This window comes from Cygnus olor, chromosome 1 (assembly GCF_009769625.2).
Source record: "Cygnus olor isolate bCygOlo1 chromosome 1, bCygOlo1.pri.v2, whole genome shotgun sequence".
NCBI lineage: Eukaryota > Metazoa > Chordata > Aves > Anseriformes > Anatidae > Cygnus > Cygnus olor.
In genome coordinates this window covers 79761886-79882454 of record NC_049169.1, presented here as the reverse complement: position 1 = coordinate 79882454, position 120569 = coordinate 79761886, and the positions used below count along the sequence as shown (strand labels likewise).

The 120569-nt window shown below is 38.7% G+C and overlaps 1 protein-coding gene and 1 long non-coding RNA gene across 3 annotated transcripts; both read right to left on the bottom strand.

Moving 5' to 3' along the window:
• Positions 1 to 11239: 11239 nt before the first annotated feature.
• Positions 11240 to 42883, bottom strand: LOC121072375 (putative uncharacterized protein ENSP00000383407). Its single transcript, XM_040561941.1, has 8 exons — positions 42860 to 42883; positions 32674 to 32811; positions 25444 to 25484; positions 22985 to 23022; positions 21694 to 21780; positions 17748 to 17812; positions 15051 to 15119; positions 11240 to 11499 (listed from the first exon to the last, which is right to left on the bottom strand). Exons 1-8 carry the CDS (start codon positions 42881 to 42883, stop codon positions 11368 to 11370), a joined length of 594 nt encoding a protein of 197 aa, XP_040417875.1. The 3' UTR covers positions 11240 to 11367.
• A 1514-nt stretch (positions 42884 to 44397) lies between these two features.
• LOC121074322 lies at positions 44398 to 85360 on the bottom strand. 2 transcript variants are annotated; one of them, XR_005822282.1, is made up of 3 exons: positions 83907 to 85360; positions 77655 to 77780; positions 44398 to 45615 (listed from the first exon to the last, which is right to left on the bottom strand). It is a non-coding gene; the product is annotated as an uncharacterized LOC121074322 (long non-coding RNA). The 2 variants fall into 2 exon arrangements; XR_005822283.1 differs by lacking the exon at positions 44398 to 45615 and adding an exon at positions 69493 to 70139.
• Positions 85361 to 120569: the final 35209 nt, after the last annotated feature.

Below are 120569 nucleotides of genomic sequence, written 5' to 3'. Positions count from 1 at the left end.
ATGCATCTGAGAACTGTTGCATGAACTACCACAGTGGCTAACACACTAGTCATAGAATCATAGAATGGTTTGGGTTGGAAGGGACCTTAAAGATCATCTAATTACAACCTCTCATGCCATGGGTAGGGACACCTTCTGCTAGTACCCTGTCAGTGTTTTTGATTTTTGATTTTTTTGATTTTTTGATTTTGATTTTTGATACGAAAAGGCCACATGTATTGCTGAGTTTTGGGCAAGGATGATCTGCGAGAAAGGAAATCTGTGTTTTAAAACACTACACAATCCAGAAGTAAACACAGAAACCCTCAAAAGATCTGCAATATCGCCTGTTTTGTGATCATAAAGTATCTGAACTCTTGATTTTCCCATTTCCCATACACCATTTTTTGTCATTTCTTGTGGTATGCTGTCAAACGTAAGTCATCAGTAGAAGTGAACAAGAATTTTCATGTCATTTACCTAATTAATTTGGTCCTTTAACAAAAAATAGCCAGATTTCTTCAAATGGATTAGAGCATAAACACTTCCAGCAAGAATTATGTTTTGTTCAAGTTTCCAATTTGTTTTGCTCATGTATTAATGAAGGTGAACTTCTTCAATCAATTAAATATTGTCAGAAAATCAGTCTAGAAATTTCATACCATAGATGAATTCCTTTCAAAATAAAAAGGAATATTCTGATACAAGTCATTGACCACTTCTTTCTCAAACAAACGAACAAAAAACCTAGTCTCTGTCTTCTAAGGATCTGTTCATATACCTAAAAGTATTTAAATGGCAGAATTAGAGGTGTGTCCATTGTGTATCCACCGTTTCATTTCCAATTTTATTTTTCAGGCCCTATTCTTTATTTTACCCACAATTATTTTTTAAAAGCTGGGTGAAAACTCAATATTTAAACTGAGTATTCAGTTTCTAAAAAGAAGTTTGAAATTTTGCAAAATATGCCCTGCTTTTATACAGTGTCACAACAGACACTTTACTGGACTTTAAAATACATTCATTCTAATAATACAGCAGCTCTGGAAATCTTAATGTCATTCTGGCACTGAAAATCCTCACTCCTCCATTTATGCCACTGCAAAGCACTAATATCACGTGACTTTACCTGTACTTCTATGAGATGAAAACAGAACTAATTTCTCCTAATTTATGAACGGCTTATTTCGCAAATAGGCTTTACACGAACACTTTAAAGCATGCAAAATGTCTTACTGAAGATAATAACTAGCCCAATCAACACTCACATAACAAGCAAGCAAACATAATCATCTCCCGATACAACTTGGAAATTCCAGAAAATTAATTTTTCTTAAATGAAAAGTCATTTACATTAGCTGAGAAGAACACAAGGAATATAAAGCATTTTTGTATGCACTGCTACCTACCACCTACATAGTCTTATAAATTAAGGCAAACAAAGATCCTTGAGTCATCCTAGGTTGTGGTTTCCCTAGCCCTGCATTCAAATTCTTACCAAATTAGCCATATAAATGGTATACTGAGATAATGCAAGCAACATGAAGATTAAATATTTTGACTACAAAAGGGAAGTTTTTCACCAATTCAGCGCGCACAAGATCAGACCAAAGTTCATGTTTCAAAAGTGAATCTATGCAGAAGTAAAACTGCATTACTCTGTGTAGGGAGATAAATTGCACTTAAAAAGTTGCAGTCTCAGGCAGATCCCAAGGCACCTAATGGCTTCATTGGTCAAAACATTCATGCCAGCACCAGGAGCTAATGCATTAACACAACACAGGACCAGAACACTGCCTGCAGCAGCTGACTCATTCAACAGGAACACTGCTCAAACAGAGTAACGCATACGTTGTTTTGCTTTGTAAGATGTATGGAAAGAGCGTAAGTATATAAGGCAACAGACAGACAATACATTTTCCCTTGGTATGCAAAAGTGTATCATTTTGGCAATTCTAAAGGATGCTAACAGGAAGTCATCCTTTCATCAGACAGTTGGTTATCAACAACTGCACTTAGTTTAATTATATTTTGACTCTTAATCATGTTTCGTGAAGCACGTAGCATTTCCTTTTCCTTTTGTGAATTCATATGCCATTTACAAAGAAGTATATGGTATGCACTATTTTTCCTGCACTTTTAATGATTACATTTCCCTTCATACTATATTCACAACAGCGATCCAAAATAATCTTTCATTTCTCTCTCCAGCTGTAGCTCTAACAGCTATGTCAGAAGCAGAACCATGAAATCAGCTGAGGTGAATTGCAATGTTCTTCTGCAGTTATCTGAAACTACATTAAAGGTGCTATGGTATTTTAAAAATATTTTACTGTAAATAAATTCACTCAGTTATCATTTGGTCTTATCCATACTATCAAGTACTAACTGCCCAAACTTACAGAACAGACCAGCAATGTTTGTAGGGAAAGTTTGAAATTGCTAAGCTTTTTAGTAGTTAGGTACATTCTCTTCTACGATTAACAGAAAGTGTGACATAATTCCCTACATAGCTATGAAAACTCCAGTAAGGTATTAAAAATATAAAGTAGGACAAGAGTTACCATAGTGAAGAGCAGCAGCATCAGATTTTTCGTATTTGTAAAACCTACTTTGAGATTGCATATTCAAAGTCACTGCAGACAAAGACACTAAATTTCTAAAATTTTCATGCTGCTATGCAGGAAGGTAGTCAGAAAAATTGTGTGAGGCAGAATGGCAGCAGCAGGTATACCGTATCAGCACAACTCAGTGGTGCACCTGTAGCAAGGCTGGAAGAATGGAGATTGAATCATGCCCTCCCAGGCTCCTCTTCTGCAAGCACAAAGCTTGAGGAATGAGTCCTTATACTTTAAGAGGTGATTTTCACTCACTTCGTGTATTCAGCTGAAGCAAGCCATATGACATTTAGCCACTTTCTGATCTAACAGTTTCTTAAATAAAGCTCCCCATGACGGAAGACAAAGTAAGGCTGTACAGACACTGCAAAAGAAACATCTACAGACATCAAGAAAGAATCCACAAACATTAGGAAAATGAGAGCTTAAGTCCACTAGTATTCATGTCTTTTCAGCTAATTTCATTTTTTTCTTGGTATTTCTATGAAAAGTAAACACTGAAAGTTCATTCATAGATCTTGACTCTTCTCCAATTTTAAAATCAAAGCCACTCCAAGTCCACAAGCATTTGCTTTCAACAGACACATATAAATATATCTCAGTTCCCATCGCCTTACAAGGCTTAAAATTCAAAATAAGCTTTCTCAAGGCTCTGGGACAGGGTTTGAACAAGGAAATAGTGAGTGCCTTTTAAATTTAATGATATGTTAGATTTAGCTGTAACACTGTTCCCTTTTGTCTGATGCTCCATGTATCTTCACACTCTGCAGTCTGGGGAGCATTGAGGGGTTTCTAGCTGTCTATTTGCCCTGCAAGAGAGGTGCTGAGTACCTGGGAAACGGCTGAGCTGGTGGACTGATAGGAAGATCAGGGTTACAGGTGAACATAGCTGGAATGCTATAAAAAAGCAACAGGAAACCTGTTTTGTAAGTGAAGATAGCATAGAAAAGCAGCTGGGGATAGTTTCATTTCTTAGAAAACTGGTCCTGTTTTCATGTCTCAGCGACAGCTCATCACCTGAACAGCCATCATCATGGTCCTGCATGCTTTACTGCCACCATTTCAGCTGCTCTTTTCTTCTTTTCTGGGCAAAAAAATTGTGTCTCAGCTCGGGTACCTGTGAATAGGACTTCCGTAACACCAACAGAACAACGGATTTATTCTAGGCAAGGATCTGGCTTCCCATCCTGTCACTGAAATAGGAACTAGAGCTGCAGCTTTGAAAAGTACCACTTATTACTGACACTGAAGTAGCTAGCAAGACTGAAGCAGTTGAAAACTGATGTCTCAGAAAAGCATTTTGGCGTATTCCAGGCATTCTGTTTAGCACTATATTTGTGCCAATGTGATTCCACATGTAATTGAGAAAGCTCTTCTAAGGCATGTGCAGGCCTCTATCAACAGAAACACATAAATCAAAGAAAAAAAATCAGAAAAAAGTCAAACTGATTAAGAAAACTGAGCAGACAAAAAGACTGAAAAACCACAGTGCGCTAGTGCACAAGAGAAACTGCTGTCTGAAATGAAGAAGAAATTCCTCAGCCATTCTCTTGGCTGTGCAAAAAGCAGAACAGGTCAAATGAAGCTTTCAGTTCTGAAGCACATTTTGCTGTAGAAAAGCACTCTCAGTCCTGTTTTTTTTTTTTTTTTAACTGTCTGTTCATACCCTAACTCCACACTCCACTAACCTAGACAATGATGCTCTCTAGGAATGATGATGGTCACTGGTATCACAAGAGATCCAATAACCCATGTAAACCTCTAGGCATTACACAGCACCTCTTTGAGAACCAAGATGATCAGGAACAGCAGTGGCAGCACAGAGTGCAGGATATGAGCAATCATATCAAGCAAGCACGGCTTTTTGGGGGCAACCAGGAACCAGAGCTTATTAAGCAGACTATGCCTAGAAGAGTTAGGACAAGAAAATGTCAAAAAGTAGAGCTGAGGAGAAGAGCGTTTCTTCAACAAAGCAATAAGTGTCAAAATATGCATGTCTACTAAGGGTCAAAGGGAAGATGGCTTGTCTGGCAAGAAAGCAAATCAGACCAGCAGAAGAGCAAAATGCCACATGGTCACTGAAATGACAGAAAACCAAGACCATGCCAGCAGGGCTAACATATTCATTGTAAAACCATAACACATTCCTGAGAGGAACGGGGAGTGAATGAACACAGGCATTGGCATAAGCAGTCACTTGCAGTTTCCCCAAACTAATTGTTAATTCCACCACTATAAAATTCATCCATATAGAATAGAAATCAATCTTTTGAGGCTTTCTACTTTCCTCCTACCTGCAAATGGAAGAAAAAAGATATCTTGATCTGCAGTAACCTTAGATTTTTCTGTCTCCTCACCAGAATCCCAGGTCTCCCCAAGTTCTGGGAAATGACCCTTGGCCTTTCATTCTCACTGAATACCAACCACAGGCTGCAGCACATGAATATTCTTACAGTATTAAGGACTAAAACCTTCTTCTGTTAAACCTAACCATGTTTCTAAGACACTGTGAGAAGAGAGAAACCCACTTCCAGTCACTCTCTGCTGTTTGGTCTCCAACATGAACATTTTACTCTCCCAAGTCCTCTCCTCTCCCTTTCCTGTAAAGGATGCCTGTGGCATTCTACAATCACAGCCTCCATATTGCACAGTTATAGGGAGAGTGCATGGGTCAGCGCATGAAGTAGCATGGTCCTAATATTTAAGGTACTGAGGGAGATGAGAAATATTCTTTTCTCTCTTTGTCTCAGGCTATCCAAAACAGTTTGGGAACACAGTTAGTGAAGAAGGCCCCTCAGCTGTGACCCCAGTAGGTCACAGAACCATGGTCTACCATATGCCCTGTCAGGGCCAGTCAAGCTCACCAAGCTCCCATACTTTAAAAGCTGCCAATTAGATTTCCATGCCTTACATAGGGATGCAAATCTTATTCAATTGCACAGACTGAGAAAAAGCAACAGAATGCTGAAATGGCAAAAATGATATGGACATTGGACTTCTAAGCATACTACTTTGTAAAGGTAGTGAAGATCTTAGCATACAAGTAACAGAAGGGCAGCTCCTAGTAACCACAATGTAAAAAAAAAAAAAATAGTAGCAGTCTGGGACAGATAACTGAACTACTTTCTGCAAGGCTAAGCTTGAGGAATAAACAGTATAAAAATCAACAACCTTTCACATTAAGGTTAAGTGGTTGTTAAAGTGGTGTCTGTAAAGTCTGTTCTTCTATTTTCTACCTGATTTTCAGCTGATTCATAACATTGCAAAGAGCAGACTGGATCACTCATTTCTCTCCCCAGCGTACTTTGTGGTAACACGAAACTATATGCAGCATAGTAGTTTCTTTATCTAGGAGTAATTGTTTCTTTTTTTTTTTTTTTTCTAAAATATTAAGTATTTTCTTAAATATATTTGTCCACATTCTAAGGAAGAACTATTTACAAATTACAACTCCTTTAGGAAGAATATTACTAACAATAATTTCATGTGGCAGTCTTGACACACCAAGAAAGCAATGCTCTGTGTTGCCCCTAGCAAAATTTTAACCAATAGATATATTGAGAACAGCTGAACAACACAGAAAAAAAATGACCTACGTCTACTTTAAATTTTCACAGATTTGCAAACAGTGGCACCATGGCTATAAAATGGTAATGTAGCACATTCAGTTCTGTATTTAATTAAAGGACAGAAATACAGACTTCTAAAATGTTTTCATAATACATGAAGGTGGGCAGGATGGGTGAGATCTGAGCTGTCTCTAAAGTCTCTGTGCCGGAGAGTCAGCTAACACAGATATTTAATGTGTATGCTGAAGGAAGACTAGCTGGAGGAGTTTTGTGAGTTTGTTGTAGCTGAGGATGGATGTTTATTCTCACAGTTCTTGTTGAGGTGATCAGCTTTGATGATCTCTGTCAGCCTTTTACTGGTTTAGGTGAAACAAGCAATGGCAATGTGAAACACCATAAGGGAGGCCCATATAAAATGCTGAGGAGGAGGAAAGGAAGAGAAAGAAAGGAAAGAAATCCAGGGAAGAAACTGGAGGAAGAGAATTGGGATTACTCATATTTTCTCTTCAAATAGCAAACTATCACTAAGAGATCTAGGTCTTTTTCCTTGTGATAACAGGAATAATTTACTGATAATTTACTATCTGCATATCAAGCTTTGATTAAAGTTGGGCTCCAATCAGCTTTGTATATGTTGCCAGGATGAATCTAGACAGTATGTATCCAACCTAGTTATTTGACTATTCACATAACCAAATCAGCCACAGTTTTCTGACAGAATAGGACCTTAGTCTTGCATATACCAGTTTTGCCTATTTGCTTCAATTCAGGATATTCAGGCATTTCAGTAGCACATCTCAGGCTATCTCTTCCACATCATGCTGTAGCAAAAACAAGAGAGTAGCTGCCAAACCAAGATCAGCCAAGAAAATAACATTTTACTTTACTTATAGAATCAGAAAGAGTATTATGCAAAATTCTGGGTTTACTCTAGTAAGTAAATCAACATCAGAAAGAACATCTGCAGCATTCTCTGAGTCTAATCCCCTCATAGCAAAATCACCAGTATTGGCTTTTTTGATTCTTTAAAAGCAAAACTGAAAATCCAGTCCTTGTAATCTTCAATTGAGCCAGTTGGTAGAATGTAAATGCAAAGAATGAGATGTCTTACCACTCACTGCCTGTAATCTAAATCTAAACAGACTAAACCCACAGAGATACATTAAAGTCAGGGAGCAAACTGCCCATCAGGAAAGCAGATGGCAAAATAAACAATAATGCAGAAAAAAGAAAAAGTACTAAACCTCTTGCTGGCACTTAATAGTAACGTGCAGGACAAATTTCACCAGGGTAGAGAATGTTAACAGACTGTTTGTGACAAAATGAAATAGAATTATTTGAATTGACACTTATGCTCTCATAAATCTGACCCATACTATGGGTCAGATTTCATACTATGAAAATACTAATAGCATTTGCCCAGGGGCTTCAGCCTTAGCTTGGGATGCTGAGAGTTGCTTTCATTAGGAGCTGGCATGTGATGGAGCCCAGTGTTCCCGACACAATCTGGCTTCTACAGGGAATCCTATTGACTCACAGACAGGAGGACTCACCCAACAGAGCACAGTCTTTGTGCACTTCTCCGAGCCTATTTCTGCCAAAACTCTGGCCCAAAGGTCCGTCTCCAGGGGCTCTCCTTGGAAGTCTGTGCTGCTGAGCCTATCCAGGATATCACTGCTGCATCTTTATTAACTTTTTCTAGGTCAGTTTTCTCTCTCTCCTTATTATAGTTCTATCAATCAATGCTTTAGCGTTTCTGTTTTCTGTGTCAAATCCCTTGAAAATCTTCTGTGCTGCATTCGGCAAGACAAATCCCATGTATCAGGTACTGCTTTTGTTGTGTGGACTACCGTATCATAAAAAAAAAAAGAAAGCTCAATGATTACCTTAACATATTTAAAAATATGATTGCTATAGTGACCCACTTCATTGCAGCAATGATCTGTGTGTGTGTACCTTTCCTAAAGATATATGAGCACATGTTAGAGAAAATGCTGTTTTCAGCATGTACAAAGTCAGGACAGGAGACTCTCTGATATGAGGTTCTGGTTACTCGGGGCTCCATTTGAACAGCCATCTAGCAGGTGTCTGCAGCTATCTTGCCTCCTGTGGTTTAGATTCACTTTCGTGGGAGCTGGCTTTATTGCACAGTATCACAGAACCATAGAATGGTTTGAATTGGAAGGGACCTTAAAGACCATTCAGTTCCAACCCCCCTGCCATGGGCAGGGACACCTCTCAGTAGACCAGGTTGCCCAAAGCCCCATCCAGCCTTGCTTGAACACCTCCAGGGAGGGGGCATTCACAGCTTCTCTGGGCAACCTGTTCCAGTGCCTCACCACCCTCACAGTAAAGAATTTCTTCCTAATCTAATCTAAATGTACCCTGTTTTAGTTTAAAACCATTACTCTTTGTCCTATTGCTACACTCCCTAACAGAGTCCCTCTCCTGCTTTCTTGTAGGTCCCCTTTAGGTAGTGACTCCCTCAGCCTGTCTTCATAGGAGTGTTTAACAGCACCGGTCCCAATACCACTCCCTGGGGAACACCACTCGTCACTGATCTCCACTTGAACATTGAACAGTTGACCGCAACTCATTAAGTATGACCATCCAGCCAATTCCTTGCCCACCAAGTGGCCTATCAGTCAAATCCATGCCTCTCCGATTTAGAGAAAAGAATTTCATGGGGGACAGTGTCAAATGCTTTGCACAAGTCCAGGTAGATGATGTCAGTTGCTCTTCTCCTATCTGCCAGTGCTGTAACCCCATCATAGAAGCATAACCCCATGGCATAGAAGGCCACCAGATATTTAAGGCATGATCTGCTCTTAGCAAAGACATTCTGGTTGTCACCTAACACCTCCTTATTTTCCATGTGTCATAGTATAGTTTCCAGCAGGATCTGCTCCATGATCTTGCTGGCAGAGGTGAAACTGACTGGCCTGTAGTTCCCCTAGTCTTCCTTTTTTTCCCTTTTTCAAAAATTGGGTTATGTTTCTCCCCTTCAAAGGGGAAGTTCCTTCAGTCCTTGGAGCACTGTATGAGAGAACAGGCATAAAAGGAAAAGAGGCTACTCTTTACTTTTTTTTTTTTCCCCTGATATTTTTCAGTCAGACAGTCACTTTCCATGTGCTTACCACCATCACATGGAGTGCCAGAAGACCTGTTGTGTCCAGTAAGAGGGAGAAAAATCTCATCACAGTGTCCATAATTTGTATATCTTGCCAACTGAAGTTTTTCTTTCCCCCTCTGCCCCCCCCCAGTTTTAAACTGTCCTTTTAAAAAAAGCCAGTAAATAAAACAGAAAAGCCTTCTACACATGGCTATCCAGAAAGACAATTTCAGAACAAGATCATACTCGCCAGACTTCCAAAAAAAGTTTTCTAAGCCTGGAAGGATGAGTATTTAATGTATAGATAAAAAAATCCAATGTGTCTGATGAGAAGCAGAATAGTCTAAATCTTTCCGGCTCAATGCTGCTGATGTCTGCATGGTTGAAAATGAACTACCCCGAGGTATATGAACCCCTGGTGTTAGTCTGAATGACACATTCATGTCCATTTACTTGAAATCTAAATCTGTTTTATTGCATTTCATAACCATATGGAAAACGACAGCATCTCTTTATGCTGAACCAGAGCAAAAACTTCCACTTTTTACACACTTCAGCACAAAAGGAACCACTTTCACTTACCCAGGAGTACTGCAGATCCATATCAGTTAGGGAATAAGTAAGATGTGGGTGATGAGAAGAGCAAATACAGTTTTCCCATTCTTCTATTTTTGAAATCAAGAAATCACAAGGACAGAGCTGGTTATCAGGAAATTGCTTCCAGTCACTCCACAAATGAAATTCAGCTTCTGAATGGATTGAAATTGTTCCTAAATTGTCAAATTTGGAAGTATATGATCGTCCCAAAGATGCAGAAATAAACTCTGCCCTAGTCTCAGTCTCTTCTTTTCTCCTCACATTGTCTTTCCAGATCTTCTTTTCCTGAGGTTTTGTTAGTTTCATGCATGAAGTTAATGCTTCTTCATCCTCTTCAGAGAGATAAGTATCTTCTAAGGTATCTTTAAAAATACAAATACTTGTATTATAATGTGTTGCACTTCAAACAGAAAATAACAGATTTTTTTTTTTTTAATTGGTATATGTTGCATTTTAAATAATGAAACAGCCAAGAACTACATTAGAAAAAATCTTCATAATTAGGGAGATGGAAAAGATTTTGTAGCGGGTCAGACATCTGAGCCAAAAGCAAGATTTATTCTCCATTTTGTAAATTTGTAAATTTCCCTCAAAAGCCTGGAAATTTGTACCATTTCTGCAATGAACATAAAAATTTGCTAATTAGATGTCACATTGCTGCAATAGTTGCAGAGAGTGTGAATTTAGTTTAAATACTGGAAAAAGTTCAGATGTTTTTTCTGGATAATTCCTCTCCCACATCTTTCCATTATGAATATCTTAATTACAAAGTAGTTGCTGAAATCTAAATTTCCTCATGTGTTTCAGCTCCAAAAATGACTTGTTTGCAGTAGTGGTTCATCAGATAATTTAAACTCAATTGCTGGTATTAGCTTTAAAATAATCATATATACTGATGCATTCTACTTCAAATGCATGCACTGTTAAATAAATGTTGGCAAAATAAGTTCAGATGAAGAACTCCTGCACAGTCAGACCAGTGATATGTAGGAGGAGACTCAAGAAAATAACCTATGCTCAGCATCAGTTTAGAACACCCGTCTTATGGTCTAAGGCAATCAGGTATGATGAGATTGACTTTCGTATCATTCCGCAGACCTTCTTGCACTCCCAGCTGCTACTGACTCATGGATTAACACTGAAAGTTATCTTTGCATTTGTGAGTTTTGCCTTCCTGATATGAAACATGATACAAAACCAGGAGCTACTCTTAAAAACAAATCATCCTCAGCATGAAGGCCCCAGTGTTATACAATTCTATTTAGCTGAAATCCCCGCTTGCGAGATATACTGTTACAAAACTCAAGCCAGTGTGACAGGAAACAGGTTTTCACGCTACGAGGAAGTCAGCACTAAAATGCTATCACAGTAACATCTCAGCTAGAGTTTGAAAATCATGGGTGGAGAATGACGGACCAGGAGAGGATTGTTTATAGTTATGCTCAATACTGTGACATTTGCCAAATGTTGGAAAGAATGCTGATATGATGCTTTACTTACTGAGGGGGATCAAAACATGTTTGACGTCCTCCAAGCTTTGTGTGTTGTTTTTTTTGGTTCGGACCAATTTCTGCAATCGTTTTAATGTTCCCATGGACTCTGCTTTATCATCTGATTCTGTAGCCTGGCAAAAAAAACAAAGATGTTAATAGTATTAAAACCTCATCAAACAAACAAACAAACAAACAACAACAACAACAAAATCTATGGGTAACCTGGTGCTTATTTTGAGAACAAGAAAATCTCATCTTCAAAGAAATAATTATCTTCACAATGGTTTAAAACTTAGCCATTTCCTTGCCTGTGACCAATAGATACAAAAAAAAAGGAAAAGGCAAGTCACAAGAGACATCAAATTTTGATCAGTGTTTGTATTGCTATTTACATATTACTTTAATATGCCCCAAATTACTTAATACTTAATTCCAGATTAATTCCAGAAAGAATTTTAATACTTATGTCTACTATGTTATCCAGAATCATTTTAAGTATGCACAGAAATCCCAGATATGTCAAACTACTGCATTTAAATATGTATGGCAGTGTATTCTGAAATACTGATCGGTATAATTTCTTAAATCAAGGCTTTGCTTTCTGTCCTAGACTAAAGGGCAATGACATAAATGACAATTCAGATCTATTATTGTGCACTTCAATAATGCCCAATTGGAATAACTCAAGGTTTGGATTTTACAGACTCTTAGAGAGGAACTTAGTGAATACATGGCCATCTCACATGCTTTCAAGTTGTATTAAACTAGCAGCTGTCTTGCAAATCAGTCCAGAAACAGTTGAGTTCTCTTTCAGTCTGACTTAAAATCCTCTCTGCCTTCTTAAGGACCTTGTAAATAAGGACTAAGCAGATCCACCTTAAAGCTCTAGTAAGCTTAGGGTCCTTTTACAGCTTGTATCTGAATATTCATCTTCAACTGCAGGTCAAATCCAAACATTGTTAGATTAGTCATGTTCTGATTTATTTCAAGCCCTCGTCTCCTCTTCCAAATTCAGGATAGCAGGACTGCAGTTTTAGCTTATTTAAGGACAGAAATTGAAGCATAATTTTTCAGTCTCCCATTGTGTGATGTCTTTGTAAAATGAATCACAAGGGACTTAAAATGCTAATATTGCTCTGTTAGATGAGAACTCTCATAGCAATAATCATTTTTTCACTTATAAGTAATGATACAAAAGCAACATGATGACTGAGGTATGATCTGGGATTTCCATCACGGAGACATCAAGATAAATAGAAGATAATCTATTCAGATAATTTTTTAATGGCAAACTCTAATCCTCTTTGCTTTTCATTGGGTAGAGTCTACTGTTAGTGAAACGTCATATGTACTTAATAAATGCAGGAACCCTCTTTTACAAAGAAACAAAGCTCATGCAGTATCAGTTAGTGATGGGACAGCTTTTATATTTACAGTATTGTATTTTGGTTTACCTAAGTATTAAAACCCAGAAGTTTAGGTCCCTATCCAAATGAAATAAAACATTCTTTTCTGTAGAAACCAGATAGACTAACAAGTAAACTGATCATCCTGGTCTCACACAATTTAGGTGTGTTTTCCTGGCAAGCTTCAGCCAGAGCTTTTTGAAAGTGTTAAAGCTTTTTGAAACTGTTAAACGTTACGCTTTGGTTTCAAGCAACTTTCTTCTTGCTGTTTGTTTTATCTGGAAAGTAGCATCTCTGGTTGCTACTGTCCACAGTATGGCAGAAGGAAGTACACTGCTACTGGTTGGACTAATAATGATGGATACTAATTTGGAGTATGCTACTTTCCAGTACCTTCTTCCTCTGTGCAAGGGGAACGATATTCAGCAAGGAACACTGGGGTGATACTGGAAGCCACTACACAGAGCAATAAGACTCCCCGCACAAAAATTGTTAATTTCAAACAAATTTAAAGACCTTTGCCTTTGTTTTTGTTGTTGTTTGTATGTTTGTTTTCCTCTATGTTTTAGGGTCGGAGCGGAGCATTTGTTTATCTAAATATTAAGCTATGCTTGTATTTTGCACAATCAGTGACCAAAGCTATCTATAATTAAAGAATCATAGAATGGTTTGGGTTGGAAGGGACCTTAAAGACCCTTTAGTTCCACCCCCCCCGCCACGGGTAGGTACACCTTCCATTAGACCAGGTTGCTCAAAGCCCCATCCAGCCTGGTCCTGAACACCTCCGGGGATGGGGCAGCTTGTTCCAGTGCCTCACCACCCTCTGAGTGAAGAATTTCCTCATAAAATCTAATCTAAATCTCCCCTCTTTTAGTTTCAAACCATTCCCCCTTGTCCTTTCATTGTCTGACTGAGCAAAAAGTTACTCTCTGCCTTTTTTATAAGCCTCCTGTAGGTACTGAAAAGCTGCCTCAGGTCACCCCTGAGCCTTCTCTTCTCCAGGCTGCACAGTCCCAGCTCTCTCAGCCTTTCTTCATAGAAGAAAGCTCCTGAAGCTATCTATAAGCTAAGGATTCCCTCAAGAATAAGAATATTCTTTATTTCACTGCTTAAGACATATCAGTCTTGCAAAATGTTGTCACACTACAAATAAAAAAAAAAACAAAAACAAAAACAAACAAAAAAAAACCCAAAAAAACAAACACAACATTGTCCAAGAAAAATCACAAGCTGTGTTTTAGTTGCAAATAATTTGCATGAAGTGTACATGAATAATTATGGACAAAAGTATATATTTAAAAATGTACTTATCAATATGTATTACAGAGAAAAAGAGTTAAATTGTGTCTGGTAAACAGTTCTCAGTTTAACCTAATATATTCTAAATACCTTAGAAATCCTTGCTCACTGAGATGCTGTAAGGATTAACCTGGTGACAGAAATACAGCAATTTGAAAGCTAAATGTAAAACACTGTTGGCCTGATTCCAGCTATCTCTGTCCTGTTGAGCACTCCCTTTACTGGGTGTAACTGCATTAATTTCAATAAAAGTACTTGCACAGCACGTCACTTCTCAGCATAAAAAATTTAGTCATGGCAGAGTCTAGTCTTTGTGATTTTCCCTGAACTCGTTTGCCTTTCCCAAAGAACTGTAATGATTTGAACATGATTAGTTTTGCACTTATATTCAGAGTACAATATAATAGTAAGAAGGCAAAAATTATTGCATACTTATTGTGTCTATGGTGCTACTATTATTGTAATGTAGAAATTTTTTGAAAGTTGCAGTAATATTCCTGTTGCACATGACTATTAAAGTAGTACATGATATAGAACGTTCTGCTATATTTGTACACAGAGTTAGTTCTGTAAAATTTGGATAAATTTTATGTTAAAAATGTCAGTAAAGACACAATCAACCAATACACGAACAAGTACTATGTAAACTTTTTTTGTATGCTCCTGCCCATATATACCAGTTTAACCTTTAAATATTCACATTACTTTAGTCTGTTTCTCTAGCTACTGAACAATAACTTCAGAGCCAAACTTAGCAGGCTAGGATTATAGGTAGATTTTATCTCGTGGGATCACAGAGCTATAATAAGATATTCTATAAAAGATAAAGAAATATGATTAATAGCATGAATTTGGATAAAGATCTTTCAACTTTTAGGGAAGCCACATGCAGTAAAGGAAACCCTATTAAAACATCATGTTCTTTCAGGCTGCTATCCACTGATGAAAAAAAGTGAACAATTTTCATGGCAACTCACCATTTCACCATCACCAGCTGCTCTTGGATTGTGAACTCGTGGTGGAATCCACTGCTCGTAATTTATCACCTAGATGGTAAGAAAAGTAAAAAAGAAAAAAAAAATGCAACATAATTACTATCATGTCATTGAATACAGGTTGAGCGCTCAGCAGTCTTTCAATGAAGTACTGTGTGCATACAAAAGCAATGGCTGACAGACACCAGCTGCTGACACCCAGTGAAATCAGTTTGATATCAAGCTGTGTTAATTTCCTCAGCTATCTGGGACATCTTGGAAGCATCAGTGTATGCATTAAATCATGGGATGCTTGGATCTCATCCTAGATCTTGGCTCTCCTTTCTGTGTGAGCAGGAAAGCCCCAGAAGTCTTTCCTCAGCAAATCCCTGGTTGAGGAACAAGTGTCACTGGTGCATTTCTACAAAGAGCCTCATTCATTTTGCTTCTTTTTTTGCCTGGAATGCTGAGCCCCAGGGGTGTGAGTATGAATTGGATTAATAATGCAGAGAAAATGGGATGGTCCTCAGAACTAAGCAAAGACAAGACTATATACACTTTCATCATCTGCCCACAATCCTTTTCTTGGACGCAATGTCCTCGTGACAGGAACATCATGAGAATACACTTTCCCTGGGGCACTGATGAAGTCCCTGGTGGGCAAGCCTGACAGTACTTATAGCTTATCAGTGAAAGTAATGAACACTAGCCTTTTTTCTTCATGAATATGAATGACACTTTGAAGGCTGAATGCAACCTGAGAATTTACGTGAGAAATGAGGCATGAAACATTTTTGAAAATGTATTAACCCAAAACTGTATTACTTCATATTTTATTTCTTTCCCAGTGTGCTACAAAGAGCTTGAGCTATCAAGGGAGCCCTGCTAGACATGACCAAGAACAAAGAAAAGAAAAATAAATGCAGATGGTAAAGCTATTTTTTATGGTAAAGTTCAATTATTACAGTGTTTCTCATGCTGTGTCCCTCTACCTGTATTTCTTTTCCAATCTCCTGTTTTCCATTGTTTACAGACTGAATGGAATGGAATGAAATGAGCTTCTAGTTAGGAACTGGAGAGGAACTAAAGTTTTCATGAGGCACTCAGAGAAGTTTATTTTCTTTAGAGAGAGCTAAAATATTCATTTATTTTAATTGTTCTTTTTTTGCACATTTGGCTCTTCCATGTCTCATAGAATCACAGACTCATGTCACCTCTGTGGAACATCTAGTTAGAGAAGGTTTGCTACAGCAGGTTGCCCACGTCTGTGTCCTGGCAGATTTTAACCATCTCCAAAGATGGACATTCCATGGCCAACCTGAGCATCCTCTTCCAGCCACCCTCACAGTTAAAAAAAAAGTGCTTTCTTTATGTTAAAGGGAATTTTCTGTATTTCAGTTCGTGCCCATTGCCTCTTGTCCTATCACTAGGCACCCCTGACAAGAGTTAAATCTCTTTTCTTTACTCTCCCATCAGGTATTTATACACATGGGTTGGATAGAATCATAGAGTAGCTCAGGTTGAAAGGGATTTAAAGATCCTTTAGTTCCAATCCCTCTGCCGTGGTCAGAGATGCCACCCATTAGATCAGGTTGCCCAGGGCCCCATCCAACCTGCCTTGAACACCTGCAGGGGTGGGGCATCCACAACCTCTCTGGGCAACCAGTTCCAGTGCCTCACCACCCTCTGAGTGAAGGAATACCCCCGAGCCTTTTCTGCTTTAGGCAGAACAAGTCCAGCTCTCTCAACTTCTTGTATAACAGGTGTTCCAGTCCCTTAACCATCTTTGTGGCCTTTCACTGGATTTACTCCAGTATTTCCTTGTTTCTCTTGTATCCAGGAGCCAATAACTGGATGCAGCGCCTGTATGGAGTGGGTCAGCTCACCAGTGCTGAGCAAAGGAGAAGGACCACCCTCCTCAGTTTGCTGTCAATGCTCTGCCTAATGCAGCCCAGAAGGCTGTTGATCTTCTTTGCTCCAATGACACATTGCTGGCTCATGGTCAGCTTGGTGTCAACCAGGACTCATTGGTCCTTTTCTGCTAAGCTACTTTCCAGCCAGTTGGCCCCTAGCCTGTACTGAGGGAAGGGGTTATTCATCCCCAGGTTCAGGACTTTGCACTTCCCTTTAGTGAACTTTATGAGGTTCCTGTTGGCCTATTTCTCCATCCTGTTGAAGTCCCTCTGAAGGGCACAACCCTCTGGTATATCACTTTCTCTGCTGCTCACTGCTCACCAGCTGATGAGTTGTTAACTACATTTATGTTACTATTATTATGGAAACCCAGGGGTCAGAATTCCTTATTTGCTCATACTAGTGGGCTGATTAATGTAGTATTATGAAAAGTAGACATGATATATGTTTACATAAATTCAAAAAGCATTAGAATACATGTGCCAAAAAGACTGATATAAATATTTGGTACAGGTCTTGCTTTTCACAATTCTAGCACATCAATTTAACAGAAATGTGTTTGTTCAGGAAAACAAAATGTTTTCTAAGTAATAAAACCCATATGTTCATCATAATGAAAACTACACACAGCTCAGGTAGTCATCAGTCTTCTTTTGAGCCTGGCTTTTAAAACACACAGGTATATTGACCATGAAGTGTATGGTTGGCAAATTCATACTAAATGGAAAAAAGAAATATGCTTGATGTTTGAATTAAATTTTAGAATCTGAAGAGTAGTTCTTCTACCTGGCATGTTGTTTCTTCTATCTTCTTTCCTTTCAGCAAACGCATACCATCGCCAATATTATCTTCTGAGAATTGTGACCAAGAAAAAAAAAAAAAAGGAAAGAAAATGTGCTTTCAAATATCCTGTTTTAAGTTTTTCTAAGGAGTATCATTTGAATTGCACTTGATAATTTGAGCTGACATTTTGACTCTGAAGTTAATCTTGTATCATTTAAGCATCCATTTTATCTCAAAACTACTTTGAAGTAAGACTACAGAGCAAATTGGCAAACTGATACACACAAATAAAACTCATTCATGCTTAATTCTTTATCTGAATTCAGTCCTCAATTTACTAATCCAGACTCCCACCAAGTGCTCCCTCTTGCTCAGCTACTTAGCACAGAAATGTTTGGAATACTCATATAAAAAAATGAAGCCCCTGGGCAAAAATGGTCTTTGCAATTGATATCTGTGTAACTTGATCTTTTGAAATTACTTTCAGAGGATGAACTTCCACCTATTCCTTCCAAGACATTAATGCTTTACTTGGGAAGAATATTTACCTTCATTACAACAATGAACAATAATAGGTCAAATGACTCTGAAAAGCCTACATTTTAATAAGTCTTTAAGAAGAAAAAGATCTACTCTCACTTCCAAAATTAAGTAAAGGCAAAGCATCTACAATTACACTATTATAGAAATGCCCTAGCAATTGCATTCCATCAACAGAGACATCAGAGGCACGCAGTTATTTTGCAAGAAAAAACAAAAGAAACATAATTTGCAAATCACAGCATTAAGTGCTACTCTGGCTTTCCAAAGTTAATAGAAAAGAGTAGGAATGTTATTTGTTTTGTTTTGTTTTCCTCATGAATCCTAACTTGGTTTCCTTATTGCTGCTGAGGAATACCTTATAATTTCAGTAATTCTCCTTCTTGAAAAAGGACAGCTAACTTAAAATATAGATTCAGAAATGCTAACTGTAGGCAGGCAAGAATGATTGCCTTGTTTTTTTTGTTTTTTTTTTTTTTCCTCTCCCCAGTCAACAGAAAAAGAAAGGTTCATTCAACAAATAACTTTGAATGAGATTCTTCATCTATCATATGAAAAAAAAAGTATTTTGATATAAGCATGCAAACTTATATTCAAAGAGGTAAGTAAGATCCCAGTCCTCAAAACACCTAGACTTACATTAGAATTAAATGACACCACAGTGTGTGTAAAGCTGGTGAACCCCCCCTAAGCCCATGTCAGTCAAACAGTTAAAGGGCCACTATACAGGCAAGTTAGCCCCTATATTTTAATGCTATTTTTAAAGAAAATTCTGAATCAAGAGACATACTTAGGATTCTTAATATTCTTAAAGGACAACCCTCTGCAAACAAAAAATTGAAACAAAATAACAATCTTCCTTGTAATTACTTGGATATTGTAAGATTGAGTTAAAACCCCAAAATTACAATCTGAGCATGAGATGAAAAAGAGAGACACTCCTTTCACACTTTAGTTCTGCCTTTAAAATATAGGTCAGTTGCACAGGAAACCCCATCAAGCAATTTCCTTTATTTGGCATGTACGTCAACAGAAAGAGGGAAAATGGGTCACAGAAATTATTTTTTACATGAGTTTGCCTTTAGAGGTTTCCATAAGAGCTTATATATGCTTAGAAGACAGTCTTTCTCCTACAGACCTGATTATTACAGTAACACCAACATGTTTTCCAAAAAGTATGTTAGAGTCCAAAATCTAACATGACTGACCAGACATCTCAAGCACCTACAAATCTCCTTGAAGTCACTGAGGGCCAGGTGTCTGATAATCCATCCATTTATTTAAATATAGAGCTAGCTGGACTTCTGTAGGCATCATAACTCATGTCAAGAACTTCTTATGCAAAGTCAGATTAACATAACTGGGCTCTTTCTGGTCACTTTTCTGTGGAGTGAATTAGGAGCAGCAGAGAATTACTCTGACTTACTCTGCAAGGTATCAGTCCTTTTCTGTTTGTCTCAGAAATGCTCTTTCATAGAACTGGAATGACTGTGACTCGTGTAATCAACTTTTTCAGTGATGGCACTTTCGGGCTGGCAAGCCTGGTACTAATGATTTGGGTTTGGGCTTGTGACCAAAGATGGGTATTCCCACTATTCTGTCTGTAGGATATGTATGTTTTTACTGCCCAATAAGTTTGGATTTTTATTTATTTATTTATTTATTTATTTTTGTAGAGGTTGTACACACAGACACATTAAAGACCCAATGCAAAGGCTACAAGAGTCAGAGGATGTCTTTTCATTGACTTCAGTGAGATTTGGATCAGGTCTAACAGAAATTCATATTATGCAATAGACTTACAGACCTTGAAGGATTATCTCTGTTAAGGGAAATGTTTGATCAATACTGACAAATTATCTTGATCAATAGCAATGAACAGTAAATCTTCTGAAAAGTGGTTTTCACCGCTGTGCAAAGGGGACTTCCCTTTTAATAATTTTACTGCAGTGTGGGAAAGGGAGATTTTTATTTAGCTGCCAGCTTTGCTTCCTGTTCCCTCTGGGCCCCTGCCCTTCAATTACAACACTTGTCAGCTTTTAAAATGCGCACTGCTTCTTTCTCATGCTTTGGATATTTAAAAGGGTTAAAAAAAAAAAAAAAAAAAAAAAAAGTCTTGAGTCTGGAGGAAGGTCAAAAAGTTCTTTTCTCTGATTCAGCTTTTTTCCACCTCCAAACTGACAACCTGTGCAGTTCACTGAAGAATCATTCTGGATTTTTTTTATTTTTTTTTTGTTAAAAGTAAGACTTGTCAGGAAAGAAATGTCTAATTTCTCTTTCTCCTATCATTAACACCTTTCTTCTTACAAACCAATAAGACTTCTTTTCCCCTCATCAGTTCATCACAAGGGCAGAGTTCCTCTTTTACTGTCATATCTTCATTCTGGTTCTGGTTCCTAGAAACCCTATTCACACATATATGAGCAAATGCATTGGACATTACAATTTCAGTTCTATTCTCACTTCACCACTTTATCTTCAAGTGATGAAGTGAATGAAACCCAGAGGGAAACCTGGCACTCTGTCCTCTGCTATCTTTGGCATATCCAGTTAACAGTGGAATCTCTGAACAGTGGATGATACCTAAACCATTTGTACAGGAGATATTAAAAGTAAACACACTTCTCATCTTGTCACGTTGTTAGCTTAAGCAGAGAATACAGGATACATCCACTTTAATCTTACATGTCAAGGTTTCTGTTTCTGCTAATACAGGTGCTGAATTTTTACTGTTTTGGTCTGATTAGGCAACTGTAACGGCAAACTGACTTTAAAAAAATACAAATACAAACTTAATTCCTGGAAGCAATGTTAAGCAGATTGTCAAATAATTTTGGTTTTTAAAAGTCTAGTTTATCTTTAAATAGACAAGGTGACTGCTCACTTGTTATTTCTTGTGGTTAATTTAATGGATTTATACTGGTCAACTCTTAAACAGTGTTGCTAGCAAATTCCCGTACATTAGCTGTAAACCTGTTTCAATTAAAGTTAGTTGAAACAGGCTTTAGAAAGATAACTGGATAAAAGAATTACCTACAAAAGTCATACCTACACAAGAAGTTGGATATTTGGAGCACTGTAAAGTATACAGGGAACATGGATTCCTACTGTGGGCTCATATTACAGTTGTCAAGCCCTGTGCAACATAACTATTGCAATTTACTGTAGAAGTCTTCTTTGGCCCATGGACCACAGAGTGAATTGTTCACAGAGTGTGTTCTTATCTTCCTAGTTTTAATGTAAGCTTTATTTAAACTACATTTTCCCTCCTTGAGGACAAAGTAGATCTCAAAGGGACTTGACGAATTATTTAGCTCGATTATTGGTGAAAAATGAAAAATTTTCTTATGTGCCCTTTAAAATACTTTGTGGAAAATGCAAAATCAGCTGAAATACATTTAGCAATTACCTTTAAGCTGACAGTGCCTTCTGATGTACGAATCATTTTCTGGCTTCCTGGAACCCTGCCAAAGTGTGCCATTCACATTTTTCCTGTCTAAAGTAAAAGCACAGAGAGCAGTCGCCTGAATTCATAGCAAATCTGTGAAATAACAGGAAAGTCTATAAAAATAGCATCAGAATACAAATCAAACAAGCTTGTGGAATGCTATAGAAAGTGGTCAAACATGGAAATGAATAGATGATTTTGCAATATAGGAAATTTGATGGACAGAGGCTATTGTGGGCAGACTTCAAGTTTTATCATCTTTTGTCACTGTCTAATACCTCATCTAATACTGTTAAAACATGATCAGAATGATTTTTATCTTAACACTGTTTTTAAGACCTAGCAGCCCACAGAACACATGTACCTTTATTTTGCTTCCAGGAATTGCATGTTTTTTTGTTTGTTTTTGATTTTACAGCTAATCAGATAGTGTGTTAGCACCAGCAAGAAATAACATCAAAGATGCCCACAACCATGTCGCACACATCCAAGGCTGATACTGCCTCAGCTTGAATGTGAGAAGCTATGTTGTCTCCCAAAACTAGATGGCCATTCTCCTGTTCCCTCAGTGAACAACATAGCTTCACAGCGTGTTGATAGCTATGAAGTTTTTGTACCTTTTTTTTTTTTTTTTCCCTTTAAACTCAGTTAGGACTAGATACAGCACCTAAATTCCAAACTTCAGAACATAAATAATACAATGTTAACAGGAAGCGCTCACAAAAAAAAAAAAAAAAAAAAAAAAAAAGGTGTTATTTCCTACAGACTATATATAAAATAGAACCTATTGAATTGAAGCGTGCATGATAATATATATGATAACACAGAGTGTCAGAAGCATTTGAAAAAAACTTGAATTTCTTCTTTGGAAAACTTGTTCGTGAAAGCTGAAGCAAATGAGATTAACATGGGAAAGGGCAGAGGACTGAATTTGATTATATCAGAGAGATTTCAATTTTTTATTGAAATGATTAAAATAAACACTGAACATGCTGAGTATTTTGTGTGCTGTTCCATAACAAATTCTTAAATATAGAAATCTAACTGAGATTTAAAATGGTTTGGTTTCAATATCTAACTACAGATATGTATGTAGAAAGGAGAGGGGGGAATACATTGATAGTTTAAGTGTATTTTTCCTTGCTTTTCCTTTGCATTTTCTCCAACAGCTGTAAAGCAAAACAGACCTTTAATTAAAGTAGGCTCTGTGAGATTAGCAAGTATATAGTAAATGATTGAAACAGTTACTAACCAAATGCTTCATTTTCAGACAGAGACTTCTGGATGGATCTAAAAGAATTAAAAGAATTAACCATTAGCTGAAAGTTAGAATGAAAAAAAGAAAGCACATTTAATCAAATATGGATATTTTCAACCTAATTCTTCAAAGCAGGGCACAGGGATTTAACTGTGTAATTCCCACCGGCTTTAATTGGGGTTACTTGGCTTTTCTCATTTACTCAATCATCTACTTTCACATGCCACACAAAGCTCTGAAAGCTTCTGAGCTTTGACTCTGAAAAAGTATTTCATTCAAGTTTCTTTTTGTAATTAAGAATTCATGACTGAATCGGGGAACCCATCAGAAATAGAATAAGAGATACTTTTATTTAGACGTGGTCTGAAATGTCCTACAACCTACAGAAACTACTGTCTGAAGCTTGGTGACATAATAATGAATTGAACCAAACAGCTACATATGAACACAACATCACCACAACCTAGTGTGACATTTTCTTGCCCAAATAAACCTTGAGCTTTTTGCATGTTTACATCAAGAAATAATGCTAACTCAAGCTTCTATCTGCAGTGAGTTTATAGATCATGAGTTAAACGATACACGAAGTTAACAGAAGAAAAAAGAAATCTCTGAATGAACAAAGGATTATCCTGTGAATTAATTTGTTATATTTTACCCATAAAAAATGATAGTAATTCACAAGCTAGAGGATGAAGCCAGAAGATTATTCTAGGCAAAACCAGAGAGTCTCTAATCTGTGACAACGACAAACAGAAGGGAAAAAGGACAAAAATTGAAATCCCTCTCTCACATTCAGGTAGGTAGGAGGTAGAAGGTTTCTTGAGTGACAGGATGCAACTGAACTATTGTTTAGTCTGTAAGTGCTAGTTCCTTTTGAAACTAGTTTGATTTATTTGTTTATTTCCAGAGTTCCACTGTTCAGGCATACTTCTGTTTGTTTTATTTTTACTACTCTTTTTCATTGGTTCCTTCTATGTTTCACTGGTGCAAGTGAAAGAGAATGATCATTCCTTATTTACTTTCTCCATATCTATGGGTAAGACCAATACAAAATTTCCTACATCATCAGTGTGAGTATCATGCCCGGATAAGTGAAGGCTGGACATTCACAGTGAAATATTTGCTATTAAATGTTTTCACATTGAGTGAAATTATTGTAACCAATCCTATTCATTATTCATATTAATTAGTCAAAGGATCAAGACAACCTTTCTAAATTCTGGTTAATAAGTTGGAATAGAGTTAGTTTTAGAATAGAATAGTTTTGTTTGCATTGTAAGATTTGAGAGTGGAGCTATAAATTACTAATCCAGTCACTGGGGAAGACTTGGTTCTGATCTAAGCAGGAGAACCGTGCAGGTAGGTGATTGCATCATATTTGGTAGAGCTATTTTAAATGATTTATCTTTGGGTAAACCCATGCCAACCCACACAGTAGTTTGGCTTCCTTAAAAGTATTAAAGGATGATCAGAAAAATAAGAATAACAAAGTTATATCCATACTTAGACTAATGGAAGTCTGGAAGGGGAGAACGTTTTCGCAAAGTCCTATCTGGTCACTGATAACAGAGATCTCACTGCACTGAGTGCACACATCTGTGTTTGCAGCTGATAATTTACTAGGAGTTTTATCAGATGACAAAAATAGATGAAATCTCTTTATTAAGACAAATTAGACTTTCTTTGAAATCATTATTTTGAAATTTCTCAGCAATAGACATAAATAACATTGTTTTTCTAAGTTTACTGGGGCCCCACCTAAAAAATGAAAAAATAATATGATATCCAGGGATTTTCATGTCTGTCACAGACAGACAGATAAGATCTTTGTGTATCATTCCATTAGGCAGGATTTCATTTGAAGGGAACCTCTTCGGTAATGCAATAACCTTCAATCTCAAGACAAAAAAGAATTTTCAAAATAAATTCCTCTGTTTACTAATATATATTAACCATTAACCCATACCAATGTATTGTCTTAACAAATGGAAGTGAAGTATGCTGCTATCTCAAATGTACTTGATAAAATACAGTCTGACCCACTTAATCTGAATCATTTGCAAACTAATTTTTTATTTGGATTAAATACACAAAGAACTCTTCAGAAGATTATCAGGTCAATGGTACAAACATGCTGTAAAATAGGTTACCACTTCAATCCTTCAGAAAAGCAGGCATATGGTTAAACCAAGCTCAGATTAACTGCATTTGATTTTAGCTTTCCTGGTCCCATTGTTTTGGAAGAAAGCTTTATGTATATGAAAAAATCATGGCAAAAGAGCTTTACTAATGCATTACAAGCTTGATACTTGCTTTCCAACTGCAACATTAATACATGTACTCTCTGAAAATTAATGCAACATTGGCAAACACATTAATAAAACAGCAAAAGTGAAAAGAACAGACAAATATAGTGACACTGTGTAGATCTTGAACTGGTCTCAACTTACTTTCTTTTTTTGGTCACTGTGTTCTCAAAGTCCGGAAATTCCTTTTAAAAAGACAGAGAAAAAAAGACTATGAAAATCAAAAATCCAAATATAATATTTTCTTTACTGGAAGGACACTGAAATATGCTTTTATGTACTTTTGAGGCATGTTTTTAATATCCACTATTATTCCCTATCTTTTTCCAACAGCTGGAGCTACGGAGGACAGTGCAGCAGAGAATATATGTAGTCAGGTGTCCTGATTTTTAGTGGTTTCAATATCAGTGACTCCCAAGAAGTTGACATCAACAACTGCAAAACCCCTGAAAAATCAGAGCACAATACTCTTACCCCAAGAATGCATATCATATTTTTAATACAATATGATTATTTAAAATATTGCCTCCAAATGCAAAGTTCTCAGGATAAAATGCCCACACATTACAATGGGACATAGCATTCTGAGGAACACAGAAGGATGCAAACCGTGAAACCCCAATGCATTCAGAGGAAGTCTGTATGTGGAAGAGACCAGGAAACAATGCAAATAAAAGAAAGTTGTTTAAATCAACCTGACAAAGCTCTAAGAGGCACTAAATCAGAATCAAACACTGGGCTGGAGCCAAAACCCCTGAGCTGCAGGGCCCCAGCTGATGGCCACCTGCCTGCACTTGATGACCATGTTTTGGTTGAACATCTCCTTAAACCTTTCATCACCTGCTTCCTGTTCTCCCCTTGTGCTGCACAGAAATTCTCAGAACCTAGTTGTCTGGATTATAGAGGATTACCTTGTTGTCCTTCTTTGGAGACCAAGCATTGGCTGGTGACTACAGAGTCTGGGACTTTCTTTAAATAAAGTCCATAGAAAAAGAAAAAACATGGCAAGAAGGAAGAGAAGGTTTATGTGTGTGTTGAAAGACTGAAGAAAAGGGTGCCTCACTCTGTAAGGAATGCCATAACGTCTCCCTGCATCTTTGCTATCACAGTCACGCAGGGACTTGAAGTTAATTTTAAGAAAACCTGAGTATGTCATTCTAGGACAGAAGAGATCTCTGATCGGAATACTATTTTGATGTCTGCTGAGACAGAATATCAAAGCACTGTATCACTTTCATACCTACTTCTTCCAGCCTGGAAAGCAGAAACCAGGGTAAAAACATTCATGATGAATGCCATTTCAATCTGCTGGGCAACAAGACACATTCCAAAACAAAACAAAACAATACAAAACAAAACAAAAAACACACACACACACACACAAAAAAAAACACCTTATTTTACTTTTTTTTTTTTTCCTCCTTCATCTACATCTGCAGATCTCTGACTACAGTAATTTTAAAATGTCATTCAGGTTGCCTAATGAAAAGCCAAAACACATTCTACATAAAATTATGTAAGTGCATAACTAAGCATTTTATATTTTTTCCCTGTCTCAGTAAAACCCAGCATAGAATATATATATATATTTTTTAAGCTTCTTCAGAGACTGCATTAAGAAAAGCCTGTTTTACTGCACTAAGGTTATTTCAGCTGAGTGTAGGAGGTCCTACTATTACCTGGACATTTGTGAATGTTAGTAATTACATGCAGTTTCCACTTTCTTTCTTTTTTTTTTTTTTTTTTTAATATATATTCATTCACAGATGCTGCATGCAGATCAAAAGAGCATACCCCTTTACCTTGAAATATTGCAAGCAATGCAAGACAAACTTCTTGCAGAAAATAAATCAAAACAAAACAAAACAGCATGTTAGTCTTGGGACAAATCTTTTCATAGCTCTAAAGAAGTGTTTGAAAGATGCTGAAGAAGAGATTTTAAGGCTCTTAAAAAGGGTAGCACCAACTATCTCATGACCATTTAAAACTATCAATATTTTGATTTCAAAGATGCTCATTAAAGGAAGCATTATGCATAGAGGTCAGAGACCACAGGATGTTGTAAGTCAGAATCTGTATACGAACCAAGGCAAAAACTGGAGACGTGGCACTATCTAAGATTCAGTGTGGTCATATACCTGGAAAGATTATTAATTCACATCTTCACATGCCAAACACCTGATATGGAACATGAAACAGAATTGTAGGTTTAATCTTTTGCTCTACAATTTGAAACCAACATATCAGCATCAGTTTCTTAAAATGCAGTGAAAGATAAATGTATGGCATATGCTGAGGCGATACTGTGGTGAGTTCACTAGATATCGTGGGATGCAGAGCTGCAATAGAATATGACAGTGGATTTCAATGGCCATTTAAAAATGGCTCCCTTCTTTCAATGCTCCTCTTCCTGCCATGTCTGAATCAGCTGGCTAGTTTGGGGAACAAGAATAAATCATTCTTGTTTGTACTTCTTTCTCTTTAAGACTCTTCAGTACTTGATTATACTATAAAGCCCTATAACTTTAATCTGTAACTAAGAATTAAGCAGTTTTACAAGCACGCTTTAGCTTAGAATTAAATTAACTTTCATCTAGAATCTACTCTCTACGTTCTCCGAAGTGCATCATTATCTTTTCTACGGGAACAATTCCCTATTCCATATATGAATAACCTGCTTCCTGAAACCAAACTCATGTATGTAGAAACTCAGGATTATGAATTAATAAAGTCCTTTCCTCACTGCCTTCATTAAATAACTCTGAATTAAAGAATTAATCCGTCTGCTGTTTACAAGCTGGCTGAGGAAACTAGAGCTCCTGTGTCTGTTAGATTTCCAAACAGGGAAATTATGATTTCAGATAACTGAAATCTTTCCCTCAATGGCATCAATGAAATGCCAATTACAACACTGCATACTAAAGTGTGTATCATGACTGAGTGTGATTTTGCTGGCAATAACTTAGACTGATAAATTATTTGGCACTTTTCTGATATACAGGGTAGTCAATCATATCACAGTCAGCAGTTGAAAAATATTTGGATCTCATGACATTTGTGATTGCAATCTGACAGGAAATATATGAAAATAGTTTTAATATGGAAGAGTGTTTTTTTTTTTTTTTTTTTTTTTTTTTTTTTTTAAGAAGCTTAAGTGCCCTGGCAGCCAACCTGTATCCTGGCCAACCGTATCCTGGGATGCATCAAGCATGGCATTGCTAGTCGGCCAAGGGAAGTGATTGTCCCGCTCTACTCTGCGCTGGTGCGGCCTCACCTCGAGTACTGTGTGCAGTTCTGAGCACCACAGTACAAGGACATTAAACTGTTGGAGAGTGTCCAGAGGAGGGCGACGAAGATGGTGAAGGGGGGAAGACATATGAGGAGCGGCTGAGGTCACTGGGCCTGTTCAGCCTGGAGAAGAGGAGGCTGAGGGGAGACCTCATCGCAGTCTACAACTTCCTCACGAGGGGGAGTGGAGAGGCAGGTGATCTATTCTCCATTATCACCAGTGATAGGACCTGCGGGAACGTTGTTAAGCTGAGGCAGGGGAAGTTTAGGCTGAACATCAGGAAGAGGTTCTTCACTGAGAGGGTGGTTGCACGCTGGAACAGGCTCCCCAGTGAAGTAGTCACTGCACCAAGCCTGTCTGAATTTAAGAAGCAATTGGACTGTGCACTTAGTCACATGGTCTAAACTTTTGGGTAGACCTGTGCGGTGCCAGGAGTTGGACTTGATGATCCTTATGGGTCCCTTCCAACTCAGGATATTCTATGATTCTATGATTCTAAGCTTAAGACAGGTCATGAGGTAGAAGACTGTAACACCAAGCTACAAGAGGTAGCAAGATGAAGAAATTCAGTTTCCCTGTTAATAACACCTTTAGAGACAAAGGGTTCATGAATCACTATGCACTCTTGGCTACCAGCTGTTTCTGAGGAAAGCCTGATTCAGCTTTCCTATAAGGTTCAGAAACAGTTCTGTAAACCTAGTTTTTGCTTTCTGTCTGAGAATATGATTGAAGCTGAACAACAGGCAAAGTAACCAGAAAGTTAGCAGGCCAGTTCCCTGCGAGGATTAAAATAAAAAAACAAGTGTGTATAACTGGCACAAGCTGTTACCACAGGAACCCAGAGTGGGAACATTCCAGGCAAAACATTTCATATATTAAACAGGTCATCTAAATTATGTGAAAAACAATGTACACAAAAGATTATTCTTCATCCAGAATGTGTTGTTTGGGCACATATTTTGCCAGGAGCAAAAATAATTGCAGTTCAAAAAGGTGTCCAAAGAGTGTATTCTCTGATTTGTCATGCATGGCTTCAGACACCTCAGGACCCTGTATTTTCCATGTCTCTGGTGAAACACCACTGCCCAACTATGATTAGGACAAATCACAACAGACAAGATAAATGCAAGACAATAATTATTTTGCTGCAGTAGGAGGAAAAATTTCCTCTAGTACTAGCCTCGCTCTTCTGTGTTGAGGGGATCAGACCTGAAATGCCTGCCCTATTGATTCATAAAGCAGTATAGAAAAAAAGAAGGGTGCAAAGTCTCCAAGGAAGGAGATGTACAGTGCCAGGCTGCTCCATCCTGAGATTTAACAGCACTGTGGAATCTGCATGGCCATGGCTCAGCCAACCATTTAAACATACACTCAAGCCCATACCTACTTAGCAATGCACTTAAGTATGTGCATTACTGAATAATGATAGATGGCTGAATCAGGGCCTGAGGGAGCCAATAATGTTCTAAATTTATCATGCTATGGGGGCCTTCCTGCAGCATGAAACCAAGTGACGGAATTAAAAATGGGAGAGAAGTACAAATGGGCTCAGTTAATAAGCTTAACGGCTTCATCCAAGGTGTAGGTCTAATAACTCACATGCTAGAAATAGTAGATAAGATTACACAGTCCTTTGGCCTTAGCAGCATTTTTCCATAGGTCTTACTGTTGACATGTCATCGCTAATCTTGTTTTCCATTTCTAGTGAGTATTTTATAAATAACCATTTTGATTCTACAGCCAGCACAATGACACAGCATCAAGCCGTTATTTTTAGTTAAGTGCTGAGTTGAATATTCTCTAAAAACAGAACACAATAAAACCCACAGCCAGTCTTATGAGGCTTCTTGTTAATATCTAGTGAGTCAACAGATTGCTTTCCCATTTACCCTAGCTTTTATTGATGATGAAATTTAAATTTATGATGAATAAATGTGCCATCAGTAAAATACCCCCTTTAGGAAACAGAAATGTATTATAAGAGTTAGAAGAAACCAAAAAAAAAAAAATGGTTTCTTATATTCACTGTTATACATGCATCTTCATGGACTAGGCAGTGTCATCCCACAAGAAAAAAGAAAAAATAAAAGCACTGAGCAATATGAGAATAATTTGCTACAAATTGTTCAGATTAATATATATGATTTTATAATCCTACACTAGCATTTTAGCTGCTTTTCTAGGCTGGCTTAACAAAAATAAAAATCTGCATTGGGCAGGTTGATTACGTTTATTTAGCTGAAAAATGTATCAAGCCTAACTCAAAATAATGAGGAGTCTGAAGAAATGCCACTGTATCAGAAAACAGAACAAAACAAGAAAAAGCAAAAAATAAAAAGTCTGAGCTCACTGCATCCTTAATTCTTACCATTCCACATTGTAACAAGCTGGTGCTGAGCACAGTTTTATGGATCTGTCTCTATCATACATTGACAAGACAAAGAACAGTTTCTAATAGTTATCTATAGCAAAGTATATGAGGAAGTCATTTGTCACATGTTGGACACACAAAAAAAAAAAAAAAAAAAAAAAAAACCAAACAAATCTGCTCTTAATTTTTGACTCACTTTGGCTAAATCCAGTTCCTAGCAGATAGGCATTGTACAAAGAAATATTAGTGTAGTTGTCTTTAACTGGTAAGCTGACTTGCAGTCATACAAAAAGGGAAAGTCTGAATGCATGTAGAAGCTGATCCATAATGTCTCACCTTCATTCAAAGAATAGCATGTTTCAGTATGGTTGTGTACCACAGCCCTAGCCAAATAGCTAGAGCTCCGCATATCTGAGGTACTGCAAGCACGTTAAGATCAGGTTACAGCCATATTTCACAACCATGATTAAAGACACTTAGCTGGAACAGTGTAGAGGGGGCTTATTTTTATAGTAACGATGCCACAGCCAGATAATGGGGAGAATCCTGTCACACAGGAAAGCATCTCCCACTTGCTGCAGTAAAACTATAATGCAGGCACATCTCAGAGCCCAGGCTCATACATCTGTGCTGATGTGATGAGGTCTCTGGAGATCTCTGCACTACTATGCTCTCAAGACCAGAACCATTACACAGAGCATCAAGGTGATTATCTGGCAGAGAGCATGCCCAGAGCAAGATGGTTGCAGCAGAAGGGTCTGAGAAGAACAAGTTATTTATTTCCCTTCCTTCAAGATTCAACAAGTGCATGCAATAATTCCCTGGCCATTCTCCTATCCCACTGGCTCAAATGCTCTCTCCACACAAGTACTGCATGCAAATCTGCCTTGTGACACTGCAACACCATAGCCCCAACATAGGACCTACCTATAGGACATATAGCACCTAAGCCATAGGACACACGGGTAAAACCTGGTATAATTTGTGAAGGCAAGGCAGTCTTTCTTCCCTGAATAATGAACAGCATGGTTTCTTTTTATTCCTTCATCAGACTGCATCATAATTTGGCAAAGATATAGTAATTATAAGTGAGGCATTGTTAAGCAGAGGAAAGAGATTATAAAATGAAAGAGACTATAAAATTTAATATAATATGTTAAACTATTTTTCAAAGCCTCAATGACATATTATACCAATAACATACCAATAATAAAGAATTAAGTAGGGTAATATTTATGAAGAAGAAAAAACAGAAAACAACTTCCTTCACTTGTTCACCTAACAATGTCTTATAAAGTGTAAAGGCTATTCCACTGAGGCCATCAGTTACAAAATTCATACAACTCACACTTTCAAAAAGACAATTAAATACATTGATAGTAGATCCTGTAGAGACATACTCTACTAATATATGTACCCAGTATTTCCATACATTATTACTTGCAAAGAGAAATTTCCTTGTATTATGAAGCAGTACTAATCTCAGTTCCTTGCTAGCTGTATAGAAACTCATGACCTCTTTTTAAAGTGTGCTTGTTAAGACTGGACAGAAATCAGGTCATTGGGTACAGGGATGAGATATGAACAATGGCTCTAAAGAGCCTAAATACTTCAAACTGGCAGCTGAGCCAGCTGAACACACATGAGTCTGCACACACTGTAATATTTTTTATTCCAAGACACATTGTGTACTTTGCAATTAAACTTTACTTACCAAAGACATAGACCTATCAGGTAGTCCACAGTTTACATGCATGCTCACAGGAGTGCTTGCCCGGCTGCCAATACTATTTGTATCCTTGGGTTCTTGATGTTCTGGGACAGGCTCATACAAGCTGTCCATTGAACCCTCCTAAAACAAATTGGAACAGATTTTCAAAGTTGAACATTTGTAAACCCACTTTAAGAAAAAAAAAAAAAAAAAAAGCGTCAATTTTGTATGATTTACAAAATAAAAGACTGATTTTCATCCATTATCTTTTGAAATCCTTCATTTCCTCTTTCTTTAAAAAGCATATGGCAATTGATTATAGTAAGCACCAGAATGCTGGAGTTCATGGTATCACAGCATAGATTCCACAGATTAGCAGGAGTAAAGCTGAGGGTACAATAAAAACGAGCATTATCTGCTCAGGAGGAGTTAAATCAGGTGTATATCTCCTCCTGAATACTACAAGAAATTTCTATGAAAACAATACATTATGAAAATATCTACAAAAACTATTAAAATGTTAATACTTGTTATTTATGGGAAATGTTAATTTGATGTAAAAAGCTAACCCTATTCTATAGCAGTTAACAAAAACAATGCTGCCAACTCCCAGAATTTTGAGCCATGACTTCAGCCCCCGAAGTCATGTCAATGGCTAGAAATGAATTAAAAATGGATTCCATTTGCATTCAAATGTTTGAACTTTATGTTATAATATACATGTTGGCTTTTTCTCCAGCCAAAAAAAATAGACACATTTTAACAGAAAACAAGATTTTCACATTTAACCCACAACTCCAGGATCAAATACTTCATATACACACCACCATTCCACAATTCAAGACCTAACTGAAAGCAGATGGCAAGACTGAAAACACTCTAACTCATAATCCTAGATTTTAGATGTTGCCATTTGATCTGCATTGAATATTTTCCCAATGAATTTTGATCACTGATTTTAACTGCATTAATTAAGGAATAAATAAAAATTTTAGCCGCGTGACTTATAGCAGAACACCAGTATTGAAATCAATGTGTCATTTTATAAAAATATTTATTCCTCTAGTACAGAAGATAAACACAGATGCATATTTGAAGCTATATTGCTAATATGTAATGTTTTACAGTCAATAACATGTAATGTTTAACAGTCAGGATGACTGACTGGTGAACAGCAGTTCAAACACGATTTATTTTTGCAACCACAATGTTCATCTATGGAACTTTATTTGCTTCAGTCTACTAGAGTCTTGATAAGCTAAGATAAATGCTGTGGGAGAAATATTACAGGTTATACCTCTTGAAAATACTTATTATATACCAGGATTCATTCTAGTTGTTAATGAGTTAATGCTTCCTGGTAATGTGGCAGATGGGTTATGAAGCAGACTACTCATGGCTGGTGCATCTTACAGCTAGCTGAGCCTGGGGCTTGAAAGCAAATACATTTATTTCTGCTTGGACCTGGCTCAATATTAGAAGGGTTTTGTCTGTCCCACACTTGCATTTTCTAAATAAGAATGCCCACTAAAAACAATTGTTTGACCACTGGTTAGCAAGGTTTTAAAAACCCCCATTAGAAGGAAAGATGAACATTTGGGTTAAGAAAATGGGATACTAGCACAGACAGCAATCAGCGATGCTCAGATCAAATACCCTTAAGACCTTCTCATATTGAGAAGAGACATTTTTCCTTTGTAAACCAAAGGAAATTCAGTAGAGTCTGAACAGATTAAAGTGTCTGGTATGCCACCAGATCTACAGACTTTCCAAGACTACGATGAAGAAAAGTCTGTGTGTCTCCATATGCAATGACCTTTCTTATCTCAGTCCTTCTAATAAGCATTCATAGAGTACCTTCCAAAAAGGCGTGTATATTTTTTATAATCTTCAGGAAGAGGACAGGCAGGAGAAACTATGCAAAGACTCCTTCAAAAGAGTGATATTTTTTATTTTAACTGTGTTGCCATGTAGCAATGATGGTTCAGGCTCCAGGTCTGAAGTTCTGGAATGAAAATTTCTGGACAAAAATGATGAGTTTAAAACCTTGTTACACACTTCCAGGATTCACGGTGTAAAAATGTAATCATATACTTCTCCCTCAATGGAGCATAATGCTGGATCTTGCTGAAAAGAGTATTGGGTTAAGAGTTGAAAGCATAAAGAAAGCATAAAAGAGTGCCTGTGTGAAAGGTAGGGGGTGGGGGGGTGGGAAGAAGGGGGGCGAGGCAAATGGGGGGCCATGAAAGAGGAAGAGGAAAGGAAGGTGGTGTGAGTGTGAAAGGGGTAGGAGAAGAGGGGGCATACAGAAGGGCTGTGAGAAAGTGCTTAAGGAGGGGGGAGAACGTGCAAGGAAGCCCAAACAGGAAAGAAAGGTTGTGAAATAAAGATGGAGTGTGGGGGCATCAGAAAGGGCAGGTGCACATGGAAAAGTAGAGTGCAGAAAAGAGCAAGTGCATGTGAGAAAATGAGGGCTTGAGAAATGTGAAGGTCATAACAAAGAGGGCATGAAAAAAAGCGTGTGAGGAGTGGAGCACGTGAGAAGGTATGTGTACATAGGGAATAATGCAAGGGAAAGCTAGTGCTTGAGCATGTGAGAAAGGGAGCATGTGCATGCAAGTGAAAGCATGTGGGAAAGAGCACACCAGAAAGTGTTTGTGGAAGAGTGAGATGGCACAGGAAAGAGAATGATGAGAAGAGAGATGGCATGAGAAAGAAAGCAAGTACAAGGGGATGAGAGAGAACAAGCACAAGGTTGCAGGAAATAAAGTGAGAGTGTGACAGAGACTGGGCATAGGAGAGAGAGCAAGGGCATAAGAAAAGGAGTGGGCTTTGCAAAAAGCATGCCATCATCCAGAAAAAGTGAGTGGGGAAGAAAGGAAGAGAATGAGGAAGAAAGAACAAGGGAGAAAGTGTGAGAGAGAGTGTGAGAGAGCAGCATGGGAAAAACGGCATGTAGGGATGTAAGAGATAGAAAGGATGAAAGGGTGCAAGCTGCCAAGAAAGGGGGTGAGGTCTCAAGAATTGGGGTTGCCAGAAGGGGTGTGAGGAGAGGTTTAAGAGCACAAGAAAGGGAGTGAGGTTGTGAGAAGGGGAATGAGCACACAAAGTGCATTGTTGTGTGTGGGAGAGCACAGATGCACATGGGAGAAAAAGTGAGTGAGCAAGATCTGGGGGTTAGGGACAGGCAGAGAGAGAAAGGGCCTCCAAGAGAGCTCTCAAGAAAGAATAAGAGAAAACTCCCCCAAGAAAAAGCAGGCACAAGAAAGGATGGGCATGAGGACACAACACAGAGTGCAAGCATGCAAAGGGCATGATCGTGTGTGATGAGGAGTGAGTGCACACATGAGAGAAAGGAAGAGAGTGTGAGAGAGATGAGGGTGGAGAAACAATGAAAGGGACAGAGCAAAGAGAATGAATGAGAGAATTGTTGAGACCGAGAGGAAGAAAGACAAGGGGATGGGAAACAAGGGGGAAATAATGAAAGTAAAAGTGTGAGGGGAGAGAAAGAAGGAAAGAGAGGAGAGAGTAAGAGGGAGGAGAGGAAGAGGGAGGGAAGCGGGATATGTGCAGAAATGAGCAGGGAGGGAAAGAGGATGTGCACGTGAGGAAGCGGGTGCAAGGACATGAGAGGGTGAGACTGTGGTTGTGAGAAGGGCATGGCAGTGCAAGATAGGGTGCAAGAGTGCAAGAAAGAAAGGAAGGGTGTGAGAAGGGGAGGAGATGTAAGAGAGGGGAGTATCAAATGCAAGAAAAAGCGAATGCATGCAAAGGAGAGTGAAAGCATGTGGAAAAGCTGGTGTGAGGTTGCAAGAAAGTGTGTGATGTTGCAAGAAATAGTGGAGTTAAGAGAAAGGGCATTAGGGCATAAGAAAATGAGCATGCATGAGGAAAAGCAAGCACACTCAATAAAGTGCACATGATTAAGGGAAAGAGGGGAGAGAAGAGGCAGTAAGAGGAGAGCTAGAGGGAAGAGAAACAGTGAGAAGGAGAGATGGTGAGAAAGCAGTGGAAAGAACTAGCATGTGAGAAATTGAGAACGTGAGAGAAAGAGAATGCTTAAGAAAGGGAACACAAGAATGTGTGAGCATGTGCAAGAAAGGAAGCACAAGAGCATGAAGGAGCATGAGCATGCAAGAAAGGGAAAGGAGTGAACAAGGAACAGAGCATGAATGCACAAGAAATAAGGTGTTGAGAGAAAGATGGTGAGAGAAAAAGTGTGCATGGAAAAGCAAGCATATGGTTGTGAGACAGACTAACATGAGGTTGCAAGAAAAGTGCATGAGGTTGTAAGAAAGAGCATAAGGTTGCAAGAAAGGGTGTAATGTCAGGAGAAAAGGCTGTGAAAAAGGATGTGCTAGACTGCATGAGAGAAAGAGGAGGAAAGGGAAGGGGAAGGTGGGACAAAGAAAGAGATTGGCAGAGGGAGAGAGAACATGAGAAGAGTGTGAGGCAAAGAGATGTGGTGGGAGAAGGAGAAAGCACACGCAGTAAAGTGAGGGTGTGACAGTGAGAATAAGGTGGCAAGAAAGGGTGCATGGTTGTGCGAAAGGGTAAGGGCATGAAAGAGGTTCAAGGAGGGACATGAGACAGAGAGCAATGGTGTGAGGAAGGGAGCAGGCTTGAGAAGAGTTGTGACTGTGCGTGAGAAAGAGCCAGCACGGGAGAACGAACAAGTTCATGGAAGAGCGAATGAGGCAGAGGGAGCCGGTGAGAGAGAGAGAACGTGGGGACATGCAAGGAAGAGACTGAGCATGTGGGGAAAGCCTGTGTGAGCGCACGAGAAATGAGAAATACTGGGTGTGGAAAAGGTGTGGGCATAAGAAGACATGAGCACATGCAAGAGAGCAAGCGTGTACCAAAAAAGTGTATGAGAAAGACAACGCTATGCCAATAAACTTTTCTGTTACACAAACACTAAGTCTCATTTAAAAGCTATCAATATGAAAAATCTCCAGAAAATCCACCCCTTTTAACCTCTAATTCATACAGCACTTCCATATTAACTTCCTAAAACCTGCTATTTTTACTACTGTTTCACCCGTAAGACACACACAAAACAGAAGTTGTTAGGCCATACCAGGAATTCTTCGGATACATGGGTGTATGGAGACACAAATTTCTTTATCTGGCAAAATAAGGTCAATATTTACTTATTCTGAAAAGGGGAAATGTAATATTGGTGCACAAAAGATATTGCTATTTTGCTGTTGTTGGGGTTTGCTAGGACACAAAGATCATTCACAAAGCAGTGTTTAGGTCTGCCCCTTGCAACCAACATCAATCAATGAGAGAAAATTCTTTGCAGATATGAGCTGGTGTAGACTTTGCATTTATTCAACTCCTTTAGTACTTCTGAGCACATTAAATGGCACAGGACAATACAAGAGAGAGCAGAAAAAACCAATAACTTAATTCTGTAGTACCTAGTACTTCTTTCTCCTACAATGTATAAGAAAGCATTTTAAAGCCCTTTGCCTCAGGAATTTTATGGGAGAAAAGATTCTAATTCAGAGCTAGAAGAAAATAATTGTCTGCAGTTCTTTACTTTTCATGTTATTATTATCATGGTGTGCAGTGACTACATGAATCATAAGGCAGAGAGAAGCACATTTTGCAATGCAGTCAGATCATTCTCCAACTCAGTGTTTAATTGTGAACTCCTGTGTATCACGGGGTGACAACTAGCTAGCTAAAAAGAACAAGAAGATGACTACATGGGAAGCATGGGAGCTCAAATGCTCAGATGTCTTCTACTCGCACTATACGTCAGAGAATGTTCCTTCCACATTCAGTTAATTTTTTTTTTTGTTAAAACACATTTTAAAATAAAATCTATTTCTGAGTAGCATCATGTCCCAATGCCCATTGCGGCATTAGAATCTTTCTATTTATTCTATGGTTTCTTTAACGTAAGGGGGTTCCATGTAGTTATTAATATATCTATCACACCATTTTTTTAATATGAATTTTCTCTGTATTCTTCACAGTAGAAACATTAGTTTAGTGCCAATGGCTGTTTTAGTTAATAACATTAGATGTAATGCATTTTACGTTGCAGTCAGCACATCTTTAAACCAACTATCAAAAAAAACATAACTAGTTCTATGCTACTTAAAATCACTGAGATGATGAGACTTTCACTCAGTACTTTACGTTTTACTAGCAAAACTGATAGTAAGAAAGCTACCATATGGAAGAGAAATAGACAAATGCAAGGGATCTTATTTGGCTTAAACCCAAAGATTAGTGCTCAACTTGAATAACTGATTTGAGCATTCATGTGATTATGAGTGTTGTGTCCTTTCCCTAGCTCCCTTCTTTCACAGGTTTCTGATATATATGTGTTGGCACCCCTGAAGCATCTGAAATTCTCCCGTCTTCATCGGTTCCATTGCTAATGCTACTGTTCACTGCTAAAGGGTTGGAAATAGCCTTTAAATACTGCCTTTGTAAGGAGCTTTTTCACGCCCCTCATATCCACTTTCTTATGGAAACTTTACTGAAATTCAATTTTTCTTTGAACCAGAAATACATCTGGTTGTACATCTCTCTTAGTAAATGAACTTATGGATAAGAACAGTCCATGACACTGTAACATGATCATCTGCAGTCCCTGACTCACACTTGTCTTACAGTAACTAAAAGGCATCCAAATGACTTCTCAACACAGTTCTTAAAACCCCATCAAGATGATACTCAACAGGCAGGTTGCATGCAGCCACCTTGTTTTGGAGGGTTTGCTAGAAAAGGCCTAAGTTATTGCAACCTTAGGAGCCTCAATGTCTCAACATGTTCCTGGACGTGTGTGTTTTATTAGTAGAGTTGCAGACTCTGTCTTTCTTGTGGGTCCAAGAGTATAGAAATAACTAAAAGCTTGTAATTTTCATTAACTGCACACCCATGTTCAAAGATGTCCCCATCAAAGGTGAGCATTACGCTGCTTCCAGGACGAATGCTACCAAATCAGTAATATAAGCACAGTCTCAGAAAAACAAACAAACAAACAAACAAAAACAAACAAAAAAAAGAAAAAAAAACACCCAGAACAGGATTAATTGGAGGTGTTCCAGGTGAACTGATGCTAACCACAGAGTATATAGTCTGCAGATTTGAGACTTGATTCAGGAAAATAATATAGGAAAAAAATCTACCTCAATTAAAGGACTAGATGTTTTAACAATATTTTCTATTCCTTAGATTTTTAGGATGCTTCCATTTAGTAGGCAGGCTATTAAAATAGATGGTTTGAAGACATAACCCTGCAATTGACACAGTAGCAGTGCTTGATTTGGGTACCTCTCCCTATTGCTCTAAAACCAAACAGTATTGTTCTGATTTAAGCACCTGAATGTTAAGCACGGTAAGATGGAAAAGACACTGCAAATTTTGAGTGTAAGGCTGACATTTTAACATGATATGTTTACAAAAGCAGAGACATTTATGCTTTAGACAATTTTGTAAATGGAAAAAATGGCACAAGGTTATGAAGGAAAGTCTGCAAATTTCTTGAGACCAAGGCAAAATTAATCTCATTTGAGAAAACAAATCATTATGAAGTTAACTGAGAACACAAAACACTGCTGGGGAAACACCCCATGCCGGAGCACTCATAGCAGGAGACAACAGGCCTCCCAAGCAGCAACAGGAATTATTCCAGTCTCAACTATCTGCTTCCCAGGAAAGGGCAGAGTCCTGTCCAGGCTTCCAGAGACCTTACAACCCTCTTGTAACTTGAGTGTCTTCAGCCTCCTTGTCACCAGTTGCTGGACTGTCTGTAACACTTGGTGGTTCCTCATGCTAAAAATCCATCTTAGTGATAAGGACAGTTCCAAAAGCAAACCCAAAGAAACTCAAATCTGACAACAGAAACTGATGTTCCTTTAACTACCACTTGTTCCACTGCTTTAAATCTGCCAGAAGTTTGGTTCCACCCTGTTTTCAAACACAATATTTTTGGCATTCCCTAAGATTATATCTTACTTTGTCCAGTATGTTCAGTAAGGTAGAAAAGTATTTTTTGACCTATACAACATTGCATTTTAATATATATATTCATGCATATGCACACACACACACACGCTCATTGCAGTGAGTCTTCTTGGTCTATGTGAGGAAAATACTTCCATGAAAATACTATTTTTGGAAAGCTCTTTTAGTTATGTCTGCCAGTAGTCTAAGATTCTTCTATGGCTGCAGGTTCAATATTTACACCAGATGTTCACCTGGTATAAATTATTTCAATTCATCAGTGGTCATTTTACATCTGCAAAGGAACTGTCTCCTCTGGTGCTTTTTAAAGATGTTTTTAAAGTCTAATTATTTTGATACTGCACATTATTTTTGACTTGCCTTTCTTGAAGAGAAAAACACCCTCATATCTTTTTTGCTAGTTCAGCCACTGTATTGCCGGCCTTTTCACAGCCACAGACTGAAAAGTAGCTAGTGTACATATTTGGATCACTAGCTCATTTCCAAGCTAGACAATCTGATTACAGAAAGAAAATGCACTCTGTTGCATGCACAGGGAGGAGTACACATGGCTCTGAGTTTTATGAAATACAGACCCATGCTAGTGACTTATGAATTACCTTTAGATCTCGATAACTTGTGAGAAGTTTTGCCAGCTGCTCAAAAGATTACCACAGTAGACAGAATGGCTCCTATGGAAAGCTTGTAATGAATGGAGGTTATCTTTTTAGCAGCAATCTTTAAACAGATCTAATTTCATTACAGAAACTATCATGGCACTAGCTTTCACTTGCCTGAACCATCTATAATTACTGTAGTCATTATGTTTGTCACAGAAACTCTAGTTGATGCACACCCAACATAACATAAAACTGCAACTTGACCTGCACTTGCCCACATGATCTATCCCCCATTCTGTTTAAAAGCTGATTTCTCAACTGTTACAATGCTCAACACCTTAAAAAGTGAACTACATAGAAAGCAAGAAGCTGCCCCAATGAAACAATAAAAAATTGATAGAAGAGTTCTGTCCCAAAAACCTGCAGAAACAAGTATTTTCAAGATGTTACAGATTGTACCACAAAGCCATTGGTAACTTTGAGCAAATTCACAGGTATTCACAATAAACTGTGATCAAAAGTGTCACTGAATTCCCATGATATTATTTTTATGAGGGGACTCTTGTCACAAAATCCTGATATATCATTGTATTTTACTTTAAGTACTCCAAAACAGTTTTTAATCCTCATGGTCTGGAAAGCACCAATACTCTGTGCTGAGATTAGCATTAGCAACTAGCAACAATGGTTTACACAAAGCAGCTTCCCTATTTGAATTTGTATAAGTGCGGCTTGAATATTGATTTTTATTTTCTTTCTAAACATATGGGGAAGAGATACAAAACATCTGGACAAAAGATGAAAAAATGGGCAAACAGATCTCCTTTTCTGTGTAAATACTGCAAACATACTCATCTAATTACTACTGCTAATACTGATCATTGGTATCTGCAGATGGTTAAGCTTTTAAAACAGAAATGGTTTCTATGGATTTCCTACCCTGATTTACCTGTTCATTCTGACCAGTAGTCTTAGGGCAAGGGAAAAGGAAAAAAAAAAAAAAAAAAGAGACAGAAAAACAAACAAACAAACAAATCAAACAACAAAACAAAGAAAACCTGGAGAGGGTCTTAGATCAACTCCTCTGTCCTTCAGTAAATATCGCCATATGATTGGATTAACCCGGAAGACTATGTATTCATGCTTGGCTAATAGAAAACTAACGCTGTAAAAGTTCTAGCAGATTTCCCAGACTACTATAAAAGGAAATCAGACACTACTATCTCAAACAAAATAACTTAAAGCAAATTATAGCATACATATATTTAGTAATTTTAAGACACACATAAGATGTTTTACTGTGCTGGCGTCAAATGTCTAACGTTTAAATATGCAAATTTTTGGAATAATCACAGAACTCACACAGCACATTTGTAATATGCTTTTTACTTTATCTTATTTTTACTGAATCATGTTTTGTTATGTATAATTTCTCATACATAAATTCTTTCCTCTATGTTAGAGAGAATCATTGTCATTACACAATCTTTGTACACTTGATGATACAACACCTTGAATTTTTTTCCTTCCAAACACACCCACTGGTTCAGTTTATCAGCTCAGCAACCCAGTAAAGAAAAGTGTGTGTGTACACTTACCAGAGAAAAACAGAAAAGATTCATGTTGCTATTGAGATCCACTCCAGCACCCCAGAATTCTGCTCCAAAGAACTCCCACTGCACAATGCAGCTCCTCCTTGCTCACCCAGCTGTTTGTACATTTCTCCCTGCAGATTACTGCAAGATAAAATCCCTGCAATAATCCACTGGATTCAAAGCCCATTATCAAATGAGACAGGCTTTCTCAGGACAGTACAAACTGTTTTCTGAATTAATGAACAATGTTTACAAACAAAACAAAAGCATGGTCTGAATGATTATGATGGGTTCAGGATATGCTCTCTCATTGTTTCCATTTCATTTATCATCTAATAGAAATAATATTATTTATGCCGAAGGCCACTAGAACATAAAGCTAACCCCAAAGCAACTCTTCACATCTTGCTTGTATTTTCCAAAGAAGCAGATATTCTTGGAAAATACTTCATTTCTATACAGATTAATTAGTCTACAAAATACAGTAGCTATTCACTGCATTTAGAATGGAAGCATCTTACTTAAGTACCTTGAAAAAGAAACCTGTGTGCCATAATCAAATTATAAAGAAAAATATATCACATTCTCTTTGGGGCTGTACACTAATGAATAATTACCAAACCAGTGCCTGACATGTTGACTGCTTGATGATGCAGATTAAGATTAAACCAAGTTTGCTATTCGAAAATATGGCAAATTTGGAAATTAAAAAATTGTGAGTATTCAAAGCTGATTCATGGGTTATAATGAAACTTTTCTGTATATACTTGCAGGCAGGTGAGGGAAAATTAGAAATAAAAACAGTAGCCTATGTGACTAACTGGTAAAAATCAACAAAATTCCATCAGCCCAAGGAATTCCCATGTATTCATTTGTTATGGAGTAGAACTACAGTCTGAAGAAGGAATAATGACATAGAGACTGTGAGTCTCAAGTTGTTTCGGATTATAGAACATGTAAACTTAATCTGTTTTTGGAATAACGTTCCCTTGCAACCCACCAGTTAATCTCCCACAACTCTAATGTGAACACTATGATATTTGGTTATATGAATGAGTAGTTGCTGGTACCAAAGAGACACAAGTTGAAATTCCATCAAAATGGAGAGGTACTCTCATTTTGTGACCGAGAGCTCAATTTCACTTTTCTGTGCATAGGGATTTATATTAGTAAATGTCAAGTATCTCTTTTATTGCTCATACTTCTGACTACTTCAGTTTGTGCAAGTCATTTTGCAGTCTGATTCTGCACCCCCAGTGCATTCAAAACCTCTGATTTTGGCAGGATAACTACATTTTTATGTAACTTATTTTCTACTCTGAACAAAACCCAAGCAAGCCTCACAAAAAGGCACTCAGACAAACTCCAGAGGACAGATAAGACTCATAACATGAAAAAGAAAAGAACTTCAGTTTGTGCTTTCCCTATTTACTTTGATGTATATTAAAGTCTATAGAAGACTTGAAGGCTTTTCCCAGGCCTCCTTTTTAGTTATAATTTCAGGTTCGTTTCACATATTAGAAAAAAAAAATGGTTTGGCTATGAAGAACTTTATGAAAATTGTTATAGATAAACCAATTACACTGGAGGCTTCTCATTTACTCTTACTACAAACTTGAGGAATACTAACAGATTTTGTCAACTACCACCTAGTGACACTTTTCTAACATGATTATGCACAAATAGACATATGAGAGACCTCACGGACCACAGATGGGCTTGCATTTGGTTTCTGGATCACTCAGTAGTTTCCTCTTCAGGGACAAATTTTGATCCTTTCTGTGCCTTAGGTTCTCCAGCTGGAAAAACTGAAATAACAACACAAACCTCATATGCATAGTACTATGAAAGTAATGATGAAAAGTACCCTAGCCCAACTATGACTTTTTTTTTTATGCATATTTATAGGAATAGCTATCTATAAAACTCTAAGACTAAAAAACTGGTAACATGACTAATGAATCAAAACCTAAGTAACTCAGGGGGATGCATTTTGTATTCAGACTGGTTTATTTTCTGGATTTTTTTTTCTAAACATATTTACTCTCAGACCCCTGGGAGGCAGTTTATTCATTTTATACCACAGATCTGTAAGGTAAGTGTGGCTAAGGAAGCATGGATCTTATCCTGAGCTATTCAGTTTACATTTTGCTTATATGTGCAGACACACAGAAAAGAGGATAGTTGAAGACCAAAAAACAATTTAAAACATAAAAACCAGCCTGTATCTCTGCTTACAGACACACACATATGTGGAAAGTGACTATATAGCAAGGCAAAAATGCAGAGCTGTGCAAGGTAACCTTTTATGAGATAAATGAGAGATAAATGCTGATCTGCTAACTTTCTAAGGCATTAGGCCAACTCTTGTTTTAGTTGTTCTTGCTTCGCCATTTGGACAGGTGCAATTCATCACATCAAGCCTGAAATCTTGTGAGCTAAGCACTAGTCCGCCGAAGCAAAATATGAAAAACAGAGGCATGCTTTCCTCAAATACAGATCTGAAGATTGCAACTGGAAGTGACACAGGTTTAAACTTTGTGAACATGCCTCCTGAATGGATGTCCCAGATGGCTTGTCTTCCTTCATTCTCCAAAAGGCAGACCTCCAGCATTCAATTGCTCTCATTTCATATCCTGGTGCATTAGTCCTTCAGTTTCCAGCTGTATCAGCTATCTTTGTATACCTATACTGAAGACACTGCAGCGTTTGTGAAAGTTCTTCCAGTAAGGTATAAAATATCCAGTTCAGATATCCTGCTTAAGAAACAGAGAAAGTTAACCCACTCTCATTTCCATTCTGCTTTACACATAGTAGCCTTCAGTAAGGACTTCAAGGAGGATCCCAAAGGACAGCTACAGATAGTCTAGATATGAGCCACTAAGACTCTAAGACTAAAGACCGCAGACTTGCTATTACACATTTTTAAATACTTAGAATATTAAGACTCCTCTTATGAAAAGTTAGCATTGTGGACCTCTACTAATTCACTGTTATAGCCATCTGTACAGGTCAAATTGATACTTGTAAACCAGAGATAACATTACCCATCAGGTTCCAGTCCTAGACTAATGGATAAATTACCAACTGTGAGGAAGCACCTAATATAATAATTAATATAAGATGCAATAGTTTATAATTGGTTGGTCAGGATGAATCATATAAATAAAAACGCAGCAAGAGTTCTTAATGACACTTGATATCACAGCTCTTTGTGTAAAGAATTTGAGCTATAAAAAGAAAAAAAATCTAGTAAATAAAAAGAACAAATTTGAAGGTAAAGTCAGTGTTGTGACATCTATGTACATTTTATCTGGCAAAAAAAAGAGCAATTTGCTGGAACAGCAACACAACAGAGCAGCAAAAGCATGTTGTGAGAAGGGTAGACAAATAAGTTTTACCAAACAGGAAGCAGTTGAAACCTTCACTTGCTAACTCTAATCTTGCGCTACTGTTAGCATTTAATCTCTGTGTTCACTGCTACATGGTTTCTACATATCTGGGTTCTATATCTGTGCAAATTGTTCAGACACCATTAAAAAGAAAAAAATGCCCACAAATTGAGGCTTTCATATATTGAGGTTTCTATTCCTAAACAATGAAAAGACTGCATAGCTGAGATCTCTAGGCATTCTTGGCCTCTTCAGAAGGCTTGATTTCAGGCTATTCACAGTAAGTGGCAACATATAATCTAGCCTGGTTTACAGCAGTCAAGGTCAAACCATGATTCAGGTACTTGTAATTCAGTCTTGGCTGCAGGCTTACAGACCTATGCTAGCCTTTCTACTGGTGCAGCTTCATCTGTCACTGTGAAAACTCACCAGCAGAACTGTGTGACTCACAGATGAGTGAGTCTGAGCTCTTTGGCTAACTGGACAAACAAATATATACTCAGTAGTTTTAAACACAGTAGTTAATTACTACTTACATTTGAGTAAAGTTGGAACGAATACTTACCCTCTTTTCTTCCCCCTTCTTTTTTTCCTGCTATAGCACAACTATCCTTAATGAAAATGTGTCTACTTTTCTGATCATCATTTATCTGTCATATGAGCATCTCCATACAGATTTAAAACTAACAGCAGCAATGCTATTGTCTGATAAGGTATGAATGTTAAATATTCAAATAATCATATGGTGAGCAGTCACGTTTCTCTATTATCTCAACATAAGAAGCTGAATTATTACTTCATCATTAGCTCAAAGTAAATGTAGTGCATTACTACAGTGCTACAGAGGCTCTGCTGGTAGAAACTGGGAGATTCAGAAATTACGACTCAGTTATAGGCTTTCTCTTGGTCTCCCATTTCTTTGGAAAGGGATTGTGTGTCTACTTTCAGGAAGTGCCTATTCAATATGCTCCATATTCTCTAACATTTGAGGGCAACCTTGTGTTGGCACAATGGATAAAACCCCTGCCTTATTTCACCTCCTTCTGTTCACTTTCAATAAGCAGATGACAAAGCAGTTGTGTGCAGAATGCTTTTCTTGTTGACCCACTACCCATGATGAGTGCTCTTTGACAGGCCACTATTTGATCTTAGGAAAATGCTATGATAAAAAAAGTTTAACACTTTCTATCATGAACATCCCCTGAAGATACCCCAAATGGTAGAAAGCTCCATTTCAGACCACAAACATATCAGAAGCTGTAAGAGCTACTAACATTTGATGTTCCAGAATCAAATGTTCCAATCACTGGTTCTAAATTACATCTACTTAATAGTTTGGAAAGGAACCATGAAGTACTGACTAAAAATCTGATTCTTTAAACATTATTGATTTTTTTTTCTTTTAGAATATCCTTCAATTTAGAGACAGCTTCTTCATTTCCACCTTTTACATTCAGCAAGTAATTAAATTTGGTAAGGAAAAAGCTTCACAACCATCCCTACCTCTGCCAAACTGCAGTACTCCCCTTCTCCTTTGAAGAGACAATTTTACAGATGCAATGATTGATTCAATACAGCAGCTTTTACACATTTGCAATGAAGATTTGCAACACTGTTTATCTCAGTTAAAGACTATTTTAAACTCACTCAGCACAAATAGCCATAACATTTACTTCAGCTCAGAAAATCAAGCAAATAAAGACACAAAGAGCCAATATTCTATAACTCACAATCAAAAAAGCAAGTAAAACACTCACAATTTCCAGAATCCCACTACAGGTCTATGTCTGTTAAAGTCACTGGCAAAATTCCCATTGAATTCAGTGCAATCAGAATTTCATGCACCTTCTCCTGCTAACAGATCACATTTAGTCACATCATAAAAGCACATGGTATTTCCCATGCAATTCATAATGTTCGGTCATGTTTTGAAGCCAACATTGCTTTTTGGATAAACAATCAGATTGTTCTTTCCCTTGTCCCAGAAGACTTACATTTTTCTTCAGAGCAGATATATTTTAATCAAAGGAAAAAACATATCACTGTTCTAAAAAGGAAACATCTATTTCCTAAATGGGAGGGCCAAATTCTATGCTCCATAATTTTACTGAAACTCCATGAATCAGGCCCACATATTCTGTATTGCTATCTAGCAATATATTGCAATTTACAGGGAAAACTGTTAACTTCTCTCATCAGGCCAATTTATATATTGCCAGACAAAACTGATGTCTACAGTGAATTATGTGTATAGGAGTCATTATCTTTCAGGAGCACCTTGAAAACAAGATGTCTAATCTCAATAATGTAAGTTTCCTGGTTAAATAAATCCCCTGTGCTTAGTAATTCTATGCATTTATAGAAGAGATGTCAACCCTCTACCTTCTTAGACCTTAAAAAACATTTTAAAGCCTCAAGGGGATTTGAATCCTCACTAAACAGAATTGATTTCTATACTTACTACTTAGTATTCTTAATCACAGAGTTCATGCATTTTTGTTATGTAATGGGCTAGTAAACTCAAAGAACCAGAGTGTTTTGCAAACATTTGTCTTCCCATCACCCTGTATTCCATTTATTTTTGATGTTTTTGTTGTTGGTGGTGCTGTTTTATTTTTTGTTTAATACCAAGATGACAGTCTTATTAAGCACACCCTGCCTGCAATGGCTCCAAAAAATTAACATTGCCTTCTGAGTCTGTAGACACCCAGGCCCTGTGTGAGCATTTAAGAACAGAACTTTGAAAGGCCAGCAGAGGTTTTTCCAATCCACTCTGCAAGAAAGATTGCCTTGCCACTTTTGCCTATGAGAATTTAGTTTAAGGACTTTAGTCATTCCTTGAGGGACTGATCCAAAGCTTAATGAAGCCAAAAGGAATGCATCTATTGATCTGAGCACTTCTGGTAACTTTACTCAGAGCTCCTCTACTAATTATGAGGTACATGCTAAGGTGGGTACAGCCTGAGGACAGTCGTTCTAACCTAACTTGCACCCACTCCCTGCAGCCATAGCCACACACTTCTGCTCCCATGCACCTCCTTAAATCCAGATGACACCCGCAGATAGCTGTTGACAGCCCCAAGCTCCAAGTGAAATAGAAAAGAGCCAGCTGGCTCACACAGCCAACTGCACCTAGATAAGTAGCCTCTGAACAGAACATAATATTTTGTCTGTACCACCATTTCATCTGCAGTTTTCAGGCCTGGAACTGTTTCATAACCAGCCAATTCAGACTTGCATCTGCCTATATCTGTAGACACAACACCAGATGTAAAATCTTCTTCTGTCCTTCAGGAGTCTACACTGAGACTCTTTGGTCCTGTCTCTCTACTCACATTGAGACAAATCAGCAGGAATTCACTGGAAGCCAATGAAACCACTGTAGCATCTACAAGAGAAAAACTGAAGACTAATTTTATTGATGAGCTCCTACCATATGTTTTAATTTTCAGGTTTGTGTGAGTCTAGCCTTGTTGAAAATCATAATTAGAGATTCAGAAATTTCCCATTCAGTTTGCAGATACCTTGTGGCTCCTTAGCTGATTGAGATACATATCTGCTGCCAGTAGCCCATTCTCTTGCACATCATTCCAAAAAAAAAAATAATCTGCTGTACAAGCATCACAGTTTGATCACACTGGCTCTAAGTTTGGCTCAATAGTTTTTTTTTTTAAAATCTCCTAATAAAAAGCATTTCTTCTTTTATACAGAGATGACCAGCAACCCACACAAGTTATACATTACAGGCTATGCAGTTGTTAGTGTCAAGCAAAGCTTTTCGCTTACACTCTGCAACTTAGGTTTCAATCTGTACTTAGTAAAATATAGTGATAAAACCACTCTAAACCAGTTATGAAGTGTGAGTACAAATGCATCCAGGAAGTACAAAATTTGCTTAAATCAAAATGGTCTAAACACTTCAGGACTGTAAATACAGCCATGAGCTGGAATCAACCACATGAAATTGCTCATGGTGCAGCAAGGAATACATGCTGCTACATAGAGCATTTCTCCCCACTTTATCCTTTTGTATTGCATTAACAGCTACCCACTGTTTGGACAGACCATTTGTATTCTTTGGAAGTTAATCTGAATAGATCCTTAGTTGGTAGACATTAGTAGAGCTTCATATTTTTCAACAGAGTTATGTCAACTCGTCCAATGTCACCAAACAGTTACAACTGTGCAGCTAATTTTTACAACAGTGCTGTTTTTTAGAGGCAAGGATACATCAACTGATGCAGTGGCAATTCGAGCTGTTTACATCCCCGTGCATGTGATTTGCAGAGCCTCCAGCTTGGAGCGTCCTTGGTTTTGACTATCCATGACCCTGTTATATTGTCTTACTTCCTCTCCATGTGTTATAGCACCTTCTTTCATTTCTACAAACATATCGTGCCATGTGAGAGACGAACTCTATTTGCCACTTAGGACCTCTTTAAAAAACAAGTGGCAGCCTTTATGCCTTGTGGCAGTTCACACCTTCATGTTCCTGCAAAATATGCCCTGTCTGTACCCGCTATTGGGTAAATTACTGGCATTTATAAAGGTAATTGAATATGCAGAAGAGGCTGACATTAAGGGGGAGAAGTCTGTACACTGCCATCAGGATATGTTGCAGGAACGACACATAGGATATCAGTGTGTTCTAAAATATTTGGGGAAAACAAAATTTAAATTTGATTATCACATGCCAGTAAAAAATTGTATCCACTACACACTGTCCTCACCAGTCACATTAAAACCAGACTTATCCAGTGGGAACTGTAGATGCCATCTGCATCCCTAGAATAACTTTGGCAGCATATCAGCATATATTCATTTCTGTGGAGAACAGCCTTCCTTGCTGTAGCTGAGCCCTCATGGTACTTCAGACTGCCAAATTGTCTCAGAGCTAGTAACTGGATATTATTACTCACTTAAATCCACCTTAGTTAAACAACATGCTTGGAGTTGGCAGTTCCTGAAACTTTATTAAAGGTTGAGTAGGTAACCTTCCCCCCTCATCCCCCCATGCCAATTTAGTAGAAAATGATTACCTCAGGCAACCCACCAAGAACCTAAGACGGATAACATGAAAAATGGAACATACATGAAAAAAACAGTTTAGAAAGACTTGTTTAGGTAATTTCACTGTGGTTCTGCTTTAGGTAGAACATGGTCTTCCAACAGGAGAATGAGTTATCATCTTAATGAATTACAGCTGGATTGAGAGGGGAGAGAGCAGTGCACAGCAGTGTTTCTGTATTTGCATAGGAACTTCTACCTCGCTATACTAACTTTTTTAACTGATGAGAGAAAAGAACAATCAAGACATTTCTTGAATAATACTGGCATCTAGAGATCTGCAAAAAAAGGGTACATGCAACAGATACAGTTACAGATCAAAGACTTGTACATCAAAGAGTGACCCAGCCCCCTGTGACTCCCCCTGCTCTTTTATCATTCAAATTCTTCAAAGTAGGATTCAATGGAATAGATTACATTTTTATCCTGGATAACCATGGAACAGCCAAAATTTTCCCCTAACTCTATTCAATCCAGGTGTGGTTCAACAACCTGTTACTCTAACAATGCACAAAAAAAACAACAAGTGCTATATGCAGAAATAATGTTCACAAATAAGCTACAAATGTCCACCAGGAACAGATTAGTGAATCACACACATTGTTTAGTGCTACAGAAGCATTTTTACCCAATATACCCAGTATATAGCTAAAACTTCAAAGCTGGCTCTGCTAGATGTACATTCCTACCTTCATCATAGGCACTTGCATGGTACCATTATTCCCATATTCAAAACATAACAACATTTAGCATAGTTATCCTTTGAACATCCCTATGACAAGAAAAGTGATGTTATTCCCATGTTATCACACAGTTGGGCATATTGTCTGTATCACTAAAAGACGTAATCAGATATATGTAATCTATTGCTCACTGATGGTGGGATGCCTGAATCCAAAATACTGATTTTTAAATCTGCAGTTTAAAGTGCTTCCTCATTCTTCAGGTGCTTAAAGATACTTAGAAATGTAAATTTTCTCTATGAATAAGTCCAGACACTATATAAGTCTTGGCATTATTGAGCAGCTAGACAGCTATTCTACATTTTGGTTAAATCAGGATCTGTAAATTGCATCTTGGTTGTATGTTAACTCAGTGATTAATCTGATTATTGTCCTCAGAGCAAATAAACCAAACAAGCTTTGAAAAGAATAAGGGAAATGGACTGGACGGGACTTCCCACTCCTGCTGCCTCTTACCTGTCAGCCCACTGGCTGCAGCCCAGCCATGGCAGCATCCCTTCTCACTAGGGTGATTAGGGTTCAAATTTTCTTCATGGTTTCTGTTCTCCTCTTCTGTGTGATTTCTCCAGCCACCAGGTGAGAGACTTGTCTGAACTGTGTTTCTCCTAGTTCAGACTCCTAAATTATCTGTTCTATTTTATACATACTAATTAGATCTGTTAAGCTAAAGGGTGTGTGTATGAGTACATATGTGTGCATATGTTTGTGTAGGTCTCTGGCCTGGTTGTTAGAGTAGTCACTTGACAAAGGATACAATTGAATTCTCCAGGTCCAGCTCCAATAAGCATTGAATATTGATCTAGTTCACTGGAGCAGAAATGAAAATCGCTGCAGCAAGTATTAAAATAAAATGCTTTGGAGGAGTGGTTGTAGGTGCTCAGGCAATAAGTTTGCAGAAGAAGAACCAACTCTCGAGAGCATCCTAAACACTCCACCAAGACATTTTTTTTTCTTCAGAATAAAACTGGAAACAGTTTATTTCTCTAGCTAGTTTGAAAACTGTGCAGTATATGTAGTACAATTGCCATTCTCTAATTTTCTTGATTATCTCTAATGTATAACCTCTGGAGGGAGAAAGGAGGGCATGCATCTTCCTCTCTCAGCTCCCTCTGCTCAGCACCTCCCTTCTTACTCCAATCTCTGGGAACTTGCAGGAGCTAAACTGTCAGGATGAGGAAGGAGACATTTTATAAAGACAGTGGGAGAGCCAAATGCAATGAGCTGATTACTAGTAACTTGCTGCTGTGCATAGCTGTGTGCAGCATTATCCTCAGGCAAGCCAGATCATTTTGTCAACAGCACCTTGCTGTAAAAAAAAAAACAGTCAGATTGAGTGGACGGGGGAAATCTTATTAAAGAGCAAATGATACTATGTGAAAATTGAGTAGGAGAGGATAAATGTGCACACATATGTCCCAGCCCAGAGCTGTAAACTGCTACTGTGTTATCCACAGCCACAGCTCTGCCGGGTGTCAGTTTACACTTACTTAAAGAAGGCATATTATTTATCCCACAAACAACAACTGAGGCATAATATTCTATTAAGGGATTAGATAGTCCAAAAGAAAAAGCACGATATGAGGGCTGAAATTATTTTTCTGAATATAACTAATAACAACTTCAGACACTGTTGGAGACTGGATACTCATGCGTTCTTGTTCAAATGTCTTGGTATACCTTGGCACTATGTTTGCTCATGTGCTTTTACATATTCAAGAGATGCTTTCCCATCATCAGAAGGTATCCTACACTTGCTTATTATCCGTTGATTTTATATTAATCCTAGCAGTGGAAGATAAGCTAGAGTCCAGCCTACAAAAAGCCAGTAGGAGCAAGGATGAATATGACAAATTAAGAGATGAGAAACAGCTGTGGTAGCAAACATCTGCGGTGAAAACTGGCAAAAAGGACTTGTAATAGAGAGATTCAGTACAACTGTGTATGAGACTTCCAGGCTTTTACATAGAGGTTCTAATGAAATTTGACATAGAGGTCTTGTGGAAAAATTTTAAATCAATTTACCTCTTTCAGGATGAAGTGTATACTCTTGACACAGAGAAGCATGTGTGTGCTTATATATAAATATATACACACACTGAATTATATACTCTGAATTCCATAAATTGGTTTAAAAGAACATTTAACAAACCCTGCAAGTATAGATCTTCTACACTCTTTTCTTAAAATCCATGCTATGTTAATGGTTTTATTGACAAACTGAACAATAACTTCGTGGTGTCATCCATTTTACACAAAATCACAGTAAACTTGACACTTGAACAATATTACTTTAGATTTGTAGAAATTCAGAATCATTGAAAAACTACGCAGTTGTAAAACTCTGCTAAGTCTAAATCTAAATCTTAAATAGAAGTATCTAGAAAAGATACCAAAGCATGCAAATGAAAACAAACATGAGGGAGATATAATTACAAGGGATAATGAGACTGGTTGTAATCTCTTGCATGTATCTGTATTATCAGCTGAATCTTTAGATAGGCCTGATCCAAGGTCTGCTAAATGTTAATGAGGGTATTTCTTTTGATTTGAATAAGTTCTGAACTTAATCCTAAACAAAATAATTTAGTTCAGTAAGTCATGGTTTTGTAACATGAAGAATGGTGTATGAACACAAACCTACTGTGACACGAAGTGTCAGAAATAGTGCCTCATTATTCTTTATTTCTGATACAGCAAAAATAGCCTTTTTAGAAATATAGGCTCAGAAAAATAAATTTCTCAGCAGTCTATTTCTTGGGTCCATGCACTTAAATATACTGTGATCAATATTTTCAGGTGAAGCAATTTGCTTCCTCTGTTTGGCATGTGCATAAAATTTGCAATGCAACTTTGACTTTCATTTTGGTTGCAGTCTGTTATTGCTAATGAAACAAACAAACTAACAAAACAAACAAACAGAAAAACCTTCCTAGCTTTTCTAATGTATCAGCTAGATAAATTGTTAACACTTAAGAACTTCCCAGGCAGTAATGAATGACACAGTTTTCTGTGTTATCCCTGATAAAGTTTAGGACGTGGAAAGCAGTCTAATCCTCTTTCTATACTCTCCCATCTGTGCTTTAGAGCTACCATAGTAAATTACTACATACTACTACTTTAGATGCAATTTCATATTTTCAAAGCTGAGATAATTTTATTCTACACTGAATTTTTTAATCTTTGTGGAGAAAAAAAAATAATGTTTAGGGAAGCCAGGTCAGATAAAACTGTTGAATTAAAGAGATGGATGGTAGTTTTCAGTAAAATAGACCTTTCATAAAGCTTGCTCAGAACACAGAGTTAAGCCAAACTAATCACTTTGTTTACAGAAAATCCACAACACAAAATGTTAAGATTTAACTCAATTGTAATCTTCCGTTAATTATAGGACATTTTTTATGCAGGAATAGTTGCTGACAAATATGGCTTGAGGCATTCTTTTATTTGAACCTTAAATATGCTATTGCCTATGCCTGATGTCTTTGAGTCAGCATTAATATTGCAGATTGAATTTACTTGGTGCAATTTTGCCATTAACCTGTTCAGTCACAGTTAGGACTCATTTCTTTCTCTGTGAGGGAAGCTTAAGATTTGTGTTAGATTTCTCCACATTTTATCAGATGCACTTTGCCAGTTCTGTAATTATTATGGGTAAAGGGCCTGATTTAGTATCTATTGCAGTAAATTCACTACTCACTTTGAGGGTGAGCATAAACAGCTGCTCCAGGGGCAGAAGTGAATGCAGAGAAAGAGACTGATTTAATAAACTGTTAATCTTGTATTTTTCTGCATCCATAATAGGAACCTACATTCAATAACACCACCGAAATCCCATCAATCCAGTATCTTGCTCAGGTTACCATATGGTTGTGGAACAGCTGGTTGATGTTAAACCTTCACAAAATTGAGATTATACTTGCAGGAAACAGCAGATACTTTGAAGAATCTGTAGACACGGTGTGGCATCTACACATCTAAGACAGATAGCCATAAATCATCAAAACACTACCAGAGAAAGAATTCCTCTGTGATCCTTTGTTATTTTGAATTCCAAAATGACATCTTAACCTGTCTTGTGTCATAGGGCTAGCGTGCAGAATGTAGTCCATCCTACCTGATGCCCTAAACCCAGCTAAACAAATGCTTGTCACCTCACAATGAGATTATGGCAATCCTGCACTTTCTCTGAGACTTTGTAATTACTTCTAAGACTTCTAAAGTCTTAGAAGTCTTCCTTCCTACGTCCTTTTTCAGCCACCTTTGGAAACTCCACATTACCTGTGTGCAGATGAGCTGCTTATTGGGAGCTAAAGCAGCGGCAGAAGTGCAATCAGGCTGCAAAGCTGTGACTCCATGCTTTCTCTCCCAGTTGTTACATATATGCATGCCTCTGGAAAGCACTGTGCTCTACTGCACAGAGAAATGGTGCAAATTCCCAGGGGAACTTGCATAAGGAAGCAAAAGAAGGAGCTCTATAATGGGTCTATGGATTTTCCTCTAGGAGCAGATAACCTTGCTCCATAAAGGGTAGCCCGCTGATGCCAAAACAGAGCTGCTTCACACTGTGTCTGCCAGTAAGAAACTTCTCCTGCTCATTTGAATTTCTCCAGGTCTTCATTGCTGCTGCTGGAATTGCAAAGGAACAGGCTCCTATCTTTAATGCCCTACCCACTTGCACCTGCTCCTCCAGAGCAGGGTGGGATGGGTGATGAGCAGAGGAAACCACAATAGGAGAACAGGGATTTGTGCTCACTAGCAGGAGAAGTTACACATGGAATAGAAGATAGCTTGGCAGCAGTAGAAAACTAGGCAGTGTGGCTAAATTATAATATTGTTGAAAGAATTGTAAAGTGACAAAAAATTGTAAAGTGACTCCTGTAAAGATGGAAGTTTTGGAAAGTTCTTGAAAATAGAAAAATATCTAAATATAGAGCATTTATGTGGCCTTAAGTTTGCCCCTTGTGTACCTAGTGTCAATACTGACAGTGGTCCAAGGGATCACTTAGAAGATGCAGGTGGGGTGGGGGGAGCAGTCCAAACCCTGCCTCTGGGAGGGAAGGAAAGCCCACTTCAAAGCTGATGCCTCAAGAAACAAGAGAATGAATAACTGAGCCCAGGAAGGTGGGTGGAAAAGAATAATTGCTGGCAACAGCCTAGCCCTCTCCTTACCCTCTGGTGTGAATGCTCTCCCTCAGAACCGTGATCAGAGCCTGCAGGGCTCACACACCCCCTGCAACAGTCAGCTCCCCAGGGACAGTCGCTGAGCTCCCTGTGCCCCCAGCTACCTCTGGAGAGCAGAAGGGGAAAAAAAGAAGGAGGACCTTGTACACTTCTGCAGTTTAACCTGAATGTAGCTTCATAATGTCAAGCAACAGATGCTCCTACAGTACATGCCACGTTGTAGAGTATGGGGAAGTGTCAAAGCTTTCCAGCTAAGGTTGCCGGATCTTCTGATGACAGAAAATGAAGGAATCTTAAAAATATGCTCTTCCAGCTACCCCTACAATCAGGCACAGGTAGATTATAGAATGTTTAATAAGTGCCTAAGTAAGCTGTCCTGACATCACTAGTCCTTTATTTAAGGCACTGATAGAAGAAGAACTAATTATTCATGAATATTCCAAGTACTACTAGGACAAACAAAGCATGTAAAGAGACAGGTATGAACATTCTTAAAAATGTGACCCAAGTAAAAATAATTCATGTTTCCCAGTCCTGACCTTTGAATTTTTGTGGCTGTGATACTATTTTTTGTGGTACTGCTTTGTGCAATAACAATATAGACACAGAAAACCAAGCAGACTTTTGGAAAGGTTAGCTAAAAATTAGTCAGTTTTTATAGCTTGCTGATAAAAGAATTGGTATAGTAGAAATTAAGTTTAGGCCGTGGATAAAAATATAGAGCAAGACACATGGCTTTCTTAATGAAACGAAATTACTTAGCCTTTTAGTGAATTTGTATGTTACATTGGAAATCTTTGTAAACAGGGTAACTAGTGTATTTTGGAACTCAGTATTCACATAAACTACTAAGGAAATAATTCTGGGATTTCTGAGAGGTTCAAAGTTACTGTTTGAATAACAGTATGACTCTGAAGACATCATGATATAGGAAGGATGTAAATAAAATACTAAACATATTTAAAATATTAAGTATTCAAACTGTATTCAAAATATATTCAAAGTACATTGTGGAGCACTAAGCAAATGGATGGAGCACAAGCAAACTGTGTGATTTAGGTATAAACACTGGGAATTTAGGAGTCTTCTTGATAGTAAACAATGTTTATTATTGATGTTCTTTAACTTCTATGTTGCCATGTCTACCACACAAATGTGCCATATTTCCAAATGTACAAATTGTTTAATAGCATTCATGGAACTGTTTAGAAGGAAGAGATGCATTCAATAACCATCAGAGATTTACCTGGCCTACCATTATCTGACAATCAACACCTCTTCGCTGGAGCTTGGAATACAGACAACCAAAGATTCATTGTAAAACCAGAATGTATGACTTGAAAAGCTGAAAGGAAGAATGCTTAAATGCTTAACAATAGACTGAAATGATAGGTAAGAAGGTTTTGATAAAACTATGATTATTTTTTTTTTTAAAGAAAAATTCATGCTTTCTCTCAAAATGCTTTCCAGGAAATACTTATTTTCTAATCAACTCTAATCATAAGTTACTAAGGGCACTAATCTTTTTTTTTCTCCCTCTGACAAGAAAAACGGCAATTAAACTACACAGATGTCACTTGTTCTCAGGAGTATGTCCAACTGTGTCAAAATAGTATTACCTGTAAAAGACAGTAAGCAGAATTTGAAAACATTAGTGTAACCATCCAGGGGCAGATTACATTCAGGCTTATGCAGACATGAGAGTGATGAGGAGGGGATGTGAGTGTGTTTGGGCAGTGGGGAGCAGGTTGTAAAGGGTAGAGGAGGATACAAGAGAGCTCCATCATTCCCAGTCTTGAGTTCACTTGCAGTCAAAAGAGACAGTATGTTTTTCTCAGCTTTGTAGAAATATCAAAAGCATTGAGAACAGGATCCATCATTTCACCAAAGGGGACAGGGATTTGACCCTATTCACTCATGCACTGACCCACAGAGCTTGTTGCGTACATGCACTGTGTATGTATATTACACTTTATTAAGAAGACTCCGACAGAGGCTGCTAGGAGCCTTTCAGGACATTATACAGTGTAATGTTCTCTGAGTGACTACCTCTGCTCTTTGGAGATGAGGTGTCAGAGGTAGCTAACCCAGAAAGATCCAAGAAGTCTTTAGCATCTTCATGTTGGCTAACTGTGCTTTCCATATGTGACGTATAGACAGTCCATAAACTAAGTTGAATAACTGTGGTCAATCTGTGGCAACCTTAATTAAACTTTTACAGAGCAAATTTAGTTAACCATTCAAAGCATATTTGTGAGATTCTCCAACATGAGCAGCTTACCCTCTACCTTTGTGAAATTACTGTTAGTCATTCAGTAATTTCTGCATCATCCTATTTAAACCTTCCCCCGTGGTTTTAGAATTCTTTCTGCTTACTAATCCACCACAGGGGAGTGATATGTAAACATGCAAATATATTTTTATAGGCATTTCCTGTTTGTGATGGTAGGTTCTATCAAGCCATATTTATAGCCTCACCAAGAATTATTTATAATTCATTTGCCTCACATTCAATTGAATTAATTTAAAGGTATAATTCAATTTAACAAACACGCAGCTCGGTGTATTGAGCAATGAGATGTACTGCAGCTGTTTCAGGCACCTTGCACTTCACCCCATCTTTCTGTTTTCAGCCAGCCTCCTGGCTTGGTAGTATTTGTGTATATCAAACCAGGTACCACGCTAGAACAACAACATACCATAACAAGACAACAACAGCTTTTAACCTCCAAGCTATGTAACTTATCTAGATATCCAAAATTTATCTGAATTCTCCTTATCCATGCAGAGTACATCCTTTACTGTGCAGATCTCTATTACAAAATCCTGTTGATGTGAACTATTGCACTCTTGCTGCTAACTCTGCTGAAGTCCATTATAGACAACCCTTTCCTGTGATTTATGCCTCATTATAAAAATCAAATTTCTTGGTTGTCAAAAGTAAATTGACTGCAGCAAGCTGAAGGAACAAACTCTCTGACATACAGAGTCATCACACCAGCCTAAGGGTGTAACTTCAAATGTGATAGGATATGCTATAAATACAGAGCTTCAGAAAAGAGAGAAAAACTGATCAGATGGAGTAAAGAAAGTGCTGTCTTTCTCCTAACCTTAACCCTAACCACCAGCATGGGCTGAGACTTGGCCCACACCCACAAACCATAACTCAGATTTAAAAAAAAAAAAAAAAGAAAATGTTGGAAGAAATTGTTCTGCAGGATACTGCTCTTGCCAGCCCTTTTGCAGCCCCACTGCAGCTGAAGATCTAGATATGGTCACTTTCCTAACACTAAATCTAATCTTACCCGCAGTTTTAATCATAAGCCTAAAATGTATTATGCATTAAGACATAACCTGGGACCCCAAGCCATGGTTGAGATGAAAAAGTAATTTCAGGAGATATCTTTCTGTAGGCTGCCTCTTCCCTTGGCAGCCCACATGCAGCATCAGTCTGCCCAGAGCCAGAATTTGTCTCTCTCCTGACCCTTCACCAAATTATAATGTTAACTCTAATGGCCAACAGAGACTCAGCTTCAGCCAAGAACATACAGCCATGGCCCAGAAGAAAAAGTTTGCTGGGGAGAAATACTTCGGCAATTTACCCCTTCCCTTAGCAACCTCTTTGCAGCCCTATTCCACTGGGGATATAGGCTTTGTCTCTCTCCTAACTTTAATCCTAATTCTATCACAAAGGATGAGCCTTACCAAGGATGCCAGCCATGACCCAGATGAGCACAGTGTCAAGAGAAATATTTATCAGACTAATCCTTCCCTCAGCACTCTCTTTGCATACACACCCCCAGAAAATCTCTACACTTTGTCAGTCTCCTAATCCTAACTCAAAACCCAGATATCATTGTGGGCATACCCACCACTTCCCTTTCCAGCCACTTTGAAACAGAATGGCAAGAATCTGCCTCTCTTAAACTAAGACTAACCCCAACTTTTTAGCTTGGTATTGGCTCTGCACTAGCCCAGGACATCCAAATATGGTACAGATTAAAGAGTAGTCAGGGTAGAAACCTTTTGACAGCCAGTCCCATCCCCTGGTATAGCCTTTGCAGATCCACTCAAATGAATGCTCTAGGTTTTGTCTCTAAACCTATATCTTAACCTTAAAGGTTACTCTAACTACAACCTTACTGCTTGTCCTTTGTTGAATCCCCCATGCATGACTAGATAAAAAAAAGTTGTCAGGAGATGAATACTCTTCCAGCCTACCTCTTTTGGTAGGCCCTTTACAGTCTGACTCCAGCAGGAGCCTTAGGCTTTTTCTCTCTCCTAACTCTAAATCTATCCCCAACTCAAAGGGTGGTCTGAAACTTACCCCTTGCTCTCAGGAGTAGCCCTACTGAAAAAAAATAAAAATAAAAAGCCCAAGGGAGAAATCTTTCTGTAGCCTACCACTTTTCTTGGCAAATTCTTTCCGTTCCCAGTCCTACAGGAGATCTAGCCTTTTTTCCTCTCCTAATCCTCATCTCATCTATCCATAGCCCTATGCCTTGACCTTGGCTGAGCCTCAGGTGAGGATCCCCAGGTATGGCCTAGATGAAAAGGTGGATGAATCTTTTTGTAGCCTGCTACTTGTTTGGCAGCTGCTTTACAGCCCCACTTCAAAAGTAGGTCTAGCCTTTGACTCTTCCCTAACCTTAATGCTCCCTGTCGTAGAGGGTTCAGCCCTAGACCAGGACTCCCAGGCACCATCCATACAAAAGTGTAGTCAGGGAAGAAGTCTTTCTATAGCCCACGACTTCCTTTGGGAGCCCCTTTGCTGCCTGGTCCAATGGAATCTCTTGGGTTTCTCACTCTTCTAACCTTGACTTCAATACCAGGAGTGGCCTGAGCCTTACCCAAGGATCCTTAGCCATAGCTCAGGTAAAAAACTGTTCAGTAAAATAATCTTTCTGTAACCCACTACTTCTTTTGATAGACCTTTTGCAGCCTGACTTTAGCTGGAGCACTGGGCTTTGTCTCTCTCCTAATTTATCCTCTAAGCCCAGGCTTGGGCTCAGCCTCACATCAGGACCCTGCTTTCTACCTTTTATACCACACAATGCCATCAAAAATGTCACTGTGAAAAACAAAGAAAACTATGTGTAACTAGTGCAATTTCAGAGTAAGATTGTATTTTTGTTTCACATGTAAGTCACTGATTTATATATCTAATTATTTGCTGAATTAAAATAAGAAGCACAGCACATCTTCAACAGACCCTTCATTATATCTTTCTTCATTGATCTAATCAACTATTCCTCATCAGTGCTGAAACACTACTTATATTCCAAACCTCCTTCCAATCATCAGCAATTCTAGCAAAAGAAAAATTTTAAAATTAACAAGGATATATACTGTATATAACCTTTTAAAAGAAACCACTTTTAAAATAAAACACAGGTTTTAGGTTTATTTTTTTCCTTAAAAAAAAAAAAAAGATAAACATAAATTTATTTTATTTGAAAATTTTCCAATGAAATTAATAATTGCATTGAGACAGTTTTTTTTTTTTTTTTACACACATGCATAAATATTACAGACTCTAGCTCCAGCATTTTTTCTCAGACTTTCTTCATTTTTCCTACTTTGCAGCTATTTTTTGGCTTACTTTACATGTATTGCTAGTTTTAAAACATATTTTCTTCTTCTGTTTGCTTTCAAGGTATGCAAGTTCATTGTTTGAATGCACCGAAACTGTCTATCCCTGACCCCTTGTTTGGTTACACTGGCTTCTGCAGCTGAAGTTATTATATAACCAGTTGCATTTCTTACTACCTTTGACTCCTCCATGCACATGACAAGAAGCTATTTACAGCAAGGTTAGCAACAGACAGCTTTGGGGCTGAATCAGGAACACGGTATAAACTCACGCCTCCAGCTTTGTAGTGAAACACCTTAACGATCTTGTCAAAAGGCCACAGTTACATTAACTTTGCTGATTATTTTTAAAAGTATGTCCTTATTCTGCTTATATTAAAGAGTAGCAGATGATATATAGAAATTTGCAAAAGAACTTTTTCTACGTTCTTGCTATATCTAGGAAGTCTGAGTGTATTTACTTTATCCACATCATGCTCCCTTTTCTCCATACCTCCTTTCTCTGTACACACACACACACACACAAAATCACTAGATTCGTTTTATTTTATTTTTTCTGTTACTGTTTGCCATTTACAATCCACCTTAAAACTTGGGAAAAAAATCAAGTATTATAGTTACTGTTCTATGTATTCTATACCAACAGAGCAACTGACATCATCAAAAGAGAAGAGCTGAATATGTCAAATGCATAACATCAACAAACTGAAGGTGTTTCTTTTGCTGACATACCCCTTCAAACTTTAAAGCCAACTTTAAAGCTCTTAGCACAAATTCTGACTTTATACTACAGACTGAAATTAGCAATTATACAAGGCTTTCAACCAAAATGGTTTATTAGTGGTCCATACCCCATCCCTATCATATCCGAAGAATGCCATGGCCTTACAATGGCACGCTTTCTGAACCCTTTCCAGTTTCAGATATTTCCGATCTCTTTTAATACCTCATTGCTTTTGCATCAATTACAGCCTGACCTAAAGCCACACTGGCAGTGAAAGTGATATATAGTAGAATCCATTTAAATGAATTTCTGATGAAAGAATAAAACTGTTAAAAGAATAAATTTACTGCACAGATTTATACAAATCCTGTATATGCACTGAAATCCTCTTAAAGGAAAAACTGATGGAAGATTAAAATGTTAAATGAATTAAAACCCAGCATCCTAGTGAAATATAATGATTATTTGACCTACTAAATGAATAGCTCCAATAACCATACAATGGTAAGTATTCAAATATATGTCAATTTTAAATATGTAGTGAAAAAATGTAAGGCAAACAATGATCAATGGGAGTATCTGTTAAGACAGTAAACTTACAAAACAGCAGTGAAATGTTCTTGAAAAGTCTTTGTTCACCCAGGCATGAAGCTAGCCAGTCCTTCATTTCTGTTGAGAAAGAGAATTTTAATGATTATTAAACGCTTTTAATCACATAGCATAAATGTAATTTTTGCTTTGCTCAATTTCAACATATCCAAATGTCTAAGAAAGCCATTCTCTTCCCTTTCAGCTGAGCTCTCCACTTGTGGCAAATTGTTAGCGATCTGTTTTACAAAAGATGTTGACCTATGTCTGCCATTAGGGCTGGCTGTATTCCATTTCATGGAAAGTATCTTTTAAAACTGTGCCAGTGGAACTGACAAAAAAGTGTTGTGAGCACTGTAACATTATTTAACATTTGTAATTTTAATGCACGTTCAAAGACATAGCAAATAGACACATTTTTAATGTTACATCTAAGTATTAGCATTGCAATCCTAAAAAAAAAAAAAACTGTTTTGTCTTTCACCATAAAAAGTGGTATTTAAAATAATAAAAATGATCCTATTTATATATATATATATATATATATATATATATATATATGCTTTACCTGTACAACTTGGATTTGGCTAGCTCTTCAAATAACCGGGTTCAGGTTTAAATCCCAGATTAAACCACTAAAAATGTGAACTCTAAATCCCCTGAAATGTGTTTAAATCAATTTTATGCATCAGCTTCCTACCTGAGAAGAGTTGAGTTCATAATCAGTTTAGGTCATAGGTGAAATGAGTTTGTCAGTTGCAATCTAGTCTGTAATGAATTTATATCTTGATGACAAAAATTACTGTACTACCCAATTAAATATTGCCTGAACCCACTGTTCATTAAAGATTGAGACCCAGTGATGGATATTGGAGACTGAAGTGCATTTTTGGTGTAAGAAGATCTATACAATCCCTAGACAGTCCTGTCTTGGTAGCAAGCTGCTCTGTTTGGAAGTGGCATCCTTGCCTCCGTCAAGTCTTTATATTTTCACCATATCATGTTTATATGGCCTTACTAGTTTCAAAAATATCGTACCAAGAAATATTAAAAACCTTGAGTCACAGCCTTCTTTACAGAATATGCTTTGTAGAAATTCATGATTTCTTTTAGTGGCTAATTATGCAGCTGTGATTACTTTTATGCCATTTAACTCAAAGCCTATATTGTTGAAAACAGAGTGTCTGTATAAGGCAAAGCCTTTATTAAAGGGTTCTGGCTAGCAGTGAAGCATGCTGAAAACTAGAACTTACCTATACAGAGGGAAAAGAGAATATATGTGAACTGAAGGCCACCAGAAGAATGCATATATAAGGATACAAAAGCCCCTAAGGGAAGGTTAACTGTGAGTCCTTTGACTTTTCCCCTGACTCTCCTGTAAGATTCAAGAAAATACGGGGAAGGGAAACTTCTGACTGCCTGAATGACAAAATCCAAAGAAAATGTCTTAGGTGATTTGATAGTGGAAAAGTTTAAATGTAGAATTTCTTCTTGATTACATGGAAAATATCTCCCTTGTGTTCCACTCACACTGAGATGTGAGACTACAGAGAAATTTTTAATTTACCAAAACTCCATCTAGCATTATGTTCTGGTAATTGATACACAGTAACAACCATAAACAAGAAAGATGTAAATAACAATGCAAGCACTCCACATATTCCTAAAACTGTGTTCTACTGTACCTTAGACAACACAAACGTACATTGAAAATACAAGTGGGTGATAATAGGGAAAGACAGAAGATTAACTCCACAGAGACAAACATAGAGCACGCATGAAATACACAGGTAGTCATCCTGGCTATTAACACATTAAAAGGCACAAAGACTCTAGAGATTTCTAAGTTTCCACGGAGACATCTGGTACAACCAAGTGTTCAAATCTTACCCCATGACATCCCGATGTGGGGGAAAGAGAGGGTCAGCCCGTTGACAGATCGTGGAAGTCAGAAAGGTATCCTTCATGATGGTATCTTCCCTAACATCCCCTTTCTCTTAAGCCAATTTACATTATCCGCTGATCTATTCTGTTTAGTGACCAGTGACAGGACCCGCAGGAATAATGTCAAGCTGAGGCAGGGGAGGTTCAGGCTAGACATCAGGAAGAGGTTCTTCACTGAGAGGGTTGTCGCGCACTGGAACAGTCTCCCCAGGGAAGTCGTCACTGCACCAAACCTGTCGGAGTTTAAGAAGCATTTGAACTGTGCACTTAGTCACATGGTCTGAATTTCTGGGTAGACCTGTGTGGTGCCAGGAGTTGGACTTGATGATCCTTGTGGGTCCCTTCCAACTCGGGACATTCTATGATTCTATATTGTGTCAGGGGTTTTTAAATTAGAGATCTGATGAAGAGATGATCAGGTCTGAAATTCAGTAAAATGCACTAAAATGCAAGTCTGCCAGCCTATCTTATTGAGAAAGGTATGCTTCTTGAGAGCTGGCTAAAAACCAGCTCTTGTTGACAAGCTGTTGTAGATATCAACTGCTGAAAAGAACAGGAGATAGCTGGATAAGGAACAGGAAGTCTCCAAAACCAATTAGAATCATAACATACCCTCAGCTGGAAGGGACCCAAAAGGATCATTGAGTTAACTCCTGGATCCATACAGGACCACCCAAAAATAAGATCATCTGTCTGAGAGCATTGTCCAAACACTTCTTGAACTCCTTTGGGTTCGGTGCCATGACCACTTCCCTGGGCAGCCTGGTTCAGGGCCCAACCACACTCTCAGTGAAGAACCTTTTCCAAACATTCAGCCTGAACCTCTCATCCCAGTTCCATGCCATTCCCTCAGGTCCTGTCGCTGGTCACAAGAGAAAAGAGATTAGTGCCTCCACCTCTGCTCCCGCTTACAAGGAGGCTGTAGGCCATCATGAAGTCATCTCCTCAGTCTCCTCTGCTCTTGGCTGAACAAACCAAGTGACCTCAGATACTGCTCATTCACCTTCCCCTTTAGACCCTTCACCATCTTCATAGCCCTCCTTTGGACACTGTCTAATAGCTTCATCTCCTTTATATACTGCAGCACCCAAAACTGCACACAGCACTCGAGGTGAGGCCACACCAGCAAAGAGTAGAGCAGGACAGTCGTGTGGCCAGCTCTCTAACTCATCAAGATCTCTCTGCAAGGCCTTGACAGAATCAACAGCTCCTCCCATTTTAGCGTCATCCACAAACTTATTTAGCATACCTTCAAGTCCTACATCCAAGTCATTTATGAAAACATTGAAGAGAACTGGCCCTAAAATGGAGCCCTGCAGAACCCCTACAGCGACTGGATGTCTGCCTCATGTAACACCATTTGCCATAACCCTTTGAGCCTGACCCATCAGCCAATGGTTCACTCATCATGTTAGGTATTTGTCTAGCCGTATGCTGGACATTTTGTCCAGAAGGATTGTGTGTGAAGCAGTATGGAAAGCTTTGCTGAAATCCAAAAAGACTATGTCTACCTTCTTCACCTGGTCAACTAGGTTGGTGGCCTTGTCATAAAAAGCAATTAAGTGTGTTAAGTAGGACCTTCCTGAACCCATATTGGCATTGACCAATGACCGCATTGTCCTTCAGGTGTTTTTCAACAACTCCCAGAAGAATTTTCCCCTTAATTTTACCAGGCACTGAAATGAAACTGACAGGCCTGTAATTACCAGGGTCTTCCTTCTTGCCCATCTTGAAAATTGGAATAACATTTGCCAGCTTTCAGTCAACTGGGAGCTTTCTGGATTCCTAAGACCACTGAAAAATAATTGAGAGAGGTCTCGTGATGACATCAGCTGGCTCTCTGAGTACCCTGGGATGAATCCGATTGGGCCACATGCATCTAGCTGGGGCAGTAAATCCTGTACAAGTTTGGGGTTGGCTGGGAGTTTATCATTCCTGCAGTCACAGTCCTCCAAGTCAGGGCACCTACATTCCCAGGGCCCATTATTGGTGTTGAAGACAGAGGCAAAGAAAGCCTTAAAAATCTCTGCTTTTTCTATGTCCCTGTTTGTGACATGATCATCTTTAATTAATGCACTAATGTTAATTTTGGTCCTCTTTTTGCTGCTAACTTATTTTAAAAACCCTTTTTATTGTCCTCCACAGTACTGGCCAACTTCAACTCTAATTGAACTTTGGCTGCACAATTTTTTTCCCTACAATGGAAAACAGTATCTTTGTTGTCCTCCCTTGTTGCCCAACCTTGCTTTTAGTGACCATACACTTTCTTTTTCTGCCTAAGTTCTAAAAGAATATCCCTGCTTAGTCAAGCTGACCTTCTACCCTGCATGTTTGGCTTCTGATATTTCGGATTTGCTTGCTCCTGGGCTCTTAAGAGGTGGTACTTAAAAATCACCAGCACTGATGGACCCCAATGTCTTCAAAAGCAGTTTCCTAGGAGACTTTACTAATTAGTTCCCTGGACAGCCTGAATTCTGCTTTCCCCAAATCCAGGGCTGAAGTTTTGTTGGCAGTTTTCCTCCTATCACCAAAGACTTTACACTCAACTACTTCATGGTCACTATGGCCAAGATGGCCACCGATCACCACTTCACCCAGTAGACCCTCTCTGTTCACAAGAAACTGATCTAGGAGGGTGCCTTTCCTGGTCAGTTCTCTTAGTACCTGCACCAAGAAGTTATCAACAAGGTGTTTTAGGAATCTCCTGAACCTGTTCATATCAGCTGTGTGGTATTCCCAGTTCACATCTGGCAAGTTAAAGTCACCCATAAGGACAAGGCCAGCTAATCCAGAGGCCTCTCTTAGTTTCTTAAAGAATATTTCACCAGTTTCATCATCCTGGCTGGGTGGTCTATAGGAGACTCCCACAACAACATCCCCTTTATTTGCTTGTCCCTTAATCCTTACCCAGAGGCTCTCAACTGTGTCATCGCCAACTGTAAGCTCCATACAGTTCAGGCCCTCCATTGCATACAGTTCAACCCCCCACCACACCTGCCCTGCCTATCCCTTCTGAAGAGCCTATAACCCTCAATCATAACACACCAGTCACAGGATTTCTCCCACCAGGTTTCACTTATGCCAATGATATCATAGCTCTGGGACTGAGCCAAGGCTTCTAGCTCCTCCTGCTTGTTCCTCATGATGCATGAATTGGTGTAGAAATATTTTAAATGTGCTTCATTTTATCCAGCACCTTGTGGAGAAGAGTGAAGGATCGCACTAGCATGCAGTCCCTCAGTGTGGCATGCCATCCCATAGCTTATCACTGGCAGGCCTGGTTTTATCCCTTTCCCCCTTCAAATCTAGTGTAAAGTTCTATTGATCAGCCCTGCTAATTCTGTGCAGAAATCCTTTTCCTCCTCTGAGAAAGGTGCAATCCATCAGGTGCCAGCAGTCCTGGTATTGTGTAGACCATCCCATGATCAAGAAAAAAATTAGGAGTCAGTAAGCCTCAGGTGAGAAATTGAAGGTTTTACAGAAGCCTGTTTTGGTGATGGTTTTAATGGGCCACATAGAATGCGAAGTTTTTCTTGAAAATAATTTTTCTTTAATGACAAACTAGGTGAAGTGTGGAATACATTCCAAGAAGCCATTCAAAGCAAGGATGGGGAGGATGCCAAATATATATGCAACACCTTTTGAGAGATACACAAATGTTAGCTTTATGGGACATCAGTAAAATGTTAACATGAGGAAGCACTTGACTGTTCAGTTGTCACATATAAGTAACAGTTTGCATAATGCAATATTTGCAGTAAAATCTTTGGCCATGCTCCAGAGAAAACTGCATTTCCATTCTTGTCTCTTGGGACTCCTCTTCTCCCCAAAGACTCCTCCTTTTTAACTGGTCAGCCCACATCTCTTTCTAATAGTATTAAGACGAGAGTAAGCTCACCATCTCTGACTGTCCTGCTGGTATTTCAACACTCAGATCGGGTATCAGCAACCTGTCCTCTAATTTTCTCTGCCAAACTCTTCTGTTGAATGCTTTCTTGTCTCAGTCATAAAGAAGACCGAATCAACACAAGGAGGACTGAAACATCTTTTAGCTACAGGAAAAGAAATAACTGAATCAGGATCTGAAGCTATGAGTGGTGCTTAGTGAGTTAATCTGTTTTAATCCAAGAAAATCAGAGTCAAACCGTGCTCATTAAGAGGACTTGAATTTTTAATTATTTTTAAAACAACCTAGGGAACATCTGACCTCCCTGCCAATAATTTCTCTGCAGTATTTATAAGCATTTTTGAAGGTGCTGATTACAGTAGTGAATGTCAATAGGATTCTGTATACTATTAATGTTATTACAGGACTGAATGTCAATAGGATTCTGTCTACTATTAACGTTATTACTATTGCTGTAGTACTCTGAAGCTGTAATTATGGAGCAAGGCCTGCCTCTTCTATGTGCTGCACAGATCCAGTGTAAATGACAGTCATCATCACAAGAACAGTATGAGAAACATTAACACTTAACACAGATCTACATAAGGAAAAATGTAGAATAGCGCTGGTCAGCATGAAAGAGTGCAGTTAAGTCACCAGTGCCTTTATTGAAAAGGAGAATTTTAAGGAAGATTTGAAGCATGATAAAACGTTAATTTTTCAGATGTATAATCAGGATCATTGCCCAAGGATGAGGACCATCTTGAGAAAGATTTGAGAATGTAATTAGTGCTCAAAGGAGGCTGGACACTTCCGCTGCCTAGAGATAAACATGGGCATCTCAGTAATAATCAAGGTGAAGATGAGCAGCTTATATTTGATGTAATACAGACAGGAAAACCAGAAGACAACAAAGAGAAAGGTGACAATACTTTAGCTGTATGTTATGACAAGATTTTAGTGTCATATCAACATGATAGGCCTGAAATGGAAAGATAGCTATTAGAAAAAATGGTATTTGCATTTGCTTGTAAACTTGAGGGTATAGAGAGTGGAAGGAAAGCCAGCAAGCTCTCGTTTTCATTGCACCCTCCAGATAATCAGAGAATTCACATGGTGAAGAGATGTGTAAAGACTCATATAGAATCCCAGGAGTATACAGAACCAAGGAACCTTGGACAATTTCAGTAAAAATAGATCGTTGTCAAAAGTGGTTGATATGTCAAGAAGAATGAAAGCTGAGCAACAGTTCTGGACTTTGCTGAGAGAAAAGGTGTTAGTGAATTTGATGGGAGAGGTCTGATAAAACAAAAAGGGACAAAAAGTGATGGTGTAACTGGGAAATGGACCTTCAACATTCTAAAGAGTACATTCAATTAAATAAGAATGAAAAGGAGAAAGAAAACTGAGAATGTACTTGTACAGGCACATGAAGAACAAGGACAGAGTAAAGAAGGGAATATATACAGATGCAAGGCAGACTGAGGACAGAATAGAATGGTATTGATGCAATGCAGGTAATTAGAGAAGGAAGACTGAAGAACTTGCACCTGAGTCAGAAGAGAAGATGACAATAAAAAGACTGAAAGGCAGCCAGCAGTAGGGCAAATGGACACTTCATGGGAGAAAGGCACATACAGTTTTCACTGGAAAAAAATGCTGCCAGTTTGTGCAGAGGTGTCAAGAGCAGGGGTGTAGAAGGTTTAAAACAGGGAGCCAAGGTGGGAAAAATGTGACTGAGGTAGTAGGCGTGGGGTACAGTTGAGATGGAAGAGAAAAACTGCTTAGTCAGAAAGACTATAGGAAAGAGATTATTTTGCAGTAGGGGAAGACAGGTGTGGAGCAGTGGCTTTCATTGAAATGCTGCAGTGTATATGTATAAGTTCAAAAAAGTGAATGCTGAAAGTGATTCAGAGTTGCAGCATAGTGGGGCAGACCCTGCAATTAGAGAAGACATTGGTAGAAATTACAGTAGAAGAATGGAAAGAAAACAACATGTAAGTGTACATGTTAAAAATAATAAAAATAAAAAATAATTTTAAAAAGCCTGAGAATAGATGATAGGTTATTAGAAATTATGGGGGAAAAGATCACGTAAGAAGGCCTGTAGGTGACACAGACCTCAGTATCTTGAGAATAAATACCTTCTTACAATGTGTTCTCTACTTCTGCATTTCAAGCCTATTGATGAAGAACAGGAATGCATAATGATTAAATTATTTGTGTGATGCCACACAAATTACAGTCAAACACTGACCCCAACACTCTTGAATCCCAGGTCAAGCAGTTCATGAGCTAATTGCTGTCTGTTGGCTGGTATGAACAGAGGCCTCATATCCCCCTACTCTCTGCACAGCATCTATTTCTTTTCTCAATAGAGGTCTATTAAGAGAAGGGTGTCCTAATTCAGATGCTACTCAAGATATAGAGTAGAATAGACAAAATACTTCCCCATTTTCTATATTCCCCATGAACTTTGAAATGGTAAAAACAAAGGCATACCCAGAAATGGCTCATTTTTTTAATCTGTAGAAAGATGGGCAGAGAGGAAAGCAAACTACGCCCCATCACATCATAGACTTTAATGCTTCCCATAGAATCATAGAATCATTTAGGTTAAAAACCTTAGACCTCTAAGATCATCAAGTCAAATTATCAACCTAGCACTGCCTAATCTACCACTAAACAATGTCCCTAACCAGCACAGCTACATATCTTTGAATACTTCCAGGGATGGTAACAGCTACTTCCCTGGGCAGCCTGTTCCAATGCTGCACAACCCTTTCAGTGAAGAAATTTTTCCTAATATCCAACCTAAACCTCCCCTGGCATAAATGAGGCCATTTCCTCTTGTCCTATTGCTTGTTACTTGGGAGAAGAGACCGATCTACACCTTACCAGAACTTTCTTTGAGGTAGTTGTAGAGAGCAATAAGATCTCCCCTGAGCCTCCTTTTCTCTAGGCTAAATAACCCCAGTTCCCTCAGCTGCCCCTCATAAGACTTGGTCTCTAGACCCTTCAGTAGCTTTGTTACCTTTCTTTGGACACACTCCAGCACCTCAATGTCCTTCTTGTAGTAAGGGGTCCCAAACTGAACACAGTATTTGACAGACACAGTATGGTGCGGCCTCACCAGAGCCAAGTACAGAGGGACAATCACTTCCCTAGCCCTGCTGGCCACACTATTTCTGATGCATGCCAGGATGCTGTTGGCCTTCTTGGCCACCTGAGCACACAGCTGGCTCATATTCAACTGACAATCAACCAACACCCCCAGATCCCTTTCCACCAAGCAGCTTTCCAGCCGCTCTTCCCCCAGCCTGTAATAAATGTTGAATGGGGTTGTTGTGCCCCAAGTGCACGACCCAGCATGTAGCCTTGTTGAACCTCATACAGTTAAATGGCATAAACAAAGGGTAAGAATTCACTACTCATGAAGTATCTACCTATGCCAACAGCTAATTTAGGCACAATATACAACACCATGCAAGAGAATAAATTCTTATGACACATCAAGTCTAAAATCCAGGGCAGCCTGCTAGTGATATTGAGGCAATACATTGCATGCATACTGATTTCTATGCCATTGTTCTTTGTTTTGAAAAAGATCTATATGCAGTTCCTCTGGGAACATAGGTGTCATATCCAAATAAATAAGGAAATCTAGAAACTAGTTTGTTAACAGTTTGTTATGTAACTAGGGAGAGACACCTTCTATGGTTTGGGGGTTCAAGTTCTGTTCTTAAAACATAAGTTAGGGAAAACTTTTATTTTATTTTATTTTATTTTTAGTCCTTTCAGATTTTGGAGATTTAAAATATGTCCTCATCTAATTTTAAAGATTCTGACTGTGTACCCTATGGAGTCATTTTGCATATTATTTTGATCTATTGATAATTTGCTGAACATTTAGAAACAACATAACTCACTAGCTTTTTTTATTTGAAGGATCTTTGACATTTTTTATCTGCTTTTTAGCTAAGTACTTCTTTAGGCTCTTGTGTTCAGTATTTTGAGAGTTACTTTTAATAGATCGGATCTTGCATGTAGTTCATTTGCAGAACTCCTCAAGAAATTTACAGCACAATCTACAAATAAAAGTGCTTCACCTTAGTGTACCTCCTCAGTGGTTTTGCATGACTTTTATAGTTCACCTTTTGAACCTCTTCAACACACTGTCAAACTGACTGTACTTTCCACTTATCTGAGATTACTTTCTCTACGTTGAAATGCAGTTCATTACTTTCTTCAATGGAATTCTAAATCTGTTCTAATCCTTAGCAAGCCTACGCATTATGAAGTAACCACTGTGTTTACCATATGGTTAACCTGATTTATAGTGACCCTGCCACATAATTTTCATTAAGCATGTGATAAGGAAAATACCACACAAACAGGAATGTGACTCCCCCTTCCAGCTTTCCCTTATTCCTCTGAGTGGATTGTGAATGTCACACACCCTCTAGTCTCTATGGAGAACTGCAAGAACTTCCCTTCAGAAATCTTGTATAGTTACTTTTAAGTATATTGAAGAACATAAGACATTGCTTCTCAAGATCACGGTGATGGGTGCAGTCCTTCCTGGATATTTGTAGTTCACCTGCTGATAGAATAAAAATGATCAATAGACTTCCTATCTGTTCGATTATGGATGACACTATAGCATGAAATGTCTCATACTACCATACTGTTAAAATAAAAATGTTTTGTGCTATTTTATCCTGTTTCTGACCATACAAAACAGTCTGACCACTTCTGATCGTTAATAATGTTTTGCAGCTTTCCACAGCATTAGAGCATTTCATCAAAATGTCCTTTGAGAATTCCTACTAATGTAATTGTATATCACCTAACTACATCCCTATTTCACCAGCTGTGGGGTTCTATCTCATGTCATATTCCAAGTCACCATGTAATTATACTGAGTATTGCTCAACAGTAGCAGCTGCTAGCTTCCAAAGTAAAGGAGTTTCTGTGTTGGAAGGAGCAAACGCATATAGATACACATCAAATAACAGCAATGATAAAGCACCTGTTGGAATATAAATACAGTAGTGAATCTGAATAATTTGTCTGCTTAATGTTCAAAGAAAAATGTCTCTAAAAACACAAATGAAGGATGCTTAGAATGACCACACACAGCAAGTACTTTGAGATCTTTGGGTCTAAGATATACAAATGTTGAAGTTTTCATGGTTTTCTTTGTTTGTGGAGTTTTTGAATAAACTACTTTTATATTAATTTTAGGTATATTTTCCAGTGCTAGGCTATCCCAGGCATCTTGGGAATGAGTCCTGCTGAAGAAAGACGGAAAGAAATTGTTGGGTACTTAGGTTTGTGAAGGTACTGTTCTTTTCACAATTAAAAGATAAAGAACTTGGGTTTCAATCAATATTATGTTATCATGATGAAACAACTCACCCTTATCTTACACTTAAGTCAGGCCTAACAGCCCCAGAGTAACAGTAGCAAAAACAAACAAACAAACCAAAGCAAAAACAAACAAACAAAAAAAAACAACAAGGGGAATGAACAGCCGAGAAGAGGCATGGCAACTGTTCCAAAGCAATGGTACAAATGCGTCATGATTTGATAAGTTATAAGACGAGTGGAAACAGCCTTAATCCGAACCAGAGAAGGTTTAGGTTGGATATTGGAAGAAATTTCTTTGCTGAAAGTGTTGTGCAGTATTGGAATAGGCTGCCCAAGTAAGTGGTTGAGTCACCATCCCTGGAATTCTTCAAGAAACATGTAGATTTGACACTTAGTAGCATGTTTTAGTGGTGGACTTCAATATTAAGTTAAAGTTGGACTAGATGATCTTAGAGTACTTTTCCAACCTGAATAATTCTATGATTCTATGATGCAGTGCTTGAATAAACTTCTTTCCTAGCATATTTGCATCATCAATTATTAAACTGAGTATTCTGTACGTCATGAGTACTTTGGCAGACAGCCCATTTTGTTCATTTTTATACTAATTTTGTACAAACATATATAAATCTCAATTTTAGAATAGCTCATTAATCTTCACTTGGCTGAAGATCTTCAAATCTTCACTTTGACCAAGCTGGCTTGTCAAAGCACACTCAGTAGCTGCATCATGTTATGACATCATCCCAAATTGTGAAGATAAAAGCAATAAGAATTCAAATAAAGGTGTTATAAATCTTACGTTTATATATTTGACCAGTAATTTTGCACCGTTAAAATGCCTGGGTCACCGCTTTCCAGAGATGCCCATGTTTCTGTTCCTGGTCAACATTGGAACACATTCCAGTGCCTACTCATGTGGTGTTTTCCCTGCTGACATAACCAGTTAGATAGGAGAGAAATATAAAAGCTATAATGGGACACAGCGATTTCCATGTGGCAGTAGGGCCCATAAACATATGTTACAAATTAAACAGTTTTAAACTAGCCTTTTTTCACTCAAAGAAACCTCCAGTGTTTCTATTATACCCTCTTTATTTAGTTGTTTTCATTGAAAGGGCAGGTTCTGACCTGTTGTGACCAGAGGCTGCAGTGCTGTTAACAAACTGCATGCATTTTTTAAAAAATGCTCTGATTCTGGGAACCTGTATCAATTTTATGACAGCTATGTGGTTTACCTGTCAGTTACCTCTGTGTGAAAACCAGCCCCAGACTTTTTAAGTGGCTCAGTTCTATATGTTAAAATAAGATTGAAAACTAGCAATGACACAATTCTTTCTGTGCCTTTGAATTGACTATTGATCTTGGTAAATAGCACTGACTGCAGTGAAGGAGGTTTTGGCACTAAAAGCTGGTTATTGAGAACCATCTCCCTTACAGAGATAAGAACATTCATCTGCCCCCCTTGGCTTTATTAATGCTTCACTGAACCCAGCTTCCAGAGCCCTCTTTTCTTAGAAAGCTTTTGTCTATAAGGACCTGCCATTTTCCAAGTGGGACTGTATCTGTTTCTATGAAAACTCAAAGACAGGTGTAGCTTATAGCTATTAAATACTAATCTTTTGATATGCATTCATAATGGTAATAAATAATAATAATAATAATAATAATAATAATAATCACTAATACCTGTGAAGTCAGTGGATGGAGGGAAATAGGACAATTCCTAATAGATCTACACACTCATTAAAAAGTCTTCCTGTACTCTCCTTGCAGATGAGTTAAAGTATGAATTATTTACAGGAACAATCTTACAAATAATTTAAAATAAGGAACAACTGAGAAAACTGTGACCTCTTCCACACAAAATTCATGAAGAAATGAACAGAAAAAGAAACATTAATCACTTATGTTATTCATGAGTAATTACTCTTACAGCTTTCCTCTTTGTCCACCCCACTGCCATTGGGAGACATCATAATCACAGCCAAGTTTTTCTCATTTAATATTTTTATCTCCTATGTTCTTCTTTGTCAGACTTGAAACTAGTACAAATAGCTCTCTCTGACTTCAGTGAAGGAATGTCCTTAGACGGTGTAAATAACATATCTCCAGGTCTATTTCTCTTTTCTCTCCCTCTACCTAAGTAAATAATTTGCTAACTCACATGCACAATTCACCTAAATTATGCACCAGAGTGAGCAAAGGCAACATGACTAGACTCTGAGGATCAGACTTCTGATGTGACTTTAGTTGCAGACTTTTTCTTTCAAAAAAATAAAAAGTGTAAGGAAAATGAGATACATACTGCATAAGCATATCCTAAGCAGCCATAAACATCCATTTGCTCTTCCCTTTTCTCCTTTTGCTCTTTATCCAGCTCTCCTGACTGACAGCAGCTGTACTTGTGGAAGCATTTAAGTTCACCGAGAACCTAGAAGAAAAGAGATCCTTTGAGTCTTACGGATTTAATATGAGGTTTTGAGCTCTGTGGAAATCTCAGTAAGCCCAAACTGTGGTATACTCTAGAGACACAGACACAGACACAGACACAGATTTCTAGGTTGGAAGAGACCTCAAGATCATCGAGTCCAACCTCCGACCTAACACTAAGTACTCCACTAAACCATATCGCTAAGCTCTACATCCAAACATCTTTTAAAGACCCCCAGGGATGGTGACTCCACCACCTCCCTGGGCAGCCTGTTCCAATGCTTAATAACCCTTTCGGTAAAGAAGTACTTCCTAACATCCAACCTAAAACTCCCCTGTCGCAACTTTCGCCCATTCCCCCTCGTCCTGTCACCAGGCACGTGGGAGAACAGACCAACCCCCACCTCTCTACAGCCTCCTTTAAGGTAACTGTAGAGAGCGATAAGGTCGCCCCTGAGCCTCCTCTTCTCCAGGCTGAACAAGCCCAGCTCCCTCAGCTGCTCCTCGTAAGACTTGTTCTCCAGACCCCTCACCAGCCTCATGGTCCTTCTCTGGACTCTCTCGAGCACGTCCATGTCCTTCCTGTAGCGAGGGGCCCAAAACTGAACACAGTACTCGAGGTGCGGCCTCACCAGAGCCGAGTACAGGGGCACAATCACTTCCCTAGACCTGCTGGCCACACTGCTTCTTATACAGGCCAGGATGCTGTTGGCCTTCTTGGCCACCTGAGCACACTGCTGGCTCATATTCAGCCGACTATCAACCAATACTCCCAGGTCCTTCTCGGCCAGGCAGCTTTCCAGCCACTCATCTCCCAGCCTGTAGCGCTGCTTGGGGTTGTTGAGCCCCAGGTGCAGGACCCGGCACTTGGCCTTGTTGAACTTCATACAGTTGACCTCAGCCCATCGCTCCAGCCTATCCAGATCCTCCTGCAGAGCCTTCCTGCCCTCGAGCAGATCGACACACGCACTTAGCTTGGTGTCATCTGCAAACTTACTGAGGGTGCACTCGATCCCCTCATCCAGATCATCGATAAAGATATTAAAGAGGACCGGCCCCAGTACCGAGCCCTGGGGGACACCACTAGTGACCAGCCTCCAACCAGATTTGACTCCATTCACCACAACTCTCTGGGCCCGGCTATCCAGCCAGTTTCTAACCCAGCGAAACGTACGCCAGTCCAGGCCCCGAGCAGCCAGTTTCTTGAGGAGAATGTTGTGGGGAACGGTGTCAAAAGCCTTACTGAGGTCAAGGTAAACCACATCCACAGCCCTTCCCTCATCCACCAAGCGCGTCACTTTGTCATAGAAGGAGATCAGGTTCGTCAAGCAGGACCTGCCTTTCATAAACCCATGCTGACTGGGCCTGATCGCCTGCTTGCCCTGCAAGTGCCGCGTGATGACCCTCAAGATAATCTGCTCCATAAAGATCATGACTCCATCCATGATCCATAGAGATCATTACTCATCTCACTCTCTCTATCTCTGGACAGGTAAATGCATGTAAGGTAGTCACTCCTAGCAGGATTTCCCTTCACTTCCTAGAGAATGGAATGCAGCACACAACATTTGCAAAATGAATCCCCTTTCCCATCATGCCTATTGTCACCATATCTGCCAGCATATCTCATTCAGGCATTTAGCACTCCTTGCTACTGTGACCCTAAGGAGTATATAGAAGGCTAGGTTCAGAACTGTAAAATTCTGCCAGATGGCCGCAGGTGAGCTCAAGTTGTATTTCACCTGCAACATTTAATTCCATCCTCCTCATTTAAGATGCAAAAAAACTCCTAATAAACAACACTATGAGATACAAAACTTTTATCTATTTCTTCTGGGAGAATTATCCATCGCTTGTAGTCTCTGAAAAGAAGCCTGTCCTATGAACCCCTAGGCACAAAGAAACCACAAGTACCAGAGGATTAGATATTCATGCTCATAAATGACAAGGCCAGAAAGAAGCCACTACACTAAGGAAGCAATCCCCTACTTAGGTCTAATAACTATCCATGGTCATTAAGCATATTAATGCATTTGTTTAAAGTGTCTGAAAGGCACTAAAACATCAAGAGTCCGTGAGCCCACTGTCCATAGGTCTTGCAGCAGTTACTGAAACCTACTTCACAAAGTTGTGCCCTTTTTTTTCTCCCCTCCAGCATTACCTTTGGTGACATTGCTAAGGGAAGGGAATCACTGGATTAACTGGTTAAACAACCAGAAGCTACTTGGAGAAACTGAAATACAAAGCTGAACTCAAGACCCAGAGTTGCAGATGAAGACCTCTTTGAGATAGGGCAGCTTTAAGATCTCTTGAAGCTATGCTGAGTTGCTTCATGTCAGTGCATCTTACAGCTATTTTAAATTGGAGTCTGCCAAAACCTCCAAGGGGCCATTATGACAGTTAGAGATTACCACTGAATAAAGATTTCTGGTATGTCCCCTTTGTAATACTTGCTGCAGGGTTGCAGGATGAAAATTAAGGACACTATCTCCTTAAAGCTCTTCCACATTTTCTGACTTTTCAGATAATCTTTCTCTTCTCCAACTCCCTTTATCATTTTATCTCATTTCCCCTGGCTCCTTCCACTGGCCTCACTCCTAGTCTGTTCTATAATCTGCATGCTTCCCTTCTCATCCTGCCCTCGGCTGCTCCTTTTCTCACTGAAAGCCCTCTCCAGGATTAAATTTCAGCTTTGCCAGGTATGCTTTAGGCCACTGTCAGCTTTATTCACACTCAAGGCTCATCTTTCTCCCTCTTCCATGTCTTCCTCCCCACCCCCATCAGCCACCAGGAACTGCTATAAATTTTCACATGTATTTTCTTCCTTCATGAGCTTCTTCAACATATGAGCTACAGTTTCTTTCACTTTATCCCTATTATTTTTGATAACCCATATTCACTCTTCTCCACCTCTTTTCTTCTTAGTGATCTTTGAAATTATCATTTGACTTGAAACACTCCTTACAGCCCAGTTGTCTCCTGCAATTCCAGTTTTCTTTAGTGGATGAGTTGGTGTTGGTACAGTCTAGTTTAAACCTTTATTTTATCTGTACCATATATGTGTCAGTGGCCTCAATTCTATTCAACAGCAATGGTTTCCAATGACAGTTAATATTCTGAAGCATGCACTGTATTTACACCTGTCTTCTAATGTAATATATCAGCTCTCTAACCAAGTATGTTTTCACACACCTTTGACATCGGAGAAACTGTCCCTCATTCCTTGTTCCATGCTCTGAAAGTACTCTTTCTACCTCACTCTAGTTTAACTTTCTGTTTCAATATAGCTATCCTGGGAGAGTTATCCCCCAAAACACACTGAATCAAACATATCACACCAGAAAAAACAAACAAACAAACAAAAAAAAAAACACAGACAAATCCCTTCTCAATTAGATACAATACTACTACTAATACTACTAATAATAATAGAAACAAACACACCACTAAGTGACAAAAAATACCCAAGGAATTGTGTGCACTCAACTTGTCTTAACCCCTTCTGAAGCCCTCTCTCATTCACAGTGACAAAATACTTTCAACACTTTCCCCAAGATTAACAGAACACTGCAGTAACGTTTTCTGTCCTTCTTTCAGTGGATTTATTCTGTCAGTGATTGTTCTCTGCTTAAACTAAAAGCTTCTTCCCTGTTCAGCTCACACGGGGCTGAACCCTGCAGTACTAGTCCCACTGAAGCTGGTGGGGGTGCTAACTCTGCAAGAACCAGATGTTGCCCGTTGAACAATCACATTAGGCTGAATGAACCCCCAGAAGTTGTGTGTTCAGATAAACATTCACATCTGAAGGTTTTTAATAAAAACAGGAGACCCACTAAAACAACCTTCCCCACTACCTCCCAGCAATGCTCTCATCTACCTCCTCAAATAAATAAATATGCCCACTAATAACAAAAAAAAAAAAAAGATAGAGATAAGATTTCAACTGTTTAATGTCTTTCTCTAACACCTAGTGGGGTATCCGCAAAGGAGTTCTTTTTCTCACTCAGTGACTTTTTAAGGATGAACACTTCTATTTTATGGTAAATAGCCCCAAATCTGATGTTATTAGAAATGTGTAGTGCTGTCTCTTTCAAAAGGCAAGGCACTTGCTTATTAAATCCTCCCTTCTTTTTCTCCTTTTAACAGAAATTGCTTAATGCAAGAAAACACAAAGAGAAACAGTTTCAAATTAATCAACAAAAGATTGAAGCATTAAATCTTTCCCAACTGTATGTCATTTGACTTTTAAGCATAGAGGTCAGCTGTTTTTTTCTGCTGTGGAAACACATGCAAAAATTTCTAGTGGAAACTCACTTTCTGAAATTTTAATAAACCAATGTATGGTAGAGATATGGGGAAGTAGAGCTCCTAGTAATATTTAGGAGACTGCAGTACCCACAGCATTTAGAATTGTAGCTGTTGGAGTGGTATTTCATTGCTGTCTAGTTACTGCCTTATTGACACCTAGTTTCTTACTTATCTTCCACATTTTTCTTTCTAGACGGTGCAGATACATTGTATGAGAAAGTGATGGGGAAAACTTGTTCTCCTAGTGAAATCACAAAGACTTAAGTGTCTCATTTTATCAAGAATTTAAGATACACAATCAAATTTGATGTTAAAATCAAAGAGAGTCTTCTAATTTTAAAATGTCCTTTCTGGTGAAAAATAGCTTGAAATATGTAAAACCCCAGATAGTCAGAAAATGCTTCAAAGACACTTGAACTAAATCCTGGTGATAACGTAACTTACTGGTAGATAAGGGTGCCATTCACATTTTTTTCCTTGTTCTAATAGGAGATGAAAACCATCAACCTGGAAGAAGACAAGCCCAGTAACACTAGTAGGATAGGCGAGAATACGGAAAGAGAAGGCCTAAAAGACTTTAAGGGGAAGATTTGTCCAAGGAACAAAACCCTTTTTGCAGCCTTTCTGGACAGGTCACACTGTTTCCCCAAGCATGAGGCAGAAGGTTACTCATTTGAGATTGGATGCTGATCCAATGCACTTGTGCTCAGAACAGAAGAACTTTATACTTGAGAATGCCTTTTTTTTTTTTTTTTTTTTTTTCAAGTGAGAAGGAGAAACAGGGCAAAAATACAATGTTCACTAGAAGACTCCCTCTGGGGCTGTTTCCTAGAGGAATCTGCTAGTAAATTAAAGTGATCTGCCTCTGACTTGCTACCCTGAGCTCAACTGGGATGTTCTGCTGCAAAGCAGCAATTCCTCCGACTATTGCAGTCCTAGTTAAGCTGATGCTTGAGTAATGATATCAAAGAAAGACGGATGATACAGGACAGAAAGTCTGTGTTTTCAGAAGCTTCACATGGCAAGGGAATAAATTCTTTTTCTTTGCACTCCTAATTTTATTTATTCATTTATTTATTTTGTCTTTTCTGTTAAGTTATAAGGCCTGTGGGTCTGCAACATTCTTACTCAGCTTTGGACAGGCACATGTGATTAATTAAATCTAAATATACAGCCATTGGAAAATCTGGGAAAGTCCAAATTTATGAACCAGTTCGCTAATTTGGGAGCCACCCTGCTTCAGGTGTTAGGGGCCTGAGAGTGACCCCCTATGCTCTGCTAGGTCTCAGAGCCAGCTCAGAGCCAGCATGGCCCAAGGCTGCAGGGCCACCGGGGTGGTGTGGTGTGTCCCACACTGACCAGCCCCAGTGAGGCGAGCTGGGCCAGCCTGGTGATGGTGACCAGAGTCAGCCACAGCCTAGCCATCCCCAGGAATCACCACAGGCCCCAGGCCTGACCAGGAAGGGGCAGACAGTGGCAGGGTGGCACCCAGACCAGTGAGGCCCAGGGCTGTGGCAGGGCTGGACCTCAGACATGGCCTAAGCTTCGCTGAAAGCCCTCCCAGGGCTGGGGTTGGTCCTGGCTGCATCCTACTCCCATGATTTACTATCAAATGGAAATGTCATGCTAAAAAGCTTCAGCAATGGAATTAGGCAAGGCTATTTTGCAATGTTTATCTCAATTAGAGGGGGAAAAAATAAAAATAAAGTGACTGCTGAGGGATTTTGATGACTGCCAAAGTAGAGAGCCATTTTTTTTTTATGGCTATCACTCTGATTTATGAAGCATTGGTAACATAAGGACCACGGGTAGCTCTTACCTTGGAGACAGCAGTGTCCACTCCCAACCAGGACTTCATAACCCTCAGGAAGCCTTTCTGAGTCCTGTTTCCCTCTCACACCAAGCCCATGCAGCAGCACACATGCTGGCACCAACCCAGCACCACGGCGCAAGGCTTCTGCTTAGTGGCCCTTGGTAGGGACGTCCACCAGTTAAAAATCATTAGACCTGCCACCAACAAAGACAGTTTCAGAAACAGATGAAAATTTGGCACCAGCAAGAACCCTGCTGCAGCTGCATCTGACCAACCAGTCAGTGACAGGTCATCTGTAATTACCCTTGGAGCTTGCAGGAGCTCTTTGATTTATTTATTTATTTTCCCAAAAGTCTCCATAAGAACATTTAAAAGGTAAAATGCAAAACAAACTAAATTCTGCAGGGAGATTCATATTAGCTCCACTGACAAAGCCAAGAGGTTATAACTCCCAACACAGTCGGATGCTGCAGTTAGAGGGAGGAAGGGGTGGTCTTCTCATGTCATTGAACAAGTGCAATTCATATTGGGACAGGTGAGTTAAAACTAGAGCTTGAGTTTCAGATCAGATATTATCGACCCTGTTCTGGTTTACTTGAAAACTAGGGCTAAAATCTGCATGGCCAGGGATACATAGGTCAGTATAGAAGAAGGTGGCTTTACTGCTATCTTGGTCAAAATGACTCCCCAGCCAGGGCAAACACAAAAGGGTACGGGCAAAGGGTACAGACAAAAGGGTCAGGGGAGAGTGATCGTGACTCAGATTCATTCTCTGATCTCTACCTGGGGCAGTGCTGGTATAATCCAGCTCTTAATATGCAAGTTACTGGTGGAGAATACTATAAATACGAAACATCAAAATGTCATTTGCACAGTCACTTTAAACAGATATGTCCTAGCACTCTCTTCCTCCTGTGTGGGAAAGATAATAATCTGTTAAACTTTATCCTGGAACCATATTTTCGCATTTTAATTAGAGACCCAACACATGCACTAAACACACTCTCAATAAACGGCACACCTTAATAAAGTCAGTACAGCATGCTGCTGTAACCCAGCAAGGTCACTACCTGAGAGGATTTACCAACAAGGGAACTGGCTTACTGCCAGGACAACCGGCAAAGATACCAGGGCCCACTTCTGGAGGCCACTGCTGCTGTTGGCCAATGGAGATGTGCAGAGGCAATGTGCTGCCAATTATTTACACCAGTGTTCATCCGCAATAGAGCAAATTAATTTAACTGTCATTTTTATTTCTTTCCAATGGAGGGCTGCTACTGGTCTGAACGCTAATCGCTGGGTGATTATTGGTGGTGGCTGCGCTGTGCAGGCAGCCTAATCCTTTCTTCCTCTTTTGAGCACTATCTCCCTCTGCTGTCATGCCACAGCTCTGCACTTTGACTGCAAAAGGTGACTTCGAAAGCATAACCAAAAGAAGTTAAGTAGAAAACTTGGACAAAATCCTTGTAAAATTTTTGCTTACTAGTAGTTTGTTTCATCAGAAATGCTTCAATGTCAGGAAGGGTCAGTCCAAAACACTGGAGGCTTTCCAGTGGAAAATGCATAAATAAAGAACAGCTAGGAAATACATTTTCTTCTTACATAGCTCCCCAATCAGGTTTCCATTACTAGTAAGAAATAATAGGCAGTAACAGCTTCTTCTCTGGGAGGTAAGTAACACGAATTTCTAAGCAGCTTAGATCCTCTGAGGAGAAGCAAACATGAAAAGTTTTCTTAGCTTTTTGATGGAAAGAAAACATGGTGCAAATGTCTGTCCAAGGCAGCGGTAATTCTTGCATGTCTTTGTATTTATACACAAAATGTGAGGACTCAGAAGCGCCAATACTCAGCATGGCCTTTGAGGTCACCTAAAATAAAATTAAAAAAAAAATACTTAAAGCTTGAATAAAGGTGTTACTCTGTTGCTTTTCATTGGCATGGATGCTTAAGTTCCTTGCAAGTTTGATCTTCATTGCTACTTCAGATAGCATGTTAGCAACCTCTCCAAGAGACCCTGGTTTCTTTGTAGATTGGCAGAACTCCCAAGTCAATCTCAGCTCTGAAAGGTAAAGTGATGACACTGTTAGGATTTTGCTTTGATAGATTTTTCCATCTTTTTGATGAGAAAATCCAAAAGTTCATTTCCTTCCATAAGCCCACAATGAATTTGAAGCAGCAAAGTGATCTCACACTAGGTTTGCAGTGTCAATAGCTGTTTTTATGTTCTCTGTACCCAGGTGGATGAACCATGACAATAAGGTCCTGAGTGATAAAAATGTGTGTTAAATCACAGATTGCAGGCATGAGGCTCCAGTCTTGATAGTCTGTTTTTCCAACTCAAAATGAGGTAGATTTTTTTTGATTACACTGCATTGAATTCTTGCAAGCATTATCCTAAGTTCTACTATGATTTAATAAGGACCAAAATTTATTCTTATTTGGTTATGAATTTTTCAAAACAGTCATTGTATGCATAGGAGAGCAGATTTTGACACTTGCTATTTAATGTACGTATATACTTCAAATTCTTCTCTTAAATGATCACTTAGTGCAAGACACAGTGAATGTTTTATTTACACTAGCAGTAGGTTAGGTATTGAAATTTTCATTATTCAAGTTTTTAAGATTGTTGAAAAAGTAGTGTCATGTTTTTCAGTCAGCACCATTTCTTATTACTTTTTTTTTTTTTTTTTAATGATGTCTAAATAGAAGCACTGGGAGAACATAACTCCATAAAATTTAGGGCAGAGACTGGAGCAGAGATTCAGTATCATTCTGTAGCTCTGTGCTGTGTGCCATGCATCCTGCAATTAATTAATGATATCTGAAAGAGAGAAAAAAAATATTTCTCTGCATAACATTCCCAGTTTGCATCTGACCAGTGTTCAGACAGCAGTGGCACTGTCCCGCTGGAGTTACAATGTAATGTAATAAACCAGGGTTCATTGTCAGACTAGAGAAACCTGACCCACAGAAATTAATCTGTCTGTGTGAATCCAGGAGAACAAGGAATTTTCAAAATCTTCTGCCTTGCTGTGGATCCAATAGCTCTTTGGCAGAAGTCCAAACCCCATACAAGAGCCATCTCAGAACAGCTTCCTGAGGCTTCCGGTGCCTATATAAGATAATAATATTGTGCTCTTTCTGTCAGTATAACAATTGTATAGCTTTTAATTTGGGTAGTGGTTGACAGGTTTAGCATTTTTATGTTTACTCCATTGCTATGTTTACTCCATGTACATAATTCCAGAAAAATATAAAACAAGCAACAGAAGCAAAATAATTGCAATGTTTCTCCAATACGCACAGACCCAACATTTACATGCTACTAAATTAGTATGCTAATGATGTTACTGCTTTAATTAACCATGCTACTGTGCCTGTACTGGACTCTTTTCCAAGAACTGTTCAGGTTACTGCATAAGGCAAGGACACTGATTTTCTTTTAATTCTTTTTTTTTTTTTTTCTTTTCTTTTTTTCCCTTTATTGACAGGCCTGCCAAGTTCACAGAAGAATCAATAACCAAGGATATTCACATAGGATAAAATTTACAATGCATGTTTCACAGACAGTAACAACTGGGACCTCACAGCACTTACTGAAACCAGCAAAATGACAACTGATATGTCCTCCAGTGAATCCATGTTAAGACATTCTGTCTTTAGTAATTAAAAACTAGGTAGTCTCACCTGTGTGAAAAGCCCACCATAAAATCAGCTCCACTTAGTAGTGTAACTTGACATGCTGACTTTTTACATCAGCTGCTATGTCCTCAAAGCTAGATTCTGGCCCCTGTATGCTAAGTAGCACCTTGCTCGATAAAGAGCGTACTCAAATCAAGTAAAGGAGAGTAACGTTTTATTCACTGTTTGTATTCTTCTCAAGTGTTCCTTCTTGCTTTTCCTACAGTTTCTTTTATTCAGTATTATACATGTGATGGTCTGATAATCCACTAATTACACACAAACAAAATATTTTTTTCACTTAGTTATTTTTATCTTAGACATAAATTTAGTACTAACTATATTTCTTTTTCAATTATTTGAGCGTATTTAAGCAAACATGCCTGCTGTCTGCAAAGAAGCCAAGTTTTCCGTTGTGCACTAATAGCTCTGCAAGGTCTAGAGATCACTGAGCACAAGGATTCCTTGGGCATTCAGACTGTAATGTATCCAATGAAATTGATTGTATTTCTTCCTATACTCCAAAAATATTCTTAGCCTTCTGTCAAAATCTGAACAAGCACATTGAAACAAGAAATCCTTTCCATATTTTTCATATATGTGTTTGTACTGACTTCACGCAGCAACTTTTATGCAAAGAAATACTGAAGAAAAAAAAGGAACTAACCTTATCATAGGTTACTGCATGAAGGAGGTATTATAAATATTATTAATTGCTTGGCTCTCTTCCTTCTCTGTCATATTTCCCTCAGGTCTCTGTTCTATGCTCAAGGCCATTATTTGATGGGGGAGGTATAAAGTCATATCAGACTGATGTAAATTTCCTTTGAGATGTCTTATATATCACAGATACCACAAGGGAGATGAAACAGCAATTTTGTACCCTTTTATAAGTAAGGATGGAAGAAATGCTTCATCTAAAGAGAACTAAACTGATGCCAGTTCTCTAATTGAGGCCAGTATAGTATATTATTCTTCAGGTAAATCTTTGATAACACTTATTGCCTTTCTCAAGACCCCTTCTGGAAGGAGGGCTTGTAATTCTGAGGAGGAAATGAACAACTCCGAAACTGAAGGAGATAAAGATGTGTATGTCAAGATTCTTAGACATGTTCCATCAGTGTACTGAATTTTATGTCTCTGCTAAATTAAAATCAGAAACTCATTACAGATATGGAAACAGGAAAGCAGCTCTGGCAGTCACTTTTTAAGATCACCATCAGCCTCTGAAGAGTTCAGAAACGTTTTACCAATCTAGTGTGGATACCTGAGTTGTTGGTAAGAAAAGGTGCAGATCTAGAACTCTGACAGGGATACTTTTAGTATCTTGGCTTTCCTAAGCATGCCAAGAAAACCACTCATTGATCTTTAAAAGCTTAATTTGAAATTTACCTGGACAAGTTTACAGAAGATGATAAAAACCTGGGGAGAATTCATTTCACAAATACTATAATAAAACAACAGTGCAGGGGAACATGTTCTATGCAATAAGTGAGTTCATGCCCAATATCCATTTCATCTCCACATATTGCCTTTAGAAATCACCTATTATTTAGCACAATTTAATAAACTTTTTATAAAACACCAACTAAGTACCATTCAAAAATATTTCTGACAACTACAGTGTCTAACTTTTGATGAGCAGCATGTTTGTGCCTTTGAACTGGTACTAAAGAATTTCACCATCCACATTAGAAATAAAGCAGATCCCATGCAGATGCAAGTCTACTGCAGACAAGGGAGGTACCCTGCTTCTTAACACCAGTCAAGGTTCTATCCCAGAAACAATTTAGGCTTTGATTCATTTATAGTTGTCACAGCTGTTTTCAGTTGAGCCAATTCATTTGAATAAATTCATAAGGGGGAATGACACTGCTATCCTACAGCTATCTTTGAAATTGGGTAATAAATATCAACTTTGCTGCACCGTTCAACCCTGTTAAAATTGTATAGCACTGCTCAATAGGAAAAGAATCTGCAGAAATCCAGTTCTTGTTCAAAAGTGACCAAGAAGCTGCTTATGTGTAGTTTTTGCTCATGGCAATTCAATCGGTAAAACAAAAATATCTTTGCTCAGCTAACTAGTAACTTACCCTTGACGGGAGGGATTGTTGTATATTCAGTATACATAGAGATAATCACAGTGTTTTGCTGTCAAAATCAATGGTAGTAAATTATGAGCAGACCAAAGCTAAGGATGAGAATGAATATCAAAGTCTAAGTGGGTTAATACTGGCTGAAACGTAGAGAGGAGGAGAACTACACAGTAACTTAAAATAGAGCATCAGGAATTGATGAGGAATGAGTTGGGGAGCCAGAAAAGTGTCTCAATAGATGAAGTTGGCATAACTGATTATTGAGCTACATAATCAAGATGATAAAATATATATGTATGGTTCCTGGAGAATGGGTTTCCCAGAATTTTGTGTGCTATTGATTTTTATTTCACTCTAAGTGACATTTGGTTTTCTAAACTGCTTTCACTGAGACACTGTAGTGGTAAAATCAGAATTGGCTGGTGGGAAAAAAAAAAAAAAGTGATGCACTTCATATGACAGCGAAATGGACCATATAAGCACTTGCACAGGCAGAAACTGGCAATGGTGTAGATGTTCTTAAAATTTCAAGGGTCAGGCTCCACCAACACATTTAATCCTATTAATTTCAGTGGGAGTCTTCACCGATAAAGATACTAATCAGGAAAACTGTGGAGAAGAGCAACCAACCTTTAAAGGGTGACACTACTAATAAGACTTCTGGGACTATTACAGGGCCATTATAACAGTTCTAATACATTTATCTTTCTTGGTATATAACATTTTTTTAAATTACTTTACCTTATATTTTTGAGGTCTTAGCCCTATATATTTTCAATCTCAAAATTAATCTTTTGTACTAAACATTTTCACTGTCTGATGCTGAACTGTAGAGGACTATCGTATCTCCATCTTCGAGACATACTTTCAAAATGCTGATAATACTATATGATAAGACTGTCATATATAATTACCATGCTAGCAGTTATGAGGACGTTGCTATCTGACTCCCTTAGGTCTTAAATATATGACCATAATGTTTGGAAACAGCTGTCCATCAACAAATCTGCTTATCAACATCTATGTGGAGAGTTTTAATACATTCTCTCAATGTTTGCAAGCTAATATTATCTGCTGCCTTTTCTGTAGCACACAAGGGCCAGCCTAACTGCCAATCCATGCTCTAATCCTAGTGAGACCTGAGAAGAAAAAACTTACTGCCCCGTCTAGAAAGAGTGAAGGTCAGGCTAATCAATCTAAAATAAAAATGACACTACATGAAAATGCTCACTTTGTCTGAATCCATAATCATTCATCCCTAATAGAACACTGATCTCCTGCTTCCCCCTTCAAAAAGCAAGTCTCATCACTGTTTCTAGGAAAGAACTTGCAGCTCTGTTATAATCAGTTGATGAAATATCCTCCCAGTTTATTCAGTGCCTGAACTTCATCCCATTCCATACAAAATACCACATTCCCTGCAGTGTGACATATCATCTATTTCAGTCACACTGCTAACATTTTCTCCATTTTCTGTGAGCTGAATCTGAGCTTGTCAGTGTATAACAGACAGGCAGCCCCCAAGTTCTCAGGCTTTTAATAAAGTAGTTACTCAAAACACCGAGAAGATCAATTATTTTAGAAATGCATTAAATAAAGAAAAAAAAATAGTTACATTTTTACAGCTAACTCCTTAACTGGTGTGAATTAGCAAAGATCAATTGACTTTGTGTTAATTCAACCATTACTGGCCTTAACAGGGTAATGCTAACTGGGGATCTGACCCTGACCAGCCAATCCTCTGGAAGCTGAAGAACCACATTTAAAAAGGAGCAGCACTCTGAAAGACATTAAGTTCCAAAAAAATGTCATGAAGGGAGGTAGCTGTGTGGAGAGATGACTGCCACAGTCGGACAGCTGTAGTAGAATTTACTCATTAGGCTACAGCAAGGAGTTCACATGGGAGAAACTATGTATGTTTCATCCCAGAGCAAGTATTTCATTAAAGACCTTCTCAGGTCCAAATGAATCCAATCACCAGGCTTGAAGCCTGGGAAACCAGACTTCACATGTTTTACCACCTGCAGACCTGCTTCCTGTGTTACCTTTTCATTATTTGTTTTGATCAATAAAGCTTAGCTCACACTAGCTACCATGAAAAACATCCATATGGGTTCTTCCTTACTGTTCTCTGAAACATCATCCCTGTGGGGGTCCAACACATCTTCCATCCATGCTATAGTTGCTAACAAAAGCCTTTTCTGTTTTCAGCATTTTTGGTGGGTTTTGAAATATATTTCTATAACACTGAAGTCCTGGCTTGGCAATTTATGAAGAGCTTCTTTAAAATCCAGATATATTATGAACTGTCAATGTCAATCTTGAGTGCAATCTTGTCAAAAAACTTGAGGTTAATTAGGAAGGATCCTTCTAAATCATCCTAGATCATCCTTCTAAATCCATGTAAGCTTAACATAATAATTGAGAGTTGAGATCAATTACTCACGTTATGTCAAGGGTATGAACTTATATGGTAATGATTGTGTGCTTGGCCTGAATGTTCAAAAGTTAAGGTCAAAAAGCATGCCAAATATGCATTTAAAATTTTTTGAAGTCACAAGTTGGAATCAGGATGGGGGAAAGGGGAAGTTTGGTGTATAGGACTAATGGCTATGGTGCATACTGATCTAAAACTTTGAGGCCAAGTTCAAAATACATTGTAATAGCAAATACAGAGAGAAGCTGGGAATTACTGAGTCTGAAAAGAGGATTGGCAATAGTTTAGAAGCATTTTAATGCATTCAGAAGTACCATTTCACAAACAAGAACAAATGTATCTTGTTTTCCCAGTTGATTAACAACTTTAACTAGAGTAAGGCCCTCTGTCCTATGCAGGGCATGAGACATTTGTTGTGCCACAGACTGTCATTAACATGACACTGACCCTCCCTTCCAAGTACGATCTTCATAACACTCTCCAGTCCTCTGGAAACACACTGCCACTCCTACTTTAATCATATCAAGACAAGGAGAAAAGGAGAGTCCTAAAGCAGTCTTGCTCACTCTGGGAGACAACAACAAGAAAAACAAACAAAAGAAGAGATTGGAAAAGACTCATCTTGTTTCCTGTTATTATACCTTTTTTTAATTTTTCCCCTTTTTTTTTTTTTTTTTTATTTTGGGGGGGTGGAGAGGGGGGTCTTTTTACTGAAGTTATTTATTTATTTTTCTTATTTTTAAAGAAAAACCCACAGACTGTAAAAACATATTATTGCCAATACTCTTGAAGGAGCTGCCTCCCAAGACTGGACTGGATATGTATGAATATATCTTTCTAATCGAGCCACGAGTCAGGAATAAAATCTTCAGAAAGGGGATACAAAACTATAACATTACTTAAAGCCTTATATATGTCACCAGACTGCAGCTGGGATTTTCACTGTCTTAAGCATGCTCTGTAGACTTATTCTGTAGGTCAGAAGAGATAAAGGACTTCTGGCAGGGGATTCATCCCAAACCTCTCAGTTTCCTGTGCCTAATTTCTCCCATCCTAAGAATGGGATGATCTAAAAGGGAGATTGTGAGACTTGTGACCCTGAGTGGATCCCTCCACTGATACAATGCAGTCTACAGTAAGAGATCAAAATCAGACTTGAACAAACTAGCTCAATTACCAGGAGCAATACAAATGTGTTAGCTCAGCCTGCATTCCACCATGGTAATTTGCATAGCTGACAAATTCCTGTTTCACAGAGCACTGCACTGACAGGGCTATACTGGCTATACCGTCCTGGTACCAGGTGAAGTATACCGTCCCTCCAAGGTAGCTCAGGACTCTCTAATGGCAATGTAGTGTTGACATAACCTTTAAAGAGTGAGGTGTTTCAGTTCTGCAGCATACAGGGACCATATGGCAAGATAAGTACATGCGAGACTTGTGGAATATTTAGAATTTTTGCAATCATATGCTAACCTTTCTGCACATGAAGACTTCTGGTGAGCATTCCCTGGAAGCTTCTCCCTCAGTATGCTCACAAAACCCGTGTAACCTGAGGCCGCTACCTCAAAGAGCATTATGGCTACAGGAAGTTTGTCAACTCCGTTATTATGTGTAGGCACCTATGGCTAGAACTTTCAATGAGCTAACTTCCACATTGCACATTATGCACAGGCTGCCACACAAGAACCCAGACTTATGACCAAGTAACTGCATGCCAGCTGTGCCGATGTGGCTCTTGGTTTGTGCATTCCCAGTCATATAACAGGTTTACCTTTGCATTTGCCATAAACTAGGAATGCACACAGTGATGGCACAGCTGATACCATGTAATTCATCAATACACAGTAGCTTAATCATGTGTTTGCACTGTAGGGAGCATGGAGAATGAAAGAAATATACTGTGAAGAAAAAGTGGTACAAGAGTGAGAACAGGAACAAGGGATAAATGAGGAAAGAGAAGAAAAGAAGCATACTGTGTCAAGAAAGAAGTAGGGCAAGTTATGAATATTTCCTAGTAACCCCCCTCTGAAGCAACATCTAAGGAGCTCTTGATCCTCAGAGGTGTATTTTCTGTTTCTTTTTGCCCTACAGATTTAGTCATGGTATAAAATTCATGTCTTCATTTCCCAACCTATTAGTTCAAACCATATAAATGCTTAAATATTTAGAACAATAACTCAGACAAGCAAAGCTCTGAAAAGCCTTTTTGGATAGCCAGAAAATAAATTTATAAAACTGCTATGTGAAATCCTTTTTGAGCCTATATACTGCTGGTAACATTGCAAATCCTCAGTCAATAGCTTGGCTCACTAAAGAACTCAAGCAGGTATTTATTAGAGTAGAGCCACCTTACTCTGTAGAGTAACTGTATTTTCCCAGCAATCGGCTACTGCATGTAAAACCATTACGCATATCCTTTGCAATTAGGCTAAATCTGTAGATTACTGGATTCTTTGTCAAAGTTCCTCAAAATCAGATGTATGTTGTTATCTACTAACTCAGCATTTGCCAGCCCATAGCATGATTTGTTATTTAGGTCTACAAAACAGTTTTTGAGTGCCATCCCATGCTAACACTTGACAGCTACTCAAGACCTATGTGAGGGCTGTGTTGGACAGCTATTGCAATGATTCTTTGCCATTTTCCCTGATCATTACTATTCCTTACTCTTACAGTTTCTGAGAGACTAGACAGAGAGGCAATTTTTCCTTCCAAAATAGGAAACAGTGCATGGTCAGTCTGAGCTGACCACTGTGCCTGCTCACAAGGCTCTTTTAGGCATGACACTGCACTAAGTGACCTTTTCCTGGTAGCAACACAATACTATAACAAAGTCCCTGGGCCTCCTGGAAAGCCAATATGCCATCACCCACTATTCTGACCAGGCCTTCTTGCCACATTTACTATGTGGAATAAAGGTTGTGTTACTTCTCTGCAAATTTGCCAGACATGCTACAAGTATGTGCCAGCGTGTTTAAGTGGAAGAGTCTATACTGTGACGCTTGACCTGTAAAGATACAGCCAGTCTTATTTCCTTTAATAAGGTCAGTTGTGATACAGTCACAATGTTTTCACATGTTCTTTCCCTGACATCTATTCCAAACACCCTTCAGAAAACAAGTCCCATTACTCACCCTACAACCATTTCTGGCTTCCAGAGTTGTACTGCCACATTACCAATTACCTAGAGCCTTAGGTTCAAGACGGATATTTTGATGCTAGAAGTACCATCAGAACTGTGCTCCATTCCATTGCTTCTAGAGTGGATTTTGACACTAGCTTAATAATGGTTGACTCACAAATCAAAGATTGTCCTTGAGAAAACTTTCTGCAGAGTTGACAGACAGCTAGCATACTCTATGGCATTTTCTTCTGTATTAATTGGCAGGAAGCCTGAGACAGTTTGAACAACACTGTTCACAACATACCCAGCTTAGCCAAAACTCATTAAGTGTCGTCTTCTCTTGTGTGTTTTCTGAAGCCCACCCTTGATGGGCAGCAGTTATGCTAAGATTAAAGATCAGCAAATACCTTTAATGTACCACTCAAGTTGTATTTCTCAGCTGCTTATATATTGGTGAATATTCTGCTGCTTTATCAGATGAACAATGAAGATATAATTGCTGTTCTTCAGCTTCTGAACATTGGTAAGGACTTGCTCTGAAACACATTTCATGGGATGATAATTTCAGCAAAATGTGAGACAGTTGCCAAAAGATGCTCAAGTTCATGACTACATTGACTCTGGTTGCTATTGAAAGATTCCTCCCTGTTGGACAATGTAAGACATATTCATCTTTGATCAATTTGGATTATATTTTTATAGAATTATGCTGGATTTTGTCCTGGGAGTCTCACTGATTTGCAAAGCAATCACTTAATTTAAACTCCATTCACAGTTAACCTAGGAGCACTACAGATTTGAAGGAGAATGCATTTTTTCAAAAGGAGAATGTATTTTTTCAAAAATGGATGTTGCATCTTTCCTCCTCCAAGGACTTTGCTTTATTTTTAAAGCTACTGAAGTGTTCAGCTACTGTAATATTTGCTAACAAATCAAACTGGTTTAATTGCTTTAATATTGCCAAACAACAACCACTACCCTACTTTCAGACGTTTCCAGAAGTAAAGTTCCCTGCCTAGGTCAGCCAGTTCATGATAGAGGGTCCTTATGCAAAAACATCCTTCTTGGTAAAGAATGGGTGCCAGATCTTGGCCTGATAATTTGATCTCTCTTTTTTTTTTTTCCTAAATTTAAAAAATACAGTAAAAACATTTTTAGAATCGGAATTTGTGAAATATTCCCACACTGGGCTTACATGCTTCTGTGACTTACAGCATTTGTATTCAAGCAGCAACTGAGTAACAATTTAAATAATAATGTGAAGAATATCAAGACTGATATTCAAAACTGTTAAAGCTGGTTGACACAGCTCAACAGGTTTAGGGAGGGATAATAGTTCACAATAGGGACTTAAGTATAAGATACATTTCAGCAACAGAAGTGGATGGATTGGCCTTATATAAACTCTGTGTCTGATAATACACAGGACAACAACAGATGAACTGGGGGAGTGAAGAAGAGGGAGTACATTCTGCCAGAAGGATTTGCTCTAGCATTCTTACTTTTCCTATTTTTGCTATCACAAATTTCCCTCTCCTCCTGCCCTCCCATCTACAGACCAGCTAGGGTGAGAAGTAACTATAGGAGACGTCACATTGGTAACTCTAAATTCACTTTTTTTTTTTTTTGTTAGGAAAGTAACATGAGCCTGGTCCTTCACTCAATGAGTCTACACTAATTAATATTGGTCAAGGCCACCCCTTAAGCATCATTCACACACAGTGATCCTACTAGTGGTAAATAAGGAGAATAATTAAATGAGTTCTCAAATGCTATGAAAATGACAGGTGAAAGCAGGCTGCTTGAGGTATCAGAGGAAGTATTTTTGCTTTGACTGGCTAAATCATGGAACAGAGATATAAAAAACAGCTACATGACATCTGAAGCAAAACTTGCCAAGAAATGGACACGATTCAAGAACAGACAAGTCAAGGAGATGTACAATATGAAAAGGATTTCAGCCAAATATGAGTAGCTCAAGAAGAGCCAGAAAGCATGACAGAGATTATTGAAAAGAGATTTGACAAGGATCTTCAATGTACACCACCTTTTTCAGTAGCTGATATGAGTTCTGTCAAAGCCAAGTAGCAATGGGCCTTCTTCACCATATAACTCAGAAGGTCCTCACTCCCAGCATCAGCAGGCTGACACAAAGTGCCCACAGAGCTTATCAAGTTTATCAGCCAGTTTGAAAATGAGTCAGGTTGGAAGGAAAAACAGAAAGGGGAAGATGGTGTTACTAAAATTGTTCTTAAGTAACTAAACTGAGAAAAGAAGAGAGGAAGAGAAAACATAATTGTTTTAATAATACAAGCATTGTTGTTTTGTTTTTAGAATTAAAGGACTTTCTAGGTGTTAGAGTAATTAATTAACAAGAGGCAAAAAAAGAAGTAGTTGAGGTTAGTAGCTGCATTCACCAGTCAATTTGAGTTGTACACAAAAGCAACAACCAAGATGCAGTTTAAAAATTGTACACAAGATGGCATGAGGATGCTCCACCAGAATTAGCTTAGTATTTGGTGCATCAACCCCAATGCCCTTACATGACTCTACTGTTGGAAACACACAAGGACAGGAGCTTAAAGAATAAGCTGTTTACTCAGAGCTGTACCATGGTTTACAAACATACATACAGTAATATCCTGAATCTACCTTGACCTTTTAACCAAGAGGCTCTGTTGTGTTTGAGAGATCCAAACTTGTCATTTGCAAGCACAGCTAACCCCAAATTGTGTGTGGTCTACAGGTTTTAAGAATGCTCTGCTGAAAGCAGAACCAAGGGTTATGCTAGGCAGAGTCCTGGGTGTGAAAATCACAATATATTTTGCAATTATTAATAGCCTCATGAAATAATTTTGAGAATCAAGTAGAGCAAAGAGGACATGAAAATAATTGACTCACACTAAGATTAAACTTGGAAAATAACACCCAAGAAGAAATATTAATAAATAATAAATAATAATGGAAGATAATAAATCTTCTCAATAAAGAAGAAATATTACATACAAAAGACTCAGCTTTAACTACAGATAAAGCTTCCAAACAATGCCAATTGTAGTGCTTCTGCTAAGCTCAGACAAGAACCACAGATTCACACAGAACAACTGGGGCAGGAAGGCATTTCTTAAGATCACATAAGCCAACCCCTGCTCAAAGCAGGGTCACCTACAGGAAGTTGCTCAGGGTCCTGTATATCTCCACAGACTCTCTGGGAAGCCTCTTCCAGTGTTCGACCACCTTCACAGTAGAAAAGTCCTTTCTTATGTTAACTGAATTTCCCAAGTTTCAGTTTCTGCCCATTGCCTCTCGCCCTGTCACAAGGCACCACTGAGAAGAGTCTAACTCCCTCTTCCATCAGGTGTTTACACACATTTTCCAGATCCTCCTGAGCCTTAGGAAGCACCTGTAAGCCTTCACTACTCCAGGCTGAACAGTCCCAGCTCTCTCAACCCCTCTTCATATGACAGATGCTCCAGTTTCTTGATCATCTTTGTTGGCACACTCCAATATATCCCTCTCTCTCTAGTACTGGGGAGTCCATCACTGGACCCAGCACTCCAGATGTCTCATCAGGACCAAGCAGAAGAGACAAAATCACCACCTCTGGTCCTAATGAATACCAGGAGGCTGTTGGCCTTCTTTGCAACAAAGATGCATTCCTAGTTCCTCGTTGGTTCGATGTCCACCAAGACCCAAGTTCTTTTTCTGCTATGCTGCTTTCCATCTGGTTGGCCCCCAGACTGCACAAGTGCCTGTGGTTATTCTTCCCCTGGTGCAGGACTTTGTTGAACTTCATAAGATTATTGTTGGCCCATTTCTCCAGCCAGCTGAGGTCCCTCTGGCTGCAAGCACATGTCTATCGACAGCTCCTCCCAGCTATGTATCACCTATAAACTTGCTGATAGTGTACTCTGCCCCATCATCCAGGTCATTAATGAAGATGTTAAACAGCACTAAACCCAGGACTGACCCCATGGTGTACAACAATAAGGACTGTCCTCCAGCTGGACTTTGCACCACTAATTACATGAAAGAAGAATGTACCAATAAACAGTTACACTTCAGTCAGCATTGGAAAGTGAGCATCACTGTTACTTTGGAAGCATCTTTGAAAGACACCTGGTTTCTATGGTCATTGTTTTAGGTGGGAAGACTGGAAAAAAAATGAAGCTCATGTCCTCAAATACCAATTATGTCAGACTGGATGCGGTAAAGATAAATGACAATGTCAGGATTTGTGAAAAATAAAAATAATAAACACAACTGGGTTGTTATTAGAATACTGAGTACAAGCATGTGGGGACTGTCTTTTATCTCAGAAAATGCTAAGCTTTCAAGAGAAACAAGTATGTCCTCTATAGTTTTAGACAGTAATAAATTTGTTGGTTATTCACCAGATAGTCGTTTTCTCCAAAAACGATTATCTCTATAGTCAGATTAAATGACAAGACTTGAAGACCTCAGGAAACATATGGATTTTATAATAAGACCAAAAACATTAAGTGACTTATTCACATTTAATTCCCAGCAAGGGTTATAAATTTCATAGAAAAAATAAGGTTATTAACTACAGCAACATAATTTTCCATGTGCATCAGTGAACTGTGTAAAACATCTGAAGGGAAACTTGCTACAGTGGAGATTGCAAGCCAGATACATTGAGAAATCTTGTGCTGTCCTTCCCTACCTATCCTTTAATAAGCTCTGCTTCACATCACTGAAACATAAAATATACGTGTTGTTATTTAATCACTTAGGAAATATTTGTAATTGGAGACGAAGGAAAGGAAAATTTGTAGGAAGACCAGTACACACAAAGTCAAGAAAAGTAGGATGAAAATGAAATCAAAATGCAAAAGCACCTTACCCTACACTATTATTTTCATTGCGCTTAACAGCATAGGTTAAGAACACCCTAATGTCCTTGACTTGCAAGTGTGGTTTTGTGAAATTTGGACATCAGTGACAAAGCCAGTTTATGGAGTTTCCACCTCCCCATTTCCATTGCCTCATCCCCACTTCATACCTATTCCTTGAGTACCTCAGTTGTGCTGGTACCTGAGTGTGTTTCAAAACCCTTTCTAACCCAGAACCAAACAAGGTTGTTTCACTCAGTCCCGAGGAACTGCAGCAACACTCCTGGCTCTACTGAGGGGACAGTGCTGAGGCAGAGTTAGGGAAAGGTGGGAACTTAAGCTAAGACTATGCTTATAAAGCTAAATCTTAAGTATCAACTGTATTGGCTAATGTTTGTAAGAGAAATCTGGTCAACAAAAGACTTCAGATACTGGGTGTCAGCTCAACTTTAAAAGGCAACTAAAGTAAGATCCAACCTAAAACCTTTGAATACCAGTCTCTGCCCAGCATTTGCCTCAGACGGGAAAGTCCCTTTGTAAGTCATGCATGAGGTGACATCAGTTATTACCTAACCATTTCTATAGCTTGAGGCACAAGTAGTACTACCAACCACAAACTCCCACTTCTCAAAGATTTCCTGAATTAGGAGTACCATTAAAGAATCCATTAATCATTACTTTGATTTCATACTTCGCTGAAGATTGGATATTACTTAATGATTGGTTTGTGAAAGGTAGCAATCCAAAACTTAGAAAAATTTATGTATCATACCCTTGCCAATCAAAACACAATGGCAAGACAGAACTGGAGCAAACCTTTCTTCAGTCACCCATTATATTTGAATAAAGCAATAATTTAGTGGGATATCTAAGCAGCTTGTCATACTTAACATTATAATTACTCTTTAATAAAAGCCTGGATAAAAGTGATATAACTAAGCACAGCATACTCCTATTTCTGTTGAAGGTTAAAAAAAAAAAAAAAAAATTCAATTTGACTCAATAACAGCACAAGAACACCTGAAGAACACCTGATTTCTGTCAGAGTTACCTGCTCTCATATCTAGGCATATACCCATTGCTCTTGAATTTGCTGTCTCTCCAGGGAATATCAGCATGAAGAAAGCATGAATGAAGGAATGAGTAGAGGTCTGCCTTCAGTTCAGAATGTGTGACTAGTATATTTGAACCAGGAAAAGGTACAATATAATTGGCTAAAGATACTGGTAAGCAGCAACACAGAAACAAGAAAAAAAATAAATAAATTGAAGGAATCATACCTTAAAGCAAGTTCCCAGAAACCCGTACTCTACAAGGCTGCTCCCAGGGGAAGATGATTTATGTAACTCGGGGTTTGAGACAAAAGTATTATTGTAGGCTGTTGTCTTGTGCAACATAAGGGAGCCCTCCAGGCAATCTGCTCCAGTTTTCGCAGAATCATAGAATAGTTTGTGTTGGAAGGGACCTTAAAAACCATTGAGTTCCAACTCCCTGCCATGGGAAGGGACATCTTCCACTAGACGAAATTGCTCAAAGCCCCATCCAACCTGTCTTTAAACTATGAGTTAAACTGTTTTCTTCTATAACTTAACTAACTGTTTTCTTCTAATTCTTTCAGCAATTCTCTAACTTTCAGCTGAACTTATTTAATTAGTCCTCCAACTCTAATATGAAAATCCCTTGCCTCCTCTCACATTTTCCAGTTGCTGAAATACAAACTTAGGTGTACCCCAATCTTCCCTAACAAAGCATATTGTGTGTATCCATCATCTGCAATCTCTGCCCCAGCTCTTCCTTTCTAGCAGCTGTCAACACTCCAGAAATCTATATAGTCTGGGCATCTGCTATTACTCAAAAGTAAGTCATTCTAGAAAACAGCAGGTCAAAGGCAATTCCTACCTACTCCTCTTTATGGCTCATCCACCCTGGGAACTGTGGTAAAATAAGGTTAGCGGCTTCCTACATTTCTGCTCTGTTTTGTCTTTCCAGTGCCATTTCCTAAATACGTACTCCTCTCTTACTCTTTGTCTCCACCAAAGCTGTTTCTGAAGTCCCTCCTCATTTTGCTGTCTTTCTGGATAGTCTTTGAATGTCTCTCACTCATTTTTGTCTCTTTGTCTTTGGAAAGAGACAGTACAATTCTCCTTTGTGACTGTTTTACCCTTGACAGACTTCCCCTTGGAGTCATGCCACTGTTAGTTCTTCTACCTGCTGAGCATTAGAGCCATACAACTCAACTCCCAGTGAGCTCTAGTCATCTCTTCAGTACTTTCTTTCAAAGTGTGGACCCCATTCTTCTGACCCTAGGGACTCTCAAGAAAATACTCTGTTAAGAGACACAATTGGTGACTTAGGCAGAGTTGACTCCTCTAAATTAGTCACTCAGTTAAAATTAATGGAGTGAAAAAGAGAAAGTGTTTCAGAAGTAAGTCATTTCATCCAGAAGTAGATACATAAATGTGATGAGGTGATTTGCACCCTCAAAGTGCTTGCTTACTACTCAAAAAAGGCACAGTGTCTGGCTTAGATGAATACCTCAACACTGCAGACAGCCAGAGATGTGTGAAAAGAATAACAGCCAAAGTAATACTGAGAACAGGCACTCTGCCTCTTTCATCAGCATTTTCTTTTAGATGATTAATGATCATATTTCATGTTATTTATTTGTAGAGCTTTGTATATGCTGCTGGAGATGGCAGAAACATTTAGAATATTTTTATTGTTTAAGTAGAATAGGGACACATTTCAGAAGTGTTTTTGGACTTGTCAACTAGCTCTGTACACTACCATATATGCAACACTGGTTGAGTACTTGTAAACACATTCACTGCTTTATTTTATGTCCTTATAGCACTCTTTACTCACCAGATGATATGTCATGTGGGTATACTAGATACTCATCTGTCCCACATACATTGCTAAAATGCAAATGTCAAAGGCTGAGTGCTCCCACCAGTATGGGTACACAAGGTTACTGCTAAGATGTGCTATTGTTATTTTTTAAGCAAACACATTCAGACCTAAAAGCCGATTACAAGGCACTCATGTAAAAATGGTTATACTAAATCTAGATGCTTTGCAAATACAAGATTTTTACAATGTAGATGTAACTCAGTTCTCAAAGTCAGTGGGAGTTTCACCACACGCTTCTGGAATGATCAGAAGCCTTAAAAACATGACCTTTGAGAGAGTATAGAAAGAACTGAGCTTGTTTAGTCTAGAGAAGTGAAGACTAAGAGGTGACATGATAACAGCTTTCAAATATGTAAAAGGTTGCTACAAAAATGGAAGGAAATAAACTGTTCTCCTTATCCATTGTGGAGAGGACAAAAAATAATGGGCTTAAATTGCATGAAGGAAATTTCAGTTTGACACTGGGAAAAGCTTTTCTAACTGTAAAGCCAGATTGCCTGGGCTGGCTGTGGAGTTTTCCTGCTGGCAGTTTTTATGAACAAGTCTAACAAATATCTGTCAGGGCTGGTTGAGGTAGGGCTGATCCAGTGTCAGGGCAGGGGGAATGACCCTTCAAGACCCTTTCCATCTCCATTTCCTATTAATCTATTACTCATTGAGAAGCAGCATTGGGCAAAACTTGATTATCTTCTTGAAGAGTCTTACTATGCTTTTCATTCATATATCAACATTATCACATTCCATTAATTATCATCTTTCATCAGACAAATATAAAGCTGTCTGCAACACACAATGAAAGTTGTTGCCCCAGAGGAGCCACCTCTGCGATGAACATGGAGGCACCCCTGCCCGTGGAGCTCAGCATCTCTCAGCCCACTTGCCTCCCTGCTGGGGATGCTCAGAAAGCTCGACTAGTCTGTCAGATAAGATCTGCTGCCCCTGAGAAGACAGATAATTCTCAGATATTATTAAGAGAGCCCCTTCTATAAAATCCATGTGTGGCTCTGCATCTTTATGATCTCTAAACATCCACTGCCATTTCCATAACAAATTTTCCTAAATTTGAAGGCAGACACATGGTAGAAGACACATACGTAATATTTACGCTCATAAATATCAGTTTGTAGTATTCTTTGTTCTGTAGACATCTCTGGTTTGTAACGGTAAATTTGAAGGGTAAAATAAAAGCTATTTGGGCCAGGCACAGCAAATGCTCTGAATTTAGAGTGAAAGCATTCTACTGTGTATTTTCTTAAGAAATGGAGCACGTGCAATTCAGTGATAGAAATACTGTTTCTTAACCTAATTTAATGATTCAGTCAGACTGACCTCTCCTACACACAGTAATTGAGAAAGAAGAAGAGCCTCCAACAGACTAAACAGAAGCTACCCTAGTTTTTAGTCAATAGTCCTATTCCCACTGGCTATGTATTTCAGTTCAGAACATTGTAATTAAACATAGTGTTGAGCTGCATTTCCTTATGAATGAAACCTCTTGCTCTCATATATATATATGAGAAAACACACACATATATATATATACATGCTGTAAAGTATTTACTACAAAAATTAAATCACAATGAGTCTAAACAAAAGTATATAAATAACCTTTGTGAGGAGTCCTTAAATTTGAAGGATAAATGCTATTAATTCTATCAACAAAATACCATGTGTTTTTTTTTTTGTTTGTTTGCGGGGGGGAGGGAAGGGGAGGTTCAGAATACTGGAATGATATAACAGTATTATTTGAATTCTTAAAATATATAAGTATATTATAAAATTCCACAAAATTATATTTAATAACCTACAGATACACAATGTTCCGCCCTCAGCTATTCAGTGATTCTGTGATTACACACAAAATGGGTGAATACAGAGAGGTCTTAACCTTTTGAATCTGAAGTGGTCTCACTGATTCCCAGTAAGTGTACATACTTAAGGTGAAAGGGTTTCAGTCCTACAAAGATATTTTGAAGACTTTTTCCTTTAAAATATACAGGTTTAAAATAATTCATAAGAACAGTCAAGCCTAAACAGTAATACTGGAAAGTTCACATACAGCCTAACGTTTTGCCCATAGGCAATTTATGAAATCATAATTAGAACTACTATTGCTTAGCAATCACATGCACAGAAGTACTAAAAGATTTAAGAAACATAATTGCATTTCTAATAAAGTTTGACCACTTTGTAATAATAGACAAAACTGTGGTTTCTTCTCATAAGCAAGGGAAAATAATCCTTGTCATTTTGCTATTGAAAAAAGGCTAAAAATCCATATGAAGGTGCTATAAGGACAGGGATATCCTCATTCTAATCCTCAGTGATTAGTTGCATATCTCCAGTGATTCTGCTTTGCATAAGAATATCCTTTTGCCCTTGACTTTATCACAGGCTAAAGTTAATGGGCCAATAGCATCCGTTGACTACAATGGTCTTACTTCAAGGATAAGTTTGGCATACCGTAAAGAAACATGGTTGACAGCAGCCTAGAAAACTGCAATCATAAGAAAAAAAACTACATTCTGGCAACACCTCTTAAGAATTCTTAAGAATGTATTCAAGGTCAAATATGCAAATCAGAAAGGACAAAACTTATTTTCAAAATATTACTTCTTGGTTTAGAGTAAGCAATACATTTATTTATTTATTTATTTATTAATTAATTTTCAGCTCTAAGGCTCTCAGATCTAAATATTTCTTACTTAGGGTTCACTTCTTTAAGAATCCCATGCATAGAGCTATCCTATATGTACACATGCACAGACAGACTGCATGAGGAAAATTAAATGGATAGTTCATCCCCAAATTAGACACATTTCATAGGCTGGTTTCTGCCACACATCATATAACTTTGATAATATTGCAAATTAAATAGCAGCTTTTACCAGGTATATGTTTGCTGAGAGACTTTAATCAGCCAAAACTGCTTCTGTGTCCACCAATATCTCCACTGAAAAATCTTCAGTAGTCTGTCACAATGGAAAGTTCAGAACAGTGAAAGTGATGCCAGGTTCAGCTGCTTTTACTTCAGAAAAGAGAAGTGTATTGAAAGTTTTTCCACTCATAACAAAGAAACCAATAGATATTAGACTACTTATTGAAGAATAATGCATCATTTAAGTGGATATCAAACACAGGACACTGAAGCCTCTGTTACTTTTGATTCACTTGAAGATTTTTTGAAAGATAGGAAGTTCAGAAAAAAAAAAAAAGAGAGAGAGAGAAGAAGCTTCTGGAAAGAGTTTGCAGAAGGATGCATTAGAAAGTAAGAACACCATCATACCAAACTTTTAGTTGTGTGGGTCTGGGCAATCCTTAGCTTAAAATGCAGGGTTGCGAGGATGCAGTTCCAAACTAAAATATACTAAGTATCTCACAGAGGGCAAACCAACAGAGAGGACCACAAAAGCCATTCACTTCTAGAACTTATGGAAGGATCAGCTTAGTTGAACATACAGCCAGCAGACTTTTCTAGGTCTCTCTAAGATCTGGAAAATCAATCCACCAGAGGTTGTACCAAAATATAACTTGAAGCATCATGAACTCTCTTTGCAAATTACTTCTTTTGATAGATTTAAATATAATTTAAAGCTTCCTTAAAAGTTTGTTGAACTACTAAAACTTTTATAGCAGCTAATTAATTCCTTGAGAGAGAGGAACAAGAAATAAAAGTCACACATAGTGTTTTGAGATGTTATACCTTGGTTGTGTCTCAGTTAAGGACCACACTTAGCAGCAGCAACTCAACCTCATCTCCTTGGGGGGGGGGGGGGGGAAGACATAATTTTCGGATTCATCTAAGAGAGCCCAGTCAGCAGGAACAGGGACAATGAACTCAGAAAGGAGTATGTGGCCCAAGCCAGACAATAGCACTAAAGTGAATGGGTCTAAATCTAATCAGCTCCCCTAAAAGCTAAAAATGCTCAAAAATACAGGCATTATTAAAAATAATGGACCTGCTCCTCCGCTCCCCCTTCTGAGGAGGCTGTAAGGCCACCATGAAGTCTCCCCCTCAGTCTCCTCTTCTCTATGCTGAACAGTCCGAATAACCTCAGCCACTCCTCATACATATTCCCCTCTAGACCCTTCACCATCTTTGTAGCCCTCCTTTGTATGCTCTCTAATAGTTTTATGTCTGTCTTATATTGTGGCACCCAAAATAGCACACAGTGCTCAAGGTGAGACTGCACCAGAACAGAGTAGAGTGGGACAATCACTTCCCTCAGCTAGCTAGCAATGCTATGTCGGGCTGCTCTCCAGCCTTTCATCTCCCAGTCTGTACATACAGCCAGGGTTGCTCATTCCCAAGTGCAGAATCTGGCATTTGCTCTTGTTGAATGTTACATTGTTAGTGATTACCCAGCTCTCTAATTCATCAAGATCTCTCTGCAAGGCCTTGACAGAATCAACAGCTCCTCCCATTTTAGTGTCATCCACAAACTTATTTAGCATACCTTCAAGTCCTACATCCAAGTCATTTATGAAAACATTGAAGAGAACTGGCCCTAAAATGGAGCCCTGCAGAACCCCTACAGCGACTGGATGTCTGCCTCATGTAACACCATTTGCCATAACCCTTTGAGCCTGACCCATCAGCCAATGGTTCACCCATCATGTTAGGTATTTGTCTAGCTGTTGACATCTTGTCCAGAAGAATGCTGTGAGAAGCAGTATGGAAAGCTTTGCTGAAATCCAAAGACTACGTCCACTGGCTTCACCTGGTCAACTAGGTTGGTGGCCTTGCCATAAAAAGTGATTAAGTGTGTTAAGCAGGACCTTCCCCTCGTGAACCCATGTTGGCATTGACCAATGACCGCATTGTCCTTCAGGTGTTTTTCAATAACTCGCAGAAGAATTTTCCCCTTAATTTTACCAGGCACTGAAATGAAACTGACAGGCCTGTAATTACCAGGGTCTTCCTTCTTGCCCTTGAAAACTGGAACATTTGCTAGCCTTCAGTCAACTGGGAGTTCTCTGGATTCCCAAGACCATTGAAAAATAATTGAGAAAGGTCTCGTGATGACATCAGCTGGCTCTCTGAATACCCTGGGACGAATCTCATTGTTCCCCATAGACTTACATGCATCCAACTGGAGTAGCAAATCCCGTACAAGTTTTGGGAGTTTATCGTTCCTGCAGTCACTGTCCTCCATCATCAGTGTAGAAGACAGGCAAAGAAGGCATTCAACATCTCTGTTTTGTCTATTTGTCTCAAATAAAATGTTGTGTTTTGAGTGAGAAAACTAGAGGTTTCCTAATAAAAGGTTAAAAGAAAAACAACAACAACAAAAACACCAACTCCAAACTTATTTTCTTTAAACCAAGGATTCCAGTTGTTATTGTATATTGTTACATGACACTCCTATGGCAGATCTGCCAGCATATGAGTAGAAAAATCTGAATAATTCTCATATTATCAGACATTTCTTAAGGAAGGAACACCATGACTTCTTATTATTTATTTTAAATCCAGAAATAAACACACAAGTATACTCTATTTCATAAGTCCTAAATGCAGGAGGAGGAGGTAGGTCATTCTAATACTGCTGTTTAAGAAGTGAATTTAAAAGATCCCTCTGTTAGTAAATAACTGTAGTGTACCCTCATTTCTCAGTGGATCTGTCACTAAATGAAAATGCTATGCACACTTAGCATAGCATAATAATAATATATGTAAACTTGTACGCAACTATCTGCTTTGGAACCCTGAACTATACCTGTTCCCTTGTCTGCTCAGAGAGTGCTGCCTCTTCTGCTCACTTCTCCAACAGAAGATGGCATTTCCACTGAACCGTGAACCTGCTTTGGCATAACAAATGTTCCTGGATGTTTCTCAAAATGTGTCACAAAGTGAACATCCTTTGTCTATTCCAATTATATCACCATCATTCCCTTCTTCTAGCTGTCATTTGAGTATCTTCTGTTTTCAGCCTTTCTTCTAAGCATAAAGGCCTTTCTTCCTCAATCATTACATTTGTGTCTGATCATAGAAAAAGTCACCATGCTGCACAATGAAGAAAGGGGATGTTGCCATTTCCTTAGCCTTTGTTATGTCTTTTACCTATGAGAGGATCTGATCCTGCATTACTAATGGATCAAAGGTCTTCCATTGATTTCGGTCAGCATTTCTAAGTCTAAAAATGCATATAGGCTGAGACCATAAAACTTCCTACTCATTTTGAATCAGCCAAGAAGAGTTCAGTATTTGTTAGAAGAATATTCTCCCCTGGTACTATCAAGAGGGTGCTTGGAATAATGTAACATTTCTATATAACAATGTAGTTTTATTTACATGTCCTGGAATATTGCAGTCTCATTTATGCTGAATTAATTCAGTTAGTTCTGTTACCAGAACAACTTGTTTAATTCAAAGGGCAGGCCTGGCTGCCACAGTGCTGTTCAGGAGGAACAGCTGAGTAACCACAAGGCTGTGACTATTTCACATTACTGGGGGCTCACTTGTACTGCTGGCACAGGGCTGGGGATTAGAGAGGAGGTGATCTGGACATCATAAAAATAATTTGCCTATATAGGGGATATGGGAGGCTAATTGCAATTTTGATTTCCTCCCCCACTATACACACGCTTGTGAACAAAATCTTTGAGACAATATGAGAGTATTATTGTATTTTTCACTGTAATGGTTAGTTAGCAGACACTGCTTCAGGGTACTAAGAACAGCCCTTGAAATTCCCTGCTGTGTGATAACAACAGTCCTCCTGGCAGCAGGTCTCCTGTAAATTTAAGGCTTACAGAACTATATGACGAAGAAGTAGTAAAGAGCAGGAATAACTCATCCATACATTCTCATAAATCTTCCATATATTCTCATAATCCATATTCCGAATACAAGGAACTTTGAAGAGCATGTAGCATTTTGCAGTCACCCAACAGAGCTGAGTCCAGCAGCCTAGAACATACCACCATCACTGCCCAGAAATCTCGTTTTTCCAGATCCCGAGATTTTACAGCAAGGTGGGACCCTTGTTTATTTGCAGAGCACAGGCACCGCATAGGGCTGTCTCACCATCCCCATAGACCAAGACATGGCCTATGCCTCTTTGTATACTGCAAACGGAGTTTTTTTCTGCATCAGCCATAGGGAACTTCTCAAAAAAATCTGGCAACACAAGCTTCAGTGCATCTGCTTGGACCTCCCAGGCCCCAGGGTCCCTTACTACAGAGAGCATAGATGTTCCTAACCCTCCTCTGCACCTCCAATACCCTGAGCCCCTCAGGCTACAGGCTCAGGCCCTCTGTTTCATTCTAGTGCACCTTGACACAAGACAGACCTGTAGCAAAACAATGGTAAGGTTTATTTAACCTGGCTTAAAGCCAGGGTTCAGGGGTATGCATTCAAGGGCTGGAAACAAAACGGCTACAGGAAAAACAAAATACAATCTCGTTTGCAGTACTTACTACTCATTAAGGATATTTACCCAAAACATAGCCCTTAGATTCCTGATAGTAATTTCTGTATGCTTCCCCCACTCTCATCTCCTAGTCTAAATGATTTCCTTCTGTGACATTTTTCATGGCTTTTCCTAGAGACTTACACTTCAGAGACTCCTTCCCATTCTTCCATCCTCTGCTTTATTTCAGATTAAGTTCCCTCGTGTAGGCTCACATGACTTATATGCATCCATGAGAACCTTTGAGCTCAAAAGCATCCCATATATCACTTATTACAAACTGTACGTATTATAAGTGTATTTTGTCATTTTCTTATGAAAACAATTCCAGGCATAAGAAAGGGAGTCTTGATGAGATGAATCTCAAAGCTGATGGCTCCCTACTGCTCCAATTTCCTGTTAGGTTTAGAGACTTCTAGAGAAACCAAGGAGGTAGTAGATATTACATGAACTCAGTTATTTCTGGTTGAAATAGAACTATCTGCTTTAGACAGCATGTATTTAATAAAAGATCAAGCTTTAAATTACTTGAATTATCTCATTTGTAATTTCTATATTCAGATAGCTTCCCTGTGCAGCTATCAGTATATTATGTCCTTGTTTTTAGAACACCTGAAGTATCTGTTATATTTAATTAACATACAAGGAATATGTTAACAGCTCCTCTGTGTGACATATTTTTCTAACATCCTCCTTTAAAGCTAAGGAGTAATGGCACATATTCAATAAAATACCCTTTATTACTCAGTTTTGCATTGTAAACTCTAAAACAATTTAAAATAAAGCAGGATAAAGTGAAATATCCATAATGTTAAAGGTTTCAGACTCTCTAGAAAATGAGTTATTTCTTGAAGTAGTAGGGTTAGGAAAAGGCTCTTTTCACCCAAAGACATAGACATCAATACAGCCAACTCTGCATTGCGTTTCCTGTACTGTAAAGGTTATGATACACCAGCTAGAATCAACATAGAGTCAAACTGCAAATTAGATTACAGAGCTGAAAATAATTAAGCAATAACGACAGAGGAACGGGGTATTTCCTGGGGCTTAATGACCTGCAGGGAGGAGCTGAGGTCTTTAATGCTAAACATCAGGAAGAAAACTGCTACAGTATATTTTTCCTGGCCCTTGCATGTACAAAGGGCAATGCCACTCTGCTGCTACTCCCAGAGAATTAATGCTTACAGTGCTAGTCAATCAGATTTATTTATTTGCCACCAGACCCAGTCTGGGACACTGCAGGACCCTGGCTATGGCAAAGTAATTGGAGATGAGACAACAGAAAGACAGCTGTCCTGGCCAGTTTTTGTCATGTAGGGGTAGAAGGATTAAATCAGTTGTCTACTGCAAGCTTTCCTGCTATATGGCATAGGTGATTCGAGTCATTTCTTCACCCACCACCCCTTCCTCAGGCACCTCACCTGACCTTTCTCTAAATCCCACGCTCCAGGAAGTGTCTAATTCCCAGTATTTGTCATCACTGGCAACTCCCTGCTCGTCGTCCCACTGTGTAGGGCTCACAGGGTTTCTAGTCCCCTTTGCCTCCCCTCCCTGCCCCCAGCAGGCTCCTGGTGCTCCTACCAGTGCTTTGCTATCTCTTTGGGGTCCAGAGCACCTCCTCTGGGGGGTGCTCGTGTGAGTATATCCTCACTATGCTACTCCCTCCCCAGTGCTGCCAGCTCAGAGAGGAAGCAGTAAGCCAAAGGGACCCAACTTCTTCCTTGTGTTTGCAGCAGAACTAAATCTGTGTTTTCAGCAGAATGGTATTACAGATGAAGACATAGCTAAGATGCAACAATTATTTTCTCTTCTGATTTTGGTTTTCTTCCTACACTTTTTTTATCATTTACAGTCTTACAATTATTTCTATACAATGGATAGAAAGCAGATAATATATATGCTTTTATGCTGTTTTTTTTTCTTCTTTTTAAGTAAACAATTTTCATGCCAGCTGCTATTAATGTCCATTAAAAAAAATAAAAATCTATTATGCCAACAAGAAAAAGACTCCGTGCAAGTACTATTTTTTATCCCTAATCAAAATAGAGTTTTTCTACAGACTTAATGAGCTACAGTCATCTCTTGTGCAACTGACTGTGCTGGAGTCAAGGGAGTCACACTGGGAACGGATTTGGCCCATTCTGTGGAAAACAGAGCTCAGAGGTCATGGTGACCTGATTTGCAGCAAGAATGTAAATACAAGTGATAGAGTATTTTTATTTTAATCACTGAACTGCAGAATAATAATCTAATTTCTAGACCCTGGTTTTTGTTCAGTTGGGCTCAGTAACATAAGCCCAAGATTTTCTGCATAACAAACGAATAGCAAATTGCACATCAAAACATGGATCATAATCCCTTTTTACCAAATTATTATTGTAAAATCAGTATTATTAAGTACTATTTACACACCTGGATCTACAAAGTGCTTCACAAGCTGGTTGAGCAAACTGTAGAGCAGAAATCTCATTGCCTATTCCTAAAATGCAGCCGTTTCTGTAACAAAAAAACAGCAGCTGTTAACACTACACAGCTGTACTAGACAAAAGCTTGGGGCATAGAATGAACATGATGACTCTACTTATCCTAAATTGCAAGTGAAGTGTAAGTAGGTAGAAGGCATGGTAATAATCCAAATACAGAGAGTAATACACTGCCATTCTCTTGCCAGAAGCAAGAGATTGTACTTACGAGGACATCAGTCTTATCCAAAACCCCTGCAGATCCTTGCCCATTAATGTCACAGGCAGAGATTAGCTCTGCACTGGTGTAAAGAGAAGATCACAGTGGCTAACCTGATAACTGCACTGTAGTCTTAGAGCACCTCAATGTTTTCCCAGGAGGGCCTCCTACAAGTAGCCCCCTTAATTAGTGAGTTCTCACAATTCAGTGCTTCCACGGACCACAAAAATGCAGCCTGTGAGGAACAAAAGGTGTTTCCTATCTGTTAACCACAGTCTCTTCCTTTTTTGGTTAGCTGGGATGCTCAATGGAGATCCGGATGATGGAGAAGCCTTTCATCTTCTCCAAGCCCCCTCTCTCCAAAGGTAAACAAATTGTTCAGAAACAGTGACAGTATAAAGGGAAAAATCTGCCATCTTTCTTCCCCATTAAACCAGTTATCTTAAAGTAATATAAATAGAGACTGTATTAAAAATTTCCATGTATGTTAGCATGTGTGTACTCTAAACACAGAGTGCTTTATCTTACAGCCAGGACAGCAGGCCCTACTTCAGATATTGTTACTGTCACATCAAGAAAGAGGATTCTCTAGTAATTTGAACACTTTTAGATTATTTTTTTTGAAAAAATACAAATGAAAAAAATATTTTTCAGCCTCAGTTGTAAAAGCAGCCTGCTGCTAAAGTTTTCATTCAGCATGTGCCATCTCCAGATGCAAACTGTATAACATGATATTTTACCCATCTCTCTTCATATCCTGGTTGTCATGAAGTATTTTCAGCAGGCTCACAAGATGTGAAAACACAAAAGCCCAGTAATGTTTTCAACATCAGAGGCACAAGCTCCCTAGATGTCCCTACAACATACAGTATTTCTTTAAGTTCTCTCTTCTCCCCTCCCCAGCGGCTCCAAAGCCTCCAGAGAGACCCTGTCCTCCTCCATCTCACCGACAGATATCTCCACAGTGGGGTGTCCCTAGTCATTAAGCAGCCTATTAAAAAATGAATCTGCTTGCCACGCTACTACGAAGAAAGGCAAAATTTGCCTAAGAACCATGTGACAGACTAAAACGTCCTTGGGTCTGTCAGGCTGCAGAGAAGAAAGCACCTCACAGCCAAAAATACAAAAAGCAGGGAGTAAAAATGCCGTGCTGGCAGGTGAGAGCAAAGCTTTTTGCTTCATGTCTCCCAGGGATAGGGTGGAAAGACCTGCATTTCTCTATGGGTTTTGTTCCCCCCTCTCTTGGGGAGCACCTCCAGCTGACCTGATTATGTCAATGCCTCCTGAAACTCTTTCTAACAACTTCCCTCCATCGCAGTGACACGTCTGATGAAAGCAACATTGAGCTGACCCAGGGAGCGGCTGCGCATTCCTGGAACTGGCTGCAGCTCCTGTGCTACCGTGAACTTTGCAGATAGGGATTTTGCTACCCTAAAAGGAGAAAATGGCAGTAGGATGGAGGAGAGTGCTGCACTGTGCCCATCGCCACCAGGGAGAAAGGGCAGGCTCAGCCCGGTCCTAACCGAGGTCTCATGCAGTGCTTTTTGTGTTCTTCATTTTTTTCATTTCTTCCTTAGGGAGGGCTGTTTACTTTAGATCTATCAGTGCTGGAAACAAAACATGAAGTTTCTTATGACATTAAAATTACCCTTCTTCAGGGAACAGGGTACTTGTAAACAAGAACATGTTAAGACATAACGTAAACCCATTTTGTTAAGTGTAATGTGCAACAGCTAATAAAGCAAGTCAAATTTACAGCTGTGACTAGCAAATGTGAGGGGATGATTTTTTTTTTTCTTAGGTGGTAATGTGCTTTAAAAGGAGTGTAAATCTGCATTTTTTGGTGGGAAAAGCTGGGTCACGGGCAGAATTCAAACCAGATGAGGACTCCTGCTGTTCTTTCACTGGGTCAGATTCTCAGCTCCTTTTTTTTTTTTTTTTGTGATTTTGTTGACATGCTTACTACAATTTACTTCAAATTCCTTACATAGTGACAAGTTACAAAACTCACCAATCCTTTAATTTCCTTTAATTTGCTTCTTTTCTGTGTTCCTTCCTTCCATGTATTGTCCACCTTCCAATACATGATGGTGGACAAATATTAACTCATTATAATGATATATTTCTACAGTATAACAAGAATATTTTACAAGGGGAAGTGAAGCAAACATTTTTGAGATAATAACAGCAGTTTTTCAGCATTGTGGAGTCCATATTTTTTCTGTACTACCTGTGACCACTTATTTTATCTTCACCGTGGACAAACACCACAGTTTTTTACTTTGATTTGACTTTTATGGCACATCCAGAAATTAAGCCTTGGGAATGAGCAACAAACATTCAAAATCCAACATGTCCAAACAGGTATTCCTTGAGTATAGTGTCCAGCAGTACTGATGACTCTGTGTCTAGTAAGGTAGGACTTGAGGCTGAGATGTTAGAACAATACAAATTCCTGAACTACTTCCAAAATACCAACCTGTACTCCTCATACCAAACAGAAACAAAACCATTAAAATATGAGCAATTTATTAATGACTCTTTATATATATTATTTTCAGTTCCTCATGCTAATACTTGACACTAGGAATACTAAGGGTATGCTACCTACCATATGCAATAGTGTACAAGGGACACTGAAAAGTCTTTAAGGATTTTTCTTAATAAAATAACTTGTAAGATTTTACTTACACATACACAAAAATATTCTGTTGTCTCAGTAGACAGATTGAAATCATAGAATCATTAAAGTTGAAAAAGACCTCCAAGATCATCTGGTCCAACCATCCCTCTACCACAAATATCACCCAATAAACCATGTCCCTAAGTACCACATCCAACCTTCCTTAAACACCCCCAGGGTCGGTGATGCCAGCACCACCCTGGGTAACTCGTTCCAATGCCTGACTGCTCTTTCTGAGAATAAATTTCTCCTAATTTCCCCTGGTGTAACTTGAGGCCATTACCTTTTGCCCCATCACTAGTTATCTGTGTCAGAGGAACAGCGTGTTCTCAGATGAACTAAGCTATGCGCTTATACCTTAAAACAAAACAAAACAAAACAAAACAAAGCTGATGTTTTTATATTGAACAGACTGTGAAATAAAAGAAAATTTTATAAAAATAAAATGGAAAGCAAACAGGAGATATGTTCCCTATCATGGCACTATGAGAAGTTCATCTTCGTGGGATGAGCTTGGATTTTATTTTTTCTTTTGATTTGTATGCCACTGTCTGCTTGTGCATTCACAAACACATTGTTCTCAATGCTCATAGCAATAAATCAGCCCCACAAACCTAAACAAATAAATAAATTAAAAAAAAATACCTTTTTCCAGTTCACCTTAAACTATGAAGGCTTTGATGAGAATGCAGTCTTTTTTGCCAATAAAATGCCTGTTCGGCTTACATCTATTTACTGTGTTGTCTTGCTATCCTTCATTATCAAGTCTCAAATTTGATTGCAAATGCTTTTCATCAGACATCACATCTTTATCCCTGTAGACACTCCAACATCGTCTCAGCAGAGTCAAAAGAAACAATGAAAAACAGTCACACACATCCATCAACCAACCCAGCATAAGTACTAGTCACTGCAGACAAATATTTACATATTATTAGACTCATGAATAATCCAAGAAAACAACATATTGGGGGTGTAAATGCACACCTTCAGAGAAGCCTGATTTCACGCTGTCAAGCAATCACTTTCTGGATCTCCAGTATGGCCCCTTTTTGTTGGCAGGGCTTCATCCTTGCACTCCTTCTTGCAACCACTCCTCCTGTCTGGCACTTTGAATCAGGGTCTTCCCATGACCACGGTATGAAGTAGGCAAAATGCCTCATCTGAAAAAAAGAATTAAAAAGAGCTGCAGGGGAAAGCTTTAACATGATTCAGTCCCACCTACAGATTTGGCTTTTGGTACTCAATGTGTCAGTTAGATACTCGTGGCTGCGCTTAGGCCAGCCAGCAGCTGCTGCAAGCAGCACAGAGCCATGCGGTGAAAAGATGAATGTGTGTTCCCTGCCAGTTTTTACAGCTATTATGTTAAAACTACCATGATGTGACTGGTTCAAAAGTGTACCCAGCATGATTAAGTAGACCAGTCAATTCACAGTGGGTGAAACCTTAGCCACCTTGAAATCAGCAAAATATTGCCTGTGATGGGCACAGTTTCACCCACTCTCTCCAGCAGTGGGAAGTACCCTGACTAACTGCTTGCATTTAGAGCTAGGTCTTTCCATTTAGCCATGGCAAGTAGGGCACACTCCATCTAAATGCCCAAGCAGGGACTGTTGCTCACTTATTAATTCCTTCTGTCTTCCACCTTGACTAGAATTAAACTGTAGTATTGCTTTGCAAGGTGGAGCAGGTTTTCTCTTTCTCTTCCTTCTGTGCAATACATTTCAGCCTTGACCATTTGGCTTTGAAGGACTCAAGGGCAGAGTGTGTGGGATGTGACATTTATCAGGATTCCTGTTTTACTCTTTGTTCAATGCTCAGGGCCAGGTGAGAATTTCCTTTCCAATTTTGACAAACTCTGTCCATCACACACCCACATAGAACACAGTGAAAAGAAAAACTACCTACGTTCACCATGGGAGAAGGATTATGCCATATGGGTTGGGTGCAGGATTGAGAAAAAGGCTTTGGCTTTCTAAACCTTGTTCTGATAGTTTCTTCCTGAAGTGCAGGTAAGACATTTAACATTTGTATACAGGAGATAATAATTTGAGGGTTTATATTTTATCTTTTTCCATAACACCTGCATGCTCAGTCCAGGAAAATATACACTGCAGCCTTGCCCCCATGTTTTCGTATAATATAGTTACTGTGAGGATTAACTGAATTTCCTGATGATGCCCTATATGAGTGCTAAGTATCTCTATTGCTAGTTTTTTCTGCTTGCATCTCCATCTCCAATAAATGCTGAACACGTTATCTGTGCTCAGGAGGCAAGTCTGCAAAAACAGATGAGTTTGCTCTTTGCTCTGATGAACGGCAAACACAGGTCAGCCAAGATGAGGGTATTGCCACAGAGAACAACCGGTATTTATCCACCAGTGCTGAAATCTAAGGGAAAGCAGAAGTTCCACAGGAACAGTGGTGCACAAAGACAGATGAATTTGTAGAGGTCTGATAGAGGAAGGCACTGCCAGTGTCTAAACATGTGTCTAATTGCCATCCTTAATCCATGCCTAGGGTCAGACTCTGATACTTTCTCACACAAGTAGCTCTATAGTACACAAACACATGTAGGTTGACACTTTCCATCCATCCACACACTTACATGCATACATACTCAAGCTGATTTTACACAACTTATGTCTGTGCGTGAGCTACAAAATTGCAGGAGGGGCTGATAGCAAGGTTTCCTAATGCTCGTTATGATAAACACCCTGCTATCAATTGCCTGTAACTTTGCCAAATTTCTCCTGTCTAGCTCCAGTGCCAACTACATTCTTTTTGGAATATTTCAGTGAAATATTTCAGACTGTTCAGTGATCTGAATCAGGCAAAAAATGCACTGTTACGTCTATAAAAAAAAAAAAGAAAAAAAGAAAATCTGGATAATCTGCTAGTAGAGATGTTTTACTATCCCCCCATATTTTTCAACAGGAATTTAAGCTTCACTGGATGACATGGACCTTTATTTCAACGGTGCTTTTGCTAACCCCATGAAAAACAGCCCACATTCGTCCTAGTCACTGGTCTCTGAAGCATCCTACTGTGCAGTGGAAAATCTGGAAAATCTTCAGAGCTAAAAGCTGTAAAAGGAGCAGGGGAAAGCCTGTCCACTCTCCCAGTCTGCTGCATGTGATGAGCCAGGTCAGCCTAACCATGAGACTTTGCCATGATTTTCATGCTCCCCCTCAAGGTCAGGGCGGGATGAATGGATTCATCCTGGGCCAAACGTGCAGAAGGAAGCTAGCTCTCACAAACATAAATGACTTCTCTTTACAGGCATGGACTGGGGTGGGCTTACAAGGGCCCTGTAGCTCTGGCTTGCTTTTTGTCCCAGTTGTGCCAGACTTCAGGCCAAGAAGTGGGGACCAGGAGGAGAAAAAGACTGAGTGCAACCCTCCATTGCCTTCAAGGAAATGGTCGCTGCTGCCTGCAAAATTCCCCTTCCCAGCCCCTGTGTCCTGCTGGTTCTGTTGTGGAAACTGACATGAGGATGAATGGGGGGCTCAAGACCATGGGGGCCATATTTTTCAACCCTGGCATGGTAGGGACTCCACCAAGTCACAGAGACCTTCCTCCTTCCCCCCCTTCCCCTCCCTGCCTGCTTTCCTCTTACTGTGGCCTGAAGAGTAGGCCACGTCCCCATAGAGGAGGAAAGGAGGAAGACACCTGGCTGGCTAGGTGCTCAACAAGACCCACTGCTCAGCTGCAGGCCTCACAAAAGAAAATGTATATTTATACCTGTTTAAAAAAAAAATTATGAATTTTCTTACACGTAACAACTAAAGTGTTCTTTCCTCCACTGTGGGTTTCGATTAACAGCAATGTCTATTAATAATTTCAGTTTCCCAGTGCATGAACAGTAGCCTAAATGCTTTTCTGAGTTAAGACAATGTGGATACAGGGCAAAATTCCTTTCAGATTTAATACAGGTATATTTAATTCAGAGTTGCTAGGACAGTCCTACCCCGTATGGAAGCTTACCACTGAGCCCAGGTGTCCTTCAGCATCCCTCTACCTACAGATTTGAATCCCAAACAACCCAGTGTAATTCTGAAAACTACTAAGGGGCATGTATGATGTCTGCAGCTGGTGGTAAGATTAAAATTAAATAGCTGTTTATTAATCTGTTCACACATCAACCCTTACAGGCACACCTCTGGAAGCAGGGCTACGAGGCAGCTCCTTCCCAGCCATGAGATTGTACTGCAAATTTCCCAAGGACGACCACTCCTCCATCCACTGCTATAGGTACTGCCCCGTCTGCGTATTCCCACACTTGCATGGACATGCTGCTGCTGCTGTGGGTGTTCATCACATGGGATCAGACCTGAGCTAGTCTGAAACATACCCCCACATGCCTACGGTGTGAATGCCAGGCCCTCCACACTAACCATTTCACTCTACAAAGCAGCTTGAATTGCATCACACTATCTGATAACGCAGCCAATGTTCTTAAGCAGTAGAAAAACAACTATAAACAATAGCTAACCAGGCTAATCTAGTGACTTTCCAAGAAAATGTGCTTTTTTTTGCCAAAATTTTCAAGACTTGTGTTTTCAGATTTCTTTTCATTGGGATATATAGGGCGTATAGGGCGATTCCCTAAATAACTCATTGATTTCTGTACTTGTTTTTAAAGGGTTTCTTCTCTCTCTCTCTCTTTTTTTTTTTTTTTTTTTTTTTTTTTGTGCTCATCTGGCTTCAATCAAGAGGTTTAAAAAATCGTCCAAATTCAAAACTTTCAAAATGCATGCATCCATCCTTATTGTA

Coding starts and splice junctions, on each gene's coding strand:
- LOC121072375 (XM_040561941.1), bottom strand. CDS start 42,883: ATGAATCTTTTCTGTTTTTCTCTG. Junction 32,812..42,859: donor ATCTTTTCTGTTTTTCTCTG/GTAAGTGTACAC, acceptor AATTTGTTTTAG/GAGGGTTCAATGGACAGCTT. Junction 21,781..22,984: donor GTCTGAAAATGAAGCATTTG/GTTAGTAACTGT, acceptor CTTTTACTTTAG/ACAGGAAAAATGTGAATGGC.